The sequence below is a fragment of the Leucopleurus acutus genome (assembly GCF_964270905.1).
Source record: "Leucopleurus acutus genome assembly, chromosome: 1".
Classification (NCBI taxonomy): Eukaryota; Metazoa; Chordata; class Mammalia; order Artiodactyla; family Delphinidae; genus Leucopleurus; species Leucopleurus acutus.
In genome coordinates, this window is record NC_139142.1 from 10,797,851 (window position 1) to 10,912,060 (window position 114,210).

Consider the following 114,210-nt stretch of genomic DNA (forward strand, 5'->3'; position numbering starts at 1 on the left):
ACCACCAGGGAAGTCCCTGAGGCATTTTGTTAACCTGCCTTTTGTTGGGGTTCTTTTCTGAACACCTCCTGCAAAGAGTTTAGTCAACTTTGAAGTCAACGAGCACAGCCCACATAAGAATGTCCTCACTTCTGACATCTTTGCAAGTTTGGAGGTTCCCAAAACCACCCTTAGTTCCAATGATTCATGAGGAAGATGCACAGAACTCAGCAAAAGCTACTGTACTCCCAATTATGGTTTATTACACCTAAAGGCTACAGATTAAAATCAGCCAAGGGAAGAAGTGCACAGGACAGAGGCCAGGAGGGTTCCAAATACAGATCTTCCAGTTGACCTTTCCTCCATGGAGTCAGGACAGCATTACTCTCCTGGCACTGATGTGTAACAATGCACACAGAATACTGCCAACTAGGAAAGTTCATGCAAATCTCCATGTTCATAGCAGTCTCCAGTCCCTGGCCTCTTCCAGAGATAAGCTGATACTGCATGATCCAAAGCCCTCACCATAAATCGCATTATTATCTGCTGTGGCCAGCCGCCACCCTAATCACATTAACTACCTAGTGTGATCCAAGGGCCCCATGCAAATAAGACACTCCTATTAGGCACGATTTTCCAAAGGCTTAGAGACCTTTCCAAGCTGAGGACAAAGGTCAGATCTCTTTGGGGGTAAGGTTAAATTCTTTACTATACATACTCCAATATATTTTAATTGTTTAAAAAGTTTTCATGCACAGTCTAGTTTTTGAAGTGGACTAGGTACATGTTGAAGAAATGTATAAGCAGGAGTAATGGGAATCAAGCTCGAGAATTTCACACAGATTTGATGTCTGTAACACCCTTCCATGCAATCTATTTTCTTTGCTGCCACCAGTTTTTTGCAGAGGATCACAGCAACATCCTTTGGGTTAAGGTATTTTGTGTTGTGATTTACTAATCACTCCTTCCTCCACTTCACTTCCCTTCCAGCAACCTCTTTACTAGGACGCAAAATCACAGAAATACCAAGTAAACTAACACCCCTGTAATCGGCAGTTTTCTAAAGAGATATTTGTCACTTCTCCTGTGACTCATTCCAACCCCTCTAAACAAAGAATCAATGTATATACCTGTGAAAAATTTCAATGAGATCTCAATTCTGCTTAGAGAATAAAGAGACAGCTCCCTTGTTTCAGTCTTTGTTTCAGGATCCCTTGTTTACAATATTTGTAAGGTATGCTATTTTATAGTTTGTGTCTTACGGTTATGGATTTTATAATTCATTAAAAATGGCACTTTTTCTCTACATTCTCATGTTTGTCATTTTCAACGAGTTTCAAAGGAGAAGAGATTTTTTCCCATCATCTTTTGCAAAAGACCCCTCATTTATTTTCAGTTTTGGGGGTGTATGTCTCTAGTAATATAGGTGGATTTTTCTTAAATGAATACTCTAATAGAGGAATTTGATTCATTGAAATTTTGACTTGGTGAGTAAAATACATTATAAATGTCTCAGTGTATAAGAAACACTGATATCCTTGAGCAGAATGCAGATATAAATTTAAAATAAGCAACGAAAAATGCAGATATAATGAAAAGGTAATACTTAACTCATTTTATGACTGCAAAATGAACAAAATTAGAAGAATGGGCCTAAAGTGGTTCCAGGGTGGGTGGTACGGTAGAATCACTCTGAGAAAATATTAAATAGAAACAAAGGAAGGAGTCTGGATTTTGCATAAATATGTAAATCTAAACCTGTGTCACAGGAATGCTGTGTCCCTATTGCTTTTCATATTGACTCTAATCAGGGCACTGTAATAAATCATGTAGCTACTGTGTTCAAATTAATTTAATTATTACCATCCGTAGAAGAAATCATGGACTAGAAAAAGACAAATGGTCACTCTTCTGCTGCCCTGAGTAAGAGCTGACTAGGGCAAATTGTGCAGCCTGTTACTTAGATTGGTCTGCCTACCCTTCCCACTGTCCAGGACGGCTGAGCTTGCCCAGACAAGGGACTAACACAGGGAGTCAACACATTTACTGTAATTACTAATATTTTTAAACTTATTCCTGCCCTCTTATGCCATTTTTCCAATTCTTCATTCTTGTTATTATTTTCTCTTTCCTACCTTTATTCAGATTCATTTTCTTTTCCATTTTATCCTCTAGAAATTTGGAAAATATATAGCCTATTTCTATTCTTATAATTACCCTTAAATTTTGAAAGAATATAACTTTCATTTAAATATTACCACCATGGCCAATATACAATTCTCCATCAGTTTCAGTATCTAGAGCCTTCCCTGCTGGTCACCATCCACCCTTACCCCAACACATACCTTAGCATCTGAGGCAATCATTTGAGGGTACAGTTGCAGATTATTAAGCTGTTTTACTTTACAGATAAAAAATTACTCAGACTTAACTATTTTGTTTGACTGGTCTTTTTCAGTACTATTTTATCAACCCATCTCTTCCTCTTCCCTGGATTCATTTTGCAGGAATAAAGATTCTAATAACTATTTAACAGGAGAAAGGTAGAGAAATGGATTTAAGATAGTCTTCAAATCAAAATCAGTATAAAAGTCACCCAGATAAGAGTCAGTGGTGAGGGCTGTGGAAAAAATAAATAGATTTCTATGAAACAAGAGGCTTGGGAACACTGGACACCAGCTGGAGAGAAGCCCAAACCAGGAGCAGTAAGATGCGAGTCATACCTCCTCTCACCAGCCCCCACCCCGCCAAAGGTCTGTGGGGGCTATGGTAGGCAGGGGAGGGGGGGGGCATCTAGCAGGTGTGGAGGAAGGGAGGAAAACATTAGGCTGGGGCTTTCCCCTCCTGAATAAACCATTGATCACTCACAAACAAAAGCAAAAAATGCTTTCTCTTCTCAGAGGAAAATGCACCCTTGGTAATGCTGTCTTTTGGTTAAGAATCAAGAGAGATGAGTATTTGTTCCCACTAATGGAAGCACGCACATTAAGTTCTATCTGAATGGTGACTTCAGCCCCAAGTATAAATGGGCAAAAGCATAGGTAGACTTTGGTTTTCTCAGCTCCAAAAGTACCTTTTTCTGCCTGGACATCATCTCCAGCAGCTACATATCCCATTAAGATTCTGAGGGCCATGAAAAGATGCACTAAGATATGCCGTATCTGATCTGCTCTGTGCCGTCACCTCATTTGTAATAACATGTTATATCCTTAGTTAATTAAATGAGAAACTTAAAAAAACATATATTTGCATGGGCAAGGACAAGGATCATTTCCCACAACCCACCTGAAATAACCCAAATGGTAAATTTGAGGCCTTGCACATCTAAAAATTTTTATTTTTCTCTTCCATTGAAATGCTTCTTTGGCTAGGTATAGTATTCTGATCAGTTAAAGAAAATCTTTTTCCCCCCTATCTTTCAAAGTGCTGTTTCATTGCCTTCAAAGATTGCATTACAACAAGAGATCTGATTATTTCTTTGTAGACATTTTTTTGTCTGCAAGCTTTTTAGAAATTTCTCTTTATCCTTTGTCATCTCAGATTTCACCATAATGTATCTAGGTGTAGGCCTCTTATAATTTATTCTGTTATTTATTTATTTAGGCTTTATTGAGTTTTTCTCCAGATATATTTGGAGGTGGAACATGTGTGATGTGTACTGCATCCACCTTCTTTATCTAACCTTACCCCACATACAATAAATCTAGTAAGATAAAAACCTAAGCTACAATATGGATAAATCTCACATACATAACCATAACATCATTAAGCCAAAGGTGACAATACGTTCTCTACTATTCCATTTATATAAAGTTCAAACAGGCAAAACTAATCTATGCTGTCAGAAGTCAGGATGGGGGTTATCTTTAGGGGGCTACTTGGATCTTGGTAATATTCTCTTTCTTGGTCTGGGTACTGATTACATAGCTGTATTAACTCTGTGCAATTAATTGAGCCATATACTTACAACTTACACACTTTTATGTATGTTGTACTTCAATTAAAAGTTTTTTTTTTAAAACTGGATTTAGATTATCTTGAATTCTCCATTCTTTTTATATGGAGATAACTTTTCACTTACTTTAACCATAATTTTAAAAACTGATTAGGGACTTCCCTGGTGGCGCAGTGGTTAAGAATCTGCCTGCCAATGCAGGGGTCATGGGTTCGAGCCCTGGTCCGGGAAGATCCCACATGTCACGGAGCAACTAAGCTTGTGAGCCACAACTACTGAGCCTGTGCTCTAGAGCCCTCGAGCCACAACTACTGAGCCCGCGAGCCACAACTACTGAAGCCCACGTGCCTAGAGCCCGTGCTCCACAACAAGAGAAACCCGCACACCGCAACGAAGAGTAGCCCCCGCTCACAACTAGAGAAAGCCCACACACAGCAACGAAGACCCAATGCAGCCAAAAATAAATAAGTAAAAAATAAATAAATTTATTTTTTAAAATAGACAGTTAGGAGTTGTTAATAGGTGAAGCTGGAGTTGGATGAAAAGAAGGTCAAATGTAAGAAAAGTTAAAAATGTACAATTAGTAAGACTTTGTAAGATTAGAACTATAGTAAAGAAAAAGACTGCCAAGGAGGGTTCCTACACTTATTTCCGGTATAGGCAGCTGAAAGAGGCCGTAGTATCTTACTTTTCAGATTCAAGGCAAACATGATTCACTTCTCATTACATTTACTTTCATAAGCCTAAATTACTTGTGCTATCTTCCTAAAACCAGATCCTATCACTTTCCTGTTCAAAAATCCTTTAGTAGCTTTCCTGTACATATAATTAAAAAAATTTTTTTTAATTCAAACATGGTCAATAATGCCATCTATGATTTGGCTCCCACCTACTCCCTCATCATCTTCTCACAACACTTTCCTTCTCACCCACAACACTTAAAGCTATGTAGCTTTCCTCAGTTCTATAAAGTATCAAGATCTTGGTCTCCTCAGTGTCTCAGACATGATTTCCTTCTAAAATTTTAATTTCCTTCCCCACTGTTCACCTCTTTAGGTCTCAGCTTAAGTATCATTCCAGCAAACACCCCTTCAATGACTGCCCTTCCCCCAGCTTAAGTTAGGTCCCCTAGTTATTCTTCATATCCTATTTGTGATTATGTATTTAAGTTGACATGTCTGTCTACCTCCCGCTCTAGACTAAGTTAGGGCAGCGACTTCATCTATTTGATTCTCCTGTATATATCCAGTTCCTAGCACAGTGTACAGTGGTATACAGGAGGTGCTCAAACACTGAATGAATGCACACAGGATGAATAGCAGATTTGAGGGGAGAAAGACTTCAGGTTTGGGTATTTTTAATCTGAAGTGTCTATGCATTATCAAAGAGGAAATGCTAGGCACACAGAAATAACTACCTGGATTTCAGGAGAAAGATCTAGGACAGAAAGACTGATTTGGGAGTAATCAATAAGTAACTGAAGCCATCCAAAGGCTGAGAATATACAGAGAGAAGAAATTTTAAGCAGAAGGGGAAGGAGGCTAAGACTAAGAAAGGACAATCAAATTGATGAGAGATAAATGAGAAGTTTGTGACACCGTTAAGTGTGATACCACTGAGGAGATTATTTCAAAAACAGAGTAAATAATGCGAAATACTACAAAAAGGTAAGGACTAAGAGCTATCTACTAGATTTAGTGACAAGGCTACTGATGACCTTGGATAGCATATCAATGGAATGATGAGTAGAAATAAGCATTCAGTTAATTGAAAACTCAATCAGTGGAGAAGTTGAGAAAGCTACCAAAAACTTGGATGCTTATGTTAAAGGAGATGGAAGGGCTTCTTCCCCTTTATTAAGGAATGAAAGCTGAGCATATTTAAATTATCACGAGATGGAGTCGGTAAAGAGAAATCTAAGTTAGACAATTGCTAGAGCTTTGTATCCCATAGGGTAGGAAAGATGTAGGACCCAGAGCACAGGAAAGAGGGTCAGTCCTAGAATGGTAATTCTCCATTCCACTGCAATTAGAGGAAAGATGGGTTGGATTCAGTTACATTTGTAGGTAAGGGGGCAATAATTAAGGAATAGTTTCAACTTCCTCTGTGAAGTAGGAAATGAGGTACTCTGTTAAGATTAAGTAGAGGGCTAATATAATAAATCAATAGAACATGAGATTTAAAATGGCCACTATCATGAAAAGTAAAGGAAAAGAGAAAGGAATTTCAAGAAGCACTACAGGCTTATGAGTTTGGAGACAATGAATTTCTAATAGCAGTAACTGTGATTCCTTCTTTTCCTTTGCAGCTCTTGCCTGAGCCAAAATGGGGGGACTAAGACTGATACAGGATTTGTATTCTGGAGGGCACATGAACAAAAAGATAGAAGGGCAAAGAAGTTAGAGGTATTGGCAATAGAACACTTAAATGAGAGTGGGTAAGGTGGGAAGGGTTGATAAGGAAAAAGGAAAAACAACAGGTTCCTCACAGAAGAGAATGGCGAAGTCCAAACGATGCCAAGTAAAGGTGTGGTGGGAACAATGGGGTAATAAAGCTGAGAGAAGTGCAGGCTGACAAAATGAATATATTAAAGAAGTGATTTTCCCCATGATAGGCCTACCCTAAGTATCATATTGAATGTATATGTGTACACATACGTGCATAAATTATACGATCAATTTTAATCAGTACTTGATTTACAAAGTTTAATTCTGACTAACCTCAGGTTACTATTTAAAAAAAAAAAATGTTAATGCCCTGCTTACACGGTAGGCCACAAAATCTTTCAATGACATACTGCTTTGAATAAAGCAAAAAAGTTAAAAATCACTGGTCTAGGTCAACCTGCTGATTTTACAGAAAAGGAAACAGCCTTCCAGAAGTAAAGTGATTTATCCAAATTCAGCAACTTGCCATAGCAACAGAACTTTAAAAATAAATAGAACTTTGCAGAAAATGTTTCTTCTGTGTTGAAAAATGGCTTACCCCTGATCTTTCTGAATAAAAGTATTTCATAATCATCAATCTTTCTTAAAATCTTTGACAGAAATATTTGCCACAAATATTATATTTATCATGCTTACAAATTAAATACTGTGTTCATCATGCTTATAAATTAAATGTTATGATTTATAAGTCTTGTCTAAAGACCTGAATTTATAATTTCTATAAATTTCTTTGCCAAAAATTATCAAAGAAAAAGGACAAGCTTAGCCGATATAAATGCTACATCTTACTTATACTGTTAATTAAAATTATTCCATTTCTTCTATAATCTTCCTCAACACAGCATTACACACAGCCACTACTACTAGAAAGGACTGAAATTGGCAAGAGAGATGAACCCTATTTGTCTCATCAGCAGTTTAACCACTCAACAGATTATATTAAAAAAAAAAAAGAGCTCAGAATATTTGCCAGCCTTTGAGCTAAACGTCAGAAAAACAATAAGATAGGAACTATCTGTTTTCCCATCTACAGACCACGTAATAGATGCTCACTAAATGCCTGTTCACATGAAGGAGCAATTTCAGTCTTCTGATCAAAGAGTAAATATTTTGATTTATCTACTACCCTACACCTAAGGATTAAAAAATTATCACACCTCACACTTCCTCAAGGAATTTTAAATCTGGCTATGGAGATGAGATAGATAGGCAGTATATGCATATGGTGATGATCAGATACCGGAACTTTATACCTACTGGATGTTAGCCAATAAAGTACTCATCTGGGAAATAGACAGTCAAAGTTCTACCAATGATATCACCGTCAAAATATTTTATAATCAGCTGTTTCACCAAGAAAATCATTAGTTTATTGTCAGATCTCACTTTTAAACCAAGAGTTGAACTACTTCATTTATTCCCCAAACTCACATTTTAAAACTATTCCACAAAAATTTAACCTGAAGACATGAAAGTTTCTACACACTAATTCTTCCCCAAAGAACATCCTGTAAATTCTTAAGATTTCAAAATAAAATCTTCCAAAACACCTCACAAATAGAACCAAGACCTCCTCCAAGAAATTCCCCTTGATCCTCATTATTTGTGGAGTCCATATTTGCAAATTCTCCTACTTGCTAAAATTGATTAGCAATCCCCAAATCAATACTCACAACACTTTCACATCATTCACAGACATGCGGGGGTGGTGAAAAATTTGAATCGCCCAACGCTAAGGTCAAACAAGGCTATGTTCTAACTTCTTATTTCAGTTCTCATACTGTAAACAAGTGTCCTTTCCATGGTCTTCTTAGTGTCACATTTTTTACATTTTTGTACTTTTTGTTGGAGATTTCACTGTTTAAAATGGCCCCCAAGCAAACCAATATATACAGCATGGATAAACAAGGTCCTACTGTATAGCACAGGGAACTATATTCCATACCCTGTGATAAATCACAATGGAAAGGAATATGAAAAAGAATGCATATATGTGTAAATGAATCACTTTGCTGTATAGCAGAAATTAATACAACACTGTAAATCAACTGTACTTGAATAAATTTTTTAAAATAAGATAAATTAAAATTAAAAAATAAAATGGTCCCCAAGCATAGTGCTGAAGTGCTGTCTAGAGTGTCTAAGCACGAGACCATGATGTGCCTTAGAGGAAAAATATACATATTAGATAAGCTTCAATCCGACATGAGTTATACTGCAGTCAGCCATGAGTACAATACTTATGAATCAATAATATATAATAAATACGGTGTCCTTAAATAGAAACACACATAAAATCAGGTTATATATTGATAGGTTGAGAAACATATTGTGACCAGAGGCTCACAGGAACCTAAGCCTGTACTTCCCCTAGGAGCAGTGGTTCAGTGTGTACTAATTCAGCATTCACAGTGACTACATAATAAAACTACCCCAAATAACAAGAATCCACTGTACTTTGAAAGTGACACCTATATGCATGTAAAATTAATAAGACAGGGCAACAGAATTTGTTCACCAAAATGAACTACCGTTTCCCAACATATAGCATTATTCCATGAGAATACTCAATAAATACGTGTGTCAAGTAAATGGTTCAGAAAATTAAGCACTCCAGTTTTATGGCAAAGACCCCTCCAGTGCAATATTCTTCCCCAGCCAGCACAAAGGTAGACCATTCCTTTGTCATTAGCTGGAGCACATGGAGGCAGCCATTAGAAGCTTAAGTGCACAATCACCGGAGTCAGAGAAGAAAAAAGTTCAGTAAGTCTGGTCTTCCGTTGCAGTTCTCATTAGTGTATAACTGACCCCTGAACAACACAGGTCCACTTACACAGCGATGTTTTTCAACAAATATAGACTACGAGATCCGAGGTTGGCTGAACCCTCGGAGGCAGAACCTCAGATACTGGAGGGCAGACTGTAAAGCTACGGAGGGAATTTCGACCGCAGGGAGGGTCAGCACTCCTAATTCCGCCCGCACCGCCCCCTCCCCTCCGGAGGCCCGCACCTCCCCACCTTGCATGGGTCAAGTGTATTTTCCTTCAGTAGATCTCGTCGGCTTTCACGACGTTTTGAAAATATCCTGTGACCACACATTAATACCAAGCATGAACAAGTGTCTCAATTTTATTTAACATTTTTAAGTGACTGTATAACTCTATGATACACAATACCAAAAAAGTGCAAAATATTCACCATAAGCATGTGGTTATGAAGGTGAATACCCACAATGGTTACATCACCAACCCAACTACGAACTTTTGCGCATTTAAAGAAGCCACAGCGTTTTCTGAAAGTTTGCTGGACACAAACAGCTGCTCTACATCTTCTCCCACTACTGTCTTCGGCTCTGGTTCAGATTGCTAAGCACATACCCCCTGGGGGTTAAGAAGGCGGTGAAAAACACCGCGAGGGCAATAGCCACCGCCTGGAAGAGAAGATGAAAAACGCTGTTAGCGACGGCGGCTTCCGGGAACACTCACTCGCTGCCGAACAAAAGGAAGAACGAAAACCGCTCTAAACGTTTTGAGGAATTTGGCTGTTGTCATCAAAACGGGGGCCTGGTGAAACCTAAAAAGCGGGAGCTCCCTTCCTAGGCGGCCCAACAGAAATTTTTGAGGAAAACTCATTTTCCTTCTCATGGCGCCCCAGTTCTGACCTTTGAACTCTGGAAGCTAGACGCTGCCCACGACTTCCAGCGTTTTAGGGGAAATGCTACGTCTTGGCAATTTAGAGGGCGATCGAAGGTGGCAGATATTCTGAGGTGGGCAACGACAGCTCTGCCCCTCGGACTTCGCGCCCATAAAAGGTACCGACGACGAAGGCTCGGCCCTCTGAGGCCCGCGCGCTTCTCCAGGTCCCCGCTTCCCGCCGCCTCAGGCCCAACCCCGGCACCCTCGCCGCGACGCCGCCCCGGCCCCCCACCGGGCCTCTGAGCCCTCCAACTGCGGCCCGGCCACCGAAGCCTCCCACCCGAGCGGCGGCCGCGTCCTCCCCGCCTCGGCCACACGCTCCCGTCCGTCGCGTCCCGCCTGCGCCGCCCCAGCGGGTGGGCCCCAACTCACGATGGTCGACGCGGGGCACCGGCGCGGAAGCGTCAAGTGGACCAGGCGCTGGCCACGCTGCAGGACCAGCAGGGTCACACGGCGGCGGAGAAGTAGGCAGACAACAGGCAGGCGCGGCATGACTCTCAGCTGAGGCGAAGACGCGAGGCTCAGCGAGGCGAAGCGACTTGAGATGAAGCGAAACGACGCGAGGCAAGGTTTGAGCGCGCGAGCTCCAGAATTGGGCGGGAAACTGGTCTGCGCAGGCGCCCGGGCCAAAGGGTGGGGGCCTGCCCCCCTTCTCCCCGCTAAGCCACGCCCATGCCACGCCCCTTCCGCTCCGCACCCTGCTGTGGCCCGCCCTTTCACACGTCTTCCGTCCTCCCCACTCCCAGTCCTCGTGCACCTCTTCTCACGTCACACGTGCAATACCCCTGTCCCGGTGCCCCTAGGCCCTGCTTCCTACCCCTCCCACAGTGCCCTCTCCCTTACCTACCTTGCCCAGACCCCCAGCGCTACGGCACACAGTATCTCGATTTTCTGCCGGTGAGGTGCTGAACACCTCTGTACTTACTTCCCCTTATCTTTCATTCCTCCCTACCTATACCTCTCAACATGCCATTACTTCTGTTTGTGGAATTTATAACATTTCTACTCTGTTCTCTAATGTTAATTACATTTTCCATACATGGTCTATAACTTAATTCCCAACATTGAAAACCAAGAACAAGTATCTGCTGTGTGCTGATGATATAAAAATATTCATGACAGGATCAAATAGAGTGTTTGGATCCAGTAAAGAAGGTGATATAATTATATGTCACTAGACTTGTAGCTGTTGAAGGAGAAATGGAATATATTGTGATTTTCAAATTTAATACTATTATAGTCCTATATCTACTCTCTAAGATGATCTAGTTTCTTCACACTATTTCACTTTTAGGCTTATTACACAACCAGCATTCTAGTATTTCTTTTAATTGCCTTGTTTCTACTTCCTGAATTCTTTCTGTTTTTGGATTCCTATTTCATTTTGCTGTAGTACATCCTTAAGCACTTCTTTCAGGAACGGTCTGTGGTTGATAAATCTCCTCAGTCCTTGGAAGTCAAAAAAATATTTTGCTCCAAACTTAAATGCTAATTTGGCTGAGTATAGAACTCTGGGCTCAAAATCATTTTTCTTCAGGAATTTTAAAGCCATTATTCCCTTGTTTTCTAGCAGCTAGTGTAACTGATGTGAGCCAATATAATTCTCATTCCTTTGATGTAGCCTCTTGTTTCTTCTTGGAATCTTTTTATCTTTGGACTTGTGAAGTTTCTCCGAGTTAGGGATAGATATGGTTCTTTCTTTCATTCATTCATGAGACTTTTTAATTTGAAGACTTGAATCTTTCTTTAGCTCTGGGAGATCTACTTCTATGTATTATTTATGTCTTCCCCTCTATTTTCTTTGTCTGTCTTCTCCTTGTGTCTTTACATGGGGTGGCTCTCTGTGGTCTCTTTTATGAGACAGGATACCATTCACCAGGGCTCTACTCTTGACCTAATCATCTCCCAGAGGCTATACCTCCTAATACCATCACATTGGGAGTTAGGATTTCAACATATGAATCTGGAAGGAACATAAATATGCAGCCCATTGCATTTAGTAAAAAAAAGAATGCAAAACATCTCATTAAAAAGTTTTAGTTCTTAAAAATTATCATCACAAGAAAAAAGATTTTGTAACTGTGTATGGTAACAGATGTTAACTAGACTTATTGTAGGGATCATTTCTCAATATGAAACCGCACACCTCAGTTGGGACGTGAACCCACAATCTTCCACCTGAAACCACACAACTCATCTCAGGACTTAATGAAGCTCAGGTTCTTTATGTTTCAGTGCAGAAGGAATTCAGCGAGAGGCAAAGTGATAGGTAAGAAGTAGATTTATTAATATCTTTTGTAAAGGGGTTGCAGGAACATGGGGCATGAGAGGATGGTCATGTCCCAGGTCTCAGGTGAGTTCTTGGGACGGGCCACCAGGTGAGGGTCCTTGGCTTCCCGCAGGAAAGCATTCAAGAGCAAACCATAGTAAAGGGAAAGCAGAGATACACATTCCATAGACAGAATATGTTCTGTCTCAGAAGGTAAGGGCAGTCCTGAGAGATGCACCCTCCATAGACAGAGTGTGGGCTGTCTCAGAATGTGAGAGCAGCCCTGAAATATGGGGTGGTTAGTTTTTATGGGCTGGGTAATTTCATAGGCTAATGAGTGGGAGGATTGTTCCAACTATTTTGGGGAAGGGGCGGGGATTTCCAGGAGTTGGGCCACTGCCCACTTTTTGGCCTTTTATGGTCTGCCTCAGCACTGTCATGGCACTTGTGGGTGTGTCATTTAGCATGATAATGTATTACAATGAGCATATAATGAGGCTCAAGGTCTACTGGAAATTGAATCTTCTGCCATCTTGGACCTAGTAGGTTCTAACCAGTTATTGTTGTGTCCTCAATGGCTGTGTCATTCTTTTAATGGTTGTGCCCTGCCCCCTTCCCTCTTGTCTCATTTATATACAAATAGCAAATCATTATATTATACACCTGAAACTAAAATAATGTTATATGTCAATTATATCTAATTTAATTTTTAATTTTTTACTTATCTTTTTACTGAGTATACTTGATTTATAATATTATATTAGTTTCAGGCATACAAGATAGTGATTCAAAATTTTATAGATTATACTCCATTTAAAGTTATTAAAAATAAATAAATAAAATAAAGTTATTATAAAATATTGGCCATATTCTCTGTGCTGCACTATATATCCTTGTAACTTATTTTGTACATAGTAGTTTGTATCTCTTAATCCCCTACCCTTCTTTTGCCCATTGCTTTCCCTCTCCCCAGTGGTAACCACTAGTTTGTTCTCTATATCTGTGAGTCTGTTTTTTTTTTTTTATATTCACTACTTTATTTTTTAGATTCCACATGTAAGTGACATCATACAGAATTTGTCTTTCTCTATCTGACCTATTTCACTTAGCATAATACCCTCCAAGTCCATCCATGTTGTTGCAAATGGCAAAATTTCATTCTTTTTTATGGCTCAGTAGTATTCCATCTTTTATATATATATATATATATATATATATATATATATATATACATCACATCTTCTTTATCCATTTATCTGTTGATAGACACTTAGGCTGCTTCCATATCTTGGCAATTGTAAATAATGCTGCTATGAACATTGGGGTACATGTATATTTTTGAATTATTTTCATTTTTGTTGGACATATACCCAACCGTGGAATTGCTGGGTCATATGGTAGTTCTATTTTTAGCTTTTTGAGAAACCTCTAGACAGTTTTCCACAGTAGCTGCACCAATGTACATTCCCGCCAACAGTGTATGAGGGTTCCCTTTTCTCCACATCCTTGCCAACATTTGTTATTTGTGGTGTTTTTGATGATAGCCTTTCTGACAGAGGTGAGGTAATATCTCATTGTTTGTTTTTTTGATGTTGAGTTGTATAAGCTGTTTATATATTTCGGATATTAATCCCTTATCAGTCATATCATTTGCAAATATTTTCTCCCATACAGTAGGTTGTCTTTTTGTTTTGTTGATGGTTTCCTTTGCTGTGCAAAAGCTTTTAAGTTTGATTAGGTCCCATTTGTTTAGTTTTTCTTTTTTTCTTTTTGGCTGCATTGGGTCTTCGTTGCTGCACGGGGGCTTTCTCTAGTATGCGCGTGGGGGCTACTCTTTGTTGTGGTGCGTGGGCTTCTCATTGCGATGCCTTCTCTTTGTTGCAGAGCAAGGGCTCTAGGCGCACAGGCTTCAGTAATTGTAGTATGCAGGCTCAGTAGTTGTGGCTCGCGGGCTCTAGAGCACAGGCTCAGTAGTTGTGGTGCACGGGCTTAGTTGCTCCGTGGCATGTGGGCTCTTCCTGGACCAGGGCTTGAACCTGTGTCTCCTGCATTGGCAGGTGGATTCTTAACCACTGTGCCACCAGGGAAGCCTAGTTTTTCTTTTGTTTTCTTTGCCCTAGGAGACAGATCCAAAAAATGTTGCTATGATTTATGTCAAAGAGTGTTCTGCCTATGTTTTCTTCTAGGAGTTTCATGGTTTCCAGACTTACATTTAGGTATTCAATCCATTTTGAGTTTATTTTTGTGTATGTTGTGAGAAAATGTTTTAATTTCATTCTTTAACATGTGACTGTCCAGTTTTCCCAGCACAATTTATTCAAGCAGACTTTTCCCCATTATATATTTTTGCCTCCTGTGTCATAGATTAATTGACCATAAGTATGTGGGTTTATTTCTGGACCCTCTATTCTGTTCCATTAGTATATGTGTCTGTTTTTGCACCAGTACCATACTGTTTTGATCACTGTAGCTTTGTAGTATAGTCTGAAGTCAGGGAGCATGATACCTCCAGCTCTATTCTCCTTTCTCAAGATTGTTTTGGCTAATTAAAAAAAATAATAAAAGAATATCTACTTCCTTAGTTTAGGGGACAGCAATCTATGGCCCACAACCTGTTTTTCTAAGCAAAGTTTTTTGAAAGCCAAACGCCAAGTTTTTATATTGATTGCATACTGAAATGATACAATTTTGGTATATCTGGTTAAAAACAATACAGTATAAAAATTAATTATACCCATTTGTTTTTAGTTCTTTTAACATAGTGACAGAAAGTTTGAAATTACACATAGGTTTCATATCAACCCAATGTTCTCTTGGACAGCTCTGCTCAAGAATCTTACCCTGAGCAATCAGACCCTGCATGAATGTGCCTAGCTACCTACCTAACCTCATCTCCTTGTCTTCACTCTCCTCTTTGTACATCATGCTGAGTCACACCAGTCTCTTGAATCTACATGGCTTCATTCTGTCTCACTTACGGGTCCCTGCCTGAGAAATCTCCCCTGGACATTCCCACAGCTTACTCATTTACGTCATTCCATCCTTATACTATCCTGCAAAAATATAGCCCTCACCCTATTCCCCATGGCTCTCTTTCCCCTTCTCTGAATTATTTTCTTCAAGGCCCATCAGGACCATCTGAACATGGTAACTGTGTCTCCTTCACTAGGAGGTGAGCACTGCAAGAGCAGGAGTCTTGTCTGACTTGCTCACCCCGAAGCACCCCAAGAGGCACCTCATACATGGTAGGTACTCAATAAATATGTGTTGAATGAATGAATAATGAATGCTCATATCTCTTTGCTCTCTTTTCCTTCCCAACTAAAGATACTGTCTGGAGAGAGTAGCCTCTCCGACACAGTAGAAATTGACAACATAGGCAAGGGAGGCACTAGATTGTGAAGAGAGGGAATGAATGCACAATAGCACATTTCAATATTGGTCACCTGTTTGTAGCTGTGATATGGGAGAGCACAGCTGGACGAGAGATATTAATGTATAATTGTTCCCAGACGTTTCTCTCCTGCTATGGGCCAAAGAAGACTTGAGTTTTGCCTAGTCAGTTTCTTTCTCTCCCTCATCCTTCAAGATGAGATGTCAGAACTATCCCTTTGAACTCCTGTAATGCAGAATCAGGAGGAAACAGAAGGGGCAAAGGACAGGAAACTCAAGACACCATTGGATGCGATTTTCTGAAGAGTTGAAAAAAAAGTTTTGCAAAGAATTGCACTGTGTGAGCAAAGTAGAAGGAAAAATGAAAGGGAATTTTTAGAAGGAGTGCTGTAGTCCATATATCCCATTTAGGACATCTGAAAAATTGAAATAAAAAACTTGAAATTTTGAAACTGTTTTGGGGTGACATATTATATATCTCAATTGACATATCTGAGCCTGGACCACATGGTTGATGATTGTATGTTTAGACCATTTACATTAAATGTAAATAAGTATGAGTAATAAGAGGCAAAGTTTATCATATTAATTTTTTTTAAAGATCCAACTATATACTGCCTAAAGAAAACCCACTTAAAAATGAAGATATAGATAGACTAAAAGTAAAAAGATGGAAAAAGATATACATGCAAATATTAACTACAGAAAGCTGGATTTGCTATACTCTCAAAGTAAATGTCCTCGCAAAGAATTTTTGCACAGATGAAGAGAGACATTTCATAATGATTAAAGGATCAATTAATTAGAGGACATTAAATTCCTAAATGCTTATGCACTTAATAACAAAGTTTCAAAATAGTTGAAGAAGCAACTGATAGACGCAAAAGAAAAAATAGACAAATCAAAAATTATAGTTGGAGAATTTAAAACTCCTCTTTCAATAATGTTTGTTTTCAACAAAACAAATAGACAGAAAATCAGTAAGGATATGGAAAACGTGAACAACACCATCATATTGAAGTAACTGATGTTTATAGAACACTCTATTTATCAATACCCAAACACACATTCTTTCCAACTATACATGCAATATTTACCAAGATAGAATATATTCTGCACTATAAAACAAGTCACAATAAGTTGAAAGGATTGAACTCATACACAGTATATCATTTGACGACAATGAGATTAAATTAGAAATGAAAACCAGAAAGGTATCTGAAAAATATCCTCGAATATTTGGAAATTGAACAACACACTTCTAAGTAACCCATGGGTCAAAGAAGAAATCACAAGGGAAATTAGAGAATATTTTCAACTGAATAAAAATCAAAATACATCAAATTTTGTGGGATGTAGCTCAAGCAGTACTCAGAGGGAAATTTTTGGCATTAAACGCATGTATTAGAAAAGAGGAGAGGTGTAGTTAAGTCTTTCATTTCTAATTGTGAAATGAGAGACTTTGTTTATTATTAGAAACTTTCTTTCTTTCTCTCTAGATGGGAGACCGGAGGGAATACTGGAAAGATGTTGGACTTCAACATCCTACAAATCTAGGTTCAATTCCTGGCTTTGTTATTTTTTAACTGTGTCACATTGGGCCACTTACATCTTCTCTCAGCCTTAGTTTCCTCACTTGTGAAACTGAATTAATAATACCTATAGTTCAGGAATACTTCAAGGATTAAATGTGCCTTTGGTACACAGAGGGTCACACAATGATATCATGCTTTCCCATGTATTGCCAACAGGGGAGGGCAAATTGTGGGTTAGGGCACAACAAATAGTCAAAGTAGATCTAAAGTGCCATGTACAATATAGGGGTAGGGAAGTAAGAAGTACAAACTAGTAGGTATAAAATAAGCTACAAGGACATATGTACAACATGGGGAATATAGCCAATATTTTTAATAACTATAAATGGGGTATAACTTTTAAAAATTGTGAATCACTGTATTGTACACCTGTAACTTATATAATATTGTACATCAACTATACATCAATAAAAAATAAAAATTTTTTGAAAACAAAACCAAAAAGGAGAACCATGTAGGAAAGTTGCTAACCCTGAGACACAGAATCAGCTATCATGCTGTTAGAGAAACTCAAACTACGGAATGACCTAAATCAAGATATATAAAGCCCAAGTAATGAGATAATTTCTACCCTTGTACTTATTTTTTCTGTAGTACCTGCCTTAACATAAAACCCTAGACATTTTCATACAGTTTTCCCTGATGGGTTATTTTTTGATTCCAATGTTGTTGACCTCTGGCATAGTCTGTGAACCTCTCTTTTAGTAGCAGTAGTAGTAGTAGTAGTAGTAGTAGTAGTAGTATTTAACCCTTCTAAAGCACCTATTATGTGCCTGGAACTGCTCTAAGCACTTCACAAAGTATTAACTCTCTTAATCCTCCCATACCCTATAAGGTAGGCCCTATTATTATCCCCATTTACAGATGAAGAAACTGAAGCACAGAAAAATGAAGCAAGTTGCCCATAGTTATATTAGTGGTTCAGGAGCTTTTTCTTTTTTCTTTTTTAACATCTTTCTTGGAGTATAATTGCTTTACAATGGTGTGTTAGTTTCTGCTTTATAACAAAGTGAATCAGTTATACATATACATATGTCCCCATATCTCTTCCCCTTTGCGTCTCCCTCCCTCCCACCCTCATCGGGAGCTTTTTTAATCTCAGGAACTCCTTAGAGATTATTGATGCCTCTAAAGAGCTTTTGTTTATGTAGGTTATAACTATTAATATTTACTATATTAGAAATACTTAAATATTTATTAATTCACTTAAAAATAGCAATAACAAGCCCATCACATACTAACATAAACAACATTTTTATGAAATATAAATATATATTTTTTAAATAGTGAGATGAGTGGCATTGTTTTACATTTTTAAATCTCTTTACTGTCAGGCTTAATAGAAGACTAAACTACCTGAAAAAAATAAAAAATAAACTACCTGGATTCCACATCTGTTTTTGTGTTCAATCTGTTGTGATGTCCCATGTCATGTAACCTCTGGAAAATTCCACCATACGCTCACCAGAGAATGAGTGAAAAAGTCAAATATCTTAGTGTTATTATGAAAAGAATTTTTATTTAATTGTGTGTTTTTAATGAAAATAACGGTGACATTGTGGGCCCCCTAAAAGGGTCTAGGGGACTCCTAAATCCCCATAGTTTGAGCACCTGTGTGTTACATGAGTCCTGTAAGAACTGATTTAATACAGCCTATCCCCACTTCCTGGCCACTGTTGATTGGTTTGAAGTTTGGCTCCTGACTCAGTTATTGGGCCAAAGCGCCCCTCTCCAGGGATGTTATGCTTGGGATCAGCAGCCTGAAACTCAGACTCTTTTATTCAATGAATGGTCTAACTTGGGAGCCATGTTGTTTTTCGACCCACGGAGAAAGCCCTGCCACGGTGAGTTAATAATGAAGCCAAGCTGTTGAAAGCAGCAGAGGTAAGCAACAGAAGGCACATCCTGACCAAGTTCAAATCCCTGGTTCTCACTGTTCCTGAAGCTCTGATACTTTCCTGTCCTTGAGTTCTGGGCCACTCTTTATTTTCTCTATGATAAATCCTGCTTTGGGCTTAAACTAATCGGAGCTGGATTTCTATCATTTGCAACCCAAAGAGTCTTAACAAATGCTCTGTTAGTCAAGTCTTTTTTTTCCTCAGGTTTTCCCCCACTTTTTAATAAAAAAGTCAACAAAAATGCTGAAGTAAGCTAAGAAAGAGCTCTGTAAGAGACAAGCCTGGCTGAACTAATCCGAATCATGAAAAGTTTAGACTGGGGTGCAGCTGATGTGAGAATCAAGCATCTTAGGTCTTTCTCTGTGAAAAAAACCTTAAATTACTTTTGACAGTGTCAGTAAATCTGACTCCAAATTCAGCCACAACGCGCAATTAAGCTCCCTGCCGGCCCACCCCTACCTCAGGAGGTGGCACTTTTAGCTTCTCAAATTACAGGTACAAACAAATTTCCTCCTTTGATATCTCCAAGTCACAAGAGACTAGCACTGTTGACTTAAACCTCTCCAATTTTCAATAAAGGGCTTAGTGAGCCCCGGATTCAATATATTCTCAGTGACCTACAATGTGGAACCTTCCTGCTATAGTTATATAAAAGGGCTTGATTAGAGCTATAGCCTAGAGATCAGGTTTTTGAGCTCTGTGTATACAATGAAAAAGAAAGGCACACTCGCCCACTTCTTTTTTTTTTTGCAGTACGCGAGCCTCTCACTGTTGTGGCCTCTCCTGTTGCGGAGCACAGGCTCCGGACGCGCAGGCTCAGGGGCCATGGCTCACTGGCCTAGCCGCTCCGCGGCATGTGGGATCTTCCCGGACCGGGGCACGAACCCATGTCCCCTGCATCGGCAGGCGGACTCTCAACCACTGCGCCACCAGGGAAGCCCAACCCACTTCTTTTTAATGAGATTTTTATAAATGTTCATGCTCTAAATGAACTGGTGTTAGGGTTCTAGAAAATTATATAATGTACTAAGACTGAAGTACCTCAGGCTCAAACATCTTCAATTCTCTCCTCTCTAGAAAAAACTTTTAATTGCTGTTCCAGGACCGAAGGTCTTCGAGGAATGCAGTGCCTCTCTCTGGGTCTGTTTGTTTCTATCTACAATTGCATGACCTCAAAGAGAAACTCAAGGTAAGAAAGCGGCAAGAGCAGAGAGCTGCAAGGTGGGAAAAACACTGAGAGTTATGCAACTGGTAACATCAGTAACACACTTCTGAATTGAAAGCACAATGCTAATATAAGATCCAACAAAAGCTGCCATCCATTATTACAAAGAATCCTGAGAAACAATTGCCCTTCTGCACTTCAAAAGATAATCTTGGTGTTCCAAGTTCACTCTTTTTAAATTTGTACATTATTTTTTTAATAGAGTCTTTCTTCAAAAAAAAAATTATAAGCGATGAAAAGTTTTAGTTTTCTTACATCTCTTTTTCGTTTTTAAATCCGACATTCTTCTTCCTCTCCTGAGGCACACCCAGATATTCTTCAATGGATTTCTGTTATGCTGGAGTGGAGAGATTGTCAGTTGGAGCCAATAGATCAAAGGTCAGACCTCAGCACTACCCTTTACTAGCTGCATAGCTTTAGACAAATAAAGTAAGTATGATAATACTTCTCTTAGAATGCTGATATGGAGGAAACAGAATTTTCCTTTTCTTCATGATTTCAAAAACTCAGCTTCTATATTGTATTTCCAGAAAGATGAGCCTAGGGAGAGGCTTTGGTGGATCGTTACGTATGGTAGAAAAATGAAGGATCAGATTGGAGTAACAGAAAATGGGGTGACATTCACTGATGGAGGGAGCAGGGAATGGAAGAACAGAACACTTGATTGCAAGTGACAGAAATGTACTGCTTTTATCCACCTCCAAAGAGTTTAAGATGAAAAAAGGGGAGTTAGGCAACTTAATGGCTCATAAAAACTGAAAGACCAAGGTTAGATTGGTTTAGGGCACAGCTATGCCCAGGAGTTCAAATGATGTCAGGGCTTCCATTTTTCTCAATTTCTGTTTCTTGCTGCTTGTGGTCCCCATTCTCTCCTATTGCTCATGTCTTTCTCCTTATAGCTAAGGAAGACAATTTACATTGTCCTTTAAGGTCATAATTCCAGAGATATAGATTAAGAAGAAACATCTCCTAGGAGAGACTGCCAGAAATTTCCAGAATAGATTCTCACTGGCTGGCTTGTGTCACATGCCCACCCAGATCTGTCTGACTCTAGAACCCATACTCTTCACTGCTCCTAAATACTGTCTTAGCACTTTTTAAAAAAAATTATTTTTTAGTCTGTCTTCCTATTGGAGTCTAAGCTCCTCGAGGGCAAAGAATCATTTATTTTTTACCCTGAGCATCTAGCATTGTGCTTGGCACATGGTATTGGATGCTTTAAAAAAAAAATATGTGTAGGACTGAACTGAAATAGACAAATCTAAACTCTGACATATGATGTGTAAACCAAGTTAATTCAGTATCTAGTAAGTACACCTAAGTGGTATGATAAGAAAACACAAGGTATATGACTTAAAGGGTGGAAAAAAATCATGGAACACTTACGCATGATTTCTGTAAAGGTAAATCTTAACCGAACTAGCATACTAGAGTTCTCCTAGTGTTCAGATAGACAAAAGGACAAGGTGAAACCAGCAGAGCTTATTTGGCTTTCCAAAAAGTCTTTGATAGATTTACACATCAAAATCTTTTAGGAAAAAAAAAAAAAAATCTTTTAGAAAAATGGGGTTACCCTTGGATTTTAGAATGATATTGTTAGTATTGTTTTAATTTTGTTTGTTATATTGTCTCTAGGAAACAGAATCAAAATCAAGCAGTGAAAGTTAGGAATAAATGAGAAAGTGTAAATAGTGGAGACCGATCTTATTTCATGTTTAATAAATTATCAAGAGGTGGTTTGGATAACGGAATTTTTAGTTTGCATATAACAGCTCTTTCAGTTAATGCAGTATTTAGCTGAAGACAAAGGCAAAATAATAGAAATAATGGTATACGTGCCTTGAATTTAGATAAGATTCAATTGTGCATTTAGGGGGAAGTATAACAGTATAGGGGAATTGGAGGTGGGCACACAGAGCCAAACCTTTGTTCCAACTAGATGGGCCTATTTCCCTTGCATTTTTTCACTTTTCCATGCACTTCTTGTCTCCTGTCCACACATGTGCTCAGCTGAAGAGACCCTTACCAGCTAGAAGGGTCCTTTTTTTTGGACAAGGGAATACTACAATCTCTGCTACAATCTCCAAACCTTCGAGGATTGGGGTTGGGGAGAGATGCGTGGGGTGAAAGGGGGAAAAATGAAATAACACAAATTGGAAAGAAATAATCTTTCCAATGAAGTAAGGAGGTGATGAATGAGCACAAGAAAGATACATCAAATCTGAAGAAAGTCCAGAGAAAAGTAACGATCATATTTAAAGAGATAAAATACTTCCATTGAAGGATGTTAAAAAAAAAAACTTAAATATTCCAACCAAATGCAAAACGTATAAAATAATAAAGGACAAAGAGACGGTTAAAAACACATCACAAAACTGGAAATTGCTCTTATTCTTTTAAGCTTAGAGATGGTTTGAGAGCAACAGAAAGACTTGGTGGCATGACTTGGAAAACTTGTTTCTCAAAGGGTGGAGAGGGACTGAAAATGAAAATACTTTAAAGGCAGTTTTAAATAAATTCCCAGAGGACAAATACAGGATGTATTGCTAGGGCCTGTCATAGAACTGTGAGAGATAATGTGTCTGATGACCAGGGTCAGAATGTCTGGGTTCTAGTCTTGTCTTGCCTACTTACTAATGCTGCATGTGCGCCCCGGGGCAAACGACTTAGTATTTTTGAGCCTATTTCCTTAGCTGTAAAAGGGCGATAATAATACCCGTCCTGACTACCTCAAAGGGCGGTTTTGGTGTTCAAAGAAAGCCATGCATTTACCAGTGTTTTGCGAACTGTAAGGTGCTCCATAAACATAAGTGTTTTTGTTAGTGCATCGCTGAACTTACTGCAAACTCCCAGACAAGGGGCATCTAGGGAGAGCGATTTGGCTCTCCCACGCGGCGACTGTGTTTTCATCAATCCTTATCCCACGTTTATGGGGGTATCTTGCTGAGGAAAACTTTTCGGTGCCTGATGAAAAAAACAAACAAATCCACTATACAACTAGCAAGGTGGTGTCTGTAAAAGTACCATACAGACAGGGCTTAAGATAAACTGCCAAGAAAACGCCAAGACTGTCAAAAAGGACTTCTCTGTGGAAGCGCAGTCTTCGCTTTACGAAAGATGTGTCGTGAGCGATAGATCATGATGCCGGCCGCCGAATGGAAACATGAATTGGTAGAACCGGTCGTGCGGTAGCGTAGTTATTATAATTCCACTCTGACAGATTTAACGATTTGCCACAATTCCCTGGAATAAGCAAGATGCTGCAAACGAGCTTCAGACTCCGAGCGGAGAGCGGGAATAATGCGCGCGCACTCGGCTCCAACCGATCCCAGGTCCCGTGAACGCGCCTCCCCGGCCAGCCAGGGCGCGCGCGCCGCCGCCGGCCCACGTGACCCCGGGCGCGGCGGCGGCGGCGGCGGCGGGGACTGGCGGGGGCTCGGGCCGGCTCCGCAGCGCCGCGCAGGCGCCCCAGGCCTGCGTCGAGCCAAGCCCCTCCTGCTCGCTCCAGGCGTCAAAATGGCGGCGAGAGAAACCTGGAGAAGCCCCGGAGCCTGAGCCACTGACAGGAGCTGAGACGGGAGGTGGCGGCGGCGACGGCAGGAGGAGGATGGCCGGGGGCGCTGGCGCCGGTGCGGACGGCGGTGCAGGCGGCGGCGGCGGGGGCGACGGCCGCGGTCCCAGCGGCGGCAGCAGCAGCAGCGGCGGGAGGAGCCTCCGGGGTGAGTGTCCCTCGATGTCTCTGAGGCTGTGAGCCGAGGCTGTTACCGGCGCGGTGCTGGGCGTCCCGACGAGGAAGGGGCTGTGCGGGGGCCGTGGGGGCGCAGGGCTGGGGCCCGGCCGCCGCGGGGGGCGCGGGGCCGGGGAAGGGTCACTGGTCCGTCTGGGGCTGAGGCGGCGGTGGCAGGCTGACCGGTCCCGGTGCGCTCAGCGGGGCGGGCTGGGCAGTGCGCAGCCGTCCCGGGGGCAGAGGCGCGAGGTGTGGCGCTTAGGGCGGGGAGAGCGGCCCGAGCTGGCCGCGGCGGCGGCTCGGCCGGCTCCAGTCTCGGGGCTACGAGGGGCGGGACTCGTCGCTCCCAGGACGCCGGGAAACCGCTCCCGAGACCCGGGCGCGTGTTTACCCGGCTACGGGGCTGCGACCGCCCCGGGGTGGGCGTGAGAGCTGCCGTCCGGAATCAGGGGTCGAGGAGTGCAGGCCTGTGTACGGCTGCTCCCCGGGGGAGAAGTTAGATTGTCCGGGTAAGTTACTGTTTCGGGATCAAACTGGAATTGCGCTTTGACAGGTTGGGAGAGAGACAATACGGAGTCTTTGGTAAAGAATCCTGTGCTTGGAGTGCTTGAAAGGCTAAAAGCGTGCATTTTTCAGTGTCTCATCATTTGCACAGCTGTTTATTAGCCTTACCCCGAAGATGAGAACTTTCTCACCGTTTGGGGGGAGGAAGCCCTGAGTGTTGTTTCTGCTTTGAACTACAATAGCACCTCTTCACATACCAGCACAGATAATAAGTACTCTGGATTAGGCCTAATTCGCAGAAGCAGTCTTAGTTTTACCAGAGAACTGTTTCCTCTGCTAAAACATCTTACTGTAATGAGGAAATAGGCATTTTTACAGAATTACTTCGTTTTTTCAAGTAGCAGAATCTTTTGTCACTGAATAGCATCCATTTCTTTTAGATTGCTGAAATCAATTACTTTCTCCCGGAAATGTGAAAGAAAGATTTGAAATTGCAAGAATCATACATGTTAATGGCAGCTGTGATTAAACTTGTCCTGGAATTTTGAAGTCAGAAAAACCTTTAACGATATGATGTGACTTGTTTTAGAACTGGGAAACTAGGCCCAGGGAGATGAGTGACTCGCTGTGGGTTCTGCAGCTGGCGAGGGATTGGACCAAAACTAGGATCTAGGCCTCTCTCCGCCCTATTTAGAGAGCTCTTTTCACTACACTCCTGAGCCTCGTATTCTTCATTGATTGCATTCTTCACCACCATCCTCATCCCTGGGTCTTTGTACAATGTAGTTGAAAGGAGAAATCAGAGAGAGCGCCTCACTCTGATTCTTGACAGTTACTGTCAGTTACCACAAGTAACTCATGAAGATTCTTTTACCTGACCTGAATTTAATAAAAAACCAACTGACATTTCATTTAGAGTTTTCATAGGTCTGTGACTGACTATATTTCTGTCCAGTTATAGCATTGCTTATTTATGCATGCATTCAGTAAAACCAGTACTCTGTCCCACAAAACCTAACTACTATATTGTTTTGTTCGTCATTACCAGCATTTAAACAGGTTCTTTGTATCAGGCTCTAATTTTAGGATTTAAAACACCTGTGTTGTGTTTGCCGGGTTGTACCACCTGGTTTCCACATAGCCACTTGAGTCACAGCAGCTTTCTGTGTTGTGTGTCACAGGCTAACCTTCAGAAGTAGTCATGTCAAATGCTTCTGATTTCATATTCTAGTCATTGAAACTCACACACCAGAGTTGTACCTTGTGTTCAGTTACACAGGTGATTATTGAAGATCTGCTTTGTGTTTTGCAATACTAGGTGCTACTGGAGAAAGAAACAAGTGAAATGTGTAGACTTTGCCCTCAGAAAAGATAAGATGTACCCCTCTGAGCCTAGAAAACAATCTATCAATACAAAGTATGCTGTACGGGCTTCCCTGGTGGCGCAGTGGTTGGGAGTCCGCCTGCCGATGCAGGGAACGCGGGTTCGTGCCCTGGTCCGGGAAGATCCCACATGCCGCGGAGCGGCTGTGCCCGTGAGCCGTGGCCGCTGAGCCTGCGCGTCCGGAGCCTGTGCTCCGCAACGGGAGAGGCCACAGCAGTGAGAGGCCCGCGTACCACAAAAAAATAAAACAAAGTATGCTGTACGTGTTCTGGTTAGAGGGAGATGAGTGAGGCCTCAGGAGTCTAAATAACTTCCTGGAACACTTGGGACTTGAGCTAGCTTCTGTGAGGGTTTAGATTTACAGAGAGATTGGAGCAGTTATTTGTGAGGGAAAAGCAAGAGTGTAATGTGGAGATTAGCTTTGGGGGAGGGGAACAGAGAGGGAAACTAGGATGAGCTGACAACTGAATTTCCTTGGGAAGACATTAGACAGTTGAAAGGATACGTTTGTAGAAGAGTTTGAGTACTGGATTGAGATTTGGATTTTTATCCTCTTGTGTAAGATATGGGGAGACTTTGAAAGTTTGGAGGCCACACATTAATATGTTAAAACTGCCAAGACGCACCTGTCAGTGATCTGTTGGTTGAGTTAGAATGAGGAGAGAGTGGAATGAACCAGGGACAGTACTAGCTATTGCAGTTACCTGGGTATGAAGAGATGAGATCCTACACTAAGATAGAGTCACTAGGAAAGATGCATAGCAGCTATCTTTTTTTTGGTTGCTGTTTTTATTGTCGTAAAATATACATAACATAAAATTTGCCATTTTAACCAGTTTTAAGTGTACAGTTCTGTGGCATTAAGTGTATTTCACATTGTTGTGCAACCATTATCACCATCCATCTCTAGAACTCCATTCATCTTCTGCAGCTGAAACTCTATACCCTGTAAACACTAAGTCCCCACTTGCCTTTACTCTTAGCCCCTGACAACCACTATGCTGCTTTCTGTCTCTACGAATTTGATTACTCTAGGTATTTCATGTAAGTAGAATCATACAATGTTTGTCCTCTTGTGACTGGCTTATTTCATTTAGCATAATGTTCATCCATGTTGTAGCATTTGTCAGAGGTTCCTTCATTTTTAAGGCTGAATAATAGTCCATTGTATGTATATACTGCATTTTGTTCATCCATTTATCTGTCAGTTGATACTTCATATGCTTCCACTTTTTGGCTTTTGGAATAATGTTGCCATGAACATAGGTGTGCTCATATCTGTTTGAGTTCCTGCTTTCATTTCATTTGGGTATATATCCAGAAAATTTTACATTCCCACGAGCATGCGTCAAGGTTCCAGTTTCTCCACATCCTCACCAACACTTGTTGTTTTTATTATTTTGATAACAGCCATCCTAATGGGCGTGAAGTGATATCTCATTGTGGTTTTCACTTGCATTTCTCTAAAGATTAGTGATATTAGCATCTCTAAAGCTTATCAGCCTTTTGTATATCTTCTTTGGAGAAATAATCTAAGTTTTTTGCCTATTTTTTAATTTAGTTGGTTTTCTTTGTTGTTGGTGAGTTGTAGGTACTCTTTATGTATTCTGGATACCAATCCCTTATCAGATAGATGATTTGCAAATATTTTTGTCATTCCATGCATTGCCTTTTCACTCTGTCGAGTGTACTTTGATGCACAAAATGTTTTTTTTGGTAAGTTTTTAATTTTAATGAAGTCCAACTGATCTAGTTTTTCTCTTGTTGCTTATACTTTTGGTGTACATCTGAGAAATTATTGCCAAATCCAGTGTCATGAAGCTTTTCCCCTTTAAAACTCTTCTAAGAGTTTTCTTCTCAAAAAAACTCTTATGTTTAGGTCTCTGCATGTGGATATCCAGTTTTTCCAATGCCATTTGTTGAAAAGACTATCTTTTTTCCATTGAGTGGTCTGCCCATCTTTGTTGAAAATCACTTGACCATACATTCGAGGGTTTATTTCTGAAATCTGTTGGTCCGTAAGTCTGTCTTTGTGCTGTCACCGTACTGTTTTGATTACTCTAGCTTTATAGTAGTTTTGAAATCAGAAGTGTGAGGCCTCCAACATTGTTCTTTTTCCAAATTGTTTTGGCTGTTTGGGGTCCCTTGAGATTCCATATGAATTTTAGATAGATTTTTCTATTTCTGCAAAATATGTCATTGGGATTTTTTTGATAGGGATTGCATTGAATCTGTAGATTGTTTGGAGTAGTGTTGACATCTCTTCCGGTCTTCCAGTCCGTAAACACCAGATGTCTTTCCATTTATTTGTGTTTAATTTCTTCCCACAACATTTTGTAGTTTTCAGTGTAAAAATCTTTCATCTCCTTGGTTAAGTTTACTCCTGAATATTTTATTCTTTTTGGTACTATTGTAAACGTGATTGATTTCTTAATTTCCTTCGCGGATTGTTCATTGCTAGTGTATAAACACAACTCATTTTTGTGTGTTGATTTTGTATCCTGCAACTTTACTGAACTCATTTATTTTAATGGTGTGTTTGTGTGTGTGTGTGTGTGTGTGTGTGTGTGTGTGTGTGTGTGTAATCTTTAGAGTTTTCTACATATAAGATAAGGTTGTTTTCTAACAAAGATAATTTTATGTCTTCTTTTCCAGTTTGAATGACTTTTCTTTCTTTTTCTTGCCTAATTGCTCTGGCTAGGACTTCTAGTACCGTATTGAATAGAAATGGTGAAAATGTACATCCTTGTCTTGTTCCTCATCTTAGAGGGAAAGCTTTCAGTCTTTGACCATTAAGTATGATGTTAGCTGTGGATTTTCCATACATAACCTTTATTATGTTGAGCTAGTTTCCTTATATTCCTGGTTTGTTGAATGTTTTAGCAGGTATGTTTTAAGAAAAAAATTCAGTTATGGGTGCGGAGTTTCTACTTGGTGAAAGAAGATTCTTGTGTCATTGGTGGAATGTTATTGTCAGGTTGTTTTTTTTAAGCATCATCTTTGTACATTTGCAGTTACGTTCTGGCTGAAAAAAAATACTGCTATAGTTATTCAGTGGGGAAGACTGACACTAATCAAATAATCATACAAAATATGCCTGAGTAACTATAGTACTATTTTGCTTCCAGCTGTATTCCCAGCAGCTAGCATAGTGCCAGGCACATAGGTGCTCACTAAAGTTATTAATTGAATTTAAAAGCAGAAGACTAAGATTTAACCCAGTAAGCTAAAAAATATATTGTTTATAATTTTTATAGAAAGTGTTTATTCTGTTTTAAACCACCTTCCCTCTTAACCCAGTCTTGGTACAGTGGTAATAAAACAAAATCAGACTTCTCCACTCTAAAAAGAAACAGTCAAGTGACTTTTTCTAAAACAATTATCTTTTTTAAGATGAGACAACGTTTTTCTTTTTAAGTTGATGATAATGGAAGTGGGTTATCAGAATCCAAAATTTCAAAGGGAAGCATAGTTTAAAGGAAACTTTTCATGTAGCTACTAACTTCAGATTTATATTGAAATTCAAACATTCAGTACCTAGTTTATTTACAAAACAAGTTCAAAAATTTTTAATGCAAGCTTCAGTTCTTTTAATTTTTAAAATTTTGGCAGTCTAAATTTTTTCTTTTCTTTTTTTTTTTTTTGTGGTACGCGGGCCTCTCACTGTTGTGGCCTCTCCCATTGCGGAGCACAGGCTCCGGACGCGCAGGCTCAGCGGCCATGGCTCATGGGCCTAGCCGCTCCGCGGCATGTGGGATCCTCCCGGACCGGGACACAAACCCGTGTCCCCCGCATCGGCAGGCAGACTCCCAACCACTGCGCCACCAGGGAAGACCAGGCAGTCTAAATTTGACATTGCAAGTTGAGTCTTTCACAGCATCCTTACTATCTCAAATAATGTAGAAACTTCAAAAACATATAATGTACTAAGTTTTATAAATTGACATTAAATCCATATAATGAACATTATGTTAAAGTTGGAATAAACAGAAATCACTTTAATACAATACACAGAACATTCTTTAAATCACAAGACTCAAAAAAAATCTGCTTTTTTGAGCATTGTTGGAGTTTTTAGACATAGTTGTGATGTATTAGAACACTGGACCGGGAATCAGACCTCCATTCAGATTCTGATTACTATTTATAGTTTTGCAATCTTAAGCAATCCATTTTACCTGTCTGAGGCTTAATTTTTCCTCATCTGTAAGAGGGAAAACACACACACACACAGTGTTTTACGTAGCAGCTTTGCCACCTTGTATTTTTTTATTCCATTCTTTCCCTCCCTGTTACCACTTACTAGTCTGGACTATTTATTGAACAGCCTACCAGTGGAGTCTCTGCCATTTGTTCTCCCACTTTTCCTCTCCTTCTCTGGCTGTTCTCTATATTGCTACCACACTTTTTAAAAAATGCAATTGGAGGATGTTACTTCCCTACCTAAAAAACTTGTGTTGACTTCCCATTGTCTATTGGGTAAAGTCCAAACTCACAACACTTTGTAGACTGTGTCTAACGTTAGATTTCCCATTACTCTAGTCATACTAAGCTGTTTCTTGTTCTACTACTTCTGTTTTTCATGTGTTTATCCCAGTGCTTGGAGTTCTCCTGTTCTTTGTCATCCAGGAGACTCTGAGAAGATGACTCATCACCCATTTCAGCGGTAGATTTTGATTACTCCAAGCCAATCGGCTCAAGGCATTTCCCTGTAAAGTATTATTTGTCCCAGTTAGATTGAAAGGAAAGAGACATTCTATTTCTGGGGGAGAGGATTTTTTCCCCTATTGTTTGTGAGCAAGAGAACATGTGGCCCCAGTCGCCACTGGCAGCTGTCTTGTGACCACAGGGGATGATGAAACATGCCCTGAGGATGGCAGAACAGAGAGGTAGAACGAACGTAGGTGCATGACAACATTATTTTAGACACGTATTGTGCTGGGCCTGGAGCTTTCCCTACCGTGGGATTTCTCTTCATGAATATATTCCTATTGTTTAAGCCAATTCTTCGGGGTTATTTGCCATCAGAAATCTGATTCTTACAGTCGTCTTTATTCTTCAAGACCCAGTTCAAAAGTTAGTTTTACTAGTAATCATACACTCACTCCCTTAGTACTTTGGACCTTTCTTCCAGTCCTTATTTACTATATTTATCATCAGTTGCTCGTGTGTCTAACTCCTCCACGTAACTCTTTGTACTTTGAGCCAAAGCCTGTAGGATGTAGCACAGTGTCTGGTAAACTATAGATACTCAGTGAGTTGTTAGGATGAAATAATAACATGAGTAAGTGCTTTGTAAACAATGTTTTAATAAATATGAGGTATGTTATTGAGTTTAAAACTAAAGTGAGATGGAAAAATCAATTAGGCCAGGCATGCAAAGTGTTCTTTGCTTGCCCTTAATTGTTTTCTAAAAATATCCACTTAGATGAAAAGTTTGACAGTCTCTTCTAGCTACAATTCCTTAAATTTTATGAACACTCTTACCTACTTAAAACAGGAATCATGGAAGGAGCAATAATGAATTGTGTTGTTAGTGTGCAGTTTCCTTCCTTCTTTAGGGGGGAGACTGAATGCCAGAAGAATTTCAAGTATAGTGTCTTTTTTTCCCTATATTCTGAAATTATACTTATTTAATTTGTTTTATCTGGAATTTACTTGTGAGTTGTTCTTTAGAGAAAAATTCCATAACATGCTTCATAAGACTTAATTATGCTTGTCTTCAGACTTTGCCAAAATATTTCTTGCTTGCTTGAGACTAGACATGAGAATTTTCTGGTTAGGAAAAAAGCTTTGAGGCAGAACTAGATGAGTTTGTAGTGAATGTTAGTAATAGCTTATGACAGAGAAATCTCATTATAGCCTTAATTATGAAGTCATAGTTCTGTCACATGCTTCAACGGTAAAGTCTGACAAGGGAGGAAGGATAGGGAAGGAGAGTTAAAATTCCCAACTTGGTGTACCTCACCATTTGTTGGCTTCAGTCAAATAAAACTTTGACATAGTAATTTGTAGTTGTTTTTTAAACAAGGTAAGGAGGAATACAGTACACATTAGAAATTGTAAAATCATCTGTTGGACTGAGTATGAAAAGACAAATTTGTCTATGAAGAACAGCCTTCTTGTTTTGACAAGAAAAAATAGTTTTTTGTTCCCTTGGTACCTTAGTTTCCACATCTGTAAAATGAACAGTATCACCCTCTTTAGGGTTCTTTGGTTAATTAAGATAATCTATGTGAAAACACAATATAGTGTTCTGAGGATAGACGCTCAGGCATTCCTTTTTTTTTTTTTAACAGAGATTATTTTATTTTTTATTTTTTAAAATATATTTATTTATTTGGCTGCACCGGGTGTTCCTTGTGGCACGTGGGATCTTTAGTTGCGGCACACAGGATGTTTAGTTGCGGCATGTGGGATCTAGTTCCCTGACCAGGGATCAAACCTGGGCCCCCTGCATTGGGAGCGTGGAGTCTTAACCTCTGGACCACCTTGGGAAGTCCCTCAGGCGTTCCTTTTAATATTGAGCTGCATAAGCCACTTGTATATTTTGGAGATTAATCCTTTGTCAGTTGCTTCGTTTGCAAATATTTTCTCCCATTCTGATGCTTGTCTTTTTGTCTTGTTTATGGTTTCCTTTGCTGTGCAAAAGCTTTTAAGTTTCATTAGGTGCCATTTGTTTATTTTTGTTTTTATTTCCATTTCTGTAGGAGGTGATTCAAAAAGGATCTTGCTGTGATTTATGTCATAGAGTGTTCTGCCTATGCTTTCCTCTAAGAGTTTTATAGTGTCTGGCCTTGCATTAGGTCTTTAATCCATTTTGAGTTTATTTTTGTGTATGGTGTTAAGAAGTGTTCTAATTTCATTCTTTTACATGTAGCTGTCCAGTTTTCCCAGCACAGACTTATTAATTCTTGAATGAGAAAAAGTCTGTCGGTTTGTGTGTGTATGTGTATGTGTGTGTGTTTAAGTAACAAAAACTCTCTAGAATAAAGTTCAAACTCCCTTTCATGGATCATATGGCTTTTTGTTGTCTAGGCTCTGCTGCTTCTCTGGGCTCATACCTTATTACTGCCAAATACCTCCCGGTTACACTCTGCATGTAGAACTGCTTTAATTTCCTTAGTGAGCCAGGTTTTGTTCTTTCCTTGGGCCTTCACATAGTCAGATTGCTCTGCCTTTTAGAGCATTATTTTGTCATCCCAAACCCTCCCCACCATTACCTTCACCAAGAAAAAAGTTCACACTTATTGTCATTCTTAGATCTTATCTCAGATGTCACTTTCTCAACAGCCCCATAAGGTAAATACTTTTAAATATTATCATCAGATACAGAAAAGATAAACAATTTGACCAAGATCACAAAGCTTATAAAATGGCAGATCTGGATCCAAACCTAGACAGTTTGGCTCTAGAGTTCATCTTCACTAATCTGTGCTTCCTCTACATTGTAATGGCCTATTTATCTGCTTGTCCCTAAGTAATTTAAAAGCAAAAATTATGTCTATCTAGTTCATTGTTATATCCTCATGTGCCTATTATCAGCACATAGTAGATGCTCAGAAAATGTTTAAATGAGTGACTGTCTCTTATTTGAGAGCAGAATTTGTGATTAAACTCCTCTTAGTACCTTTCACATAATACATGTAAGTAAATAGTCTTTTCATGCTTATGATACAAAGTGAAATTTATATGATCAAGTTCATTGTGGCTTTGAAATATATTGCACTTTGTAACCAAAGATAGTTACAGCCCCATTTTTATAATCACTGTTAACTCATTTTATCCTTTTCTAGCAATGTTACTTGGCATCTTAAACTGATGCTTTTGTAGGCTTCCTTTTCACATGGTATCCCTATGAACTGTTAAAATACAGATTATTTGTAACTCATTTTTAAATGGTACATAGGAGATTTTACAAAATAAAATTACACTAGTATATGCACTCTGATCATTTATATCTATTAACCTTTTAATGGACGTGATTGCCGTACATATATGGAACTTAGAAAAAAATAGAAGTACCCACATTTTAAACCTTGATGGTATCCCAAAAGATGAATGGTTTATCTATATAGAATAGTCACAGGGTAAATAATGATTTAAGGCATGCACATTGTCGTTCATGTTGATGGGAGAAATTGGAATGTTGTATTTCAATACACTTTTCAAATAAGTAATGCCTGAAGCTGCTTCCAGGTTCATGCTCTAATCAGGGTCAGTAGGTTAGAGAACCAGAAAGTCTTCCTCCTGCATGAATGTTCTCACTTTACCAAAGACTTTGCTTCTTTGGTTAATCATTCTCTCTTCCGTATCCCCTATGCTCTGGTACAGGGTTTCTCAACTTTGACACTACTGACATGTTGGGTCAGATAATTCTTTGTTGTGGGGCGCTGTCCTGTACTTGCAAAATGTTTAGCAGCATCCGCAGCCTCTACTCACTAGGTTCTGGTAGTACCCTTCTTCACTCCTAGTTACGGCAACCAAAAATGTCTCCAGGCATTGCCAAATGTCTCCAGGGGAGCAGAGTCACCCAGTTGAAAACTGATGCTTTACTGCATCATCCCTACTCATTTGTTACAATATCTCCTTCTCTTTCATACACACACCTTTCCAGACTTTCACATCCTCTCTATTACTGCCTCACTTCTTGGCACCTTTTGCAGTCTTTTTTGAAAAGAGTTATCAAACATCTCACTCCAGTTTTACTTCCGGTTCAGTTTCCTCTCTTCAGTTCTGTGAAACCACATTTTTCTGGTTTTCCTTTACATCTGTGGCTGCTCCATTTTGGTCTCCTTTATCAGCTCTACTCACTGGACAATGGCATAATTTCTGCTTCTTTCTTACTTTTTCTTATCTCATCAACTCCTGCCTTTCTTGCCTCATTTCTTTGTATGTTGTCCCTCATGTACCTATTAATTCTTAAGCTGTTCTCTCTGTTGAAATGCCCTTACCTATGTTTCTCCCTATTTAAATTCTAATATCCTTCAAGAACCAAAGCAGATGTCATCTTTCCATGAAAGCCTTTTGCAATCACTAAAGCCTTTTCTAGTCCTCTAACGTCCATGCCATGTTCCTGTTCTTTCTCTCTGTCTTCCACTTGCAGCTTTGTGTTATTTATGTATTGGAATATGTCCTGCACTAGACACTAAGCTCATCTTTGTATCCCTGACATTACCTGGCTAAGTGCCCTGCACATACTTGGTGTTTAGATAGTTGTTGCAGCAATGATGAGGAGGTAGCAGTAGAGTGGAAAGGGTTTAGTAAAAACAGTAATGACCTGAAAGGTTGTTAAAAGTAGGAGAAAAAGAAGAAAACTGAAGAAAATTTAAAACTGCTCATGGAATTCTTTACATTCTCTCCTTTCATGGTTTCTTTGATATGGGCCTTTTCTGGTTTCATTCTCCATTTCTAAGCACCTTATTTATTAAGGACCCGTTATGAGCCAGGCACTCTTCAAGATACTTGGAATACAGTAACTGGAAAAGGAAACTGTCCCAGTACTGTAGGAACATAGTCTCTTTGAGGATGTAGAAATCTTAACAATTAATTGCCCCTACAGAGTGGTAAGTACTGAAATTGGAGTGTATCCAAAACTTTCTGGTAGCGCAGAGGAAAGGGGTGACTTCTCAATTTGAAATAAACCTCATTCAGATGCCACTTCTTACATGCAACCTATTTGGGTCACTACCCAGCCTGATTAGTGTTTTCCATGCTTTCCTTTACTTTGTTCTCTTTCAGCTACCAAATTATAAGCATTTCCTGTGCCTCAGTACTTAGCCTTCCGTTCATTCTTTTATATCCTTTTCTTTAGGAAATGGATTTAGTTTTGAGGCTTCAGCTGACAAGTTTCAAAGCCATACCAGCTACAACAAAACATTTTTTTGTTGTGAAATAATACACATGCAAAGAAGCATAGTAAACAAATTTAAGTTTAACTTACTTTTTTAACAAATTATTTTAATGCTGACACCACCATAGTCACTAAATAGAACAGTGGAAGCATGCTCAAAGCCCCACTTATGCCTCTTCTCAATCACAGCCACCTTAAAGGTCACCGCTATTCTGCTTTTTAGGTAATTGCTTCTAAGATTTAAAAAAAAAGAAAAAGAAGAAGCCCTGTACCTGAATATCAACTAGATATTTATTCCAAAACAATATAGTTTCATTTTGGGAGACTGGGAGACAGAGGTGGAGGGAGACATTTCACAGTATTCTATCTTGTTCTTGCACTGAAACCCCGAAGAACATCCCCAGGTTCACTAGGAGGACTCACCTGACAGAGCACATAGTCATACTCATGGAGATCATTTATTACAGCACAGGATACAAAACAAAATCAGCAAAGAAAAAAGACACATGAGGCTAAGTCCAAAGAAAAACAGGGGCAAGTTTCCAAGAGGTCTCTTCCGGTGGAGTCACTCACACAGGTCACACTTAGTTCCTCCAGCACTGACTTGTGACAGCACAAGTGAAATATTGTCTACTAGGGAAGCTCATTAGAGACTCAGCACCTAGGATTTTTACTGATGGCTGGTCACACAGGCATCTACTACCTAACATGTATCAAAATTCCAGGCTCCCAGAAGGAAAGCAAATATGCAGCATAAACCATATTGTTTGCACAGACAGTTTAAGTACAGTGAGCTGTCCTTATCAGTTAAGGAATGGCAAAAACACGGAAAGTCCAAGTTCCCAAAGACCAACCAGGGCCAGCCTTTCAAGCAGGCCTTTCTAAGGATAGCAGTTTCAGGCCTGCTGTGGCTAACTTTTTTCTGCTTGATATTTTTCAATTAAAAATTTAAATAAATAAAAACTCAGCTTTCAAATTGTGTCATTTTCTCTTAAAATGTATCAACACTAACCCAGTGCAAACCTTCACTTTATACATCCACTACTATCATATGATTGAAAGTATGTTCTATGGAACATTGGACATGGCCTATTATTGGTCTTTCTTAAAGTTCAGGAATACTGAATTAAGCAAAGTTATACAGGTTACTTAGCTGCAGGACTCTCAGCCTTTTGCTGTGATGTTTGTGACCTGGCCTCTATCTACCTGTCTTGCCTCATCTTACATTATCTCCCTTCCCTACTTCCCCTGCGTCAGCCACCTTCTTGCTCTTCCTAGAATTTGCTAAACTATTGACTCTGCTGTAACTCCCCAGCATCACATCACTACTACCTCTGTCAATAAATAATATCAAGCTTTATTTATTTATTATTTGGTTGCGCTGGGTGTTGGTTGCGGTAGGCAGGCTCCCTAGTTGCGGCTCACGGGCTCCTTAGTTGTGGCATGCATGTGGGATCTAGTTCCCTGACCAGGGATTGAACCCGGGCCTGCTGCACTGGGAGCGCAGAGTCTTATCCACTGCACCACCAGGGAAGTCCCTCAAGCATTATTTATGTTTATGTATTATTTATATTTATGTATGTGTTTAAGATCTTTCTTCTGTATGCTGTATGTGTTCTTTATGTCTTGTGGGCTTATTAATGCCAATAAATCAACTTATTCTTTCTCATAGCACCCCGTGCCTTTCATGGTATTTATCTCAGTGTATGATTTTATTTTTGTAATTATTTGTTTAAATGTCCATTTCTCTCACTTGATTGTAAGCAACATGAAAACCAAGACTATTTTGTTCACAACTATAACCTTCAACACTTGGCATAGAGCACATAATTGGTATTCAGATTCTTAATGAATAATATAAATAATTCTACAAAACTGGGCTATAGTAAACAGTGTTTCCCAAACTAACCAAGATTTTTTTTTAAGGCTCATTTCATTGTATTTTGCGAGACTGATGTTGTGTAGAATACACTTTGGGAAATACTGATATACTTTAAAGTGTAAAATACTTTACATAGGTAGGATTTGTAGCTAGGAGTTTGTATTTATTGCATATTCTTGATTGAACCTCTGTTAGGAAGATTAATTTAGTGTTGGTGTGCTAGATGAATTAGACTGGAAGCAGAGATCAAGATTGATTTTTGTGACAATTCAAGAGAAGTAATAAATAGTGACTTAGTCTAAGTGATTTGCAGGTGGATTGGTGAACCAGTTTGATATAGAGGAGAAGGATGAGGGAAAGACACCTGCAGTTCTGACACTGGATGCCCAGGATGTCTTCAGCAAACGACATTTGAATAGATTGGAGTAATTGAGTTTCTTCTTCCGGAAAGCATCCTTCTATTAATCTGGAAAATATATCCATCTTGTTTCCAGGCAACACCAGATAATTAAATTATCTTCATATTTAGGAATTAATAAAATTTTTAAAATTAGCATACTGAATTACTTAATAATAACTGTGCTGTAAACTCTTTAACTGTCTAATGACAGCTTTCTGCTGTGGTTGAAGAGTGTGTTTACCTACATACTCTAATTTGGAGATGACAACAAAAATTGAGAACTTTTTTCTATTTTGTTCTAACTACTTACATAGGTATATATAAGTCTGTTTTCTGATATAAAAATGTTTACAGGAAGGAGCCTGAAACTCAGACATTACTAAAGAAAAGACTGAAACAAGTGACTATTTAAAAAATTTAAACATTTATGACAAAAGCCATCATAGTTTTAAAAGGCTAATATGAATATTCTCCCTTGATATTTTAACATTAATATAAAAAGTGTCACAAATTAATAAAAAGAACAGCCACATAGAAGAATGGGCAAAGATTATAAAGAAACACAGAGGCTGATAAATATATTGAGATTCACTTTCACTTATAATTTTTTAAAATGAAGATTAAAATAATGAGATCATTTTTTCCTCCATCAGATTGGCAAAGATTAATAATGACCAGAGTTTTCATGTTCTCATGCAAAGTTGATAGGAATGTAAATTGCAACTTTTCTGACCAGTATATCTCCAAATTAGAAATATATATACCCATTTATCCAGTAATACTATTTCTTTTTTTTTTTTTTTTTTGGCCGCACCTAGCGGCATGTGGGATCTTAGTTCCCCGAACAGGGATCAAACTCGTGCCCCCTGGGTTGGAAGCACAGAGTCTTAACCACTGGACCGCCAGGGAAGTCCCAGTAATATTATTTCTTGATATTTATTCTAATGGTATAGTTTACAGTGGTTAAAGATAGAGGTAAAAGGATTGCAGGACTGTTTATAATATTGAAAAATTGGAAATGATTTTCAATGTTTTGGTGAAATAAATTATGGCATATTTATACAGTACAGTTCTATTTAGGGGTCTTTAAAAGGCAAAGTAAAATTTATATGTACACGTGTTTCTATATCCCTGGTATATTATGAAATGAAAAAATTTTTTTACAGAACTCTTTGTTAAATATCCCTACTTAAAACTATTTGTGTCAAAAATGCTAGAAGGGCTTCCCTGGTGGCACAGTGGTTGAGAGTCCGCCTGCCGATGCAGGGGGGGCCGGGAAGATCCCACATGCTGCGGAACAGCTGGGCCCGTGAGCCATGGCCGCTGAGCCTGTGCATCCGGAAGCGGGAGAGGCCACAACAGTGAGAGGCCCGAGTAATGCAAAAAAAAAAAAAGAAAAAAAAAAAGCTAGAAAAGCAGAAATCAAATTGTTACTTGTTGTCGATGTGGGAAGGGAGGCAGATTTTAGGGAATTGCCTTTTGTCATACTCTGCTGTGTAGGTTTTTTTGGTTTTTTGTTTTTAATTTAAACAACAAAAGTATAATTCTCATAAGTGAATGGGGAAACATTAAGGTTCTGGGGTGGATAGGATAGAGAAAGTTTAACATGTATCTTGTTCTTTGTATATTATGATCTGTTCTACAATCTTTAAAATTCTTTTGAGTCAACAGTGTAACTCTCAACTTTTCAGACTCTAGTAATAGAAGGCAAAAACACTTCCGGGAAGAGAAAGAAATACAGCTAAAAATTACAGAGATGCTAAAAATTATTTTTTTCCATATTTTCAATAAAGAAAATAAACTCATTTTAATCTTGTAAAACAGTAAAACTAAGAGGGGGGAGGGGATGTACACTGCTTGATGGTGGTGCTTTTGTACTGTCACCAAATTGTATGATTAGTTTTCTATTCAAATTAGATACCCCATCTGAAAATGTTCTTAGGAGCACAATGACTTTTCATCAGAAATTTAATAATTAAACATAAACGTTGAATAATTATTTAGGGATTTAAAATTCAACAAAACTAATGATCTCTTCTTTATGCAAAGGAAATGTGTAGGTATGGAGAAAAATAATTAGGTTAATAATACGGAGTTCTGTAGCTAATCATCAAATTTGGAAACAACCCCCTAAAATATTGTTCTTAAATTTAAACTAATTCACCTGCTTGATGTCTAGCAGTGAAACATCTGTAACGTGGTTCACCTTAACTTTTTGTTTTTAATGACTATTTACACTAAAAGCCATTTCTGTTCTTGGATAACCTACTTAAATATTGGTATTAATTTTACATTTAATACACATCCGAATGCATAATAGTTTTCAAGTTTAACATTAAATGTACGTTTAATTTTTATAAATGAGAAAATTTCTACATTTAAAATTATTTCGAAGAATTTAGTATCTAATTTTAATGATTCTTTCACTGGTTTTGGTTTTCTTATCCTATTTAGAATGATCATCACTAGTTTTCCCTAGTGATTATTCTAGGCTGTTCATGACTCCTTGAAGATTATCTTTTAAAAATCTTTTAAAAAGCTAAGAGATAACATATTTCTGACCATGCTGAATGTGCATTTATGAAGCAGGCATTTTATTTAGGAAGTATTTTATAACTAGAAATATTAATACCAAGAATATATAGTATCAATATGAATCTGCACTGTAGCCAGAGTTCTAAGAACCTGGCTCACCTCATTTGTCTGCATTTTTCCCCTCATTTTCTAGCTTAAAAAATTTTAATGGTTACCCTTAAAAGAATATTGCATAAACTTGTGGAATGGGATGTACTTTTAAAAATATTCTTTTAAGAATATGTTTTTAATCGGAAAAAAAAAGTAGCAGCAGGAGACTGACAGCTGTTTTGAATTATAATAGGTTCTATTAGAAGAAGCCCACATGGGCTTTAATAAGATTCTCCTAAGCAGAACTCTAACAAGTAATCTCTATTTGCAGTAACACAACTTAATTTTATAGAAAAATGCAATTTAAAATATATCTTTATTTAATATGAACAAAATGTTTTCTGACTTGCCTTTTATTGGTGGTGGGTAGGTAAGGAAAATACTATTTTTATACATGATCTTGAGCTACTAACTACAGGTGCACAACGTCTTACTTATAATTTGAAATTCTAAGAGTTCTGATAACCATTTCTTTAGGGAGACTCATTTGATGGCAAACAATGATGTGACCTGAATTCATTTGGCAACAAAACCTAACCTGAACTAACACAGCTTAGTTTAAATGTTTAATATATTTTATTGCAAAATATGGGGTAATATGACTAATCTCACTGGGTGTGTTTACATAGTATACAGTAAATGTTTCATATACCATATTACTTTCTTTTAAAAGAGAGAGCATGAGAGAGAGAGAGAGAAGGAAAAGAGTCTGAATTTTAGAATATATCTAGCCCCAAAAGTTTCTCGCTAGTAAGGAATTGTGGACTCTTAAACTGGTGTTTTAAATTGGTGATGAACATTAAATAAAATTTTTATTGGTAGGGCTTCCCTGGTGGCGCAGTGGTTTAGAGTCCGCCTGCCGATGCAGGGGACACGGGTTTGTGCCCCGGGCCGGGAAGATCCCACATGCCGCGGAGCGGCTGGGCCCGTGAGCCATGGCCACTGAGCCTGCGCGTCGGGAGCCTGTGCTCCGCAATGGGAGAGGCCACAACAGTGAGAGGCCTGCATACCGCAAAAAAAAGAAAAAAAAATTTTTTTATTGGTAGAACTAAGATTGAGAAACAGTGTAGTATGTAACACTTTATCGTTTAATTCTGTAGATAGAGTTTAATTACCAAATATGCAGGAAGAATATATGAAAAGTAGAATAAGCTTACAGATTATAGATATGAACTGTAAATTAAAACATATTACTTAAAATTAGATACTGGAGGAGAGAGAGGAGGAAGAAGATACTAGCTGATTTCAGTATTGCTCATAGTAGGGAGCCAGTGGATGGTAGCCAGAAAATAGGGAATTTGGGTATTATATAAAAATATTAGTAAAGTTACTTGTGGGGTAGGGAGAGACTAGGTTGGAGTAGACGGGGAGCAACTAGTCTTTGAATATATCTTATTTTGTGGTTTTGACTTTAGACTCATCTAAACATTTTACAGAATTATGTAGCAAAAGTTAATTAAAAATGCTGTGCCTAAAAATCAAAAGTGAAATAAAAGTGTACTTCCAGTTAGTGATGTAATCACCCAGAGCAAACTATTCCAAGTGACTTACATACACAGTAATTTATAGGATATCCTGAGTTGGGTATATCCTAAGGGTAAAAACGAATTGCCAGAAAAAAAAGATTTTCATTTATCTTAATGTTGATGATAGTGTTGACATTTTAATTCTTGGCTATTGTGTGTGTATTGTGGGATAAAATAAATGAACAATTATGTAGGCAGTGTTGAGAACAGGGTTTTGACATGTGAGAAAGGAGAAACATGTGTAAAGTTAATGAGATTAAGTAAAAACCCTCTAAACCTGAATTTGAATTGGAAGCATCAGTATACACTCAGGATGTGTGTGTATCTAAATACTCATGTGTAGAAAATTCCCTAACTCTTGTACTAAAAAGGCAGCCAGCACCCCCTAGCACCCAGACTGTGGTTTCTAAATACCATTTGTCACTGAGAGGAATTAAGTCTCCTTTAAAGAGATGGCTGATGACAGGTCTAAGGTAAGAAAAATACAAGATATGCCTAGAATAAGGTATAACCCTAGAAAGCAAAGAAGCTCTCAGAGACAAGTAGTGTTGTGTCATATGATCTCAGGGACCAATTTGAATAAGCTTCCACTGTCCAGATATGGGACAATTTGAGCCTCAGTTGGGATAAATACAAATAATGGAAAGCCATCAAATATGTTTAAATCCATGAACACATAATTTTTTTAACTTGCTGATCATCTTTAGAGAATGCTAGGATGTTAATTGTTTTGAAAATTAGTAAATAAAGGTAAAGAATCATTTATTCTTACCTTTCTGTGCAAACAACTGAATAGTTGATGAGTTCCTCTTACAGAAGTATTCCAGCTAATGAATAAAGAAGGAGTGCTAGGATATCACCATGTTGCAGCCCCTAAGGAATTAATGACTCTAGTTGGTGATTACTGTTAATTGTTAATATTAGAGAATGAGAAGTAGACGTTTGGTACCTATTGTTGGAAGTACACATCACCACATGTGAAGCAGTCTTGACAAAATAAACTTTAAAAGTACAAAAATGACACTAAATCTGATTAAGTTGTTAGATCTATAAATTTCTGTAAATACAGGGCTGAGAGAAACATATTAAGCTACATCATGGTGATGCATTTGCCAAAATTCAGACTATGGGAAACTACCATATAACCTGATTTCTTCAACAACAACAAGGAAAAAAAATTGCAAGGGGGAAAGGGTTGGGGAGGGACCTTTTAAAGGAGATTTAAGAGACATAGTCGTCCAGTCACAATGCATGGGCCTTATCTGGATCCTGATTCAAACAAACTAAGAAAAAATAAAACTGGTGGAAATGACAACACTGCCTGGGAAGTTCATATTAAGGAATTGTTCATAATTTTAGATGTGATAATGGTACTGTAGTTGCTCTTTTGTATCCTTTCTTTTAGAGATTCATAAGGAAGTATTTACAGATGAAATAATATGCTATCTGGGATTTGCTTCAAAATAATCCAGAGAGATTGGGTAGAGAGTGGATTGGGATGTAGTGATACAGGACTGCCACAAATTGGTAACTACTGAAACTTGGTAATTGTTGAGCTTTATCTTACTATTCTCTCTACTTTTGTTATATTTTTCTCTCCTTTATTACAGAAGCTGCAAAAGTATCTCCTGCACAGGAGGAAAAACTAAATGATAGGAAGGAGTGAAAATAGAGAAGCATAGTCATATTTGTCTTTGGTGTTTGAATGCTAAGGGATTTGATATTTATGGAGTATAATCCACAATCCAGAAACTTTTTATTGTTCACCAACAATGAGGACCCAACGCAGCCAAAAGTAAATAAATAAAATAAAGCTATTTATTAAAAAAAAAGACTTGTGACAAAAACAACAGTGTAGTTAGACATATAGACGCATAAGGAAGACATGGCTGTTCCCATCAGAAAGGTTGATATAGAACTGAGAACTTTTTGTTTGTTTCTTTGTTTGTTTGTTTTGTGGTACGCGGGCCTCTCACTGTCGTGGTCTCTCCCGTTGCGGAGCACAGGCTCCGGACACGCAGGCTCAGCGGCCATGGCTCACGGGCCCAGCCACTCCGTGGTATGTGGGATCTTCCCGGATCGGGGCGCGAACCCATGTCCCCTGCATCGGCAGGCGGACTCTCAACCACTGCGCTACCAGGGAAGCCCCTTGTTTTTTTTGGTTTTTTTTTTTTTTTGCGGTACGCGGGCCTCTCACTGCCGTGGCCTCTCCCGCTGCGGAGCACAGGCTCCGGACGCTCAGGCTCAGCGGCCATGGCCCACAGGCCCAGCCGCTCTGCGACATGCGGGATCCGCCCGGACCGGGACACGAACCCATGTCCCCTGCATCGGTAGGCGGACTCTCAACCACTGCGCCACCAGGGAAGCCCAGAACTGAGTACTTTTAAGGTACTTCCTTCTTTAGGGGGAAAAACACTGAATTAGGGATCAGAATGACTGGTATCTAGTTTTGTCTTTGCCATTTTACTATATATTAATATTTTACTTTGGATAAGTCACTTCATCTTTTTACCTTAATTACCTAATTCAGAGATTAGAGAATGAAGCCTGTCCTATCTACATTGAAGACTTAATGTGAGGATAAAATGACTTAATGTGTAGAAAAACATTTTGTAAACTATATATCCCTGTTAGAAGATACTCCTGCTACAGTCATTAAAAGAATGTAAAAAAGGGGAGCACATGTCATTGCTTTTTTAGTGGGGCCTTTTTTTCCATTTACTTTTTAAAAATTATGATTAAAGATACGTATAACATTAAATTTAACATTTTAACCAGTTTTAAGTGTACATTCACATTGTTGTGCAACCATCACCACCATCCACCTCCAGAACTTTTCATTTTCTCCAATGGAAACTCTGTACCATCAAACACTAACTCCCCAGTCCCTGGCAACCTGCAGGGGGGTTTCTGTCCCTGTGATTTTAACTACTGTAGATGCCTCATATAAGTAGCGTCATATAACATTAGTCCTTCTGTGCCTGGCTCATTTCACTTAACATAATATCCTCAAGGTTTATGCATGTTGTAGCATGTATTAGAATTTCCTTCATTTTTAAGGCTGAATGATATCCCGCTGTACATATATACCACACTTTGTTCATCCGTTTGTCTGTCGATGGACATTTAGTTTGCTTCCACCTTTTGGGTGTACCACCCTGTTTGAGTCCCTGTTTTCTTAGTTGGGGGGTGTGTTATATAGCCAGAGGTGGAATTGCTGGATCATATGGTAATTCTACATTTAATTTTTATTTTTAAATTTAATTTTTGGATGGACCATGGTGCTTTTTTTTTAAACAATACTGTTTATATATTTTGAAATATCTCAAAAGAGTCATATTTGAGGCTGTATGCACACTGTGATCTATACTTTTTTTTTCCCTAAGAAATGTTTTTTTACTCCCAAGAACTAGTGCAGTTTTAATTAAATCACACTCTTGTAAGAGGCTTAGGCTGTATATGTGGAATATGGATCCTGAGAAACAATTTTTGGACTGAAGAGCTCAAAGAATGTTTACAAACAAGTATTTCCTTATTAAACGGTTATTTTTTAAAAATTGATTTCATTCAGCTGTTTTCAGCTCAATACTTCGTATATGCCAGGCACTGTTCTATGTGCTGAGGATTTAGTGTCAAATAAATGAAGTTCTGGCTCAGTGTAAGTGGAGCTTACATTGTAGCATGAGACAGTTAACAAGCAAACAAGTATATATTCAATAATTTCAAGTGCTGAAAAGTGCTACAAAGAAAAATAAAGTGAAGAAAGGGGATAGAGAATGATGGGATGGGACAGGATGTTGTTTTTAGAGGATGATTAGGGAAGGCGTCTTTGAGGAGATGGCATTTGAGCAAAGGCCTGAATAAAGTGAGAGAGTGAACCCTGTGAAGACTTTGTGGAAAAGTGTTACTGATGAAGGGAATAGCAGGTCCCAAGGTGGGAGCTTTTAAAGGAGACAACTCAGAAGTTAAATGAAGATCTATCTCAACCAGTACCCAGTACCCATATGAGGAAATGGATTGGTTTAAGATATCTCATTGGAAAGAAAAGAGAAAAATAAAGATGGAAAAAATGTTGGGGAAATTGATTTGTATATTCTGTTAATGATTTTCGAACTTTGGGGACTTCCCTGGTGGTCCAGTGGGTAAGACTCTGCACTCCCCGCGTTGCATCCCTGGTCGGGGAGATAGATCCCGCGTGCCACAATGAAGATCTGGCACAGCCAAAATAGATAGATAGATAGATAGATAGATACATGCATACATACATACATACATACAACTTTGATAATTCTGGAATCACAGTGGGTGATAGAGGCTTAAGGGCTCGTATACTATTCCCTTATGTATATTTTTGAAATGTTTCAGGCTACAGTTTAAAATCAGAAATATGTAAATATGAAAGAGCAAATAACATTTTTTCTAAATATAAAAATTAAAATGTACTACATTATTTCTGGCAAATGTTATAATTTTATAAAATACTGTTTATTTCATTTGATGTTGAAATATTTATATATATATTATTAATGGGTGATAAAATGAAACATTCCTGAAATGGAAGGATTTTGCCTGTCTAAATATTTTTTCAAATGAGCTCTGTGATGCTTGAAGAGAAATATAGTAATAACTATTCTATTTTACTTTACCTGGAAGAGATTTCCTTAGATAAGTGAATTTTTAACCTTAGCCATAAAGCTTCACAAATGTATATTTTCTGATGACAATAGTTTTTTGATGGCAATGTTTGTAGATTTTTTCAAACTTTAAATTGTGGTAAAATATAACACAAAATTGACCATCTTAACCATTTGTAAGTGTACAATTCAATGGCATTACATATTGTTGTGCGTACATACTGTTGTGCATCTGTCACCACCACCCATCTCCAGAACTTTTCATCTTTCAAAACTGAAACTCTCTACCCATTAAACACTAACTCCCCATTCCCTTGCTCCCACCTCCAGCCTATGGACACTACCATTCTGTTTTCTGTCTCTATGATTTTAACTACTCTAATTGCCTCATGGTAAGTGGAATCATACAGTATTTGTCGTTTTGTAACTGACGTTTCACAGCATAATGTCTTTAAAGTTCATCCATGTTGTAGCATGTATCAGAATTTCCTTCCTTTTTAAGCCTGAGTAATATTCCATTGTATGCACATACCACATTTTGCTTTTCATCAGTTGATGGACACTTGGGTCGCTGCCACGTTTTAGCTACTGTGAATAATGCTACTATGAACATGGGTGTACAAATATGTCTTTGAGACCCTGCTTTTAGTTCTTTTGGGTATATAGCCAGAAGTTAAATTGCTGGATCATATGGTAAATCTATTTTTAATATTTTGAGGAACTTCTGTGCTGTTTGCCCCAGTAGCCATTTCCACAGTGCACAACAGTGTATGAAGTTTCCAGCGCTCCACATCCTTGCCCAACATTTGTTACTTTCTGTTTCACTGATAATAGCCATCCTAATAGGTTTGAGGTGGTATCTCATTGTGGTTTTGATTTGCATTTCCCTATTGATCAGTGATGTTGTCTTTTCGTGTGCTTATTTGGCTATTCATATATCTTCTTTGGAAAAATGTCTATTCAAGTCCTTTTCCCATTTTCTAATCAGGTTTTTTTGTTGTTGTTGAGGTGTAGGAAATTTATATTCTGGATATGAATCCCTTATCAGATATATGATTTGCAAATATTTTCTTCCATTCTGTGGGTTTATAATTAATTCACTTTCAAAAACGAGGTTGACCAAAATGAAATTGAAGTCCCTTTTAGCTCCATGAGTCTGACTTCTCTGCCTTAATAAGTATGTTTAATGGAACGTAATTTCACCTCAATGAGTTGCTGCTATCATAAACATTCTTGTTCTGTGTCACTGGAATGAATAGGGTTTGTGGTACTGGGTGGAGGTCATCTGCCTCTGTGTTAGATGGCCCTAGAGAGACATATGAGCCTAGTTGGTGGCTTTCTAAACTCTCACTCTGATCTCATCTATTTGAAGATGCCTTCAAAAGGCAAAGGTCTCTTGCTGACTGCTTCTGATTTACTGTTCACAGTCTCTTTTTGTTTTGTTGTTCTTATTAGGTGTCCAAGGATAGCACTGAAGATTACAATATCTGTGACTTTAGGCAAGTTACTAACCTCTCAGACTCATCAGCTTAAAAAAGTGGGGAGCAGTATTTGGAGAATTAAATGGGTTTAATACATATAAAGGCTCTAAGAACAGAGTCTGGCATATAGTAAACCCTCAATAAATGTTAGTTGTTATGTTAAGTAAAACATGTTTGGGTAATGAGAATGGGCATATGAAGTTATATTCTTTTAACTTAGTTTTTTTTTTTTTTTTCTTTTTAAGCTTTATTTCTAGCTGCTCTGAAAATGTGAGATTTGGCTATAGAAGTGATCATCCCACTTTACCTCATTAGGCCTGTACCCCTTTTCACTCTCAAGCATCCTGATTTGAATGATATGATTTGAATGATGTGGTCACCTTAGATTTGACAGAAGTGAAATATTACTATAGTTTTACATTTCTTTTTAATTATAATTGTTTTTCATATTCACATATGCCCCACATTCCTGTTCTTCTATAATTATCCGTAAAAATTGGACTAAGTGGAAAGCATGTTTAAATTCCAAAGTCCAATTGCCTTTTTTTTCTCTGTACACTAACATTTAATATAGAAGTAACCCCCCTCCCCATCCTCATTTTCCAAATCAATAAGTATTACAGCTTCAGCGGATTTTAGGAACCCTGTTTTGACGTAATTTATAGATGTTGCAACCCATACATTTCAGTTTAGGTTTACAAAAACTGAGACTCATAGAAGTTAAATGTAGCTTATCCTGTGTAAGTGGTAAATTAGTGACAAGAGGGAGAACTCTATCCCAGATACCTGACACTCATTGTTCTCTCTGCTGCCTAAAGTGTAACAAGTATTTTTATGCAAAGGTCAGAGTTTTCTAAACTCTGCAAGTGTTCTGCAAGTCCATTCTTTTAATGCTCTGTGGGGCAAAGGGCCTCCTTTAGATTATGCTGAATACTTCCTCTTGGAGGTTCACAATGCACCTTACCACTTTAAAGATGCCAAAAAGTTCTGAAGTAAAGAAAAGTAAAGCTTTGTTTAATACTGCATTTTCCAAACATTGCGAAAACTGTTTGGAAATGCTAGCCTAGGGATTTGGGGAGGAGAGAGAGGTTGATTTTTGGTTTTGAAATTTTTTTCATAGGGTTGTTAATTCTTTCTGTTGCATTCAGCATGATTTTTCTCCCTTAGTTGGGTCTACTACAATCACTGAAGCTTATTTTAAGCCAGTTGGCTCCTCTGATTGAGATTGGTCATGTCAACTATTAACAGAAGGAGCTCCCCCAGAAAGGTGATTCTAGGAAAAGGGTTTATGAGTTCCCTAGGGCTATTTGCATCCTCTGGGCCTCTCCCAGTCCCATAGGCCCTCTCTTTCCCTTTCCTTTCCTGTCATATCATACAAAGATTAGATTTCATCTTGTTCTGTGTAGGATACAGACAAAGCTTGCCTGGAATGAAAACATCCCTGGAGAGGTAAGACTGTGACTGACTCTCACTTCCAGCATTTAAAGGCAGTGGATTCGATTAAGAAATAAATAACATCATACTGTGTTCCACTTGGCATGAGGTTTTGGTTACCTAAGAAATAAATTGTTCTCTGAGAATTTTGAGAGATACAGCTTTAGTAACTTAGTCAGGGTTACCCCCAGGATTTGGAATTGGGGATACAGGGTGGACTTAAGGGTTATATCTGATCCAGAAAAGATTCTCCCACCAAGTCTTTCCAAGACCTGTGTTTATTTTAGTATTAGAGCTCTAGTAGAAGATATTAATGTCACCCAAATCAGTTCATCTTGAAGGGGATTTCCATTGACTAGGCGCTACCAGGAAGAGACTCTGTCCCTAAGTCCCAAAGACATTTTTATTTCAAGCCACATCACCAGAGTGAGACCCCAGCTGTCCTGGTGGTGCTAATTATAGTGGCAAATGGCCAAGCATCTGTATCTCAGCTGTGACTTCTCTAGTGCTTGCTAGGTGTTCTTGTGTCTTCAGTGGGTCTGGTGATGTCTTCTAACCCTTCTGTGGTTGCTTTAGAATATCTAATTGTGCTCATCATAAAACTGAGATTTTTTTAAGGCATTTTTGGCATGGTTTAAATCTCAAGCAGACCAGTGTAATAATGTTTGGTGTCCCTGCAAACTGTACAAAATTCTCAGATGAAGATTATTCTCGTATATGTGTGTGCACACATTTATGTGACAAAGTGAGAACAGTTAACTCTGTCCACTTCTATAGATGCTCTGACTTTTCTTCATCTGGAAGCAAGCCTCCATTCTTCCTTGGTTTGTTTTGACAGCATACTTTGTGCTATGTTAGTGGGTTTACTCTGCAGTCATTAGAAATCAAAAAGCAAAACAGAACAACAACAACAACAAAAAATGAAGCAACATGGAACTTCACGAATTGAAGTTGGAAGAATGCAACTTCCTTCCTTAAAGAAGGAAGTGAGACGAGGACTACCATTAGAGTGACACTTTATTATTTATTTTTTTACCATCTTTATTGTAGTATAATTGCTTTATAATGGTGTGTTAGTTTCTGCTTTATAACAAAGTGAATCAGCTATACATAAACATACATCCCTATATCTCCTCCCTCTTGCGTCTCCCTCCCGCCCTCCCCATCCCACCCCTCTAGGTGGTCACAAAGCACTGAGCTGATCTCCCTGTGCTATGCAGCTGCTTCCCACTAGCTATCTATTTTACATTTGGTAGTGTATATATGTCCATGCCACTCTCTCACTTCATAGAGTGACACTTTAGAAACACTTTATCAGCACTTTCCACCATCCACCATTACTTCCAGATTTAAAGCTCATCTTTTTAATCTTTTTTTTTCTCATTTTGGTAAAGGCTTTTACTTTGCATGTTTTTATTCTGGATTTTTCTTAATATATTTCAAACTTTTTTTGAGAAAGGATTGCCTATGCTGTTTTTATGTTTTAAATACAAATCTTTAGTGACTGAGAATAGGATTTGACCTGTAAATGAGGCCACAGACTTGGCTTTCCAGGATCCTATTTTCTTTTCCTTTCTTTTTTTTTTTTTTTTTAATATTTAACTATGGTTGATTTACAATATTGCGTTAGTTTCAGGTGTACATCTTCAGATTCTTTTCCATTATAGGTTATTACAAGATATTGAATATAGTTCCCTGTGATATATAGTAAATCCTTGTTGTTTATTTTATATATAGTGCTGTGTATCTGTTAATCCCTTATCCCTCCCCTTCCCTTTTCCCCTTTGGTAACCATAAGTTTGTTTTCTGTGTCTGTGCATCTGTTTCTGGTTTGTAAATAAGTTGATTTGTATTGTTTTTTAGAGACCCTATTTTCTTTTAAAGAACCAGTAAAAATGCCTGATAGAACCTTGAAACTTTTTAAGGAGCTCAATTTGAAACCTAAGATTTATTACTTAGACTTACTGTTTTTTAAAGTTTGAACTGAAATTAACACAGGCACATTTAGTTTCCATTTTATAAAAGTTGACAACATTCAAAGTGAATGACCAAAAAATTGCTTTTTCTACCTTTTTAATATTTAAGAATAGAAAACTGTGAATTTACGTACACTGAGCATCAACCTTTAAGAAAACTGACTTTTCTGGAAGAAGTAATTTTCTTGATTAAACCCTCTGGATTCCTTGCTGGGTAGTTCTTAACAGAATGTACTGTCGGGCTTCCCTGGTGGCACAGTGGTTAAGAATCCGCCTGCCAATGCAGGGGACACGGGTTTAAGACCTGGTCCGGGAAGATCCCACATGCTGTGGAGCAACTAAACCTGTGCGCCACAACTACTGAGCCTGCTCTCTAGAGCCCCGAGCCACAACTACTGAGCCCTCGTGCCACAACTACTGAAGCCCACGCACCTAGAACCCGTGCTCTGCAACAAGAGAAGGCACTGCAATGAGAAGCCTGCGCAGCACAGCGAAGAGTAGCCCCTGCTCACTGCAACTAGAGAAGGCCCGTGTGCAGCAATGAAGACCCAATGCAGACAAAAATAATAATAATAAGTAAAATAAATATTTTTTAAAAATCTAAAAAAAACCCAGAACGTACTGTCACATCTCTTGCTGCCGTGCATCAGTAACGTGCACTGAAGTAAAAAGTCTGTAATGTGCTGTGTTCTCCTAGGGTAGGTAGGTAAACTTCAAATAGGAAATTACATTTGCTCATGTGAGCATATGATTTGATTGAAGTTACTGCTACTTTGCATGATATGTAATTAGTAGAAAGTTTCCCAGTTTTCTCTTGAACACTATAGGTAGATAATTCTATGCTTAGATAAACAAATTTCCACATATTTATAGTAGGAAAAGATTGAAGGAAAGGACAAATGTAGAGTGATTTTCTTAAACTTGAATTCCTAAGGTTACACTGTGTAACAGAGATGAAAATAAATTCCAAGAATCTTGACATAGTTCTGTTTTCCAGCAGGTTTTTTGTGATATGTATGTGTGTGTGTTTAACTCTTATTTGTTAAAACGTTTCATTCTTAATTATGAGGCCAGATTGACTGCCTACTGGTTGGTTTCCTAACAGTTCCAATAATAGATTTTAAGTTGTGTTTTCTCTTAAGCCATGATTGCTTTTGGTCAGATAAATTTTATATATCTGGATGGTATAAATATTTTGAAGCATTCCTGTTGACACTCAGAGAATTTCTTCTCTTTGCGCTTATATCTTCTGCTTGCAGCTCTGAGACTTAAGGTTCCGTGATGTAGAATTTAATCTATAATTGTTAAAATTATCTCTTAAACTGGTACTACCCTGTCCCTGTTAAGTCATAATATCAGGTAAAAGAAAGTAGTGTTTTTATTTCAGGGCTTTATGGAGAGGAATGATAAAAGTTTTTGTTTTTCCTTGTGTCTCCTCACTGTACTTATTATAACTTCTCTCAAAATTGCTATAGAACAAGTAGCCTAAAGATAATTTAGTTTGAACTGTCCACCTTTCCTTCCCCCTCTTTCAGTAAAATGCCTAATTACACAGATTAAGGATCAATTTAAACAATTTTATCTAAGGTAGAAAAACAGCAAACCATTCAACTATCTGTTCTCTGTATGTCTGCATCAACATACATGCATTTGCACTACTGGTATCAAACACCTCTTAAGTGTTTGTAAATGGCTTAGAATGTTAGATTATATTGACTGGTGGTTGCTTCTAAGGAAAAAAAAATTTTTGAAAAGTTTCTTTTTAGTCTAAATACTTTTCCCTGTGATTTGAAATATTCTTTCTGTAACTATATTTAAATAAGTCTGATATGTTACTTTTTACTTTCTTAGAAAGTATATAATTGGTACCTTTTATGGCTCAAGATTACAGATAGTACTGATTCATAGTTCAACTGTTTGTTTACATTTTCTGAAATTTTTACATGTGAATTTTACAGCATGTCATTATTTGCAAATAAAAGCAGTTTTCAGTAGCTTGCTTTTTTTTTAACTGTACAATTTGAGATACATTTGAAAAAATGAATTAAATTATTTTTGTTTCATATCAAGAAATGGATGAAAAGAGGCTACTGGATCCAGGGTTGAAAGTTCGTAAAGGCCTCTGGGATTATACTCTGAAGAACCAGCAGATGGAATGCCTGAGTGACTGAAGAAAATGGGTGCTAATGCATCTAACTATCCTCATTCATGTTCCCCGAGGGTAGGGGGAAATTCTCAAGCCCAACAGACGTTTATAGGTAACTGTTTCCGTTTTTCTAACTTCATTTTCTTTTGTGAGTATAAATAGAATCGGGTTTTCGGTGGTCTTTTTGGATTAAAAAAAGGATTAAGCTATGGAAAAAGTTATTACAGATAATAATTCTGTAGCATCCAGATTTTTTCCCATCAAATGTAAATCTGGCTTATATGATTTTTATCCTAAGCAAGCTGCTATAGCACAGTTGAGCTTTTCTTTGGTTTTCTTAACCATAATTGCCAGTTACCCTAGGAAAACTAGGAATCTCCATTGGTGTGGAAACAGCAAAATATGTTTCTTGTGTCTTGGTCCATTTGTTTTGCCCATACAAATGCAGCATTTTTTACAATTAATAATCTGCTTTGTTTGTCCCTATTCTTTCTTTAATATAAAAATGAGTTATCTGAACTCTTTAGTCTTCCTTTATGAAAACAGAAATCAGTTTTATTTGAATGGTTCAGAAATGTCTGTAAATATTTTTAGCACAAAATGCATATTAAATTGAATGCTGAAAATGACTGTCACGAAAAAAGAGACAAGTTTTCATTTGTTTAATTTCCTTCTTAGGGACATCATCCTATTCTCAGCAAGGCTATGGTTGTGAATCAAAATTATATAGCCTTGACCATGGCCATGAGAAACCACAAGACAAAAAAAAGAGAACCTCTGGCCTTGCCACCCTCAAGAAGAAGTTCATCAAGCGTCGAAAATCTAATAGGTCTGCTGATCACGCCAAGCAGATGCGAGAACTCCTCTCTGGGTGGGATGTTCGAGATGTCAATGCATTAGTGGAGGAATATGAGGGAACTTCAGCCTTAAAGGAGCTTTCTCTACAAGCCAGTTTGGCTAGACCAGAAGCCCGGACATTGCAGAAAGATATGGCCGATCTTTATGAGTACAAGTATTGTACTGATGTAGACTTAATATTTCAAGAAACTTGTTTTCCTGTTCATCGTGCCATTTTGGCAGCAAGATGTCCATTTTTTAAAACACTACTTTCTTCCTCACCCGAGTATGGGGCAGAGATCATAATGGACATCAGTACAGCTGGTATAGATATGCCCATGTTTTCTGCGTTGTTACACTACCTTTATACAGGAGAGTTTGGAATGGAGGACTCAAGGTTTCAAAATGTTGATATCCTCGTTCAGCTTAGTGAAGAATTTGGAACACCAAATTCCCTTGATGTAGATATGCGTGGACTCTTTGATTACATGTGTTATTATGATGTCGTCCTTAGTTTTTCTTCAGACTCTGAACTGGTTGAAGCTTTTGGTGGAAATCAGAACTGTTTAGATGAAGAGCTCAAAGCTCATAAGGCTATTATTTCAGCACGGTCCCCATTTTTCCGAAATTTATTACAAAGGAGGATACGGACTGGTGAAGAAATCACAGACCGAACTTTAAGGACTCCCACAAGAATTATATTAGATGAGTCCATTATACCAAAAAAATATGCGAAAGTTATATTACACTGTATGTATACTGACGTGGTGGACCTCTCCGTTTTGCACTGTAGCCCCTCTGTGGGGAGTCTCAGTGAAGTTCAGGCTCTCGTCGCAGGGAAGCCAAACATGACTAGGGCAGAAGAAGCCATGGAACTTTACCACATAGCACTGTTCTTGGAATTTAACATGCTTGCACAAGGTATGAAATTCTGATTTTTAATCTTGATTTCTAAAATGACATATTTGTCTTCCAAATTGAAAACACAACCAATATGTTCCATGATTTCAGTGTCTGGGATGTAACAGGGTCAGTTTTTTCAAATCTGTAGTTATGACATCTGAGACAGAATGAGGGTTAGTTTTAATGTGGCTCTTCATTTGGTATTAAAACCAAGCATTCAAAACTAATGACTAAGCAATAGATGAGACTTGAGGCTCTTTCTTCCGTAATGTAAGATGATAGGTGTGGGAATATATAATTACCCAGCTACCATCCACCTACACCCTGTCTGCTCTTGAGCTTTGAGCTAGCCCTGTTTCCCAGATTTCAAGGTTATTCTTGATCTAAGACTCCTTGGGTGACTTAGATTCTCATATTTACACCAGTGCCTTATTGATTCTTAAATATTTAGAATAAGAATGAAAGTTCATTACAGAAATGAAGATAGTCCCATTTGGATACAAATTAATTGAATCAAAGAATTGGGCAAGGTTTCTGACTTAAATTTTAAAATATTCTATATCTTTTCAAGTTCAACTTGTACCTCAAGCAACAGTTTACAGGGCATAAGGCAGAGTTAGTGCTTAGACTCGTGCCTTCATTTAATTTAAACTGAAACTAAGTTAGAATGGCACATTTTGTGTGTTACAAGCAAATAAATACATGAAAGTTACATTAAAAGAATTGTATATCTGTTGGTAAACATTAGAATCTTAACATTTCAGAGCTGGAAAGAAATCTTCCATGGGAGAGCAAAGGGAATTTGCTGGCTTGACAGAATGCACTCTTAGCTTTCTATGGCTCTATATTAAAAGAAAACAAGCTATATGACATGAAACTACTTGAGAAATTTAGCTGGTGAGGGTTTGCTAAAAGAACACTAGAAGTTGCCAATTAGAAGAGAATGTTAATGGTTTGGGTAAAAGACATTAATTTAAATAAGGAAAGCTAAGCACATTTTTCTAACTTGAAAAAATGTATGGCTAAATCAACAAATTAATAAGACTTTGAGAAATAAAAATAAAAGCCCCAGTTAAATAACAATGTCAGTGACAACATGAATGAGAGAGATTATCAGAAGACATTATAAACATGAGTGAAAAAGTTAAGATTTCTATTACGTAAAGAATCTTTTAAAATCTTATTTTACCATTACCTGTGTAGTAATAGTACTAATTTTGTTTTATTACCATAATCAAAATGTCATCAAAATATTTTCTTACTAGTTTAAAACAAAAATTATTAGTAATAGACTATTAGACATCAGAATATAGGAAAATATGTCACAAAAATAACCTAGCAGCTTGACCTACCATTCTTTCATTCTGTAAAAGCAAATTTGTCAGAAAATGCCTCTACAGAAAAATTTAAAGGTTGCAACATTACCAAAAAGAGATAATAATCTCTATTTTCTCAAAATGGCTTTATTTTTTTGACAAGTTTAAATAATAAGAAACCAAAATGTACTGTGTATACTTTACTGTTTTTAAAAATGGGAAAGCACTCCTTAATGTTTTTTTGTTTTGTTGCTGTTAAGTTTTTAATGGAAAGTAAAATGGTGAGCCAGTTCTTGGATCTTGGATAATACTTGATCTAGAGTTCTTTTATGTTAAGTGAGTTAAATTTTTTATATATATAATTTAGCTAGAAATTGTATTTTTTGGAGCACATTTAAAGCTATAAAACAACACTCCTTGCAGAACCTTAATTTTGGTTACTTAAAACAAGCAAACAAATATTCCCTTAAATTTGGGTGTACATGGGCTTCCCTGGTGGCGCAGTGGTTGAGAGTCCGCCTGCCGATGCAGGGGACACGGGTTCATGCCCCGGTCCGGGAAGATCCCACATGCCGTGGAGCAGCTGGGCCCGTGAGCCATGGCCGCTGAGCCTGCTTGTCCGGAGCCTGTGCTCCGCAACGGGAGGGGCCACAACAGTGAGAGGCCCGCGTACTGAGGAAAAAAAAAAAAATTGGGGTGTACATGACTCTCTGTTTCCTTTAATTATTCAAAATACAGAGTTTGGGTTATTTGGTGTTTTGTTTTTCGCACCCCATGTAGGCCTTATCTTTCTTCCATACCCATTATACTGTTCATACTAGGGTTTATAACAGACCATAACTTCAAGGTAATTTTTACCTATTCCCATGGGAAGGAGAATATTTAGTCACTTGGAGAGGGATTTTATATCATAAAGCCTAAGACCTCAGGCTCTGGTACCAGACAGGCTGGATTTGAATCATTTACTATCATGTTTTAACTCGTTTGACCTTATAAGTCATCTAAGCCCCTGTTTTCTCATTTGTAAAATAAGAATTGTAATGCTATAAGGTAGGTTTATGAGGATTAAAGGAAATAATATATGTTAAGTGATCTGAATAGTGCCCAGTACATAGTAAGCATTCAATAAATGTTAGCTGCTAATCATCACAACATACATTGTTCACTACCACAGTCTTTTCTAAAACTAACTTTTTAAGTTTTAAAAAATAATTTTATAATTATATTGACTAAATTGCATATTGAGAATAGTTTACAGATTGTTTTAAGTAATTACTGTTTTTAAGATTTTCTTATAATTTTATCACTAGTGAGTTGGTGCATACCACTTATCAAACTATTGTATCTGGCTGTTTGTCACTCAGCTCTCAGCCAGAGTTCTGCAAGCAGATTAAACCTATAATCCTCTGAGGCATCTACTATGTGTAATGAATTAGCATCTCTTCCATGCATCCAGCATGATACTAGTTACATACCATTTTGGAGAGAATTAAGAAAACAGTCACCGAAATAATTTTCTGTGTTCTATGATTCAGACGAGGACTCCCAGTTAAGAAAGGCTGTGAGACTAGACTGGCAACTTGAGGATAGGACCATATTGTTTTCATCTTTGTGTCCCCAGTGCCTGGGGCATAGTAGGCACTCAGTAAATGTTTATGAATTAATGACTGTTACCTTTTATTCCAAATTAGATTTAACTTTAAAAGTTAAAGCCCAGTTTCAAAAGGAGACAGATTCTATCGAAGGAGGCAAGACCTTGAGACAACGTATGCCCTTCAAGGTGGAGAGGTGATTTAATAGTTTTAAGAACATTATAGGGCTTCCCTGGTGGCGCAGTGGTTAAGAATCCGCCTGCCAGTGCAGGGGTCATGGGTTCAAGCCCCGGTCCGGGAAGATCCCACGTGCCGCGGAGCAACCAAGCCCACGCGCCACAACTACTGAGCCCACGTGCCACAACTACTGAAGCCCACACACCTAGAGCCCATGCTCTGCAACAAGAGGTGCCACCACAATGAGAAGCCCGCGAACTGTAATGAAGAGTAGCCCCCGCTCGCCACAACTAGAGAAAACCCACACATAGCAACGAAGACCCAACGCAGCCAAAAATTAAATAAATAAAAAAATTTATTTTAAAAATTAAAAAAAAATAAAATAACATCATAAAAAGAGGCAATATAGGCAGACAGCCGGAGTGGTTTGGCAAGTAGATAAAAGGGAGGATTCCTGGCCTACATTGAGAATGTGTTTTATTCAGACAAGTAGGCAATCACTGTTAAGGAGGTGAATTAACAGGTAATGAGGCCTCAACTTACTGTGTGCCACCCTTTATTAAGCTCCCATGAATACATGAGTTAGTACTTTTTCATTTTGTTTCAGTGGTCCATCTGTCCTTGCATTAATATCACTTGCAACCAGGTGGCAAATCCTGACCTCTGCCCCCTCAATTCCCTTCTAAACACAAGAGACCTGAGGTTTATTTTCAAACGAAGTGAGCTAGAGAGATTCCACATCTGGAGATAACGATAAAGAAGGGTCGGGGTAAGGCTCAAGGTTGAAACCTAGAATTATGTGAAAGCCTACAAACTAAATGGTGAAGTCATTCCCTGACCTTCACCTGCTCTGGTCCAAGCCCGGACAGATACAAGACAGTAAATTGGGCTCCAGAAGTGGTGAACAGCCCAAGAGCATATAGACCTGTTTCAGGGTTTCATGATGAAATTACACAGTGAAAAAGCCAGCATACCTTCCAGTGGTTCTACAGAGAAGACTACAGTCAGCAAGCCTCCTTCTGTAAGAGCTTCCAAGTAGGTATTTACTGCCTCAGTCTTAAATATAAAAACCCTGGACATTTGAGGAAAGCTTCCAAATTGAGACAGAAATAATAACATAGAAGAAACAGACAATGAAGGGAGCAGAAGAAAAACGTCAGTAGAATCAAGATATCCTTACAGAAAAGAGCATTTTATTGAACAAAGAGACATAAATAGAATGCTATAAAAGTAAAAACAGGAGCTTTTGGAAACGAAAACTGTAATAGAAGGATTGAAAGGGAAAGTTAAGAAATCTAGAAAGTAAAATAACAAAGAGAGGGACAACAGTGGAGACAAATAAGAAAACTAGAGTATTCATCCAGAAAGTGTAACATCTTAAATAATGGCTTTAGAAATATATACTAGAGAAAATGGAAGAGAAGACAGTATCTAAGGAATAATACAATCAATATTGCCAAAGTGAAAGGGATTTCTATATTAAAAGTTTCATCCCTTTCACTAGAAAACACCAGGGAAAAAGAGAAGATTCTGAAATGATTCAGAGAGGAAAGAATTAGTTTCCATACAAGAAATAGGAATCAGAATGGTATTGAACTCTTCAGTAGCAACAACTGAATTACATATTGCCTTTAAAGAGCTGATGGAAAATTGTTTTAAACACAAAATTCTATGCTTAGCCACACTGTCAATCACGTGTCAGGCTAAATAAATGCATTTTTCAGTCCTGCCTCGAAAAACTTACCTCCCGTCTACCCCTACTCAGGAAGTTACCAAGGATGTGTTCCACTAAATGATGAAGTAAACCAAGAACAAGGAAGTGTGGGATCCAGTAAATGGGGTCTAACACCAGAAAGAAGAAAAGAAAATCCTAGGGACGAGCTGTATGTTAGGTGTAGTGGGCGTCTAGTCTAGACTGGACTAGGAGGAGGAGGAAAGGCTCCAAGAAGTAAATATCTGGGAAGAAATCAATTACCTGAGTGTTTGAACATTAAGTGACAAGTGACATTGAAAAAGGTGTTATAGATCTTTTGGTACATTTATGAAGAATTAGCTATTGTTAATTTATAAAAGATGAAGCAAGTGAGAAAAGAGGAAATTAATATTTGCCAGAAAAATTTAAAGTTACATATGGAGGAAAATGTAATTCTAGTATCCAGCCTGGCTCAGCAGTAAGTAGTATTTAAATAGTCATCATAGGGACTTCCCTGGTGGGCCAGCGGTTAAGTGCTTCCACTGCAGGGGGTGTGGGTTCAATCCCTGGTGGGGGAGCTAAGATCCCACATGCCTTGTGGCCAAAAAACCAAAACATAAAACAGAAGCAATATTGTAACAAATTCAATAAAGACTTTAAAAATGGTCCACATCAAGAAAAAAAAATAGTCATCATAATTTGAACATTGAATTTTGGTTTAATAAAATTTCTAAAATTTTATTTTCATAAAATTTTATAAAAATTATAATAGAAGGAGATAAATACCAGAAGATACTAAAGTACTAAAAAACTGAGAGTAGTTGCCTCTGGGAAGCAGGACTGGTGTGGAAGAGAGATAGGGCAGGAGGTTTTATTTTTAGAGTAAGATTTTTATTGCTAGGTACAAGACTTTCTAAATTATGAGCATACACTGCTTTGATTACAAAATTGATTTTTTATAATAAAATAAAGATATGACATCAGTACCCAGAAAAACCAGAGAGATCTAGATTGGCCACAGTCCTGAAGAACTGGGGGATTTATCGTATCTATCAGGACTGTTAACTAATGAGATCATGCTTATAATTTTGGTCTACACAGGGCTTTTACTTTCCTCTCATTTGGTTATCTTGACAACCTATGAGTATAGTAGGGCTCAGAGATTAATAACTAGCCTTCTTCTAAGCTTGTAAGTGATGAAGTTGTGACTCATACCAGCCCTGCCAACCCCAAGCCCAGGAATTTGGGCATGGTGAGGCACGGGAGCAGTATGAGAACCACTTTTCGAGGATGATGGTGGGAGGCCACTGTGGCCTAGTTGCAGGAACAAATCAGCAGACTAGTGATTGAAGCATCAACTCAGAGGAGCCTCGGCTATAAGCCTGGTGGGACTGAACCGCTTGCAGATGGGGCTAAACACATATGTGGGGGAATTGTGGGCCAGCTGGAGATTTAAATACCTGGGTACATCACCACTCAGACTGCTTCAGAGCACTTCGCCAGAGAACAGAGGGCTTTGTACTGAGCGGGCCATTCTTTCCTGAATAGGCAAGTATTCCAATATCAGTTATTTGACTTTTTCAGCTGCCCATAGTAAGGAACTCCTTCCTAATGTTGGGAAATTCCTCACTGTGTAGGTCTTCACAGAAGGCAGAGCCCACCTCCCAGTGTAAAAACCTAAAAGGTCGGATACTTGCTTTCTCAGCCTTCTCTGTGTTTAGGGCTTCAGCACATGACCTAGGCTTTTTCAGTCCAGAGCTGATGGCACAGAGAATCGGGGACTGTAGAGAATTCCTTCTGGAAGCAGGGTAGGAGCAGCAACACCAACATCTAGTGGAAAAGGAGAGAAGTCAATGACAGTGGTACCAGTGATGGCATTCACTGTCCAGGAGTGGTTTTGGCCAGGGTCCCAAGGCTGCACAAGGTACTCACTGGACTGTTTCTGTGGTGTAGTACTCACTTGCAGCCTTCCTTTGTTGTTTGTTTTCTGAGCCTAATCTCCAACTTTCCCAGCAGCTCTGTACTGACAGTATCCTTTCAAATAAATTCCGTTTCTGCTTAAGCCAACCAGAGTTGTTTTCTGTGGTTGCAGCTTAGAAGCCTAGTTCATAACAGTACCTATATTAAAAAGACTAGTGTATAAAATTCCAAAATAGAAGACTAGGTTGGAAGAGCCTCAAAAGAAGGACCAGGTGTTTGATCACTGACTTTGCACAATGACCTTAGCATACGCTGTGTAAGCAGCTCTGAAAATGTGAGAACAGTGAGAATATACTATTGATTCATAATTTTTTTTAATAAAAATCCACTCTTTAGGAGAACTACAGGTTTTCTCATGAACTTCAACAACCCACAGGCCTACAGTAAGAACTTCTGTTTCCATGTCATAAATACCATTGACCTCAGAACAAAATAGCCCAGAATTAACACCAACATCTACATGCATATTCCAGTCCAGGACATTTTACAGTAATATGCTTTAAACAGATTTATTTTTTCATATTGATCAAAACTGTATTTTTCAATCTTTGGAATATGAAATTTATAACTTTAGTTCCAAAATAGCCTCTGAAATTCATTGTCCATATTTTTAGGCATAATGCATGTGATTATATTTTATTGGATTAAAAATCTAACAGAGAAACAACTGAAAGCAATGACCTAATTTTTTCCCTTAGCAACTTGGTCAGATTCCAAGAGTGTGTGACTTGAAACGAATGCAAAATAGCAAAGAGTAACTGTCCCCACTCTAATCCATTCCTCCCTCCTCCCATCCTCTCCATTGTCGCCATGTTGACACTCTTCCTTCTGTCTCGGTTTGGTTGAGCTGACAGTTCATTTTGCTTCTGTCTGTAGTTATTTCCTCTTCAGCAGATTAGTCTGGATATACTTCCTAGAGAACAATGGAACTAAGTTAAAGACCATTATCAACAGATCAGAGTAGTAAATATAGGTTTCAGTTAAATATGTGACATAGATGAAGAATTAATCTCAGTTTCAGGAATGGCAGCTCAAAAGACTCAAGTTACACATCTCTAATCACAATAAAATTTAGCTTACAAAACTTACTCAAAATTGTAACATGTAATATTTAAAATATTTAATTGCACATTTTATTTTAGAACTTAAACCGTTTTTCATATAAACTATAAACGCTTCACCTCTGACCCTCTACTCACACTTTTCTTTGGTTTTGTAATATCTTTGACTTTGTTCACTAAATGTTCAAATTCTACCCTTGTCTTTAAGACCAAACTCACATGCTACTTCCCTTGTTTGGTCTTAGGCATTACAAATTAAAAGTATTTTCTGCTTCTTGCAAACTTCTAAAACACTTTGATTATTCTTTTAGGTTTTTACATCTTCTGACTTATTTTGAAATTAACCTATATAACTGTTTCATTTCCTCTACCAGCTAGTATCAACTATATTCTCTAAAGGTAAGATCAAAATCTGGGTCATCTTTGAATCGCCCAAAAAACCTAGCACAGGGCTTTGCTCCTGGTAGACTCTCAGTTATATATTTTGAATTATGTTTAGAACCTATGAAAACTGAGTAACTTTTTCTTTTAAAAGTGGGGACGGGTATAATAAATTTTTAACCCTAGAAGTTGCAAATAAAATGAAAGCAGGGAGCCTCAATCGAGATAAATATGAAGTATTATTTATAAAAGTAAATTTAGATGTGGTCCAAATGATGTATAACTCTGTACTGTTAAACGTAGTTTTAAGTTAAATTTCAAGTAAAATTGTCTCATCAGCTCTTTACTTTGTTGGTCCACTGATATGAAATAGAATATCAATTGAATTTAGAATATTCTTGGAAGCCAGTCAAGGCTATTAATTTTTTGAAGCCAAAAAAGTTTAATCCAAGTATAATCTTACCTTTTGTGCTAATTATAATTTAGATCAAAGAATTAATTATGTATCTAAAATCTCACTAATAAAAACATATTTACAGTAATAATGCAAATATAATTCAAAACGTTAAAGTAACTTGGAAATTCTTATTCTAAATTAGACATCTTTTTACTTCTTATTTATCCTGTTTTTTGTTCTGTTTTGTTTTTGCGGTACGCGAAAAATGGCCCATAGAACTTCCCCTATGGTACGCAGGCCTCTCACTGTTGTGGCCTCTCCCGTTGCGGAGCACAGGCTCCGGACGCGCAGCCTCAGCGGCCATGGCTCACGGGCCCAGCCGCTCCACGGCATGTGGGATCCTCCCGGACCGGGGCACGAACCCATGTCCCCTGCATCGGCAGGCGGACTCTCAACCACTGCGCCACCAGGGAAGCCCTATCCTGTTTTATTAAAGGAAAATAAAATTGTAAAGGAGTTGCCATTTTCTTGTCTATTGAAAGTAGAGTGTTTATTCACCCTTATTTTATATACTTAGAAGACAGTGAGTGTAAATATTATGGCTTGTTACATGACTTTTTGAATGTAAATGTAATATACACCAGACACTTTACAGTCATAGCAAGTGTTATTTTAAAATACATACAGTTTATTTGAAGTCTATCAAATGTCTGTTCCTCTTTATTTAAAATTATGCAGAGTTTAATTAGAAGCCGTTTCTCAACACTAAGCGCGCAACCTTTTTTCTGTAATACTGAAATTCCAAGGATGCCACAGTGAAGGGAAATAAAATAGAGGAAGATTGGTTTGGTTTATTTCCCCCAACCCAAATTGTGTGTTTATTATAGTCAGTGTCTAAGCAATTGGATTTAATTTGACCTTTATAGATATTAATCAGATAGAAGATGAAATGCTATACTCAGGTCAGTATAGATATGAACACAAAACTTTGAACAACAGTACTACTTCTCTGAGATAAGAAAGAGCTGAGCATTTATATTATTTAAAGAGTATGTTGAATTCTGCCCACTTGGAGGTAGCAGATAGCATCTGCAGTGTATTCTGAAACAGATACTTGATTTCAGGTTAACTTTTTTTTTTTTTTTTTTTTTGGCGGTACGCGGGCCTCTCACTGTTGTGGCCTCTCCTGTTGCGGAGCACAGGCTCCGGATGCGCAGGCTCAGCGGCCGTGGCTCACGGGCCCAGCCGCTCCGCGGCATGTGGGATCTTCCCGGATCGGGGCACGAACCCGTGTCCCCTGCATCGGCAGGCGGACTCTCAACCACTGCGCCACCAGGGAAGCCCAGGTTAACATTTTTTGAACACTGTTGCTATACAAGATGCAGTGCCAGGGAGAAGAGAATTACAGTTTTCAAATGCCACTGTGTACCTAGCAGGCACTTCAAATATGCTGATTCATGTCATCTCCCATTTGCTCAGAGAGGTTCAGAAATAAATAGCAGTGCCCAAATTTAATGGTATTTTATAAACATTAGATGAGGTTAGATCTGTGTTCTAATCCTGCCTCTGCCACATACTAACCATATAAATTCTGTCTGGGTTCCTCAGCTTGAGCTCGTTTATTCCTCTTCATAGAAGTACAGGCACCAAGCACAGTGCCTGGCTCACAGTTGGGCTTTAACAAATGGTTTTAAAACTGGATTACATTAACTCTTAAGTAGACAATTTCTAAAGATAAGAATTGAGTTATTTTCCTTACACATAATTTGACAGTACAGTTCCAAGTCTCCGAGGTCTAAAAAAATTACCAGATTCAGACTTTTTTAAAAGCAATGATGCGGGCTTCCCTGGTGGCGCAGTGGTTGAGAGTCCACCTGCCGATGCGGGGGACACAGGTTCGTGCCCCAGTCCGGGAAGATCCCACATGCCGTGGAGTGGCTGGGCCCATAAGCCATGGCCGCTGAGCCAGCACGTCCGGAGCCTGTGCTCCGCAACGAGAGAGGCCACGACAGTGAGAGGCCCACATAATGCAAAAAAAAAAAAAAAAAAAAAAAAAAGCAATGATGCAATTGCAAGAAACATCCAATGTTAGATGGCAAAACAGAGCCATTCCATAAAATGGTCCATAGAACTTTCCTTATGGTGGTGGGCTATTTGGGGTATACTCCCATTTTGCTTTGATTCAGTTATAGTTCCCTTTTTTCTTAGAAACACTAAGAAAAACGGCCTAAATTGTGGCCTTTTCCTAAAGCCCCAACTTATTTTTATTTTTCTGACTCTGCCATCGTCAGATTTTGACCTTCCTCTTATACCTTCTGTTGCCAAGGAGTGCAGAAACTAATGCGGTCTAAGATGCAGGTTATACCAGTACAAGGAAAATGGGATTGGGAGAGGGCATTATTAGTGAGTTAGGAGGGGAAATGACAGGAGGAAGAACCTCTGTATTATACAAGTATCCTGGCTTTTCAAACTCAGTGTTGAGATACATAGTTGACGTTTCTGCCTTAAAACCAAATATTGCACTTAACTCCTAAAATATCCAGAGTAGAAGGACTCTGCCCAGATACAAGTATTCTGTCTACTTCTGGTTTTAAAAGTGGCTACAGGAAACTATTCCAGGAATTAAGATAGATTAAATGTTTTAGCTATTACAGTGTGCACAACATTGAGCTAAGCCCTTTTTGTGTAAGACCTCCCTTAATCTTTACAATAGCTCATATGGTAGCTGCTATCATCCTGCCTGTTTTAGAGATGAGATGAGTAACTTACATTGTTACTTCCCCAAGGCCACTTCTATTGATCAAAAGATGGACTTCAAAACAAGAATTTACCGACCACCAACTCTATATGCAGTAGCTAAGCTTCCTATATATTTTGGTTTTTTGGCCGCCCCAAGCAGCATGCCAGATCTTAGTTCCCCAACAAGGGATCATATCCGTGCCCCCTGCAGTAGAAGGGCGGAATCCTAACCACTGCACGGCCAGGGAATTCCCTATACTTCGTACTTTTAAAAAGTTTATAGACAGTGTGTTTGGTAACAGTCATAAGTAAACCATTCCTTGTAACAACTTTAAATTTGAATGAATTTATTTCAAAAGCAGTGTATGCTCTTTGTTGAAAAAGGGAATCGTACAGAAACATAGCCTAAAGTGTATTTTCACCTATTACCACTCCTTTCCCCAAATCCTTATTGATGACATGATTTGAACAGTTTGAGTTTCCTTGCAAACCTTTGCATGTGTATGAGTGTGTGTGTGTATTTCACATGCATATCTTGTTCTGTTGTAATATAATAGTACCATACTATACATGTTATCCTGTGTCTCGCTTTTTTACATACTTAATAAACTTTGGGAAAATTATGTTGTTACATAATAGTTACTTTATTTTAATAACTGTATTCTTGTTTGTTTCTAAAAATGCAAGGATGCCCTGGTTGGATATTCAGATAATAAAAATAATACAAAAGGTGTTGAAGAACCTTCAGAATCACTACTCAGTGAAAAACACTAACAAATAGTACCTTTTTATAAATATCTCCTGAAGACTGAATCTGAGTTTGGAGTGTTAATTTATGAGCCTGCTAAAACATTCAGTGAATATAAACTGACTAGAAAGTTCTTCCATCCAGCTGTTTTTTCATATATGTAGATGAAAAGGAGTATCAATTCCTATTATAAATTAACATGGGCTAGCCTCACTAAATATGTCTCCACGAAGGGGGTAGCTTTGATATATTAAAAGACTTTGAGCTCTGGTTTTGTTCTCTCCACTGAAACATGCCTCACACTTAGCACTGATGTGTCCATAAGACTTTGAATAAATGTTTTTACATGTCAAAGTACTTGAAGGTGAAATATCCACACATCTGAAAGTCATGCCAGAAAACTGAAAACACTATTTGCACAGTTACATGGCTTTGTTTTTAACCATGTTCCTCTTCAACCATAATAGACCCCTGAAGTGGGTTTGTTTTAATACTAAGTTTTCACTGTCAGTGTTCCTTCCTAATGAAGTTTACATTAAAGAACAATGCTGGAACTTCCCTGGTGGTCCCGTGGTTAAGACTCCGGGCTTCCACTGCAGGGGGTGAGGGTTCAATCCCTGGTCGGGGAACTAAGATCCCACATGCCGTGTGGCACGGCCAAAAAAAGAAAAAAAAAACCAATGGTGAATTTTGGAACCTGATTCACTAAACTATTTCTAGAAAATACGTGGGCATCACCTTGGTTTTCTAAACCTTGATATCTGTCTGAGCTTGTATCTAATTATGAGAGGTTCAGAAATTTATGATTAAATAATTTCTTTGTTATTTTTATGCCTCATTGTAAATTCTAGATTGATAATTTTTTGTTTATAAGTGTACAGAAAAATATTAAGTATCTAAAGTCTTCAGTGGTGTGAACTCCCCCTCCTAACCTAGTTAAATAGAAGGTAGCAAGTACTAAGTTAAGTAGTAGATAGATACAGTGTCGTAAATCTGTTCATCATGATAGGGCTGTAAACCTGAGAGAACAGCAGCTGCCTGGGTTTTCAAGCAAATAAAGGTAACAGTGGGACGTTATGGGGGGAGGGAGGAATGTAACCTGTTGATTCAAATGGATCCTTGGTATAGAATTAGCACTGTGACTCCTATACTTTATTCACTTAGCAAACACTTATTGACCTCTTACTGTATGCCAGACCCTGAGAGTAGAGAAATGAATAGGATAGTCCAGTGGTGAGTGCCAGTAGGCAATTCCAGTGTCAGTGCCCTAACAGAGTAAAGCACTGAATGGTAGGGAGCACATAGGAAAAAGAGGAGCCTCAACCCTCAATATAGGGAGTTAGGGAAGGAGGGACAGGGAAGGAGGGACAGTATCAAGAAGAACTATACAAGAACTTTACAGGGAAGTGACCTGGAGAATGAAAGGAGTTAAGTAAATAAAGGTTGGAGATAAAGAGGCACATATCAGGCAGAAGGAACTGCAGGTAGCAAGGCCTAGAGATAAATGAGAGCAAGGCACTTTTGGCTGGTGGGAAGGGGAGGGGTTGCAGAGATAAGAGAGGTATGGGATGGAGAAATGAGGCTATAGCAGCCGGCAGGGCTGTGTAATGAAGAACTTGGTATACCATGCTGAGACTTTTGGCCTTATCCTGAGCCTGTGGCCTGATTAAATTTACATTTCTGAACGCTCTCTTTGGTTGCAGCATTCAGAGGCCATAAGAAATGTTCCAGAAATAGTGTTTTTATTTTAAATGCATACGTTCTTTAAGCAGGTAAAATCTATTAATTACGCATCAAAAAGTACTAATTCTTTTTAAAAAGCTCCTTACTCTATTTATTCATTTATTTAGTAGAATTTTTTGAGCACCTATTTTTTGGCCAGGCACTGTGTAAGCTCTTAGCTCACGTTATCCTCTGTGGTAGGTTTTGTCTCCATCTTACAGATGAACTGAGGCTTGAAAACATTGTCACCTGGTTTACAACCAGAAAGCGTTAAGGCCTAAATTTGAATCCTGGTTTTTCCACCTCCAGAGCTACTCTTTCCCATTTGAGGGGGAGAGGGAGTATGATCTCTGTAAGAAGAAATCATCTGTGAGGTACACTGTTTCAAAGGGAGAACACGATTATATTGAAGAGATAAAAACCAGTAGATATCAAAAAGTTTTCTGAAAGTCATAATTACATTGGCTCTACCCCAAGAGCTTTGGACTTTTCCTTTATTATGATAATGGAATTAAGGATACTAGCTTACTGTTTTGTTACTAGTGGGAAAATGGTTTAAGAATAATAAACATGGTATAGGTATAAATGGGTATTTTTTGGTTTTAGGTAAAGAGGCATACACTTCTGAGTTTTTCACGTAATAAGTACTAGGATTATTTTTATGTAGCATTTTAATAAATGATCTGTGAGAGAAAAGTGCACATTTAGGTTGTCACTGACCCTTTCTGTTCCCTTTATGATCTTTGACTTGCTCTGCTGTCTTAAGATTATGCTACCTTCCTACCCTCTCCTACCCCCGCAAATCCCCATACTTGCTTTTGAATTAGAATACACCAGAACGGTGGGGGCCCTCTTCAAGGGAACTTAGTTATAGTAATAGCTGCCATTTATTTAATGTTTATCGTAAGTTAATGTGCTAGATGCTGTGTGTATATTTTCTTATTTAATCCTCAAAATAACCTGATGAGGGAGATTTTTAGGATTAGGAAACGTTTTTCAGATGAGGAAACAGGCAAAATTTCATACATCACACAGCTAAAGGGAGTTGGGATTGGGTCTCGGATCAGTCCGACTCTAGTGGTGTATCTTGGCATCTCTCTTCCAGTAAGATGCCTGCACGTGAGAACGTGTGTTCAATTTCAAGGAGTTCAGGCATCCTGTAGGTCCCAGAATTAGATCCCCTCGCATTTTAGTTTAGCAGAGGCTTATATATAGTGTTTGTGTGCAGAGAACGGATATCCCCGTGAATGCTTCTCCCTTTCATTATGCTGTTCTCACCCCAAAAAACACTTAAGCACAAATATTTAAAATGTCATATTAGAAACGTTAATTTATAACAGACATTGAAGAAATATAAATCTATATTCAACTAAGTATCTTAGGGATTCTTAGTCTTTTTTTTTTTTTTTCCTTTCATGGTATAAAGAGAAATCTTCAGTCTTTTGTCAGTTGTCTGTGTGCTCTAGCCTCCTCCTTTAGTTACTAAAGTTGTTCTTTAGACATTTTCAGCTTCTTTCCCATCTTTGTTTTTCCCTTTCACACAGCTTGGCAGAGCTGTAAGAGTAAAGAATACAAGCACTCTTTGTACATTTTCACACACAAGTTACATGAATCTCAGTGATTGTGTCTTTCCCATCAGAAGGGAGTAATGTTCTCAAAGCAGCGAACCTTCTCATTTCCTTCCCAATATTTGCTTGGATTTTGTGGTCATTGATTGATTTTATATTGAGCGCTGAGGGAAGGAACTCCTGGCACCTTCTATAGCCTGGTGTTTTTTGTTATTTTTTTTATTATTTGATTTTTTGAATAGATAATCATTCAAATGGAACAGAATTCAAAAGGTACAAAAGGGTACTCAGCAAAAAGTCTCCTGCCCTCTCAACTTTTTGTCCCCCAGCCCCTATGTTCCCCTTCACAGAGGCAACCAGTGTTACCAGTTTCTTGTATATCCATCCAGATAGACAATCCAGAGATTGTATTAGAACATAACTTTTAAAATATACTGAAAGGGAATTTTAAAACATATTTGGAATGGATCTATAATACTAGTAATGCTTTCTGGCATTTAGCTATTACAAGAAAATCTTATAAGGCTGTTAAAAGGGGTGGAAGTTTGAAAGACGTACTTCCACATAGATAAATATGTTACACTTAAGTCTCTGCCTGTATGTTAATGCCCTTCTACCCAACAGGGACAACCAGGTTCTGAACATTAGCCAGAAGAGTATAAGAAAGAAAACCCAGAAAAACTCAGTCTCCTTTTTTTTTATAATGAAAATAGATTTTAATCCAGAGTTATTTTTCCCCCAGCTTTATTGAGCTATAATTGACATATAGCATTGTGTAAATTTAAGGTATACAATGCAATGATTTGATACATGTGTACATTGCAAAATGTTTACCACAATAAGATTAGTTGGCATATTCTTTATCTCACATAATTAACATTTTGTTGTTGCTATGGTGAGAACATTAAAGCTGTGCTCTCACAGCAACTTTCAAGTATACAGTACAATATTGTTAACTAGTCTCCATGCTTTACATTAGATCTCTGGACCTTATTCATCTTATAACTGAAAGTTTGTACCCTTTGACCAACATCTTATTTTCCCTGCCTCTCAGCCTCTAGAAACCACCATTCTATTCTCTGTTTCATGAGTTTGATGTTTTTAGATTCCATGTATAAGTGATACCATATTTTTCTTTCTCTGACTTGTTTCACTTAGCATAATCCTCTCAGGGTCCATCCATGTTGTTGCAAATGGCAGGATTTCTTTCTTTTTATGGCTGAATACTAGATATAGATAATAGATATAGATATCTCACATTTTCTCTATCCATTCATCTGTTGATAGACACTTAGGTTGTTTCTATGTCTTGGATTGGCTATTGTGAATATTGATGTGATGAACATGGGAGTGCAGATATCTCTTCAAGATAGTGATTTCATATCTTCAGATATATATACCCAGAAGTGGGATTGCTGGATCATATGATAGTTTTATTTATAATTTTGTGAGGAACCTCTCTACTGTTCTCTGTGGCTGTACCAATGCACATTCCCACCAACAGTGCACAAGGGTTCCCTTTCTCTCCAACCTTGCCAGCATTTGTTGTCTCTTGTCTTTTTGATAATAGTCATTCTAACAGGTGTGAAATGATATCTCATTGTGGTTTTGATTTGCATTTCCCTGGTGGTTAATGATGTTCAGCACCTTTTCATGTACTTGTTGGCCATTTGTATGTCTTTGGAAAAGTGCCTATTAAGTCCTTTGCCCAGTTTTTTACTCAGGTTGCTTGCTGTTGAGTTGTATGAGTTCCTTATATATTTTGGATATTAACCCCTTGTTATTTATGGCTTGCAAATATTTTCTCGCATTCCGTACGTTACCTTTTTATTTTGTCAATTGTTTCTTTTGCTATGCAGACACTTTTTAGTTTGTTATAGTCCCACTTGTTGATTTTTGTTTTTGTTGCTTGTGCTTTTGGTGTCATATCCAAAAATACTTGCCGAGACTGATGTCAAGTAGCTTTTTCCCAGTGTTTTCTTCTAGGAGTTTTACAGTTTAAAGTCTTTAAGTCCTTAATCCATTTTGAGTTAATTTTTTGAGTGGTATTAGATAGGGGGTCCAGTTTCATTCTTTTGCGTGTAGGTATCTAGTTTTCCCTGTACCATTTATTGAAGAGACTGTCCTTTCCCTCACTGAGTATTCTTGGCTTTCTTATCAGTCCTTTTTTTTTTTTTTTGGCCAAACTATGATACACCTTTACTTAAAATATTGATTGCAGTTCTTACTGCTCTTCAGAAATGTAGTTACGTTAGACATGTTCTGAGAAAAGGCAGCTAAAGCAGATCAAAGAAATGAGTACTGTGGCAGACTAAAATGCTTAGGATTGTCTAGTATGTCAGAAAGGATATTGCTAAGACGCTTATAAACTTACTGTGACCCCTAATGATCCTCACCTTCAGGTATTCATACCATTATGCAACCCCCTCCCCTTAAGTGTGAGGGCGACCTAAGACTTGTTTCTAACTAATACAATATGGTAAAGATGATGGGATATCACTCCCATGGTTTCATTATATTATATAAGACTCCATCTTCATAGTAGACTTACACTAGAGACTTTTTACCTTGCCAGCTGTGAAGAAGTAAGCTACTATGTGGTGAGATGACCTGTTGAGTGGGCTGCATGGCAAGTACTGCAAGCAGCCTCTTGGAGCTGAGTGTGAACCCCGCAGCTAATAGCCAGCAAGAAGCTGGGCCTTTAGTTATACGGCTGCAGGGAAATGATTTCTGCCAGCAACCCAAATGAGCTTGGAAGCAAATTCTTCCCCAGTTGAGCCTTCAGATGAGAATGTAAACCCGGTTGGCACCTTGACTGCAGCCTTAAGAAACCCTGACTAAGGACCCAGGTGACCCGTGCCCAGACTCCTGACCCACAGAAAATATGGGATGATATGTTTGTTGTTTTAACCCACTAAGTTTGTGATAATTTGTTACATAGCAATGGAAAACAAATACATTATTTAATCTTCTGATTTTCATAGGTTAGAATGGTGTAATATCAACAATTCCATGTGATTTAACTTAATTAGGGGAAATCAGTAATTTAAATCTAATTTATCACAGAGCCTTCAAGGTGATAACCAGCCACGCCTCTATAAAAGACTCAGTTCAGGAAAGATGGTGCTATTAGCCACAGTCCCAGCTGCTGCAATTGGCTGGAGGCTATAATTGATATTCTCATTGTAACTGTATCACTCAGAGTTCAGTCAGGGAAGCTGAGCAACTCTGACTTTCGGGGTAGGGGGATTATTATAGGAATTGGGCCTTACACAGTTGTGGGAGAAGCTGGGGAAGTGAAGGTCTGAAAGGGAGAGGAGTTAGACCCAAAGGAGTTAACAACCAGTCAACCTGGGAAGCCAAGGACATCGAGCCACTAAGGTGGAGCTGCAAAGGGGGAAGCACGCCCGATAGTGGCTCCGTGGATCTGCAGCCAATCATCTGGTGGTTGCCTGGGGCTGGTGTTGTCACCAGGGCTGCAGTTGGGAGGGAGGGCTGGATGCAGAGCTGCAGAGCAAGGACAAGCGAGAATCCACGGGCACCTCTGTGTCTGCCTGTCACCATATCTAGCTACAGTGACTTTTTTTGTTGTTTGTTTTTGGGATTTTTGGTGGGTTTTTTTTCTGGTTTTTTTTTTTTTTTTGGGGCTGCGTTGGGTCTTTGTTGCTGCGCGCGGGCTTTCTCTAGTTGCAGCAAGCAGGGGCTACTCTTCGTTGCGGTGCACGGGCTTCTCATTGCAGTGGCTTCTCGTTGCAGAGCACCGACTGTAGGCACACGGGCTTCAGTAGTTGCGGCACGTGGGCTCAGTAGTTGTCACACACGGGCTTAGTTGCTCCACAGCATGTGGGCTCTTCCCAGACCAGGGATTGAACCCATGTCCCCTGCATTGGCAGGCGGGTTCTTAACCACTGCGCCACCAGGGAAGTCCCTACAGTAACTTTTAGAGAGTAATGGCTGCTGCTGCTTCCTTTCAAATCACACATTTCTGTTTTGGCCAACTTTAGCTTAGAAACAGACAGGGATGGAGATCGTGGAAAAGAGTTTTCGCTTAAGCAAGTTTAAACAGTACAGGTCAGCACAGTCTCCCTCTTCCATCACCCAACCTAGATTTTCTTCATGCTTTGCCAGCATTTCATCAGGTCTAGATAGCCTGCCAGGTGAGATGACCCAGACCTTCATCCCAGGAGTATCTGCAGTTGCCCAGCCTCACTGAGCAAGGAAGCACCAAAAGGTACTGCAGTTGAGTCCCTCGGATTCTGGACGAACACCTGCCTGCTCCTTTTGCACTGCCCCAGACCTAGCCCCCTGGCACAGCACTCTCAGTAGCCACTCTCACAGTATTTATATCCAGGTTTTATAATTCCTTGGGTGGGTGTGCTTTCTTCCCAGAACGGGAACTGTACTTTCTCTCTCAGAATGTGGTTATGCTTGAACAGATCCTCATTATTGGTTTGGAGCTAGTGAGAGGAGGCAGGGGCAGATGTTGAAGAAGACAAACCCTGTCTTTTCAGGCACCTCCAGGGTCTTCTGGCAAGAGAACGCTACTGTCCTCTAGCAAGGAGTTGGGAGGCGCTGCTCCTCCCAGCGTGGAAAGTTCAAGTGAATCTTGGGGTTTAGCATTCCTAGCTCATCCACCCAAATATCCCCCTTGCAGGTTTCTGTGTCCACCTGTTCCTATCAAGACCCAGATTTTGTCAGAGGTTTGCCAAGACTTTGCTCAAGTCTTCTTTGTAGTTCTGATATCCTTAAAATTAAATCTTGAGCCTGAGTTTTGGCAGTCTTTTCTGCAGCTGCAGGAAATAAGGGTCTCTTTGAACGCTGATCTAGAAGTTTCCTGATTTTGACAAAATTCTTAGACTTTGAGGGGTGACTGTCATTTTCTTTTTTTCATGACTTTTCATCCAGCCACATCAGGTCCTTCGAATTACTAATGTTTCCATTCAAGTTCAACCACTATTACCGAACTAATACTTCACTTAGTGAATCTCAGTATTGTCATGCTGCTACAGGCAGGGGTTATCACCACCCCACTTGTCATTAGGAATGGGGTCCTCTTCGCCATCTTACCAGCGAGTGATTTAGTTCCAGAATCTCACTCAAGAATCTTATTTCCTAGGGCCACTTACCTTACTATCATAGTGTGGGTGTCTCCTCTCATTCCCCCATAACCTGTGCTGAAACAGCCTAAAACAAAGGCTTGCTTGCAGGTAGTTTATTTGGTAAGGCATCCCATGAACAAGAATGAGAATTAGAGGGATTGCAACGGGGGAGGAAGGAAAGCAGCGTAAGAGTGGGCCATTGTGTTGGTTACCACTGGAGGCTACTGGGCTTCAAGCCTGCTTCAAGCCAGGATCCTTGAGGAGTTTTGTAGAATCTTCTTCAGAATGGTCCTCCTGAAGGATAGCAGAGAGGAACCTTTATCCAGCCAGCTCTCAGATGTTGCAGAGTCCAAGGACTAGCAACGAAAAACACTAAGGCATAGATTGACTTGTCTTCTAACCCCCATGTCTCATGCTTATTCTCTGCCTCGGATCTGGAATTCTGGTTGCCTTTTTAAAATAGATGTGCAGGGATGATGTGTTGATGGTGGTGTTTTAGAAAGCAAACCTTTCGGCTGCGTGATCATTATAGATTAGAATACTGAAGGGACAGAGATAGTGGGAAGCTTTTCTAAAATTAATGTGTGAGGTACTGAGGATTTGAACCAAGGTGGTGTTAATGGGAATGGAAAACAAAGCTAATCAAAGAGCATTTTGAAGGAAGAATCAGTAAGAAACATTAACTAGTTTATTTTGTGTGTGTGTATGTGAGAAAGAGAGAGAAAGATAGTTGGCACAGCTGATTTAAGATTTCTTGCCTAGAAAAAGGATAGTGTTCATGGACGCACTGGCTCCCCAATATTATTTAACATAATCCTCAGAACTCTGATGGAATTATTTCATCCTGGATGTGAGGAAATGAGACTAAAGAGGGTGGTGTGCTTTGATCCAGTACAGGCTGATAGGTGAGAGCCAAGAGTTAGTGATATAATTACCTGAATTCAAAGCCTTATATGCTCTTCCTGCTATTTCATGCTGCCCTCATTTCCCTCTTGTTTCATAATTCCTTTCCTTAGGATTTGGAATCAGTCATGTAGGGGTTAGTAGGAAAGAACCGAAACAACTTTTCTCTCAAGCCTATTTGCACTTGAAGTCTTCATTCTAACTCTGGTGCCACTGAAGAGTCACTATGCATGCTCTAAGGCCAGCCTTCCTCTAACCTTATTATGTTGTTTTATGTTGCATGGCAAGCCGTAATCTCCATAATTCCTTTTCTTTCTTCCCCCTTGTCTATTTCTTTCTTCCTCTTACCACCTCAAACCCAATATGAAACTCTAAATTTGGAAGCAGCTTATACATTTCCTGTTGGATATGAGCCAATGAAAGGTTTCCCAGTGATATTGATGAAACATGTATGAGGGTATATACCTAGGAATAACGAAGAGTATGAGAGTGGCAGTAAAGACAGGTGCTGACAGTGTATTATTCAGGAAATCTGTCAACGTTGAAGTGCATTTTAGTTATCAGAGGAGCACGAAGAGGAGAAAAACAAAAATGTTCATAATAAAAACAGAAAGTGGTCCTATTTAACATGCAGCAGTAACAATCATTTGTATTACTAAATGTCAAATTAATTTGTTTCACTTTGTATTTCTGCCTTGATCATTCATGTTATATAGCTCAAATTTTTGGAGAGAGGCATTTTTGCCACCTTAAGTTAAAGATTAGAAAGAAGATATTCTGGTGAAAGAGAATAGAAGAAAGGATATAAAAAGTTGGAGATGGATCTGTAAAATGGGGTTATCACACAAGCAAAAAGAATTGTAAATTGCAAAAAGACAGACTTCATACTGTCTGCCAGCCTCACAACAGCATTGTTGGAAATCTGCTACCTGAGCAAAATACATGGGCATCTTTGAGCCATTACATGGCTAGGCTACAGATGAGTTTTTCTGTTACAAGGAAATCATTAAAAGCTTTGATTCATCCAAAAAGGTGTATGGTTTATTAGTCATTGCTGTGTAACAACCACCAGAGAATCTCAGTGGCATTTAATAAAAAACATGTATTTCTCACAAATTTCCAGGTCAGTTGAAATCCCAAATTTAAATTTGCAGCATTGGAGTCACTCTGATTGCCACCATGGTTGAGTAGGGCCAGTGGCTGTGTTCCCACTGCTGCTCATTTTCCTCCTGGGACCAACAAACTAGCCACAGTATGTGCTTCCCATGGCAGTGGCAGAAGGTGAGAGGGCAAGTCTAGTTCCCAAAAGTACTTTTGAAGCCTTTTGTCACATCACATTCACTAACATTTAATTGGCCAAAGCAGATCTCATGGCCAATTCCAAAGTCTTAGGGCAGCGAAATACACTCTGCCCGTGGAGGTGGTGGGGTAGGGGGATCAGAAGGCTGGGAGTAGTGAATATGTCTAAACGGTAATCTAGCACATGTGGATAATAGTCTAATAAGCTCTAAAGTTCTAGTTTAAAAAGATAAAGTAGTCATTCTAACTGTGTCATTTAGTTGTCTTTAAAGAAATATATGTACTGTTTAGTCTGTAGTTAGGAAATGGAGTCAGTAAGCTCTCTAGGGAAAAAAGAGAGCGCGTGCCCTCTCTTATGTTTGTTTTTAATTAATTATTTACCAGGTGTCAGGTAGATAGATAGAATCAGAGATAAGATGGGGCCACTACTGGAACTTCCCTGGTGGTGCAGTGGTTAAGAATCCGCCTGCCAATGCAGGGGGCACGGGTTTGAGCCCTGGTCCGGGAAGATCCCACATGCCACGGAGCAACTAAGCCCCATGCGCCACAACTACTGAGCCTGCGTGCCACAATTACCGAAGGCTGCACACCTAGAGCCCGTGCTCTGCAGCAAGAGAAGCCACCACAATGAGAAACCCACGCACCTCAATGAAGAGTAGCCCCCTCTCGCTGCAACTAGAGAAAGCCCGCACACAGCAATGAAGACCCAACGCAGCCAAAAATAAATAAATAAATACATTTATTTAAAAAAAAAAAAAAGATGGGGCCACTACCCCAAAGGAGCGCTCAGTCTGATAGAGGATTCAGACAAATATATCAGAAAGATAAACTATTATGAGAGTTTAATGCTATTACAGAGAGAAACACAGGGCACCATGGAAACTTTTAGGTAAGAGGAACACCTGACTTTTGACTTAGGCTTTGGGTAGCAGGTTCAAGATAGGCTTTTGAAAGAGGCAATGTCTAAGCTGAGTCTAAAAGATGTGGAGGAGTTACGAAGGAAAATTAAGAGCATTTCAGAAAAATGGAGCAACATATGTAAAGGCCTAGAGGTGAGAGAGTTCGGTGGAATTCTAGGAAATTGTAAGTAATGCAGTATGACTAGAGTGCAGGATATGAGCCGAGTAGGGGCTGGAGAAGTTGGCAGAGGCCAGATCACCCAAAAAACTGCAGTTTGGATTTTATCTTGAAGTCAGGCTACTGAATAATTTGTTACATATATAACAAAGTTGTGTGTGTGTGTGTATATGTGTGTGTATATATATATGGGGAGGGAAGTGCTAGAGGAGGGAGGAGGAAGGGCTAGATTTCCCAGAGGAAACGAAGTGACTTTTGGATTAAAGATGTCTGCAGAATATCCATGTGAACTCTGGGAAGTTAAGGAATGAGTCTGGGAAGTTTAAGAAATGAGTCTGGATGTCAGGAGAGAGCTCTAGGTTGGACCTTGAAAGACATAAGGATACAATAGGAGTTAAGGCCATGGGGACAGGTGACATTACCCAGGAAATTGTGCAGTAGAAAGAGCTTTGTAATTACAGCACTTGGCAAGTAGGTACTCCAGAATGTTCGAATGAAGGAAGAATATCATCAAGGATACGATCTCATTTAAATCTCATATCATAACCCTGAGTTAGGAATATAATCCCAGTTTTACAGATGAAAACATTTCAGGCTCAGGGAGGGTAAGTGATTTGCCCAAAGTGACTTTTCTGCTAAATGGTCAAGCTGGGATTTCAAGTCAGTTTGATTTCAAAGTCCATTTTTCCTGTCATGTCTAGCTTCTTTGTAAACCTCAGAAGTTTAAATATATGATGTTATCTTTAATTCCCTTTCTTCCCTCTGCCAATATCCTGGTTTTAGTAGGATTGTGACACATTCTTTTAAAAACCACATTTTCTCTAATTTGCCTGGCTTTGTCCCCAAACATGTCTACCGGATTGCCTTTCCTGTCATGTTGACTCATACTACTTGACTCCACTTCAATGCCCGCTTTAAAACAGCAGACTGACGGGAGTTCTCCACTGGCTGCTGGGCGAGGCCTGTCCTCAGCTTGGCATTCAAGGCTTACAGTAAAATCTTGAGAACTGTTCAGAACTTTTCCATATTTCCCACTTCTCATCAGCACATATTCATGCCTTTGGTGTTGTTTACATGCAGATTTCATTTATAAGGATTCATTTTAATGTTTAGATTAAATAAATTAATCTTTAATCTTTAGATTTAATTACTCTTATGCTCACTCTGTTATTTCTAAAAACGATTTTATCTTTGTGGCAGAAAAAGCTTGGATGTCTTCCTACCTTAGTTCCATACCCAGTGTAAGGGTTCTTGGTACGCTACTCCTAATGCGACAAGCTAGCCTCTGCTCCTGCCTTTTTCCAGAGAGATCCTTTTGTTGAGGGGAGGTAAGGAGACCAGTTCTAACTGTTAGAAATTTCTTAATAATGAGTCAAAATCTCTCTTCTTTTACCATCAAGTGTTTCCCAGGACTTGCCCTTGCAACCACAGAGAATGGGTCATTTCTTTTCTGCCTCATGAGGTTCCATCAAACATTGAAAGATAGCTCTTATGTCTCTCCTCAGGTTTCTCTTACATAAATCAATAATAATCTTGTTTGTTCAGAGCTTTTCTTCGGTAACAGGTCTCAAACTCTCCACTGTACTTACACCCTCCTCTGAGAATTCTGGAGTTTTGTCATTGCCCGTCTAAACACAGGGCTCAGAACAGAGCACAGCACCCCACAGGAGAGCAGTGCAACATTATTCCTTTGATTATGACTCTATGCTTGTATCTTAAAAGCCTGAGATTGCTTTAGTTTTATAGCAGCCATGTCACATTTTGCATTTGTTCAGTTAACATACCCAGGTATTATCTTTAAATAAGCGGTTATAGTTAAGCTAGCTCGCCCCTATCTTTTACTGTGCCGTTGCTTTTCTTTAATCTAAATATAGAACTTTCTGATTTTTTTAGTTAGATTTCATCTTCATTTCGATCCATCTTTTTAGCTAATTATGATCATTTTATCCAGTGTATTTTTAACTGCGTTTCCCAGCTTTAGGTCATCTCAAGACTTTGAAGCATACTTTCCACAACTTAATTCAAATTCCTTTTTTTTTTTTACATCTTTATTGGAGCATAATTGCTTTACAATGGTGTGTTGGTTTACATTTGGTAGTGTATATATGTCCATGCCACTCTCTCACTTTGTTACAGCTTACCCTTCCCCCTCGCAATATCCTCAAGACCATTCTCTAGTAGGTCTGTGTCTTTATTCCCATCTTACCCCTAGGTTCTTCATGACATTTTTTTTTTCTTAGATTCCATATATATGTGTTAGAAAGAGAAAGTCAAATTCTTGATTAACATCGGAAAGACAGAGACTCTCCACTCCATCCCGGGAGTTAATCAGTGCTACTTGCAAATGGTTCTGTTAGCCACTGTTCTGTCATCCCTCCACATCTTTCTGTCTTATCTTCAAAGATCTCATTTGTACATTCAGCAAATTTTTATTTAATGCCTACCATGTGGTAGAAGATGCTAGAGATACATGTGAAGACAGCGGTCCCTGTCTTCTGTAGCTAACAGTCTAGAGACATCATGAAGTGTTTTGTTAAATGCTTTGCAGAAATCAGGTTATACAGTTTCCTATGATATTCTGCTTATCTGGTACCATATCAGAAAAGGGAAGGAAGCATTACTTTTTACAGACTCGCTATTGGTTCCTAATGATCTTATATCACCTGAAAATGGGAGTTGTTATCTTTCTCTTTTCACTTTTCATAGGTTCACAAGAACTTTGAGCTTTGGAAGTCTCCAGAGTTCACTGCTGCCCTTTCTGTCTTTTACTACTCTATCTTTTAAACCTCTGAGCTCATTAGAGAGCAGCCTGTTTAGCCACATTTTTGTTGTTGGTGGTGGTGGTGGTGTTTAAACAACCCCCCCCATTATTGGGGTTCTTTTTTTATTTTATAGTAAGCTTAGTTGTGAAGAATTTCTGTCCAACTTTAGCCGTTTTCCCTTACACAGTCTTTGTCACTGTAATTTTACTTACATTTTATCTTTGTATTTTGAAATTATCTTTCCTAAGGAAAATAGATGACTATCCTCAGATTTTCTTCTTCTCTTCTTTGAGCTTTTAAGGTGCCGTAGTCACTTTCTCCAGGATCCTGGTCCTTTTCACTTAAACCACATATTTCTTTTTAGTTCACCAGATGAACAAAAAACTGCAGTATTTTATCTGTATTCTGAGGGATTAAACTATCGGCGATGCGAAGTGTTGGTTTTTTATTAGAATAATACAAAAAACAGATGTCCTCATAGTTCCAAGAAGATAGCCCACCTGTCTTACCCCCAAGGGTGGATTCTCTTATCAGTCAGGTGTCATCCAAGCCTTCCTCTTGCCAGTTCCCAAAACTGTACCATTTCTACCTATTCTTCTTTCTTTCCCCTTTGGTCCAGTGCCCTCCACTATAATGTCTTATACAGATTGTTGAGTTGCACATAGATGTTTATTTTCTTAAACAATTATGAGGGTTCCTTGCCTTTTTCTCTGGATCTGTCTTTATGGAACAGCAGATTCCCTATAGATGTCATAATCTATTATAGTTACCAACTGTTACCCATCCCACCAAGTCTTGGTGATTACCATGAGATTTTATTTATCTCCTTGTTCTTTTTTACCATTGATACTTTTAAGGTTGGTGTCTAACACACTGATGTTCAATAAGTAATATTTATGATTAATCTCAAGAAGTATTTGCCTTCTCTTTTAGGCTGTGAGGATATCATTGCTGAAAGCATCTCATTAGATACCTTAATTGCCATCCTCAAGTGGAGCTCTCATCCATATGGCTCTAAATGGGTACACCGACAAGCTTTACATTTCCTCTGTGAGGAATTTTCCCAGGTCATGACTTCGGATGTTTTTTATGAACTCAGCAAAGACCATCTGCTTACTGCTATCCAGTCTGACTACCTACAGGTAATCATTTATACACCTCTCAAATTCATTGTCATTCATAGGTGCACCAAGAAACCCATCTGTACTCTGTTACTCTCCCATCTAGGGAGATCAGCCCACCCAGGAATACCCTCTTCATATTTGTGCAGCCACAACCTTCTAGCTCTCTGGCCCTTTGTGCACTCTGCCGCCATGATTCAGCATTGTGAACCGGCCCAGGTCCTAACCAACCACACCAAAGGGGTTGTGACAGTAGGCAAAAGGCAAGGTCAGAAGCATATCCCAATGGTGATTCTCTTGGCTTCTGTTAATAATAGATTCACTGTAACAGTTTCGTTTATTTGGTGAAGTATCAGAAGATAGTTAGTTTAAGCAGCACAAAGTAAGAATAATACTCAATTTCTGACCTACTCAAATGCTTATAAAAACTCAATGTGTGTATCCTGCTGAAGTATAATAATGTTTTCAACTACTTATTTTTAGTCAGAAGTACTTTTAAGCAAATTCTTGTGCCCTTGACTTATATGTCCTTCATAATTAGGTAATTTAAACTAACAATAGATTTAAAATATTGTAAAAAAATACTTTCAGGTAGAATATGTTCAAGCTTTTTTTTTTCTTTTTTTTTCTTTTTGCATTGGCTGTATGAATTTTATGCTAGAAACTGTACAACAGTTTTAATGTTATGAAGTCATAAACTCATTGAGCCATTTCCTGTTTCTTTGTATTTGTACCAGAAAAATTATGAAATGCTTCCATCTCAGTCAGAAATGAAGATTTAAAAAATCCATTTAGCATCTGTGTTTTTCCTTCATATATTGCTTTGATTGCAGTACAAATGTTGTCATAATTGCTTTTGATTTATTTAGTATCTGTGTTCATTAACCTTATTTCACTGTCCTGAAGCAGACATTATGGGAGTTAGGATTTGTCAGTTCTCTCAATTATTGTTTTTAGAAGCTTTGCATTTCTTCTTAGAAAGTAAAAACCTTGGACAGCAGCCTAGATTTTGCCCTCAGATTTTAAAAAAAGTACAAAAGAGGGGCTTCCCTCGTGGCACAGTGCATAAGAATCTGCCTGCCAATGCAGGGGACACAGGTTCAAGCCCTAGTCTGGGAACATCCCACATGCCGCGGAACAACTGAGCCTGTGCGCCACAGCTACTGAGCCTGCACTCTAGAGCCCTCAAGCCACAACTACTGAGCCTGTACTCTAGAGCCCACGAGCCACAACTACTGAGCCCACGCGCCACAACTATGGAGCCTGCGCGCCTAGAGCCCATGCTCTGCAACAAGAGAAACCACTGCAATGAGAAGCCCGTGCACTGAAATGAAGAGTAACCCCCACTCGCTGCAACTAGAGAAAGCCCGCACACAGCAATGAAGGCCCAACACAGCCAAAAAAAAAAAAGTACAAAAGAATGAGGGGCACATTGCCATTTCACAGACAGTGCTTGAAGGGTCCTTCGCCATTCAGTAGCATACTTTGTGGAGATTGTAGAGTCTTCTGCCAAAACAAGTTGCCATACTTGTTTTTTTCTGCTCCTGCAGGAGATAGCGGTCACACTGTATCCTTACACTTTTACTTTCATCTGTTTATCTCCGTATTGTCCCCAAAAGAATTTAAGCCAGCTGTATCGAAGGCATATAGTAAGGTAAATTTAAAACAGGGGAAGAAAACAGGAAAAGAAAAAATAACGATGGAAATAAGAATAAAAATTTAGTTAGAGCCAAGAGTGAGGTTACTGGACAAAACACACGTCATTCGGTCCTGTGTATTTGCTGCTGATACACTACAGGTTTAGCTCAGGCATTGGAAACAGCCAGTGAAGCGTGACAAGTTGCACGTTGTATTTACTTTATGACCTAGGAAGAGTCATTAATGAGATTAACCGTCTATCTGATTGCACTAAGATAAATGTAAACCGTTTTTTATTATAGGCAAGTGAACAAGATATCCTTAAATATCTGATTAAATGGGGTGAACATCAGTTAATGAAGAGAATAGCAGACAGAGGTAAGCTCAGAAAACTAGCTTGCAGCTGTAAGCTTTTCCTGGAAGTTACTGAAGTGCATGCCGCGCATCAGTCTTTTGACGGTTGCCACTGTTGCCTGGTGAAAACAAATTTTTACAATCAGTAGAATCCTTTAGTGGAAAGGGTATACTTTATTAGAAATAAATATACCAGAAAATTTAATTTTGCAACTTTAAAGCGATACTCTTAATGTTATCTTTCTATGTGTTTAATAATATATGTTCACTGATTTATGAAAGTATTAGAGTGAAATTTTTCATTTAATTAAAGTGTTACAAAAGCATGTCGTTGATGAAAATGTGCTAGAATTAGATAGTGGTGATAGGTGCGCAACATTCTAAATGTACTAGAAGCCCCACTAAGTTGTACACTTTAAGATGGTTAAAATGGTGAGTTTTATGTTATGTGAATTTTACCTCAAGGAAAAAAAATATATATGACTACCCAAAGAGAGTATATTTGTTGTTTATTTTAAATTTTTGTGGAAGGTAAAGGAGAAATAATCCTTTTGAATGGCCTCCAGCTGGGGATACTGCAGAAGAGATAGAAGCATCATATGTAGCTTATGATTTTAACTAAACTTTGGAAGCTTATGATTCTATAGCAGTCTTATATTTATAGCTAGGGTTAGCCCACCCACCTGTGCTCCTTCTTTCATAGAATATTGTGTTCCTCTAGGTAGCGAACTCAAATCAAAATATTAGAAAAATTAAATGCAGGTTTCCCTTTCCTGTCATTTTCAACAGCTTTATATAAATATAATTTACATACCATAAAGTTCACCTTTTTAAAGTGTTCAAGTCAGTGTTTTTTAGTACACTTACAGAGTTGTTCTGCCCACATTTTAAAATATATTTTAAAAAATCAAGCTAGGGCTTCCCTGGTGGCGCAGTGGTTGAGAGTCCGCCTGCTGATGCAGGGGACACGGGTTCGTGCCCCGGTCCGGGAAGATGACACGTGCCGCGGAACGGCTGAGCCCATGAGCCATGGCCGCTGAGCCTGCGCGTCTGGAGCCTGTGCTCCGCAACGGGAGAGGCCACAACAGTGAGAGGCCCGCGTACCGCCAAAAAAAAAAAATCAAGCTAAACCTGCCTTCAAATCTTTTTATAGTGTCCCTTTAATATACTACCTAAGCACTAGGGAACAAAAGCAGTCCTCCTATCTTATTTCTCCTAATTTATCTTTTGCTAAAAGCCTTTAGCAATTTCAGATTTGAAATTTTTTAAATACAAAAACCACTACTTTTAATTTGGGACATTTTTGTAATGCCATTATACAGTCTATCCTTATTTGCAGATTCTATATTTTCACATTCACCTACTTGCTAAAATTTATTTGTGATCCCCAAATCAGTACTCATGACACTTGCATGTTCACTTGCAGAGATGTGCAGAGTGACACAAAATTTGAGTCATACGTTTCCAGCTTAAGGTAGAACAGAGTGACACTCTGCCGTCTTATTTCAGCTCTCAAAGCAGTGTCCTTTTCATAATCTTTTTAGTGCCGTGTTTTTCACATCTTTATGGGATTTTCTGGTGATCCCAGGGTCTAAAATGGCCTCCTAGTGTAATGCTTAGTACTGTTTGGTGTTCCTAAGTCCAAGAATGCTGTGATGTGCCTTGTGGAGAAAATATATGTGTTGATAAGCATAGTTCAGGCATGAGTTACAGTGCTGTTGGCTGTGAGTTCATTGTTAGTGAATCAACAATATGTACTAATATGGTGTATTTAAACAGAAACACACATAAAACAAGGTTATGTCTTGACTGGTTAACAAAACTAATGTGACCAGACGCTCACAGGGACCTAACCCTGTGTTTCCCTAAGGAGCAGTGGTTCAGTGTTCACTAACTGTGGTGGCTTTAGAGAACAAAACCACCCCAGATAACAAGAGTTGACTGTATATAATGCTACATAATCATCATAGGCTTGTTCGTTGATGTAAGGCTGGTAATGATGAAATGTCATATTTATTTTGAGCAGATAATGAACATCCTTGATAAAATTTCCCTTAAAAAACAGTGGGTTTGGGCCTCCCTGGTGGCGCAGTGGTTGAGAATCCGCCTGCCGATGCAGGGGATACGGGTTCGTGCCCCGGTCCGGGAAGATCCCACGTGCCGCGGAGCGGCTGGGCCCGTGAGCCATGGCCGCTGAGCCTGCGCGTCCAGAGCCTGCGCGTCCGGAGCCTGTGCTTGGAAGGCTCTTTCACAGGGATGAGGAGGACGCTGCACCAACCAGGGTGCCCTTTGTTTCAGTCCCCTTCATACATAAGGTTTCTGCCCTTACGTGTTACATATTTGGGAATTTCTTGTAATATTTCATTTGAAACCAGGACACCAGTACTTTGAGAAAAAATTTCTTTTGAAAAGCAGTGTCTTTTACAAGTACTGAAGCCAAAGCATAGCAAGACAAGAGAAAACAAACCCCTGTTTTTCACACACGTGCAATAATTTTACTTTGAATGACTCCAAAAATATCTTACCCTCTCAAAAAACAATATCTCTTTATCTACCACGTGATTTAAGGGAAATACCAGTTTGCCTGTAGTGTTTGCAAAAAATCCAGCATTTATATTTGTGAATGATAAAGATCTTATTTTTTTAAGGAAGAAAAATATACAGCCCCCTGGTTTAAAGATATAATTAAAAATTCCCCAAATATGAAATTTCCTTCCCACCTCAATATCAAAAGCATATATATACACTTCAGATTTCCCCCTTTCACTAATACTCAATGAAGAAAACATTTTATTCTCTGCTCTGGACAGTGGTATTACACGTCAGATGTCAAAAGGTTCACTTTTATGCATTAACATTCCCATATTACGAAAATTTAGGAGACTCATAAAATTCTTAAAGTTAAATAGAGTGTACATTAGGTTTTGCTGCTTTAAGATACCAGGTGATATAATTTTGGAATCTCGTTACATTGCTGTTAAACATACATAGTAACCTGATGAGCATCCTGATAACCTACAGTGATCAGAAGTAACATTTGGCCTGCATTGCCCTTATTGTACTTTTTAAAAAACTGGTCACCAAAGTGAGAAACCTTAAGAGAAAGCCCTTGGTCAAACTAGATTTTAATAGATTGTCGTTTTTTCTCCTTTGAGTTAGTATATGGAAAAGCATTCTGTATTCTTTAATGCAGAACAATCATAAAGAATGTTATTGTACTGTTGACACCATGCTCTTTTCTTTGTCTGAGAGTATCGCTATTATGAAAACTTCTTAAGACATAAAAATAATTTACTTATAACGCTTTTTAAAGCAGATATACTTAATATAAAGAGTGTTACTGAAAGTGTACCAGAGAAGAAAGCAAGCCTTTCTCTGAAAATCTGGATTTGGTTGGAGACTCCTCATTTTCTGTCTCTGTCGTAGAGCCAAACTTACTGAGTGGCACTGCTCATAGTGTGAACAAGAGAGGTGTAAAAAGACGAGACCTGGACATCGAAGAGCTTAGAGAGATCCTTTCTTCTCTCTTACCTTTTGTGCGAATTGAACATATTTTACCTATAAACAGTGAAGTCCTAAGTGATGCAGTAAGTGTCTTTCTTCATTTATCCCTTTCATGAAAAGAAAGTGTCTTTTTTAAAAATCATTGTAAATAATTTCTACTAATGGAGTATCATGAAACTAAATTCCATGAGGACAGAGACAGATGTCTGTTTTGTACTGTATCGTGTCCCCAGTGTCTGGCACATGGCACAAATAAATGTTTGGTGGATGAGAGTTGAGTGGATATGTCAGTCTTACTTTTGCAAGAGGATAGTTTCTAGTGGAGTTGATCCAGCCATTTATCAGTGTAGATCAAGTAGGAAAGGGTAGAAATTACCTTTGGAGACTCTTTAAGAATAGCAGTAAATCAGAGAGCAGGAGAGAAGGAGATTAGTTCATTGTAAAAGGGATGAATCTTATAATTGTATTTCAGGTAAAAATTAATGGAGCTGACTGATTGTTACTTTCAAAATTTTTTAAGTGAATTTTTTAGACTGTAAGAATTGCTGTAATTAATGGATGGGAAAAATAAATATTCTTCACATAAAGTTTATAACTTTAATATGATGTTGTAAACAACATAATAGTTTATTATTCAACTGCACAGAAACATTATAAAAGTCATCTGGAAAAAAACTGATAAGAATTCTTTTCTCTAAAAAGAACATAATTAAGGAGGGATAACTCTTCCATAATGTAAAGTATATTTTAAAACTCTGTTAATCTGTGGTGCTAGCATAATAGAGAAGACAAAATAGCCCAGAAAAAGATCCTGATTAATATAAGAATTAAACATATAATAAGCAAGCTATCACAAATCACTGCAGTACTATACTAACCCATCAGTGGGAGAGGGAAGAAGTGTGCTTAAAGTTAAACCCTCATTTCACTTGCACACAAAATTAATCCCTGTTAGATTGAAGAATTAAATATTAAGTTGAAATATGGAAAAACTAGAAGAAAATAATTAAATATTTATGGACTCTCTGATTAGAAAAATGTTCAGTCTCACTAGTCATCACACACACACCAAAGAAAGCAAAATAAAACAGTAAGTTATCGTTTTTTTACCTATTAGGTCACTGATTTTTGAAATAATATTACTGTTCCATAGGGGAGATATAGCTGGTACATTGGTAGCATCATCATTAAATTTTGGGAAATAGCCTAAATATCTAATAACAGGGAAAATAAATTACAGCACGACTCCTTGACAGAATATTTTGCTGCCTGCCCTGACCAATGGTTGTAAAGACTAATATAGCAACATAATAATGGAATATAATTTTAGAAAGAAGGATAAAAAAATGTAGGGTGTTTTTTACTTTTTTTTTAACATCTTTATTGGAGTATAATTGCTTTACAATGGTGTGTTAGTTTCTGCTGTGTAACAAAGTGAATCAGCTACACATATACATGTATCCCCATATCCCCTCCCTCTTGCATCTCCCTCCCACCCTCCCTATCCCACCCCTCTAGGTGGTCACAAAGCACCAAGCTGATCTCCCTGTGCTATGTGGCTGCTTCCCACTAGCTATCTGTTTTACATTTGGTAGTGTTTATATGTCCATATATATACTACCACTCTCTCACTTTGTCCCAGCTTACCCTTCGCCCTCCCCGTGTCCTCAAGTCCATTCTCTAGTAGGTCTGTGTCTTTATTCCCGTCCTGCCCCTAGGTTCTTCATGACCATGTTTTTTTCTTTTTTAGATTCCATGTATATGTGTTAGCATACAAAAAATGTGTATTTTTATGTATTCTAAAATTTAGTTAGGTAAAAATTCATTTGAAAAAGACTGGAAGGAAATATATCAACATTATTACAGTTGTAACAGATTAGAGTTGTGGGGTTTTTTTCCTATTTTCAAAATATGTCTATTGCTATATTTTAATTCAACATGATTTTAATGCAGCAATTAGACATTTATTATATTTAACAAGAATAATATTAAAGAAACAGTGTTTGGTTTTGTTTAAAACCTGGGACCCAAACCAAATTGATCCCTGAATTTGGTTTAGAAAAAAATTTTAGAACTTTTGTTTAATAGACTTAGAAAATATATATCTCTGCTCTGAATCCCCTGCCTAACACATAGCAAGTCCCCAGTAAAAGTTCGCTAATAATGGCTGTTAACCATAACGCTCTTTCAGTGTATGCTAAGCACTGTGCCAGGCGCTGCTTATCTTCCTTACCTTCATTTACTCTTCACAGTCACCTCATGGGCTATAAGGACTTGATTTATAGTCTCCTAGCATAGATGTGGGAACAACAGGGCCACCACATTTAGTTAGTCGTGCAGTGTCCCATCTCCAGGGCTACCTAGGGGCCCTTAAGGTGAGGCCCAGGTAAAAGGAGATGTCCATGGTCATGTGGCTGTTAAATGGAGAGTTAGGGTTTGAGCCAAGTTCTCCTTCCCTTAGAGCCCCTGCCGCTAATCACCGTGCAGACTGTCCATCCTTGTACTGTAGATACAGGCCCAGGAATGTGCTTGTTTTGTCTTGAGGAGGGTAAGGTGGGGAGGAATCAGTTCCCAGATGAGTAAGGAAAAAAACAAATTGGTTCTCATTAAGAGTTCTGAAAGTTAGTCTGACTCATTATATTTTTAATTAGTACAGCTCTTGTTTTTAAAACATCATTCCTCTATGTAGAGAAAAATGGAAAATTGTAGTACCTTTTTATGGCTTGCTGAATCCTTTAAATATTATTGAACATTTGAAGTATTTTTAAATTTCACATATATTCCTAAATTTGTATTTAAATGCTAAAGTTCAAACATTTTGATTTACAGGTATAATTATTTTTATCTTTGTCATATTGTGGTGCTACACAAATCTCTGTTTCTCAAAAAAAAATTTTTTTCTTTCAAGATGAAAAGAGGCTTGATTAGTACTCCTCCATCAGATATGCTTCCTACAACAGAAGGTGGAAAGTCAAATGCCTGGTTACGGCAAAAAAATGCTGGAATATATGTTCGTCCTCGACTGTTCTCTCCCTATGTAGAAGAAGCAAAGGTAATAAAAACCATTTTAAGATGTTAGACTACTTTGTTACACACTATAAACACAAAGACGTTTATTGTGGTATCACTTAAATATTTGGAAATAGCCTAAATGTCCAATAATAGGGAAAGTGAAAGTAAATTCTAGTTTGACTGCTCACCAAAGGAGTTTTCCAAATGTTGAGTTATCAAGCATGTTTTTATTTTTATAACTTAGGTCATATTAAATTGCATTTTACATTTTTCTCATCAGTTTTTCTTGCAAACTGTTAGCTTGGAAAAAAATTTTCATTTTAATGAAATGGTCATCAGTATTTTGTGATCTTCAGGGTGGGAGAAATGTTTGAAAGAAGATTGCATACATATTTTCTTCCTTTTGTAAACTAAAGAAATGCCATGACTTCTTGTAACATATTTTTGTAGTGGCTGCTGGAAATTGTGTTTAGTTTTGGAATAAGTATACAAACTAAGACAAAATTTTAGGCCTATTAAGTAAAAAGTTGGCATTATGTATATTATAACATAAAGAACTCGCCACGTAAATATGGTAATGGAAAATGAAATACTGCAATTTTTATTAGAAATGTTCAGCTATAAGATCTTTGGGGTGACCTTTTGAGGAACTGACAGTCTTTGAAAGTCAGAAATCACCAGTAAGCTTAATGAAATGAATTAACAGGCAAAACAATGTGTTTGGGTATAGAAACATAGTTATCTTAAAATTTTTCTCATTTTTATTGTTGGAGTCCCTAGTTTAAGAAATGTCTATGAAAGGATTTTTGAGAGGTTTATTTTATTGAATAGGTTGATAATCTATCCCTTATTGAGTAGTTGACACTTTTTTTTTCCAGTTTACCAATTTTATTTTATTTTTAACTAATTTGTATTGGAGTATAGTTGATTTACAATGCTGTGGTAGTTCCTGCTGTACAGCAAAGTGAATCAGTTATACGTATGTCCACTCTTTTTATTTATTTATTATTTTTATTTTTTTGCTACACCGCACGACACACAGGATCTTAGTTCCCCGACCAGGAATTGAACTCGTGCCCCCTGCATTGGAAGCACAAAGTCTTAACCACTGGACTGCCAGAGAAGTCCCTATCCACTCTTGTTTAGGTTCTCTTCCCATATGTCACTGCAGAGTTATTGAATAGAGTTCCTGGTAGCATACAGTAGGTTCTTATTAGTTGTCTGTTTTATATATAGTAGTGTGTATATGCCAGTCCCAATCTCCCAATTTATCCCTCCCCCCCACCCCGAGTAGCTGACACTTTAAATAGTTGTAAAACAGAGGAAAAAAGCAGAATGGTTGGGTCTGGTCTTTCTGAAGTAAGTTCAATGATTAAAGTCACTCAGGCAGCTGAGGCCTCTTAGAAGGTTGAGTCTGGTGATAAAAGGCCCGTAATAATCTAGATCACCCTTCCTTCTGCTCTGTCTCAAAATGGAGCAGCAGTAAGCTGATCAGACAGTCCTCCTGTACCCATGCATAAGCAGAAAAATGCCCCCAGTAAATGTGGAAAATGTTTTTACGTGATGCCATTTTGACCGTTCTGCAGTTTGTTGAGATAGATTCATCTGAAACTTACTTAACAATTAGGTTTATGTATAGGTCTGTTGAATTTAATATCAGTCTTTAATATTTTATATTTTGAGCATTTCTTGTTGGCTCTGATATTTATATACCTTGTTGTATATACATACATATTTATATACATATATACATTGTTTTCTTTAGAGTAACTTTATGTATAAGTTATTTCTGATTAATTTTATATCCCTTCTTCAAATTTCAAATACTTCAATTAAAAGCAGATTTTTCAGGCTTCCCTGGTGGCGCAGTGGTTAAGAATCTGCCTGCCAATGTAGGGGACACAAGTTCGAGCCCTGGTCCAGGAAGATCCCACGTGCCTCGGAGCAATAAGCCCTTGCACCACAACTACTAAGCCTGTGCTCTAGAGCCCGTGAGCCACAACTATTGAGCCCGCATGCCTAGAGCCCGTGCTCCACAACAAGAGAAGACACTGCAATGAGAAGCCCATGCACCACAACAAAGAGTAGCCCCCGCTCGCCGCAACTAGAGAAAGCCCGTGCATAGCAACGAAGACCCAATGTAGAAAAAAATAAATAAAAGTAAATTAAAAAAAAAAAAAAAAGCTGATTTTTCAGAAAATGATTCTTTCTTTTCAAAGATGCTCCAAAAAGGTCCTTTAAAAATTAAAGAGGTAGGGCTTTCCTGGTGGCACAGTGGTTGAGAGTCCGCCTGCCGATGCAGGGGATGCGGGTTTGTGCCCCGGTCCGGGAAGATCGCACATGCTGCGGAACGGCTGGGCCCGTGAGCCATGGCCGCTGAGCCTGCGCGTCCAGAGCCTGTGCTCCGCAACGGGAGAGGCCACAGCAGTGAGAGGCCTGCGTACCGCAACAAAACAAAACAAAAAAAATTAAAGAGGTAGGAAAAAATTAAAGAGATTAGGGTACTTTTTCCTTTCACCACTAATTTTAAGCTTCATACACTGGAAACAATAAATTAATTCCCTTTTTATATGATGATGGCGGTAATCTTTCTCTAAATGTGATTTAGCAGAGGTGTAAGGCTGACTAATTCTGTTAATACTGAATTGTTTTCAGTCAGTGCTAGACGAGATGATGGTGGAACAAACAGATCTTGTGCGTTTGAGAATGGTTAGAATGTCCAATGTGCCAGACACACTTTACATGGTCAATAATGCCGTGCCACAGTGCTGTCACGTGATCAGCCACCAGCAGATCAGCAGTAACCAGTCAAGCCCTCCTTCGGTTGTAGCAAATGAAATCCCAGGTAAGGCAGTAACCTTGTTTCAGGCATTATATTTAAATGAATGATCATATTTTGGATAGTCAGGGCTTAAAAAATTATTTGAATTAAAGAATGAATATATTTAAAAGACTTTTGAAATATCCTGAGATCCAGACGAGAATATATGCAAGTAAAATTTTATTTGGGCTGTGAACTAATAATGCAGTTCAGGAGCTGTTTGGTATTACCAAGAGCCTTTTGGACACAGTGAAATTTTAAAACCTTAAAAAATAATTAGAAGTATATAAATTACTATCTTTCCAGGATATTAAAATACTATCAAAAATTTATGAGAAGATTCTGTTGCAAAACACATGCTTTTTTCTTGCATTCAACAGGTGGTCTTTTGTGTAGCTCAGGTATTGTGCCTACAAACTATTTCTCTTCTTCCAGTTCCTCGTCTCCTCATTATGAAAGACATGGTCAGACGTCTGCAGGAGCTACGACACACTGAGCAGGTGCAGAGAGCCTACGCACTTAACTGTGGGGAAGGCGCCACAGTAAGCTATGAAATTCAGATTCGAGTATTGAGAGAGTTCGGGCTTGCAGATGCTGCTGCAGAGCTCTTGCAGGTGGGAAACGGCACTAAACCATTTAAAATAGGGAGCCTTGTGTTAGATTGTCAGTTATTATTAATAATGAAAATATTATGGTATTCTTTTGGATTTTGTGATGTTGTGTTATATGTCATATTTTAAAATTTGCAATTTGTGATTTCTAATTCTAAATATTCAATTTTTTATACTTGAAAAAAGATTAAAATATAAGGAGCCTTGACTGTCACTCAGGCAGTATTTTACATATCCCAAGGAGCCCTTGTAGCATGTCTTTTTCTTTGTACGTGCTCTTTGACTGTCCCTGGTGTCTTGGATGACCTGAAAGCCCCCAGTGAGAGGCAGTGTGGTAGAGTGGACAGGGCACAGTCTCTGGAGTGAGAACTGGGTTTATATCCTGGCTCTGCTGCTTACCAATTAGTTAACTTGGAGCAAGTTATTTAACCACTCTGTGCATCAGTTTCCTTACCTGTAAAATGAATTGTTGTGAAGATAAGAGCTGCTGTATGTAAAGCAACTATGCCTCTTGTATATATTAAGCACATAAATGCTAACTGCTAAAGGTTCATGGTGTGTATGCCCAAGAGAAGTGGAAGAGAAAGTAGAAAATTCTGACCTTCCTCGCTTTCTGTCCCTGGTTTGGTCACTAGGTATCAGGTTTATCCTACTACATACTTAACAGACCTTCCATATGCCCCTCTTTTTCCCTCTCTCCTCCCCTTTATTATAAGAATTTTTTTTTTGCATGATGGTTCAAACCCTATAAGCATGCGAATCAAGGAATGAGTGCTTTTTATTTTTTTTTAACTAGCACGAAGAAACCCATTTCTAGTAATTATTTGGTACAAAAAGCAGTAGCATTTTTGTATAAAATGTGTAAAGTAGTCTTCACAGCAACTAAAGTAGAACCTAAAATAAAATTTAATTTCATCTGGTCAAGTGATTGAATTGTTTTCTTGCCACTAACTGCAAACCACTTTAGCCTGAGTTTTCAAAGGGGAACATGGTATGGTGGCCTTAGGCAAGGAGCAGTCCATTTTTAGGTTCTTTTTTTTTTTCCACCATTTTTAGGTTCTTGATTTTCAATTTTTACTGTGGTTTCCATCTCTAAAACAGGCTTGTTTTCTGTTCATTTCTATTCTCTTTGCCATTCTAAATTGTATCTTAATTTGATCTCTTAAATTGTGTAAGTTTTACAATTTAAGAATTTCCATATAGTGTTTATCAAAATATTAATCAAACTTACTTCTATATAATAGGTAAGGAATAGTATTTTGTAGTTTTTATTTCAGACTGAAAGTGTACAGATGTTTTGCCAGAAAGTTCTAGAATCCTCACTTATATGCCTTTTCCTCCTTTTTAAAAATTTTTTAATTTTTTTAATTTTTTAAACATCTTTATTGGAGTATAATTGCTTTACAATGGTGTGTTAGTTCCTCCTTTTTATTTATTTATTTTTTTATTTTTTTGGCGGTACGCGGGCCTCTCACTATTGTGGCCTCTCCCGTTGCGGAGCACAGTCTCTGTACACGCAGGCTCAGTGGCCATGGCTCATGGGCCCAGCTGCTCCACGGCACGTGGGACCTTCCCGGACCGGGGCACGAACCCGTGTCCCCTGCATCGGCAGGCAGACTTTCAACCACTGCGCCACCAGGGAAGCCCCCTCCTTTTGTTTTTAATGTTAATTTTATTTTCTTAGCAAAGACATATTTGCATTAGGTTTTATTTCCTGTTTTTGATTATCACATAATCTTGCAAGAGATTACTGACCTGCTTTCTGGAGTATTCAGTTACACTGCTCTCCTTGATAGCTGCTGCGCTCTACCCTTTTATACTGTTTTTGAGGTAATTTTTCCTTGGGCTTCTGGCCTAGAAAAGTCTGTTGTACCTTTTACTGTTGCTGAATGTGGTTTTCCTAGGTACTCGCTTAACTCAGCCTGTAAATTTCTGTCCAGGAAATCTGCTAACAAATATCCTACCTTGTTTACTCCCCCATTCTTTCTTAGAATCCTCACAAGTTCTTTCCTGATGAACGTTTTGGAGATGAAAGTCCACTCTTGACAATGAGGCAGTCTGGGAGATGTCGAGTTAGCAGTAACCCCGCTGCAGAAACCGTGTTTACAGATCCGGACTCTTTTGTGGCCTTCCATCCACCCTTGCCACCTCCACCACCGCCGTACCACCCCCCAGCTACCCCAGTCCATCACCACCTCAAAGCGGGCTGGAGACAAAGACCTCCCAGCCAACACCCTTCACGTTCGTTCTCTTATCCCTGTAATCATTCACTGTTTCACTCCAGAGCAGCTCCTAAAGCAGTGGCCCCTCCAGTCTGTTTGCCAGGTGTTCAAGCAGCAGGACCTGACTGTCCCGGCACCACAGGGCTGGGGAGACAGACGGTAGCCGCCGCCACCTCAGCAGCAGTAGTATCTGAGAGACAAGTGGTAAGTTTGCATCTCAGTAACCTACCTAAAATTACAAGCTTCTGGAATGTTAGAAGCGATTTCCTTGGCCCCTGGGACTCAGCGGTGCCCAGAAGTGTTACTGACAAGCTGAAAGCATAGACTTAAGGGAGTATGGAAAAGGGAGAGAAAAAGAGAGTGCAGGGGGATGAAAAAGGACGGAGAAGAGAGACGAGGTGTTTGCGGTGGGAGTAGGCCAGGGCCTTCCCTTATGTTCGCGTGCAGGTATCCAGAAGGGTGGGGTTACTGGACAATGCAGATGACGTTACCGGTTTCATAGTGTGCTGTTCAAGCACGTGTCAAGAGTCTGGCCCCGACCTCTATACTGTAGAGTCTACTATTCTACCTAAGGCTTTGTTGGGGCAGGAAGGGGAAGCTACTTGTAGCTGAGTATACCATCGGGAACAATGTGGCAGAAGACTCCTCATTCATAAAATGGGCAGAAAATTAACCCGCATGCATGTCTCTGCCTCTAGCAAGCTATTCCATCAGAACACTCATTTGACTGGAAATCACAGTCGCTAGCGCTAGTAGGTAGTAAATTAAGCAAGAATTCTTTGCTTGATCTTGCACTGCATTAGAGGCTGAATTTCTGTTTTATATAATACATTTGGAAAAAAAACAGTGGTGATTTTTAAGTCTGCCTGCTTAGTCACATACTGTTAATAGTGTTCAATATAGAGAAGAACAAAAGATACATATATTAGTTAAGGGAATCTTCATTAAAAGATGGCCTTTTGGAAGCTGTGGACTAGTGTACGCCTTGGGTCACATTATGGTCCCTCCTCACCTTATACCCTTCTATCCGCTTTCCCTGCTGTCCCCCCGAACCCCTCCAAAAAGAAGAAACAGCAAAGATTGATAGTGTTGAATAAACCAAATTCCCATCTTATTGGCCTGGCCCTCAGTTCTACAGTTACAAAAGTTCTACTACTGTATATTTTATTTATTTATTTATTTATTTATTATAAATTTATTTATTTATTCTTGGCTGCGTTGGGTCTTCGTTGCTGCACATGGGCTTTCTCTAGTGGCGGCGAGCAGGGGCTACTTTTCGTTGCGGTGCACAGGCTTCTCATCGCAGTGGCTTCTCTTGTTGCGGAGCACGGGCTCTAGGCGCATGGGCTTCAGTAGTTGTGGCTCGCGGGTTCTAGAGTGCAGGCTCAGTAGTTGTGGTGCGCGGGCTTAGTTGCTCCGCAGCATGTGGGATCTTCCTGGAACAGGGATCGAACCCGTGTCCCCTGTATTGGCAGGCAGATTCTTAGCCGCTGCGCCACCAGGGAAGTCCTACTTTATATTTTAATTAAAACTCCCGTCAAAGGTGTTTTATCTGTATGTTCATTATAGTCTTGATTATAATAATGAAAAATTGGAAACAACCTTAAGGTCCAACAGTGGAAGAATGGTTAAGAAGTCATGCCTCATCAATACAGTGGAGAACAGTATGCAGTAATTTAAATAGTATTAATGGCAGTGTTATATATGCACTAAATTTTATGAAAATATGTGTGCAAAATATAAAAGGTGAGAGAACTGCTTCAAAATGCTAATAACAATGGTTATCTCAAGTAGGGAAGTTTAGGGTTTTTGTGGGGGTTTTGCCTTATAGCTTTCTATATTTTTATCATTTTAAAAATAAGCAGGGGAATTCCCTGATGGTCCATGGAATCCAGGTTAGGACTCCACGCTTCCACTGCCGGGGGCCTGGGTTCGATCCCTGATCGGGGAGCTAAGATCCCACAAGCTGCGTGGCACAGCCAAAAAAAAAAAAAAAAGCATGTATTATTTTTCTAATGAGGAAACAAAAATCAGTGAACATCATTTGAAAAAGAGGGAGTCTTGGGCCATTTTCTTTTAACCCTCCCCCTGTTTTGTTTCTGTTTGCAGTGTACACAACCTGTGCTAAATGATCTAATGCCAGATATCGCCATGGGAGTGTCCACACTGTCACTCAAGGACAGGAGGCTTCCCGAACTTGCTGTAGACACAGAATTAAGCCAGTCAGTTTCTGAAGTAGGACCAGGGCCCCCCCAGCATCTATCGTGTATTCCACAGAGGCATACACACACATCTCGAAAGAAACACACACTAGAGCAAAAACCAGACACTCGAGAAAATCAGCAGGAATATCCAGATTTCTATGACTTCTCGAACGCTGCTTGTAGACCATCTACTCCGGCTCCTGGCAGACGCAGCCCTTCCCCTCCGCAAGGTGGATATTTTGGTCCCGATTTGTATAGCCACAATAAGGCATCACCAAGTGGCTTAAAGTCAGCCTACCTACCTGGCCAGACCTCTCCTAAAAAGCAGGAAGAAGCTAGGAGAGAATATCCACTTTCCCCTGATGGGCATCTGCACAGACAAAAGAATGAGCCGGTACACCTCGATGTTGTTGAGCAGCCTCCCCAGCGGTCGGACTTTCCTTTGGCAGCCCCAGAAAATGCCGGCAACGGTCCAGCCCATGTCAGGGGGCGAACAGCAGTGGAAACTGACTTGACTTTTGGGCTGACTCCTAACAGACCTTCACATTCTGCATGTAGCTCTGAAGCTCCAGAAGAGAGATCTGGTAGAAGACTGGCAGACAGCGAGTCCTTGGGCCATGGAGCTCCGCGAAATACAGATTTGGAAAGGGAAGATTCAATCAGCAGAGGAAGGAGGTCACCAAGCAAGCCAGACTTCCTCTACAAAAAGTCTGCCCTTTGAGAGCAACCTCCAAGTCGTCTGTGCCTGAGATGTGAAACATCCCATTTTATGATGTAACCCAACAACTTAGAGTATTGATGCCAGCCGATAACTCAGTTTCACGTTATTTTATTCTAGTTTTTGTATATACACGTCTATTAGACATGGCATGCTAAGAGGGTTATTCTGAATGCTGCGTCTGTTTTGTGTTGGAACAATTGTGTGGGGGAAGCATTTTTAAGAGCAAGCAAGCTGGCACTTTTTTTTTTTCTCTTTACAAATGATGGAATTTTTTTGCACTTGTACTTTTATCTGTATTGTTTTTATATCAGTATGTTAAACTTTATTGCCACATTTAAAGGACTGTATTTTCATACTTTTTTGCATTTTACCTTTCATCTAGCAATTTCCACGTGCATTGGATTGCACACTAAGATGTATTTTCTTATGAAATAGTTCTGTGTTTATTTTTTAATTATAGAAATTCCAAAGAACAGCACATCAAAATGCTCCTCTCTTTTCAGTAATTGTTTTAGTTCAGAAATCTTCCTGCTCAGTCTTCATAAATCTAACGTCGTACTTTTTAAATGAGTCTTGGGAGCTGGTCTTCATTCCTCCAGCAGGAATCCAGTCAGGATCCTGAAGTTTCCTGGTTCAGTAAAGAACAAGAAGGAGAAAAGCCTTTTGTGTCCAGACTCAAGCTGTTGCTTTATTCACAGTGCAGATGCTGTTAGAATCACTGCAGATTCTGGTAGTGTGGATTAGAGTTTCACTAGATGAGGTTCTAAAGCGATCGGCTTTCCTGGAATCCTAAAGAAGTGGAATTAGCGAAGCAACTTAAGCCTGCCCTGCGGGGTTGCCGGTTCTGAGCTGCGACTCTCCAGATGTCGGGGGAGTGACTGCTTGCTGCCTTCAGTTGTCTTGCTCTCTGTGGGAAAAAAACAAAAGGGCTTCAGCCTTACGGATGTCATTTGGTGTTTGTAAGCAGATATTTTCTCTTAAGTGTTTTTCAAAGTGTGTCTGAATTTTGGTTTCCTTTAAAGAAGTTGTTGTATAATGCATAATGCTTTGTCACCAAAAAAGAAAAAGAAACCTTTTTTTTTTTTCCTTCGGTGAAATACTACATGTCCTACTTGAACTCCACTGGGGACGCTGGTTTGGGATTTTACTGAACCACTGAGCACATGGGATCTTTTAAGATCCTCTCCCTTAGAAGGGCAATGTGTGAGCTAAGGACTGTTTTTTTCTTACTCTCCAATGTAAATACATTAGTATTTGAGTTTTTAAATCACTTCAGCATTATTTGAGCATTCACTTTCTATTTTTACACATACACACACAGCCGTAGCACTTAGGAGAAAAGAGACTTTCTGAACACTCCCTCCCGTGAAGGATGTTGGGAGCCTCTTCTCTGTGTATGTATATATATAAAAAACTCTGAATCACTCACACTCACTCTAAAACTATGCAGGGCTAGGGAGCCTTTACAAGCTACCATATAAATGAATGACATGCACTTTTAAGTAAATAGGTTTCTATTGGGTGTCAAGAACTCTGATTTCTCCCGAAACTGTAGTTTCTCTTACAATCTTTTCCTACTTTTACCCTGTGGATATACACTCAGGAATAATCTGACATTTTAAAAAATCCTAACAGTAGGTAGTCTTAAAGATGGGAACACATCAGTTTGTCTGTCTACACCGGCAAACCGCTGCCACTCGCTCTGCTGCCTGGCTAGTTAGCTGCTGCCCGTACGTCCCTCGATGTCAGCCAAGCTGCACACCGAGCCCCAGATCTCCCAGAGTCAACACCAGGCTACTGTGAGGTCGGCTACACATCGTCCCCTTTGAGGCTCCTTTTTTTAAAGATGAAAAACGTTAGGACTCTGTTCTCATTTTTAGTAGGTTTTTGACTTTATGATAGATGACGGTGTCTTTTGAAGCCAATCTCAGTCTGTCTCTCCTCAGAAACACGAAGTGTTAATTCCATCATATTCCTTAATGTGTATTTATATACATGTGTTGACATGAATTATTTTGATCCAGTTTTAAACTTCTATTCTGAATTCAGACTGTGCTGTGCTGGTACTGCAAAGAAGAGTGAGTAGACATAGTTGGTGGGGGAAATCTTTCTCATCTCCAACCTGTTTTTTTTAAAAATGTTAGACAAGAGCTATTGGTGCCACACATGCATTTTTCTGAAAATTTATTAAATATTCTTTCACGTCCCTAAAATATAATTATAAAAGAAGTGGCCACTGTTCATAGTTTTATTTAATTTATGAAGTTTGCTTTTAATAATTTAGTAGCATACCTGGCTAAACTCTATGTATAGAGAGAAACGCGCTGTGGATCGTGGACTGCTGTGACTTCCAGAAGGGAAACAGATGTGGGTTTAGTGTTAGGGTAGGTGTTAGTGGACTTTTAATGTATCTTGTGAAGTATGGTCAGTAGGGTAGGTTGAATAGCTATGTGCCTCTGGCTTTTGAACCCATCTATTCAGTTTTCTTTAATGCTTACTAAGCATTAAATTCTTTCAGTGCTGTACGAAGAGAAATGTGAAGTCTGAGTAAGATTGCTCTCAGAAATAAACATGTATAATATAAAATTTAGGCCACGGGACCTAGCATTTTACTCGGTGTAGAAATTTCATGAGAACCAAATCTCAACATACCAGATCTCCTCTCGAGGCCATGGACAATCAGGCCATTAGACAATCGCCACCTTTGGTGTCCGCCGTGTCGAGGTTAGCGAATACCAGTTAGAGCCTGGAGCGGAAGGAGAAGATCTACGTTTCTTCAAGATGCTGTTGGTCTGTTTCTTATATTTCTGTTTTAGTTTTGTGATTTTGATTAGTAATTTCAGTTTAGAGTCACCTGTGACTCGTAAGGGAAAAAGATAGCAGCATGAAAGGCAAAAATTATTCCTGAAAAAATCGTTGTTTGAATTTACCATGTACTATACATACTCTTTTTCACACGCCCCTGTAGCTTTTTCTAGGCATGTCCCTAGACCTAATCTCTCCTGACATTTTGGTAACCAGGTAGATTTTAAATGAGTTCTTTTTATTTGAGTCTTTTGGGTTGAACTCTATGAAACTTTGCTTAATTCTTGTTTATGCTTCCTTAAAAAACTGTTCTTTATTGAGTTTTCTTTGGATTTGTTGTCCAAGCTCTAGCAGCAGTGGACCATACGTGTCCCTTTGGGTTTAGGTGATGGTGGAGGGGAAACCGCATATGCAGCAGCAGCAGCAGGGTGCAAAGATGACCCCCACGTGTTGGCAGCAGCGGGACGCAAAGATGATCCCCGCGTGCTGGTCTCTAGAGGTGAAAGATGAACACTTCTCAGTAGCTACTCATCAAAATATGAATTTGCATGTTGAAATCCGCCTTTTAGGGGAAAATGTGTTTCCTGAAACACTTGTAAGATACTGGTTTTGCAATTGTAAGGCATTTATGTTTTTATCTTAGGACTGAACTCAAAGGGAAATGTTTGCCTTTTTTTTTTTTTTAATTATTTGGTTGACCTTCAACTTACTGTTGAAAGTTACTATTAAAGCAGCAGTGATGGGTGCTATTCCCCGTTCTGCAGTGGTTTACTTTGTCTACTAAGGAGTTTACTTTAAAACCTCATTACAGATAACCTTACTAAAAGAATTACCGTCACACACTAAAGTGTATTGTATTATTTCCCATTAACACTGTTGTGCGAACAGTGTTTTATGAAATGTTAAGTTGTCTTTTTGTCCTGTCGATTGCAATAGGTGTTATGTAATTGTTGTATTGGCAAGTTTTTTGATTTTTCTTTTCCTCTAGAGAAGTCTCAGACCATGAGTCAATCTTCCATATTCTGAATATTATAATGCTGTGGCCGTTTCTATAGAAAGATTACTTGCAAGTGTGTGTCTTGAAAATAACTTCTTGTGTCTGTTTGTTTACGTGGGTTCTGTCTAAGAGCTGAAATGAGCTCTGGAAGCTTCATCGTGTACCTGCACGTGACTGTGTATCTGGGTTCCATGGGCACGTGGGACGGAATCCTGCTCTTAGGTGGGGTGGCTGAACGATAAAGATTCCTGAACTCCACTTGCTGTTTGTGTACCACGTCTGTGCATCAGAGAGGTGGTATCTTCTACAACACTGCATTTCTTGTGGTTGTGCTGTTACTGGTATAAAGTCAAGTGCCTTCAATGCTAAAGGCTCAGAAATTTTTCTTAAACTGATTTCATGTCCTATGCAAGTGTTTTCTACAACCTGCATAACCAGTACTTTGTAAAACTTGTTTACGCTTCAAATGTACATAGTGTTTTTTAAAGAAATATATAGTATTTTTATTTAGGTACCTCCAAACTTGAATTCGTCTGTGTGAAGCATTGTAAAATGATACATTTCTCTTTTGAGTATCATTACAGTTGTACAAAGGTTTTCACTGGTTCTATTTTTCTACTGTTACTGACAAGCATGTAACACTGACTTTATCCTACATATAGTTGGCGTTTCAAATAAATGGCTTGGATAGAACCCGCTGAGTTGGATACAGTCTGTTTTAGCAGGTAGCACACAGCCCTCAGTTATAGAAGCAATGTTGTCCCCACCACTAGGTAGAAGTGGGAGGTTTTCTAGGTGGACTTCTCCTCTGTCTCTATGCTTTCAGTTATTCAGAGGCTTTTTAAAAGTATTATGGATTTCTTGGAAATACCATGTTTCATTCGATTCAAGTTCAGAATTTTCTGTGATTTCACTGGGGCATTTCTGAGAGATTTCATTTTACAATTTGAGCAAAAAAGTAACTTGCACAGGGGTCTCCAGAGGAAGTTCAGCATTCCAAACACAGGGACCCAGCAACTGGAATGAATCAGTCACTGGAAGGGCTGTGGTCCGTCGGTGAGAGACCCAAATGCACCCCAAGATTCACAGGCCTCCAAGTGTCAGACACCGGGCTTAGATTCAAACTCAGGGGCGTTAATATTTTTCCCTTTGAAAGGGAAATGGAGTCATGATCTAGAGTCTAGTTTTCCAAAAAAAACATGCAAAATAGAAAGTTTTCCAATTTCCGTTTTTTAAAATCACTATTTAAAATTTTTACTTTAATCATTGCACTAATAAGTCCCATCCCAGCATTTCACCCTTTGTGCCTCACTGTGGCAGTTCTCTTTTTATATTTCGTAACCGTCTTAGGTTTAACTGTGGAATATCAAGATAAAATAAAACGTAAGGTTTCTGAAGGTGAGCTTCCTCAAAATCTAAAACAGGAAATTGGGTAAGTCAACTTTCACTTCTGTTCTTGTGGATTCCCCTGGAAGGGTGAGTTCAGGCCAGCTTCCCTAGCTACTTGAGGCCTTACCTCTCCTCAGTGCATTAAGGAATAGTTCTTGAGTCCACTCTTCCCAGAGTTTGGGAATGTGGAGCAGCAGATAAAGCAGACAGGATACCTATTCTCAGAAGCTTTAAAGTAGGAAGAGACTTCCCTGGTGGTCCAGTGGTTAAGAATCTGCCTTCCTAATGCAGGGGACGCGGGTTTGATCCCCGGTCGGGGAACTAAGATACCACATGCCGCGGAGCAACTAAGCCCTCCCAGGGCAACTAAGACCCGACGCAGCCAAAAAAAACAAAAAAAACAAAAACTAGCTAGAGAGACAATTGGAACAGTACATAGCAATAGGAGGTTACTGTGGCTGAGGGGAAGGCTGGCTTGACATGGCCCAGGAATGAATGGGAGGAGAAACACACTGGATTCACTGCAAAGCACTTTATTTTTTTTTCCTGTAATCAATGAGTTAAGTATTGTTTTCTTTAATCCTCTGTGAATCACCTACTATTATTAGTGCATTTTACAAATGAGAAAACCAAAGCACAGAGATATCAAGTGACTTGTCCAAGGTCACACAGCTAGTAAGTTGGCAGAGCCTGAGTTCAAACCCAGGCATTGTGGCTACAGAGCCCAAGTTCTCAGCCACGGTGTTGTACTGAACACCAGAAAGCATGGTGGCCCAGGCAGGGGGACCATAGTGTGCAGAGAGTGGAGGTAGCTACAAGCATGGCATTTACTTGTTCAAACATTTATCCAATAAGTAAGCAACTTCTACCTGCCAGACCCTGCTAGGCCCTGAGGTGACAGGAATGAACAAGACAGTCACAGCCCCACCCATAAGAACATTAGGGTCTCAAGGAAGAAAAGACATCGTACCATTACAGAGGTAAGGCTGGGGGTCTTACTGGTCCTGGGATTGGGAAGGCTTCCATGTGGAAGTGACCTTCAAAGTGCAGGGGAAGGTGGAGTCATGGGGCTAGGAGGGGCGGGTTTCCTGGGAGGTTTCGGGGAGGAGGCAGAACCTGAGGCAGGAGGTCCTGAGCACTGGGGAAACCGGTGTGGGCTGGGACAGAGGGTTGAGCCCATCTTGCCAGCCCTTCCAGGGCAGGCCAAGGATTTTGAAGTTGATCCCAACAGGATCAACGGGAAACTGCTGTAGGGTTTTAAGCAGGGGCATAAATGTAATCAGATTTGCATGCCGCACATCACTGGATTGAGGCAGAGCAGGAATTCGTCAGGAAACCAGGCGGGAGGCTGCAGAGAACAGAGGAATATGGTCAGGAAGTGGTATCTACAGGACTTGGGCATTGCTTGGACGTGGGGAGAGAGCGGGAGGCGTCAGATCTAGGGGAAAGACCATGAGTTTAACGTTGCTTGTGTTCACTTGGTGATTCCATGTAAGCTGGGAACTCAGAAGCAAGGGGCCAAGCTGGAGGTGCCAGGTGGGAATTGTCCATATACGTGGGTGGCATTGAAAGCCTCGGGAGTAGATAAGGTGACTTAGTGGGGAAGGTTTAAAGATGAAAAGAGAGCCTAGGAATGAACTTTGGAGGAACTCCTACCTTTCTAGGTCAGCTTGAGGGAGTTGCTGACCAAGGGCAGGCTACCAGGTAGAAAGAGAACTAGTGTGGTACTCAGAAGGCCAGGCAGAGGCTGTTCAAAAAGGACGGAATATGATCTTCAGAATTTATAAAGTGAAAGGAGTAAAATACAAAACGGGGCATATGGACGCTCCCACTTGTGGAGCAGACAAGAAAAAGGAGCTACATAATAAACTTGTATATTCATAAAAACGTCTGCAAAGACCTATGAGGCAGGACTGCCTCTGGAGAGAGAAGAGCATTGTAATCGGGTGGGGGGAACTTAGCTGTATACTTTTTGTACTGGTTGAATTTTTAAATTACCTGCATGTATTACTTTTTCAAGTTAAATGTTAAGAGATGAAGGATCAATTCCACCCCTCCCCAAAAGTTAACTCAGTGGCTGCTGCTCAGAGATTTTGGAAAATCAGGCTCAAAAGATGCTTTGGGTCGGCACCATGGAGAAGGTGAGTGAGGTTGGCAAGAGCAGTTTGGTGGCGGGATAGGGAGAGAAGCCAGGTGGGGTCGGGTTGGTGTGGGAGTCTGCATGGGAGATGAGGCGATGGCCTGGGTGAGGAGCTCAGGGTGGAGAGGCGCGCGGAGAGCACGGAGGCTGGGGCAGTGGTGAGGTGTTGGGAGTCATGGCCAACCCCCCTTCTTCATCTCCACGCGTCCCTCATGAGAGACTGTCACACGCCCATGTGCAGTCCAGCTGGGGTCTATCCCCCATGGAAGAGGAGGAGGCCAGCTCAGCATAATTTGTTCTTAAAAGACTCTTAGTTCCGGGAATTCCCTGGCGGTCCAGTGGTTAGGACTCCATGCTCTCGCTGCCGAGGGCCCAGGTTCAATCCCTGGTTGGGGAACTAAGATCCCACAAGATTTGCGGCACGACCAAAAATAAAAAAGACTGTTAGTTCCTAATCACAACTACTTTCTCCAAGTATCAGAAATCATTCAGGGCTTCCCTGGTGGCCCAGTGGTTAAGAATCCGCCTGCCAATGCAGGGGACACGGGTTCGAGCCCTGGTCCGGGAAGATCCCACATGCCGCAGAGCAGCTAAGCCTGTGTGCCACAACTACTGAGCCCGCGTGCCACAACTACTGAGCCTGTGTGCCACAACTACTGAGCCCACATGCCTAGAGCTTGTGCTCTGAAACAAGAGAAGCCACCACAATGAGGAGCCCGTGCATCGCAAAGAAGAGTAGCCCCCGTTCGCCGCAACTAGAGAAAGCCCGCGCGCAGCAACAAAGAGCCAATGCAGCAAAAGATAAATAAATAAATTTATTTTTAAAAATCATTATCTGTGCTTCCCTGGTGGCGCAGTGGTTGAGAGTCCGCCTGCCGACGCAGGGGACATGGGTTCGTGCCCCGGTCCAGGAAGATCCCACATGCCACGGAGCAGCTGGACCCGTGAGCCATGGCCGCTGAGCCTGCGCGTCCGGAGCCTGTGCTCCGCAACGGGAGAGGCCACAACAGTGAGAGGCCCGCGTACCACAAAAAAAAAAAAAAAAAAAAAAAAATCATTATCTATGTCTTTAAAAAAAAAAAAGAAATCATTCAGCAGTAGCAGGAGTTCATTTTAGAATCCTCTAGGGAGGGGCTTCCCTGGTGGTCCAGTGGCTAAGACTCCGAGCTCCCAATGCAGGGGGCCCGGGTTTGATCCCTGGTCAGGGAACTAGATCCTGCATGCGGCAAGTAAAGATCTCAGATGCAGCAACGAGGATCCCACACACTGCAGCTAATACCTGGTGCAGCCAAAATAAATAAATAAATGTTTTTTAAAAAAACCTCTAGAGAACCCCAGTGAAGGTCCCTGTCCTTAGTTGCCAGAACCTGCCATCCCATCCCCCTTGTAACAGGACCAAAGCAGATGAACTGAGACATTGGTCATTTCTAGTATTGGTCATCTGTCCGATTGACAGTAACATGACAGCTCCCCAGAAGGGACCCTCACACTCCCCAGATGCCCCCAGACCTTTGCCTCCACGTTTGCTTATTTGTCCGAGTTTGAGGGACGCTCCCTTCACAGAAAGTATGGAAGTGAATCGTGGGTCTGCTCACCATCATCCGCTAAGCCTACATTAAATGTCCCAGCTCCAAACGCAGCTTTACACTTGACAGTGATACCGACACTGGGCCCATGGGCCTCACCTCGGTCTTGACTTCACCTCAAGGACCCACTGACATGTCCCTTGTCTGCACACCTTTTGCCCATGGGCTCCTTTTTATTTGGTCTCCAAACCCCCAGAGCTCCCCGTTCCGAATAGCCTCAGATGCCGGCCCTGAGCCTTTGCGTCAGCATCAGAGTTAAGACGTCCTCCTCTGATGTCTTCCCAGTGGGTGAGCCTCACATCTTGCAGAGCCTTGGATTTGGGGCCAGCGTCACTTGTCTGTAAATTTCGAGGCATCTGCATCCACAAAGTCTGGTGTCCAAGCATGTTTGTGACCACGGCTGGATGGTGGCCGAGCTTGGGAGAGAGTGAGGAAGCCGAGACCAGAAACCCCGAGGGAGGAAGGGCTCGTGTTCCGGAGGGAGGCTTGCCTAGCAGGCACCGTCACTGGGCGCCACGAGGAGCCTACAGGTCCTCATCCTTAAATGGGGTGACAGTAGTTCACGGAGTGAGCTTTGACTGTGGACTTTTAAGTATTTTGCCACATAATCCTCCAGTCACTCTGAGTCTTCTCCCCATTCTCAGGTGAAGAAGCCCCTCAACACCCCTGGCAGGCCTGCTGTGAGGGTCTGTGGGCAGCTGTTGCCTTTCGCACTCTCCTCCTGAAATCCCTCACCTTAAACCCACGTAAACATCCTCCATTTCTGGAACCTTCCATCAGAGGAACCAGATACCTTGCCACCCTCTGTGACCAAACTAAAAACATTTGTCCTTCCCATTTCTCCACATTCTGAACAGATCCACCCAAACTCTGGTTAGTCCAGGTGTAGATGGCCCTGAGAGGCCCGAGTGCCCCGACTTCCCAGCATCCCCCCGCGGCTTCCAGGACTGTGCCCTTTGCAGCGATGGGGTCCGTCGTCCCCCTGGACCTGCTGTTCCCGCTCTCCCAGGTCGCTTGCACAGCCCCCTGGATTCCCAGGCCGTCCCCCAACCCCATCCGCGTTGCCCACCTTTCCTGCATGCTTCCCCCACCTTCCCACTCTCTCCTCTCCTGCCTCTTGCCTTAGCTGAGGTCCAGCCCTCCTCCCGCCCTGCAGGCCTCTCCTGAGAACTGGCGTCTCGCACTTTCCACACTTGAGGGTCAGGATAGGCAGTGTGTGGCGGCCCCCCTGTAACACCCCTAGCACCTCTGCAGCCCCTGCCGTCTGGCTGTCCCACTCTCAGCTCGTGACCGTTACGCTGTCACTCGTTTCATACCCCGAGGCCTTGTCGCAGCCTTGCTGTTGTCCTCTTGTTCCAGGCCCGGCCATCAACCTGGGTAGCGCCGGGGACCATCTCCAGCTACCTGCTCTTCTATTCCCCTCCCACCGACTCTGTGACCTTTCCCCTTGTCCCCAGAAGGGCTCCACCTTTGAAACCTTAGCTCACTTCCTGCTCTCAGGCCACCATGTCCCAGATGCCCCTCCTGTCTTCCTCTGGAACCTCTGACCTCTGGCCTCCTTGCTCCCCTCTCAAGGACAGCCCAATGTCCCTAGGCGTCGGCCTCCTCAATTTGCTCACCTTTCCACCAATTTTCTGGCCAAACTCAACCCATAAACAATGGACATGTCCATCTCCTGGGTCTGGACCCAGCTTTGGGGGACAACTGAAGACAGTTGTACAGCCACAGTCCCCATGGTCCCCACGGCGCCCAGGCTCCCGGCCTCAGTGCCCAGGCCAGCTGAGTCGGCCCTCACCCAGCTCCCGGCCACTTTCCACCCTAGCCTCCTCTCACGGGGGCCACCCTCCAGCTCACTCCTCACGCCTGGACCTCGTGGGCAAAATAGGCTGCCACCGTTTCCCTCGTCCTCTCTTCTGTGATACTCCTTGTGGGCGAAGGCACCACGCTCTCCGCTGGGGTCGCCATCCGTTCCCAGCCTCTCGCCTGGGGACGCTGCGCTGGGGTCGTGTTTCTTGGAAGGCGTAGGAAACCCTCCCTGGAGTGGTTTAGATGCTGCAAGACAGTCCAATTCTGTCATGTAAGTATAAGTGAATTTACCAAAACAAAACCCAGAAAAGAGTCAATGTCCCTCCTATCCCAGGGCAAACTACGACATCCTGTGATTTATGCAAAAACTATTGGCATCTTCCATCATTTCTGCTCCAAGAATGTTTCTGGCCGCGCCACACAGCACGCAGGATCTTTGTTCCCCGACCAGGGATCAAACCTGTGTGCCCTGCAGTGAAAGTGCGGAGTCTTAACCACTGGACTGCCAGGATAGTCCCTGCTCCAAGATTCTTAACTGTTCCTGGTGCCCTACTTGAATGAGGCCAGACTGTGGAATGAAATGAGCTGGGAGTCACCCCTGGCAAGCTATGGACCCCCGGTTTCTCAGAGCCTCAGTTTTCACATCTGTAAAATGGGGACGGACAATCATAACTCTTCAGGCTGCTGTGGGTGGGTGAATGAGATCAGGCGCACAAACGCGTGCAGCCCGCAGCTGTGCAGTCACCTGACAGCGGGGCAGGCGGCCCCCAGGTTCCAGCCCTTTAAACATGAGCTGGAAGGATAGTCCCTGACCTCGCGGAATTAACCGTTTAGTGGGGAGGACAGATACTAAGCAAATAAACTCATGAATATGTCATCACTAACAGGGCTAAGTGTTGTTACGAAGTGACGATCTGAATATTAGCCACACGGCAGTGTCTCTCCATCCATAATGAAGAGGTCGTGGAGGGGAGGGGAGGCGAGGCTGGGCAGGAGACAGCCGGAGGCCTCCATCACAGCAGCTGACCTGAGGATGGAATCAGTGGCTGGCTCCACAGCTTTGTGAAGAAACTGGTGGGGAAGGTGTGTCTGTCATTCTCAGCAGCTTCTCTCTCCTCAGCAGCTGCCCCATTTTATTCACAGCTCCAGGCCTGAGGGAGCAGAGAGCCCCTTCCCTCGCGGCTGGGGTGCTGACCCCAGCGTGGTCTCAGGGAATGGCCTGAGCGGCACCTGCGGCCCAGAGAACGTAACAGCCGGGGCACAGGCCATGACTCCAGACCCCAGGCGGCCTCTCTCACTCCACAGGTGCTGCTCAGGGTGGAATGAGACAAACGGGTCGCTTGTTGTGATGGCTGACTTTCTGTGTCAACTTCACTGGGCCGTGGAGTGCCCAGACATTTGGCTAAACGTCATCCTGGTGTGTCTAGGAGAGCGTTTCTGAGTTAGATTAGCATTTGTACCTGCAGTCTGAGTAAAGCAGATGAGCCTCCCAGTGTGGTGGGCATCATTCAGTCCATTGAGGGCCTGCATAGAACAAAAAAGCGGAGGGAGAATTTACTCTCTGCCCGTCTGAGCTCCGACACTGGTCTCCTCTGGCACTAGGACTGACACTTACTTACATCATCAGCTCCCCTGGTTCTTGGACCTTCGGGCTGGGACTGGAACTACCCCACTGTCTTTCCTGGGTCTCCAGCTTGCAGACAGTAGATCATGGGACTTCTCAGCCTCCACAGTCATGTGAATGAATTCCTTGTTTTATAGATATATAGAGAGAGACACAGAGAGAGAGAGAGAGAGATGGGTGTATATATCCGCTATTGGTTCTGTTTCTCTGGAGAACCCAATACAGCTGTAGAACTTTTCAATTTGGCTCATTTAACTATAGGTCAGCTGCATCCGGGAGCCTTAAGGCCTGAGGCAGAGGCAAGAGAGGGAAGCCAGGAGTCGGGGACGTGAGTGGGAGAAACAGTAGCACAAGCCACAGGCTCCAACAGGAGGACAGATGGCTGAGGAGAAACCCAGCCATCTCAGGGGGATGGGAGGCTCCAGGTGGGGCAGTTGAGGCAAAGTTAAGTGGGGGCAGCCAAGGAGTCCCTGGGAGAAGACCAGAACAAAGATTTGGATGGGAGGCCAGTGGAAAAGTCCAGAAGTATCCAGACTTTTTCCACAGGAAAAGGCACCAAGACTGGGAGAGCAGGGGACGAGTGCCGTGTGCAGTAGGGGGCACTCTGTCACCAGAAGTGCTCAGAAGCAGGAGCTAGAGGACCGCAGAAGTGTTCCCTGCTACGGAAAAGTCTACGCGCTGTATGAGCTTCAGACAAGACTAATCCAGGAGCTCAGTGCGCGCATCACCGAGGGCCTGGTTTTCTCTCCCCTCCGCCTTCCAGGCCGTTGGCTTCTCCTAAGCCGGGCTCCACAGGGCTCACAGGATTTCTGCCCGCAGCTGAGAGAGAAGGCCAAGGCGCCTCAAGTCACCCGGCAGGGAAGGGGAGGCATTGCCCCCAAGAGCATGGAGGCGTGGAAGCCCGGTGGCCAAGACCAGCGCTGGTCCCCTCTGAGCATCACCCATGAGGGAGGGACCCCTTCCCGAGAGGTGAGGCCGGGTGACTTCTCAGATCCCTTCCAACCTAGGGATCCTGTGACTAAGTATGGAACACAACCCGTCTAAGGCCCAGTGGTTCGGGGCACAAGTGAGGAGAGTATGGCTTTGGCCCCGTGCCAAATGCCGGATGCCCCTCGGGCCAAAGCTCGTGCCTGGCAGCCGCTTCCAGGTGAGCTGACTGGGAGGCCGCCTCACTGGTTCCTGGGAGCTCTGCTGGGTTGGCTTCCCGTGCTCCCCACATTCCCCAGAACACACTCGCCCTCCGTGGGAGCTTCACTAGGTCACTGCCAAGGTCCGACTGTCACTGGGGCTGCTCTTTCAATTTTCTTCCAGTC

General features: G+C 39.8%; 1 protein-coding gene across 4 annotated transcripts; it reads left to right on the forward strand.

Moving 5' to 3' along the window:
- Positions 1-23,974: 23,974 nt before the first annotated feature.
- Positions 23,975-104,999, forward strand: BTBD7 (BTB domain containing 7). 4 transcript variants are annotated; one of them, XM_082852812.1, is made up of 11 exons: positions 23,975-24,175; positions 54,013-54,200; positions 54,767-55,846; positions 83,276-83,484; positions 85,404-85,479; positions 88,882-89,042; positions 91,868-92,011; positions 94,627-94,816; positions 95,228-95,406; positions 97,395-97,829; positions 99,735-104,999. In XM_082852812.1, the coding sequence occupies exons 2-11, from the start codon at positions 54,119-54,121 to the stop codon at positions 100,548-100,550; spliced, it is 3,372 nt and encodes a 1,123-aa protein (XP_082708938.1). In that variant the 5' UTR covers positions 23,975-24,175; positions 54,013-54,118; the 3' UTR covers positions 100,551-104,999. The 4 variants fall into 4 exon arrangements, with proteins under 4 accessions (XP_082708938.1, XP_082708940.1, XP_082708941.1 ...); XM_082852813.1 differs by lacking the exon at positions 23,975-24,175 and adding an exon at positions 24,521-24,692; XM_082852814.1 differs by lacking the exons at positions 94,627-94,816; positions 95,228-95,406; positions 97,395-97,829; positions 99,735-104,999 and having other exon boundaries at positions 91,868-92,246.
- The last annotated feature ends 9,211 nt before the right edge of the window (positions 105,000-114,210 follow it).

What these genes read in the sequence shown, in the direction of transcription:
- BTBD7 (XM_082852812.1), top strand. Translation starts at nt 54,119, where the DNA reads ATGGGTGCTAATGCATCTAACTATCCTCATTCATGTTCCCCGAGGGTA. An exon ending in ATTTAACATGCTTGCACAAG is followed by an intron (nt 55,847 to 83,275) that starts GTATGAAATTCT and finishes CTTCTCTTTTAG; the next exon opens with GCTGTGAGGATATCATTGCT. An exon ending in TCCAGTCTGACTACCTACAG is followed by an intron (nt 83,485 to 85,403) that starts GTAATCATTTAT and finishes TTTTTATTATAG; the next exon opens with GCAAGTGAACAAGATATCCT.